General features: G+C 39.7%; 2 protein-coding genes and 1 long non-coding RNA gene across 10 annotated transcripts; 1 reads left to right on the plus strand and 2 right to left on the minus strand.

The window, feature by feature from the left end:
* Positions 1-26673: 26673 nt before the first annotated feature.
* On the minus strand, positions 26674-85468 carry PTPRC (protein tyrosine phosphatase receptor type C). 8 transcript variants are annotated; one of them, XM_088170121.1, is made up of 31 exons: positions 85389-85461; positions 85186-85303; positions 51912-51938; positions 51301-51465; positions 49870-49968; positions 48529-48561; positions 48087-48308; positions 47409-47546; positions 46460-46597; positions 45674-45805; positions 44339-44497; positions 42274-42470; positions 40432-40492; positions 39668-39776; positions 39237-39268; positions 37982-38097; positions 37372-37462; positions 37199-37275; positions 36935-36971; positions 36408-36505; positions 35402-35527; positions 33815-33972; positions 33203-33338; positions 32509-32658; positions 31977-32067; positions 31517-31650; positions 30517-30651; positions 30070-30192; positions 29463-29641; positions 28664-28799; positions 26674-27909 (listed from the first exon to the last, which is right to left on the minus strand). In XM_088170121.1, exons 2-31 carry the CDS (start codon positions 85250-85252, stop codon positions 27637-27639), a joined length of 3639 nt encoding a protein of 1212 aa, XP_088026247.1. In that variant the 5' UTR covers positions 85253-85303; positions 85389-85461; the 3' UTR covers positions 26674-27636. The 8 variants fall into 8 exon arrangements, with proteins under 8 accessions (XP_088026247.1, XP_088026251.1, XP_088026250.1 ...); XM_088170125.1 differs by lacking the exon at positions 51301-51465 and having other exon boundaries at positions 47418-47546; positions 85389-85468; XM_088170124.1 differs by lacking the exon at positions 51301-51465.
* Positions 85469-89638: 4170 nt separating this feature from the next.
* On the minus strand, positions 89639-93924 carry LOC148222846 (uncharacterized). The gene is made up of 3 exons (XR_015805494.1): positions 93790-93924; positions 90400-90497; positions 89639-89777 (listed from the first exon to the last, which is right to left on the minus strand). It is a non-coding gene; the product is annotated as an uncharacterized LOC148222846 (long non-coding RNA).
* A 13957-nt stretch (positions 93925-107881) lies between these two features.
* ATP6V1G3 (ATPase H+ transporting V1 subunit G3) lies at positions 107882-119189 on the plus strand. Its single transcript, XM_014883342.2, has 3 exons — positions 107882-108178; positions 115464-115564; positions 118752-119189. The coding sequence occupies exons 1-3, from the start codon at positions 108097-108099 to the stop codon at positions 118923-118925; spliced, it is 357 nt and encodes a 118-aa protein (XP_014738828.1). The 5' UTR covers positions 107882-108096; the 3' UTR covers positions 118926-119189.
* The last annotated feature ends 24990 nt before the right edge of the window (positions 119190-144179 follow it).

The following is a 144179-nucleotide window of genomic DNA, read 5'->3' on the forward strand; positions in this document are numbered from 1 at the left end:
GCTTCACATCATAAATAACAGATGTGAAATGTTCTCCTACTGGGACAAGCACTAGTATAAATTCTTATGCTATCTCTTTAACCTCACATCACCTCACTATTTCTTAGGATTTTTCTTAAAAAGAGAGGGAAAAAAGTATCATGAAAAATTAGTTTGGGACAATTAAATTTACTAGATCTTCACAGGCCCATATAAAGACATAAGCATTTTGATTATGTAAAATGAAATAATTTTACAACACAAGTGAGCATGTTTATTTGCATAGGACTGTCCCAAAGATTAGCCCATTAAAGATGGGGAAGGGTCATATGTTTCCCCAACACACTTGCCATTTCCCAGTTTTATCCTTAGTTGTAAAGCTAGCCAAGACACTCAAATTCAACATCAGGTGAACTTGTTGAATAGTCCTAACTTGGGACAGAAGCTTGCACACCCCCACTCAATAGCTTTTTATTTTTTGTGCGCCCCTACTCATTAGCTTTTTATTTGGAGGGCAAATAACTGACAACTGCCTTGAAGCTTACTAGTACAAGGCTACATTAATGCTTCTCTGTTTTCTACAAGATCTATTATCCCATTGTACTGGAAATTTTACAGTTTACTCCTACAAATCCTCAATACAACCCATTCTCCTCACATCCCAGGAGACTTTTAAAAGTTGGACCATTTATTCCAATATTAATTCAAGGAATTCAACTTCAGCCAACATGACAATGGTGTGACTCCCCCTACCCTCTTCCTGCTTAAAGATGCAAATATTGTTCCTCTTTCCAGGCATCATCAGTCCTCCACAGAGCTTTTCAGTCTTTCAAAGCACATCTTTTAGGCATTTTTTCAGGAAAAAGTTTGCAAGAGAACTTAGAGAGTTTCACATATGATTGACACTGTCAGCACAGGACACTTGGTGGTAGAAAATAAAAACTACTTGAGCAGAAGTCTACCAGAACTGAAGAAGGACTTGTAGACAAAAATACACATCCCACTTTCTCACAGCAGGCCAATAGTGGAATGGAACAAGTGACATATCCCATGGTCAAGCCTGCAGGCATCATTACTGGTCCCTAGGCAGCCGTGCTTTGGGACAGCAAGACTGTGCTCGAGTGACCCAGGCACTGTGGACACCAATGGGGGGTGATGGTGTGGATTAGGTCAGGTAGGAACAGGAGGAGGATTAAGGAATTGCAGTACTGATAGATAAAGATCATTCATAGGTAGATTTCAGGGAAAAAAAGTTTAGAATGGCCACGTGAAATGAAAACTTGAAAAAAAAAAAAAAAAAAGAGAATAAAGAAGCATCAGACAGTGTCTCAGCATAGATTGAAAAATATAATTCCACAGAAGGAGGTGAGATACTTTGTGGGAATGAGGAAAACAGGCCAAGAAATGTCCAGAAAAAGGATCATGTAGGGACATCAATAACTGGTATGCAGCCTTTCCTGCTCACTTCTATATTTGATAAAAGTCCTTTGCAATCTCTAATTCCCTTGGTTTAGACAACGATGGCATAATGACAGCTAGCTGGGCTTACCTCTGCAGCAACAGCCCTGTGAACCCAGATACCCATCTTTTCCAGACCTTCATTTTTTAAGTCAGCAATCTGGCCCCGTTGTCTTGCTGTGACTCTACAAGTCATATTCTACACTGGAGTCCCCTCAAAGGTAGGTTTATACTGGACCAGAGACTAGCAGAATCTGGCACATCACTGGCTTTATTCCCTTACACACACCTAAAGGCACCTGGATAAGATGAGTGATGTTGCACACAGAATCTTTGCTAGCTCATTCTCAAAATAAGCTTTCTTACTTCTAGCGTTGCAATAGGAACTGAGAGTTAGAATGATGAAAAATGTAAATACATTTTGCTTGTACAACTACCAGGTTTTCTTCCCCTCCTGGTGGGTATTTTTCAAATTTGAAGGAGTTTTGAAGGAAAATAGCATCTGAAAAACCCATTGTGAATTTTAGCAAATCAGTTTTTTGTAGCCAGACCAGGATAAAAAGCCTTAAACTTTCATTGATCTATTTATTTATCGAAAAGTTTTGTCTCTGGGTGGAGTTTTTCCTGCCAATATGTTCAGCCAGCCATCCCCATGCACAGCTGCTGATCTCAGGTCTCACCATGCAGTTGCCTGCACTGCCATATCAAAACAAATAGTCAAATTTTTGTTCTCCATTTTGGTTAATCAAGATTTTGCATTTCTTTTGTTTTAAGAAACGTTCACAAGTTATGCTATAGCAACTCTTCTTCACACAACTGTGTGATGTTTTTATATGCACAAGATGTGCCTCATCCAGGAGGTTTTAGATAACAAGTCACAGCAGTACCTGGCTAAATTCTTTCATCCTCTTGAAATACTATTTTGAAGTTGCTTTGTCCTAAGACAGTCATAGTCAGACTGTTTTTGCCTTCTGCCTCAAAACTTAGGAAAAACATAGAAATACATGAACAATAAAGGCATTTGTGATTTTCTTACAAGCAGCAAAAACTGTTTTCCAGGAGTTAATTTTTTTTCATCTCAGTTCTCTTTTCTTTGAGCCAACTTCTTTTTTTCCCAGACTGTTAAGAGTTCATAAAAAAATCTTCTGGCTTCTAGCAAACTTATGTTCTACTTTCATCTAGAAAGGCACAGCATTCACCACTATTTGAAACAATCTGTGTAGGTTTTTTTTACATCCCTGTTTGCAGCGCCCTGTACCAGAGTCAGTGCACAGCCACAGCTCTGACCTTCCCAACTGTCCACACACATCGTGCTCTGGTAAACACTCATATATAGCAGCAGTCTGTGCTGGGGCTTTTTATGACTGCCACCAAAATAGCTCCCTCAACTTGTATGTGTGAATATTGCCTTTATCATATAACCAAGACTCCAGAATTAGAATTACAGTGGGTATTTCTGCTGATCTGAAAGATTTAACATCTCTTTGCTCATAAAAAATTCTATTTGAAATAAAAAATTAATGCTCCTAAATCTAGTACTACTGTACACAATGTAGGAAAGAGACAGTAATTTGGTATCTCAATAAATTTTTTAAAAGAATATTGAGCCAAAAAACTCAATACCCACCAATGAGACATGGGAGAAAATTTTTAAAAGGCTGCATGACAGGTTCATTTTTCATATTGTTTTATATGGACAGATCTGACATTCAGTGCAACTTGGGTTTTGAAATCATTCTTCCCTCAGATACTCTATCTTAAAGAACCTATAGCAGCCCTTAAACATGCAATGAAGTCCAAGCATTTTGTATAACTTTCCCTGTCCTGTTCCCTCCCAGTGAAATAATGGATTAACCATAAAATAGTTAGTAGAACAAGTCTTTTGTGATTTGCAGCTAAACTGCATCCTCAATGGATCAAAATGGGGGGAAATTGGGATCTCAGAATAATTTCATTCAGTATTTTCAAAGAAATATATTGAACACGCTAATCTAAAAAGCTCTTTTTTAATACAGATTAAACAAATATAAAGTAATACTTAAATTAATGCATTAACTTCAGACCATGTATTTAAGTTCACCCAAAAGAAACTGATAGGAAAGCTAAACCCCCACCTTCTTCCATCTGGTTTGGTTTGTCCTGAAACTCTTTCCCCTCTCCTCCTTTCAAATGCATTAATTCAATCACTGAACTGTAAAGGTCTGGCTTTATTGAACATCTGTGCTCTGATGCACACACATAACTGGAGGATTGTAAAGCTTTTTGCTAAGCAGTGTTTATATTGTAAAGGACATCTTTAAATTTGTTAGGATTTTATTAGCTGTTGTCAGAGGTCACACACCAAACTGGCTGGGGACAGAATCCATACTCATCTGTGGACACCACTGAAGAGAAAGATTGAGGGACAAACCATTTCAGGGACCTGTTGCAAAATTCACAGACCTGAGTCATTTTCTTGCTTCCTCTACACACCTTGCACTCCAGTAAGCTTGACTGCTGCTTTCCCCATTTAGAAAAACTAAATACTATAATCTACAAGCTGCTTCATTGGATCCAAGGGCTACAATTGAGGAAAGGGAAATAGAAGTCTGTTTGATTTATAAACATTACATACAAGCACAGGAACATGAGCAAAAAGAGACAGTGTCCACACAGAAAGCATTTCCTGCACTGCTTCAACTTTCTTTCAGTCTGAGGCATTACCAGAATCGATGGGGTTTTGTTCTACACACAAAAATAGTATTTAATCATAATGGAGTCCAAGAAAAGTGTGCAGGAAAGGTGAAGATATCACTATAAATGATGGCACTCAATCATACCCCACTTCTCACTAATTACAACTCTCTCTCTCCTGAAAATTTCCAGGCAGAGGGAATCTACATAAAATCTGAGTAGCCTGATAAAAAACATAACATCTTTTAACTGTGCTGGGTTAAGGGGAGGCTGCATGGCACTAAGTGATATAGAGAAGCATTTTTATTCACTCGCACCGTGCTTAAAATTAATTTGTTTTCTATATTTGCTAATTTTAAAAGTTGGTCCTTATGAGAGTGAGCTAAGATTTTATCTTTCACGAGAAGCAATAGAAACATGCCTCAGATATCTGCAGGGTTCAGCTGTGTTAGATACAGAATGAAACAAAATGTTGTGGCAAATTAAAAATATTTTTGAGTTTAATTTCAACTGTCTATATGAAACATGGAAAACTTGCTGATAGTTTATTCAATTACTGTCTGGGCTTGGATTTCCAGTGTTTTAGGAGTGAAAACTGAATACATGACTTAGTCACCTTTGAACATTCCAAGTAGTAATAAATCAATTAAGGAAAATTAAATACATTAAGTCCATTATTAAGTCCAGTATTTGTTTTCTTCCAGGTAAGTGCTCAGGTACTGGAAACCTGGTGACATGAGATGCTTGCTCTCCACTACAAAGGGAAAAAAGGATCACCAGTCTCATTCCAAAGCTGTTCCCTTCTGCCTACCCTAAATTTGGAAACTGAAATGAGATCAGTAATACTTTTCATCACTGTTTCTGGAAAAGGGTTTTTTCTTAAGCGTAATATGCAATTCAATATTCTATCTGAATATATTTGATATAAAATTGCCAAATGATAGTGCACATGAGCACAGAACATCTAAATCTGCACAACAGAAGAACCATGGATTGGCATCAAACCCAGATTGGAATTTACATCTTGGTTAATGTAACTTGCAGTTCACTTTTTTGGGATATAAGAAGTTGGTGTGTTTTTAGAGTTTTGGTGTTTTAAGGCCGAGGAAAGAACGAACATGAGGTAAAGATTCTTTGGAAATGGAAACACACAATGGTTCACATGAAAATAAGATATCTTAGTTTCTTAACACATCCTTACAAACAAGATATAAATAACCTGGCAGAAGTCAGACATGAACCCAAGTGGCAATGAAGAGTTTATCATGCACAATTGTTGTACAATAGGTCATTAAATTAGCTATAAGGTTCTCCAAACTGTCACAGGATAACATCTTTAAAACACTAATTTTATTCATGGCTGAGACTCCAAGAGTAGCCCCAGGAGTGAGTGAGTGCCTGCACTGGTTTCACCTGAGGCAGCTGCATCATTTGAGAGCTCACCCTGACTGAGCAGTCAGCACCCAAACACCCTGGGCATCCAGGGGACTTAAGGGTCTAAGTTTGCAGTTTATGAATTTGCAAAGGAAAAGAAAAAAGCATCACTTGGGATCACAGCAAGCAGTGACCTTTTGACTGAGAGCCCTAAAGAACCTGATGCAGGATGTTGATAACAGGCATCCTTTAGCTCTATCACAGCTCCCACATGAAACAGGAAAGGCTTGTGCAGAGACACTGTTTCAGTCCATCAGTGGTGCCTCAACACCTCGGGGGCTGCTCACCTTCCAGTCAGCTCTCAAACCACAAGAGGTGAAGGTGAGAAAGCTGCCAGCTTGCACCCCAGGCTACAGAGTCTCCAAAACTTTTCAAGCAGAAGCTGCACAATTGTATAGCATAGATGATGTTATTGTGAACCTCAAATTAGTCACAGACCTATTGGAAAAAGAGCAAATTCTGAATGCCAATTCTGGAAACACAGTATCTGTGGCTTACACTATTCTTAATCCTATATTTTGACACATTATTGGAGAAAGATGGTCCCAAATAGTCTGTCTTTACAGAGGGGGCTGAAAAATACACATGATAAGCAAAGTTGAAAAGAGAAAATAAGGCAGGGTTTTTTTAAGTACCGGCTACAGCAATTTTAATGCTATGCAAGGTTTAGGGGAAAAAGTTCAATTTCTAAGTTGAATTAGTCATATTAGGTTCAATAGGGTATGGAAATTAAAGTCTGAAGTCTCAAATCATACTTAATGATACATAAGACTTGCTCTTAAAAAATAAATTACTGCTCTTTGATAAGTCTAAGAACTTCCCAAGCAAGAAAATGACCCTGTTAAAACACAGATATAATTCTGATAAGCCAGCTTTCAAGTATTATCTAAATACATGGTGGGTTGAACTGGTCAAGTGGGAAGCCAGCTCTTTATCAAATTTCCCACCAGGATTCAAATGAGCATTATTTAAAGTAAATCAAAAAATAATTAGGTTAAGTCAAAGGACTGCTGATTTCTAGCAACCCCAGATATTAGGTTATGCAACATACTGATAAAGCTTTATTTAAGGGCTCACTGGTTCCTCATCAGGCATTCTGAGTTAGGTGATAGTCAAGAAAGTCCTCACTAGCACAACAAGAAGTGTTACAACTTCAAAAAAAGGTCTTTAACAAGAGAGAATTGAGAATTCTCACTTGGTATCTTTAGGCAGCTGTTAAAAACGGGGACCCATTTCTAAATCTGTGTACTCAACAGTTCTAAGAAACAGCCACTGGTACTTTGTATCCTATACTAGAAAACTTCAGCCCTTAAAGCAATCTTTCACACATTGCTTCTGTGCTTATCTATAAATATAATGAGCAATCAGCCCCCACGGTGGTGCCTTGCTGTCTGTCTAGAACTGCTCCTCTATTGTAAAATTTTCAGACAGTGCTTTTGCCTGTTAATAAACAGAGCAGCAAAGCTTGCCTCTGAGAGTTTAATCTCACGATGTCTAAACTGCACACATACCCATATATCTTTATGAGCAGATATTTGGAACAGAAACAAACTTTAGCAGAGATCTGCATTTCAAACTACAAATCAGAAATGCACTTTTTGATGACCTTTCTTTATATGCATAGAACAAAGTACACTATTAATAAACAAACATATACCCTAAATTCCCAGAGTCAGCTTTATAGCAAAGCTGTGCTTAGGAAAACAATGTTAGTTCTCTCTCAATAACCACATTTGCTTAATAAAGAAAACTGTGTGGCAGAGCACATTGCACCCATCCTACCAGAATATACATATACAAATTGGAAACTATAAATATTGACATATTCACAAGCCTTGTGATACAAGGCTTCATTTCAGTTTAGCCATGTACCCCGTAGGGACATAGCTGTGGATCTCTTGTTTCTCTTGAGTTTCTCCAACCGTATTCTAAATCCAACACTGCTTTCAATCATGCTGTATTTAGTCCACTAGAGGTTAACAGAGCTCTTAAGGAAGACCCTTTCACGTTTCAACTACTGGAGCTAAAATCACAGGTGGCATATTAAAGAGTCACAATAGCAGACATGGACACAGTCCTGAGTCAGAAGCTGGGAGCAGCTACAGGAAGATGCTGATGAGCAGTCTGGGTTCAGCAGGGCAGACATGCATTGCAGCTTTCCACTCCTTGCAGATGCATTTAGGAGAGGCACCACCTGTTTGGCCAGATGTTTACATGCTCCTTTCACAGATAAATCATCAACCAGCCAATCAACCCTGATTGTGTTATGAGAATTCTACAATTAGTGGATACTCCACATAGAAAACACCCAAACTATTGTATTTCATCACAGTAATCCCATCAAATTGTAAAAATTGCAGTTGCATCCATGCTTAAATGAAATAATCCCAGTGAAGTACGTAAGAACACAAAATGAAGTTGTTGAAATTTTTTCAGGGAAGTTATGCTCCCTGTAAGTTATTTACAGCTTGACCTCCTTTTTTTTTTTTTCCAAAGGGGTTTCTCAACCCCAAGACAGGCACTTCTCTGTTGGCTTTACAGGGACTACAATCACACTATTCCAGACACACAGCCCAAACTCTGTGACATTGTTCAGGTCACATAGCTGCCCGTTTTCTTAGTCCCTGGTATTAAAACAAGTGTGATCTAATGGAGTAATAACTTTGCATTACTAATGTTAGCAGAAATACCTAAAGAAAATACAACATAGATCAGCTAAACAAATCTTATGCTTTGTACACATAGATCAATTAAAGTACCACTTAGGCAAAAGTTTGACAGTATTTTGCAGTTTAGGAATCTGTACAAATATTTCCAATTTATATCATTAAATAGGCAACTTAAAAACAGATATCACAAGAGCTAATTAATATATGGGTACTTGTAGTTCATACACATTTTGTAGCTTGTAACTGAGATAATCTGAAATGAAATATATTGCTTTCCTTTATAGCAAATAACATTACATGATGCTTAATTGGTACTATTTTTGTATGTGATAGATTGGTTCAACTTCCTGGTTGAAGCTTTTTGACCCTCATTTACTACAAGGGTCTTGCATGCTGGCAGAAAATGAATGCATATCATTTCCTCTGTGCTTATTTTGTATGTTTGTAATCAGTTTCTAGCTGAAGGCAAACTAACAACAGTTACGGAAGAAACAGAACCTCTTCTGCCCCAAAAACATCCTTTCACAAATACAGAAATACTCCACTGGCCAATTTGGGTGTTTTTATCCCTGTCCCCCATATTTTCAGAACCTTTTTCTGTCCTTTTTCAGGTGTCAGGTTCTGCTAAGTGGGAAAAGAATTTATTTGGTTCTGCATTAAGGTCTTTAAAAGTCTTTTTAATGCCATAATTGTCAAAGTGAGCTCAGCACTAAATAAAAGTAGATTCCCAACATATATTTTCTGTAAGTTTTACATTAAAGACCCATAGATTTAACACACAGAGGTTGTTTGTCTTACATGTTACACAGAGCAAAGGCTTTTTTGAATGCCTATTTCATATGCTGTTTTTTATTTGTTCCCATGGCATACACACACTGATGGCCAAGAGCATAAATTACTGCAGTTTTCTCAGACTCAGAGTGCCCTGCCTATGCTAGTAACTACCATGTTACTTTTGCTTCACTAATTCATTCTGTAACCAAATTCCTCAATCAAGAAAAAGTGACCTTCCTGGAAAAATAGTAAGACATGGATAAACACCACCTATTCAAGCTTTTGATTATTTCAAGACTAGGTTCTTAAACTTAACTTTATTTAGACCTTAGTGTATAAAAATTCCATAGACAGACTTCAACTTCACAAATTGGAATAAACTTGCTTCCCCCTCCCCACCACCCTCAATCCAAGGAACTGCCACTAACTGGTTTCAGGTGCAGCCCTGATGTAAAGTAATTGCACATTCATATTCTCTTTCTTTTTCCATGCTGCAGAGGGAAGTGATAAAAATTTTTGATTTCAAGTAGAACTAGTAAGGAAAAGGGAAAAAAAAAGGAAAAAAAAAAAAAAAAAGGAAACCAAAAAGAAAAATCTTTAGTGCCAAGAAAAATTGCACGTGTAATTGGATGGTCAACAGAACACACCTTCTGGAAGGAAAGGCACACCACTGAAGATTTCTCCTCCTTCAAAAACATTAAACACTTTCACCTACTTTTCTTTTTCCTACCAGTCTGACATAAGAATGAATATATTATCAGAGCTCAGGATCTGTGACAGCACCAGGAAAACAAATCCTAGTGAGAAGCCAGGGATACCAAGAGCCCATAGAGGAGATAAGAGCACATTCAAACTTCCCTCTCAACGCTTGTTAGGAGTCACCTCAGCCTGCAATTTGCTTTGACAAAACCTTTCCCTGGTTTCCCTGTCCACACCCTTGAAAAGCCCAAGCCTCTTCTCCGTACCAAACACGTGCATTCCACACGCTCAGTTCCCCAAAATGTAAGGGCAGTTCAGTGAAGAGCAGAGACTGGGCTTACCCAGGCAAGTTCTCCCAAACGCACACAGCAGCAGCCTTGGCTGAATGGGAAGCCAGAACCTTTAAAAGCTCAGACTCCAACTCTCTTCAAGGGGAAAGGAAACTTCCCCTCCCCTGCTCCCACTGCCCACGCAGATACTCCAGCACAGCACAGGACAGGGCTCAAAGGGGTTACCAGGAGCATCCTACCTGAGAGCAGCAGCTCTTCACAGGACACTGCCAGGACACCCTCCACGGAGGGTTTACTGCTGGCTGGAGACTGGGCTGGAACGGCTGCTACCAGGGCGTGAGGGTGGGCTGAGCCCTGGTGCCACCCCTCAGGTGCCAGGTGTAACCTCTCATGCCCTGATATTCCCCTCAGTCAGTTCCAGGTGCAGCCCCTCAGCCCCAGGTGCAGCCCCTCAGCCCCAGGTGCAGCCCCTCAGCCATGCCAAACCTCTGCTGCAGCCCCTTCGGGTTCTTTTCACGGGCACAAGGTCTCAGGAGTCACTCCATGAGCACAGCAGGTGTTCCCAGTGGGTGCAGGTGAGGCTCTCCCAGGCATCATTCGGAGCCAGGCTCGGGGCATGGCTGTGGATGAGGATCTGAGATGACTCCCCAGCTGGAGCTGTCAGGCTTCAGGCCCTTGATTGACCACAAAGTTATTTTTTTATATCTGAAAGACAGTTTTGAAACCTCATGTCTCCTATACTGCAAACTGTTTAGCTGCCACATCCCTACTTGTGCTCCACCTGGTCTTGCCAGGAGCACCTGTTCTCATAGTGGCCAGCTAATAGGAGCTAACAAGTCAGCTTTTTCACAAGGAGAGTTCACTTCTGATATTAAACAGCAAAGAGAAATTACATTATGTGATAATCTATGGGCATAGTGAGTTGTTAGAAGTTTTCAGAGTACTTTCTGATTAATGAAAATAATTTTATAATTTTGCCTCCTGAAACATGCCAATGAGGGAAGTTTTTTTCAGTGGTGTGATCAAACTTTTGAGTTACACTAATTCTTAATGATGTCTGTTAAGAACCTGCATTGTCTAGCAGCTCTCTTCTACTGTGACTAAAAAATACCAATTCCGAAATTTCTTGAGCACTGCAAAAATGTCTCTGCATCTAATACCCAGGATCTTTCTAGAAAACATATCAATCATATGATCACAAACAGCTGTTGCATTAGACTTTTAATCAGCCATGATTTCCAAAGGAAACAAAGAATGTTGGATGCAGTGATGGAAAGTTATTGCACAGAATGCCCTAGTTGAGAACTAAAAATCCAGTCTCAGGGACTCAGACCTTTACTAAGCCTTGTAAAAACTCCTCATGTGTACAGACAGTAGAGTTATCTGATGAAATTGGAATAAAATACTATGACACAATGCACTTACAAGCTGAAGTGTAAAATGTGCTCCAGGCAGGTATCTTGTTATTAAATGTAAAATGTATGTACCACTAGCTTGCACAGATTGAAAAGAATAAAGTTGTTGCTCAGCAGTCTGTTTTCTCTTCAAGTTTCATAAATCTCATTAATGAGGGGTTATGAAGCCCTATTGGAGATACTACACATCTCTTTGCTTAGAAATCATTGATGTCCAAAAATGGCCAATTTCACCTCTCAGAAATGTTAGTGTAAATCTGCATTAGCTCTGCTGGATTCAGGAGGTATTACAGGGTAGCTCCTGACTCATTTTCAATAAAACATGCCAATTTGAAACAGTAATATGGCTAACGCTGTGTTATCCATCTGACACAAAACCACAAGAATGAAAAAAAGACAGGCTACTCCTAGAATTGCTTTGGGGTTTTTGTTTGGGTGTTTCAGTTTTTTAAATCCCAAACTCCTGGCATTGAACTATTATAAATAGCTTCATAAAGTACTAGAAAGGATATATAATGCAATCCCTTTAAAATGCTTTTAAGTTCAGAGCCGGAAGGCATTCTAAACACATCCACACTGGGAACATCAGGCATGGTGTTTGCTCCACAGTCAACCTGCATCAGCTTTCCTAGGCTTTGACTTGATCCCCTCACCTCCTGAATGACTTAGCTGTTGCCTGCTGACCCCTTTTTTTGCCCAGAAACCGGAGCTGGGTGTCCTGCCAGCCCTCTCCTGGACTGCCTGTGCCTGCAGCAGAGGTGGATGTCTCAAAGGCTGGTGCAGCTGCTTGCGAGCTGCTGTCTGTGAGTCAGAGAGAAATCCTGGAGCAAACAGTCAGCAGCCATAGCGTCAATCAGCAATGATGCAAAGTTCCTGGCAATAGTCAAGAGCTTTTACTTCAGTCAAAGACCAAAGACCATGTACTTTTGCCTTCATTCCTCACAGGGCTTTCTTTCATTTTGGGCAGCCCAGGCTGCTTGAAGAGGCTCACAGCAGATATTTCTCTGCCTGCCTTTTGCCTCCTTCTCCAGTTGCTTATTCTTGCTGTGCTCAAAGCAGTTCAAGGTCAAAACACTCTGAATAGCAAAGCAAATAGAAGGTTTTTTTTTTTAAGAAAGCATCTGTGAGATGGGCAGGGCAGACCCAGCATAAAATTTTATCCTGCAGCAAAAAATAAGTTTGGTCTGTCACACCATGATTTGTGGATCCATCTAAAAGAAAAGCCATGGGATCATGAGGTTCTGCAAGCCTGACATTGAAACCTGAAACTGTCACCCATGACAAATTTTATCTAGAAACTATTTGAGAGGAAAGAGTGAGACCCAGAAGTCCTCTACAGCTGAGACAATATTAGAAAATTCACTTTTAAGTGGTCAGGGACATATATGCAGTGGGTTGACTCTATCTGATCACCAGGTGCCCTCCAGAGCCACTCAGTCACTGTGCTCCTCAGTTGGGCAGGGCAGAGAAAATGTAATGAAGGTGTCCTGGGTCGAGAAAGGACAGAGTTCACTCAACAGTGAGCACTGTGACAGGCAGAAGAGGCTTGACTTGGGGAAATTAAATTGTTAGTAATCAAACTGGAGTAGGATGAGGAGAAATCTTAAAACACTTTTCTCCCCAGCCCTTCCTTATTGCCTTCACTCCTGATTTCTCTACCTCCTCCATGCCAGCAGTGCAGGGGGATGGGGAACAGATGCTGCTTTCACTTCCTCACACGTTGTCTTGGCTACTACACCTTCCTCAGGGGGAGGACTCCTCACACTCCTCCCCAGTGACAGCGTGGGTCCCTTCCATGGGGTGCAGGGTCTCAGGAACAGGCTGCTCCAGGGTGGGTCCTCAGGGGGTTCAAAACTCCTGTCAGCAAACCTGCTCCAGCGAGGGCTCCTCTCCCCATGGGGACACAGGTCCTGCAGGAGCCTGCTCCAGTGTGCCTTTCTGTGAGGGCACAGCCTTTTTGGGCATCCACCTGCTCTGGTGTGGGTCCTCTGTGGGCTGCAGGTGGATCTCTGCTCCCCGTGCCCTCCCTGGGCTGCAGGGGCACAGCTGCCCCACCACGGGCTGCAGGGGAATCTGCTCCAGTGCCTGGGGCACCTCCTGCCCCTCCTTCCTCACTGACCTCACTGTCTGCAGAGCTGCTTCTCTCATATATTCTCACTCCTTTCTCCTCTCTCCTTATGCAACTGCAGAGCTTCCCTCTCTTTCCAAATATATTATCCCAGAGGCACTACCACTGTTGCTGATGGGCTTGGCCTCGGCCAGCAGCAGATCAGTCTTGGAGGTGTCTGGCATTGTCTCCAAAGAAGTTTCCAGCACCTTCTCAGGAGAGATACCCCCAAAACACCACCCCACACTCCCCCTACCAACCAGTGCAACACAGTAGATTATAATTTAATTTCTGATGCTGTCTCTTCCCCAGAAAAAAACACAGATATAGGTGTTATAGATTCCTACACATTGCAAACAATCACGTGAAGGACAGAAAGACACATGTGAAAGACACGTGAAAGAAAGAGAGAAAACTCATGGGAATGAATGTTCCCATGTCCTTCAGAGATTTTTCACACAGTTCCAAAATAAGGTGCATTTCCAAACAGTTCCCAGACACAACGTTAATTAACACTATAAATCAGATACATAAAATCAATAAAATCATAAATTAATAAACCTGTAGAATTACTTAAGTGTGGAGTACAGAAAGATTGTTTAAAAAAGCAATAACAAAAAAGTCCACCAGCATTTGTTCAAGGCTGATTACCATGGAGCTGATACCACCTGATCTGCTTGGCTGGCAGTGCTCTGCTACCAGCATCAGTGACTGACAGAGCACTTTCTAGAAAAAACACTTCATGCATTTCAGATGTGATCTGGGGACCTTCCATTTTCGAAGTCTGAATTGCACCATTTTCACCTGCCTTGATGCCCTCCTTTGTGAATGGGTCAGCACTTTATAATTATCATGAAAACACTTCTTTAAGGTACTAGAAAATGTTTTTCACTCTTCAGTATCATGAATCAGTCTCACATCTCTAGGTGCCATAAGTACAGCTAGGAGTGGGGTTGCTTGTTGAAAAAAAAGTAGACAAACTGTCACTTCAAGCTTTTCATGATAAATATTGCCAATAATAAGCCAATAGGTAAAATAAACATCCTTGAACCCTGCCTCAATGTTTAGCATCAAAATTTTTACCTTTTCTCTTTCACCCCTACTTAAAGTTTCAAAGGTTTCAAGATACCTAATGGTTATTAAAATATGCAAATAATTGTTTTCCTTTATGTCATGTGCTTAAATTTTCTACATGCAGATCATTGGCCACTAACTATAAGAAGAGATTAGTGAAGTTGAAGACCAAAATTCTTGAGAGTCATGCTTAATTCCCATTTCTGCTTCTTAAAGCAGTCCTACTGAAATACAAAAGTAGTTTTCTCAGGCATTGGTCACATTCAGGAAACAAAATCCTATCAAGTCTTTGGTTCCATTGTAGTAAAAAAACTGGTCAATGAATTAAAAGAAATGTAGCACTCCAAAAATAAAAGTGGAGAGCATATGTGGTTTTTTTCCCCAGGGCAATTATAATTATTCTAAAACATATCAAAAGAAAAGCAAATAAAGGAAGACAGGAATTGCCATAACAAACCAGATCCAAGATCCAGTGTCAAAGACAAATGCTTGACACAGAAAGCAAAAGGTTCTGCACTAGGAAAGTGTGAGGTGGTCTTGCCACTCTCATCATTCCTGGTTCTTCTTCTTAAATCAAATCACTTGATTTGGACCCTTTTATGTCATTTACATGTTCCCTGCTAATGGCCATTATTCTGAATGTGTATCCTAAATGTTCTTCACCTCTGCTTGCAGTTCCCACTTCCAGTTAAGCCTCTATATTCAGCAAGAAATTAGAAGTGCTTTCTTAGCTGTTAGTACTCACTAATAGTCATCTTGGAAATTTGTTACACCTGGGTTGCCAACACCACATGTCTCTGACAGCCTCTTAATTTAGGCATGTTCTCAAGAAAAGCATGTTCCAACAGATCTTTCCCTCTCCACGGTTACTGCCTGCCCACATTAATGATATGAATCAGCACTCCTGTTAACATGTCTCCCCATTAGTGCTGCTTCTCATAAAAATGTTTGGGTTGTTCTTTTTCTGGGTTGTTCTTTTTTTTTTTTTTCCCTTTAGGTAACATGGAATTTTTACAGCACATTTTTGCATTGAGAACTGCAGACAATATCTGCTCTTTTTTAAGCTACCTAAATCTTGCCTTGTATTTCTCCAGGGGTTCCTAGTTGAGATCTTCAGCCTTGGATTTTTATTCCATTAACTGAATTGAAACAGACATGTAAATTTAACAGATAGCTCTGAAAGTCCTAATTCCTATTCTGTACCCACTCTGCCAAAATGCAGCAGCATCTGGCCCTGAGCACTTTGTAAAGCAGCAGCAGCAGCAGCAGCGTGTCATATATAGCTGTACAGAAATCTCACCTGTGAACAGTCTTTGTTGTAGGATCAAGCAATAGCTGTACAGTGTGAAGGATGCAGTCAGGGATTAGCCTACCAGAGCAGTGCCTCCCTACTGATCCCATCAGTTATAGGTATTTATGTGTATATAAAATACTTTCTCGTACTCACATTTTTGTCCTTCTTCCTCTTTGAGTCTCACAAAAACAAGCCACATAACAGTGTGGGGTTTTTTTTCTAAAATGCTTGTTTGTTCCCCAGTTACTGAAGATAACTTCACAGTCTTTCAATTTATTTTTTATCTTAACACTTAGCCCTAGTTCAAGGTATTATATTCCTCACTTTCCAAATAGCCTTTGTGTCTTATTTCCCAGTGACTTGCCCAGAATCACTCCAAAGACAAGGGCAGAGGAAGGACTGAGTCCTGTGCCAGTGTTCCCTGGGGGGCAGATAACTCTCCAGGTCAGTCCTTGCTCATATCTGGGGTTGCTGTACCTGGCCATAACAGCTCATATATACAAGAACCCCATTAGATGAAAGGCTCACATTACCTGAAAAGGTCTTAATATCAGATTAGGTTTCCAAATTCCTTTCTCCTGGAAGCTAATGAATGTGAGTTTATATCCTTAACTATTACTGAGCTGTGTAGACTTCAGGAATAAAACATAGGCATACTGTTTGCCAAACATTCATTTAAAGGGTTCTACTGAGTAAAATTGAATTATTATGGATTAGTGAGTGTACAGATTGATATTGGAGATCTCTGATACTTTAATGCATATCTATGTGGTCCTACTTCTACTTCCATTCGTGAGGTACTTGCATATGAGATGGGAAAAGGAACAGCTTTACTAAAACGTAACCTTTTTCCTGAATTCATAGAGAATGGTTTTTGAAGTAGAATACTCAGACTCTTCCTTCTCTTGAATCTGCACCAAAAAGGAAAAGCATGGGAGCAAACCTGTTTTAGATACAGCCTCCTGCATATGACAACTGATCTAATAAACAGTGTGATCTGGCACCATTTAAGTCAGTACAGTTTCTCAGCACTGACAGCACTTCCGTATTGCTCCAAATAAACTGGCTCAGGTACCAGGCTCTATAGCTGCTCTGTCTGTGCAGTCTGCCCAGGCAAAATCTGTCCTGCCTCTCAGCCAGGCTAATTAATTCTGATGAGACTGCTGGAATAACATTGCTACGCTGCATCCGACTCCTGAGCTCCGAGTGCACTGGCCTGGCATTGGCTGGGAACGCCTGTGCTGTGCTCTGCTGCAGGACTGTCAGATGCTGCATCTCACATTTCACACACAATGTACTCCGACTCTTCATAACATTCAAGATTTTGGCAGTTTTGCTCAAGTTAGACGGGAAATAAAAAGAAACTGCGAATCAGTGGGTGACTCATCGCTTCCCCTTTCCTCTGGAAGAGTTAACATCAGGTACATGAAATGTTTGGCACCAACACCGTGTCCTCCTCATCCACGGCAACAAAGATTAAATAAATATTTATTTATGGAAAAAAAGTTTGCTTTAGTAATACATTCTTACATTCTTATATTTTTTAAATTTAGGGGTAAATGTTAGTGAAGTTTAGTGCTCATAAAAATGAGAGATTAATCCTGGCCAGAACAAGGCTTGGTGCAAGTGGACCCTGTGTAAACTCCCACACATCTCTGTCAATGTGCCTCAGTCAGGAGCAGCAGTGAAACGTGGCTGCTGTCCCAGTGCTCAACCTCTCCCCAGGGGAGAAAGCCAAATCTGCTGAAAAGCTCAATGGTTCGCTTGATTGCAAATAGATTTCAAGCCCACCAGAACAGCACATTTAATTACACTTGCCTGGTTTTGACACTGTAACAGGTACTTGAGTGTCCTCCAACTATGCTCATGTAATCGGCTCTACCCAAAAATAAACCATGAGGCACCGGAAGTTGTATCTGTGATGGTGGGGTTTGAGATTTTCTAATTACATGTGAATTTTTAGTCTAGTGGACTCAATCTCGATGTAACAGAAGCCACTTCTAAGAGCAAATTCTGATTGCCTCTTGCTTTGTTTTTTTTTTAGGCACAAAAAATAATCCGAAGGAACAACCAATGCATAGGAAGAGAGCACTGAAAAAGAAACAGGTGTATGACTCTAAAAAACAGTATAAGCAGGTCAATAGGAATTTCCTACTGGCTGTTCAAATTGCCTGCCTGTTTGCCAGGTGACCAGGACTAACCACATAGTTTTCCCCTCTATGTACTGCTGGCAAGCAACCTTATCACTGAACCAAATTAGCAGAAAAGCATATTCTTAGATTGCCATTGGCCAAGGACCAATTTAACAGTGGGCTCCAGGTAAAACTTGAAACAGATTATTATTTTTACCTTTTTTTTTCCTTAAAGAAGCAGAGCATGAATGTTTATAGAGTCCACTACAAGTGTACCCAGATCTGTTCTCCATTTACAGGGCAGCAGAATCCAAGAACTGAATTGTTGCAAGGGAAGTAGTGCGCCAAATGCACATTTTTATGTTCATGACCTGTTTTCCCCTTAGTTTTGGGGAGAAGAAAGAGCTTATTAAAGAAGGGAAACTTTCTGCATAGAGGCAGTATTTGTGAGTATCAGTTTCTCTAGTACTGAGGAGAAAAATGTGTTGAATATAATCTATTCATACTTGCTTCTCTTATTCAAATCCCAACTTACTGCACAGCAAAACCATTGGAAATGATCCCACTAATTTCAGTTGTTATAGGACAGAGTCCTGGCTCAGAAGAATGCTGTGGTCATATTGACATCTCTGGACACTGCTAAGCAGTATTGCAAAAGCAGTTTGTCCATGGAACTGCTTTCCCCATGCTCACAATGTGCTTTATGGAGCAAAAACCCACACTGGGAAAACACAGAGAAGGCTATAACTCAGGGACTTGCTTACGCATTATCCTGTTAGGTCAAAAATTTTGTTTTTCAAGAGAATGTGAAATGCATTGAGTCTAAAAAGCTCTCACTTATATAACAGTTGCCAAAGGGCAGCCTATTCATTAGCCAAGACATAAAAGTAAAAAGGCTGCTCCAAGGCCTTGAGGCAGCACAGTTTCTTGAGCTGTGCTTCGTAACAGCTGCCCTCCAAAGTCTGGTTAACGTCATCTAAAATGCTCTTTAACAGAGGACTAGGATGACACACTTACTGTCACAGCATCCCCTCTTTGGACAGAAAGAAACATCTTCTGTTTCCTGAGCTCTCCTTTCCAGTGCTGAACTCTGACATACTGGGTTTGTCCTTTAACTCAAAGTATTCACAGCAGGAAAATTTGCTCTTTTCTTCTTTAATATAACCTTCTGCTCTCCTTAGTCCTTGATAAACAATAGATGCTCAGATATTTATTGTAGCATGTACTGCTGGCCCTGCACAGTTCAGTCCTCTATAGAGAAGCTGCTTTGATATTTTGAGGATCAGGGGCAGCCTTACAGAATATATTTATGCTTCAGTTTTACAGGACAGCAAGTAGGGAACCAGTTCAAGGGAGCAAAGGGAGAGAATGTGTTCCTTTCTATCAGATGATTTTATTAATTTGCCATAGAAATAATTAGTGCATGCTGCAGTTTTTCCCTTAAATGCCACTGTAAGATTATATAATTGGCTAAAAAAAGTCCTCCTCTCTAAATCTGGTGTGTCTTTTTCCAATCTAGAAGTCCAGCAGAATAACTGGACACCTGCATTTATTTCTTGCATATAGCTTGTTACCCTGCCATGAAGGCATATCCTTTTCTCATTTGTGGGCTGGGTTACCCAGGCTACTTTCTAATTGCCCTTTACATGTGATCCCAGCTCTTGAGCCACTTCAGAGGAGCCATCAGCACACAGTTGTAGCTGTTCAGAGCAGTTACCATCACATGGTCACTCGGTTGTGTTTGTGATGTCTCTCAGCCAAGAGTGTCAGGTTGCAGGGGAAAGTACTGGCTGGGATATCTACTGTAGATCAAGGTCTTGCCAAGGAAACCTGAATAAACCTTATAAAAATATTCTCTCCTTCCTATTTATCTTAGATTTCTGAAGTTATAACTACTTAATTTATCAAACTTGATTTATTCATGTATTTACCTTGGATGCTGTTATACTTGATGGTTTTGAGCAAAGAAATAACTGATTCATAATGACAGTTGGATGCAAAAGCTCACAGCGCCAGGAATTAAACTAAACAAACTCCTGATTTATTTATATTTTTAGCTACTAGTAAAAGCTTGAATAGAGTGCTAGATGCAATTTTTTAAAAAATGCAATGCAGAAAAGAACTAAAGCAAAACAAAAAATCCACAAACATACAGTAGACCATACCCACCTGCTCCATCCAAACACTCTGGAACAGAACAGAGAGAAGAGATTGAACTGGCTGCTAATGGCATTCAGTTGATGCCTCCTGAGCATTTCTTTGTGAGTGTGGGGCCACCTCAGTTCAAGCTGCCTCTCTCCTTTTCCCACAGTGCCTCCTGCCAGGAGCATCCTGCCCTGCAGCTGGCACCGCAGCTGGTCTCAGGACGGCGCTGCTTCGGCTTAAGGAAGCTGCTCGCTAGGAGGAGGTGCCTACAGGAAGGCTGCGGAATGTATGCACCAAAGATGACATTTACAAGTACAAACAACCTTGTAAATGGCTTCTGATGTCCTCCAAACCAACCTGTATTCATGGTGCTCAGCTGCTGACAAGCAGTTTGATTTTCAGAGCTATTGCCGTGACAGCAGAAGAGACTTTTCCCGTATGAACAGGGCTGAGACCATGATTTCACACGTCAGGTCATAGTTGTGCCTCTCAGCTCTGTATTGGACTGGATTAGTGGCCTAGCCTTCAAGGTCTTTAAAACTCAAAACAGATTAAGACCAAAATTTACTGTAGCCCAAACTTGATCACCTGCGTGGAGTGCAGCCTGTCATGAGTTGTGGTGTTGTCTGGGTACATACATCTGTTGGGACAAGGAACCTTTTCCTCCCTGTTTGGGCATATTGAGGAAAAAAAGGAGAAGTAACTGGTATGCCATTTGTTAAAAGAAATAAGAGGGAAACAGCTGTCTAGGAAAACAGCAGCATTTATAAAGCACATAATATAGCTTTGTGCTTCAACCAAAGACCAGAAAATGAAATTAGGTGCTTTTTAATGTATTTCTGTGCAGCAGTACACAGTTCATGACTTTAGAAATACTGAATTAGGATTTCAAAATCAGCAAGCCAGGAGCTGTAGCTCTCACAAAACTCCATCAGAAAGCTGTTCCTGCACGATGGAAATGTAGAGAACAAGGTATCTACTTTGTGGATATTTCTTTCCTATTTGTCTAAGATGAACTTTCAGAATAAAACCTCAGCTGACCAGATGATAGAGAGGAAGAAGACATAGATGTAGCTCTGAGTAGAAATGGGCCTTGAATGAAAATATCCATGAGCATCATATCTGTAACCCAATAAATTCAGCTGACTTGCTTCTTTTTCACCTCTACCTGCATAGGCTATCCCAAACTAGTACTTTTTCTCAATAAGATTTGGAGTTTTTTGTCCGAATATTCAGCTGGTGCCCATGACAAGGATTTTACAGGAATCAGAAGTTTTTCTGTCATGTACCAAGACCTAAAATATCAGCACTCTTCAGAAGCAGTAAACCAGGGCCAATGGAATCATGCACCATGACACAGCTGAGGCTGGGCACAGTCACAGCCCTGCTCTCCTCACCCTGCTCGAGCACAGTGAGATTGTGTCCATGCAGGGATGTCCCTCCCCTGCTTTGCCCTCGATCTGGACTCTGCTTCCCTGGCAGGGCACACAATTCTTGCTGCTTCCTGGCACCCAGGATGGGGGGAAAGGGACAGGGAGCATGGGGACAGGGCTGGCTGGGAGATGGAAACAGAAGGCTGCTGGGGAAAACAGATAGCTCTTCAAGTCAGTGAAATGCTGGAGCTTCAAATCAGAAGAAAACCTAGGAAGCTGATAAAATTATTCAGATAGGAAGAGACCACGATTCAGTTACTGAGCAAAAGCTACAGAAAGAAGGGTCAGAGACTTCAACAAATTGGACTGTGAAGATGAGAGCAGAGCTGTCTGCAAGGGGGCTGTGAGCCCTGGCTGCCCTGCACCGCCACAGAAAGGGTCTTTCCACCGTGAGTGGAACACAGCAAGGTGTTATTTGATAGTGGAAATGCCTTGCTCTCTTTGAAAGAAGACATAACTCTTTATGGAATAATTTACTAATGCCATTTAAGAAATTGAATTCCTGTTCTATGAGAATTTTATTTATGCTAAATCAATATATGAAGTCAGAATTTCATTTTATGGCTGAATAGAAATTATATTAAGAAAGCAGCCTAGGAAAGGAAACACTTAACGATACTGAACTGTTTTAGTCCTGAAGTGGTTTCAGTGACATAATGATATATTAAAAATAATATATTTAGGTATTTCAGAAAATAGCAGAAGTAAAAGGAGCTATAGTGCTAAACATAGAACAAGATATTGTTATTCTCAAAATGACATATTAACATTACTAAAATAGGATTAAAATTATTCATTATTCTTTTTTTTTCAAGAAAATAATGAAAAATTGACATTTCTGACCAAATGTCTGCATTTGGCAAGAACACCATCATCCAGTGGTAACTTTCTATTGTTATTTTTTTACCATTTTTCTCTGCAATTGAAGGACACGCACACTGATTTCTATTGCAACATCAGGAGAGCTGACAAATACGTATTTGGTAGCCACTGATGCCAGTGCTGATTTAGTCTGTGACAACAGGAGTGCTCTGTAGGCATGCAGTCTCCTGCATCTCACCTATAAGTCACTTTTTGCAAATTAATCTCTGAAAACCACTATTATAAAGACCACCAGCGGCACTGCCCCACAAAAAATATTAGTACAGGCCCACCATATCATCCCTGTTTCTCCTATTTTCCTTTCTTTTTTTAAGCTGAGCAGCTGCCAAATCAGCAGCTCCTGGATTTCTGGCTGGGAATGGAATCTCACACTTGAGGCAATGAGCGATGCATGCACACACGCACGCACACGCTCTGCGTCTCAACTGGAGCTGGGTCCTGGGGAGACACAACCTCTGCAGTGCAGCACAAACAAATGCCATCTTCATTACCTCAGATGGCTCCATGTTACTGAAATGGAGCAAGCTGGATGCACTGCAGGAGGCTCGGGAGTGAGCAAAAGGCGTTTGAAGAGTTTCAGCACAGCCTGCTGGGAAGCTCTGAAAATACACCGGGGCCTCCCCAAGGACTCTGTGGAGCACTGACGTGCAGGCTCTGACTCCCAGCTCACTGCCAGGCAAGGTCAGGCTATTGGGAGGGTTCATCTCCAAAAGCAAAAATTTGAATCTGAGTGCTGAAACTGATCCAAAAGAAACTTCCTTTTACTTTTCCCTCTGTGTGTTGGACAGTCACACTTATGGCTACATTAGCACTGCCTGCCATGGCACTGCACAGATGTGGGATTGAAGAGACACCCAGCTGGAAATAGATCTATGCCTATTCCTCTGAAAAAGATTTATTACCTTAAGTTTAGAAAGTTTAGTAACATTATGCATTGCTGATGCTGGCAATCCTGAGACTGAGAACATAACTATTTTAAGCTAAAACTATTTAAAGCTATATTTTATTATAGCTTGTAGTAACTATCCTTCCTAAATAATTTTTTATCACTAGAGAGAAGATATTTGAGCATCAACTTGCACTGTACTTTTGTAGTCATGTTCCTTTCTTTGGCATTGAAAAGACAGATTGACTTAGGTTTTTGTATAAAAACTATTCTCTGTTGCTGTACCTTTCAAATAATTGGATTATATTTATTAGGAGACCCGAGGTTTTTCTGAAGCAGAGCTGATGTACATAGAAATGTCCTGTATTCTGTAACTGAAACTTCCTTTTCTTCTGTTGTAGTTCTACCACGTCCAAAGCCAGCACGTTGGTCCTTGGCAAACAGCTGCTTTATGCATGGAAAAACAGCTGTGTAGAACCCTCAGGGGATTTCTGATTTTTTTTAGAGGCAATCTGTAGAATGTACCATGTAAAAAAAAAAAAACCCTGGGCCCTTTTAAAAAAGAGATGCCTTGTCAAAGAGATAAGCATTGGTGCTGGAGTTTCTCTGAGGAATGTTAAATAAAAGATACAACTTCTTGCTTAATGACACACCTGTCTGGAGCCACCACTCAATTCACTTTCTTTTCTATCTCACACAAACAAACAGCTCATGATGGCAGTATTTTTCTTCCCTTTGTAACTCAGCTCCAGCACTTTCTGTAGCTCAGACCTGCTACCCAGCACAGTTTGTGCCTCTCATTCTGAGCTTTCCTGGCTTGCAGCAAGGCCCAGTAGGCACTGCCCACTTAAGTCCCCCAGCAGCCCTCCTGCACAGGAGGTAACAGTGGGGACAGGTGGGGACCCTCCAGGTGCGTCCAGACCCTCGGCTCCTGCGTGTGGCCACCAGCTCTCCCCAGCCCATTTGCTGAGAGCAAGGGGCAGAATCCCCTCCCTTTCCCAGTGGGAGTGAGCTCAGTGCCACTGCAGCGTGTGCTCGGCTCAGAAGTGGAGATGCTGAGTTCATGGGCACTTTCTGCATGTGTGTGTGGGAAAGGAGCAGGCACAAACATTCCCTGCAGGAGCACAAATCCAGCACTGGGAGCTGGGGTGTGAGAGAGCAGCAGGGCTTCTGCCATCTCCTGGAACCCCAGCTGCCAGAGCTCTGTGTGCTGGCCCAGTTTTGTGTTGCATCATAATGTACGGCCTCTGAAAAGGTTTTAATATAACTGCTTTGTTCGTTAAAGAGCATAAGAAACAGCCAAAAACTAATCAAAGGCACACACTCATGGCCTACTCTTCACAGCAGTTACCTGATTGAACAGAATCTTGTGTAGACTCTGGTGTCCTTCCTCTTCCCCATCTTCCCACACCAGATTCCACTAACACAGCACTGTAATTTTTACATGCCCACCTGTATGTCAGCATCTACGCAGAAAATTGTGGGAGAAATCCAGTCCCTCTGGTCACATAAGCACTTGATTACCTTCATTTCTTGCTCAAAGTCTTCTCTCAGCTCATCTGTTGCTTAGTTGTTTTTATCCTGGGCTTCAGAGTGGTTTGCTGAGCTTGAGGCAATGGCTGACATGTTTTCTGTGGTTTAGCTGTACTTGATGAGATAAATATTTTTCATCTTTGAGACTGTTTCTAAACTTTCAGGCTATGCAAAGCCAGTGTGCTACACTATTGTTCTTGCCCTGACAGAGCCAAAGCAGTTCCTAGCAAAGCCTTCTAGCTTGTCTAGTATGTCACCTGTAAAATGTTTCACCGTGTTCCTGGGGAAAGTGAAATTAATCCTACAAGTGAATAAACCAAGTGACTGTGGAGTATCCAGCATAAGGACCACCTTCTACAAGCTCGGTGTCACCACCTCATGGATGTTTGGGAAACAAAGGACAATAGAGAAGGCAAAAAGCATCCTTCTAAACTGTGTTAAGACAGACTTCTTGAGTCATTGTACTGGGATTTAATGAGGTTCAATTCTACAATATTCCTTTAATTTGAAAATAATTAAAAGCCAAGAGCTAAGTTTACCTCCTTGCGACTGTTAAGAACTTTACTGCAAAAGTGGTTCACATTAGGCACATGAGGGCAGTTCCAGTGTAAAGCTCCATTTCTCTAATCACAAAGACATGCATGAAGGAAAATTTAACAGAGTTAAGGACTTCTCTTTCAAAGTACATGCACAAATCAAGAGTTAACTTGGTATTCTTTTCTTTTAAAAAATACCAGCAAAATAACATTGAAATCATTCTAGAAAATAATTAAACAAATCAAAACCACTGAAGGCTTTCACAGCCTAAGTGCTGCAGGAGCTCAAAAACCATAGGAACCTTTTTTCAAGGAATTGAAGTATAGGATTGCCCTAAGATTTAAAACAAGAAAAGTTTGGTGTAATTTTTGATTTGGGAAACACTTTCAGTTATTTTTAGAAGTGTGACTAGTCTCTGTCTCCACAGCCTTACATGAGACAGCAGCACTCACCTCTCTGTTTTGCTACCTGAAAGAAAGGCTTTACAGCTGGCAAATCTTAAACGAAGGAAAATAAATTAATTGTTTTCTGACATGCCATGAACACCAGTAAATTAATCTGCATCCAAAGGTCTTTATACTTTTGACCTTCAAGGTATGCTAAATGCGAAATTTTGTTTTTAGTTGCTCTAAAACTAGCCAACAGATTTTGGGCCTACAGTATCTTTTAGGTTATCTTCCCATGTAGTGCCTAGAGCTTTCCCTCCACACATGACCCCTTCAGCTTTGTTAGTTTGTCACCTAACACAACTCCTTGCTGAAAGGGGAGTTCAGCTGAGAGCCAAGGGGAGTCCCCCTGCTCTGTGTCTGCTTGCTGCCACTTTCTGAAGCAAGTCTGCCAGCAAGCGCTTGTCTGAGCTGATAATTGTGAATGATAGATTTGATCTAGGCTAACAGCACAATTAAATTAGGGTTTTAACCAAGTGTGACTGTACATGTTGTTTAGACAGCTCTCTAAGTGTTTTCAATTATGTTTTGTAATGAGAAACTAGGAATAAACAGTGATAAACTTGGAGCACTGAATCTGTTGTGTGACTGCTCCTTTGACAGCTTCAAGCAAAATAAAATGAAGCCTCTTTCCTCTGTTCTGAGTCATGACACTTACCTGGGTAGATACACAGTTTTAGAATAATTAAATGATGTGTTTTCCTGCTGACATTTGTGAATTTTATCCACATATAGGACAGCACAAGATTTTATACATTTAGAAGTAAATGACCAGTTTTCATAGTACTAGAGAACAAAATAATTTTCATCTTGTCAGCTATTAATTACCTTTTTTATTTGTTCTGAAAACAATAGGCTAAAATCCAGCAAGAAAAAGAGAAAAGAAATCAAAACTGTAACATACACCATTATGAAAAAAATCTCTGTACCAATTAAAATCTACAAGTTTTGAGGAAAATTATCAAAGTAATTTCCATTTCTGAAAAGAGGTTGGAGGTATTCATGGAAGTAGTCCTTTAAATAAAAGTAAGCATAAGAAAGAGATGTGCAAGCAGTCAGTATTTTAAGCTCTAAGAGTAAATAGGATGTATTTTCCACCAGAACTGTTGCAATGATTCAAATGCCGATCTCCAAACTCCTATAGGAGTATCAGATTAATATATGTGGAGCAATAAGGACACCTTGAGGACAGTTAGAAAAATGCAAAAATTTATATTCTGCATTGGTATGGAGGATTCACACACCCTTTGTAAGTCTGAATTCCTTGGAATTGCCACATGATGTAAATTAGAAGCTCTTAAAACTATGTGGCAAAGTCCCCCAAGTCCCAAGAGTACTATTAATGCTCTCATTAGTCCTGAAATACTAGAATATATGTTTACCAATAGGTTCACTTACTTGCTAGTAGTTTTGAGGACAAACCTGTTCTTGCAACTCAATAATCTTGTTGAGTTGCTTTTTTTCCTTGTTACAGAAATAAAAAATTTGCTTTGCACTGCTCAGTATAGTATTACACTGTACATGTTTCTAAAAGGAAAAGTATAAAAATAGTGAGGGTTTCTGAAGAAGTATTAAATGCAAATCTACACAAAAATTAAAATTCCACAGTTCTTTGTCACTCTCTACAAGTTTCAAGTATTCCTTTAAATCTGTACCTTTCAAAAACCAAAATAACTAAACTTTAAAAAAAAAAGTGAGAAGAGGAAGAAATCTTATACCTCTCATTTTGCACAAGATTTTTTGCATGTGAAAAAGCACTTTTTTTAAAGTCTAGCTCTAAGTTAGAACTGCAGCTGTGGGGCCATTTGTAGAGCTTTCTGTTCCCTTAGTGCTATCTGCAGCCTTAGAATCATCACAAATTTCAGATGGCTCAATTTCCTCTGGCCGTGGTGGGGCAAGATCAGTTGTGATCAAATCAGTTTCCTGATCTGATTTTCCTACTTCACTGCAAAATTCAACTTTATCTTCCTGCTGGCTGTTCTTCTTTATTTGTCCATTCTGTGCAGGGTAGATACTGGCAATGGTGTCATACAGAAATTGGTATTGTTCCTTAAAAACAAAGAGAAGTTGTTAATGTTAATGGAATGCTCAGAGTCCCAGAATTAATCAATTCTTTCTTTGCTCTCTTACATTTTAGAAATGTAGCGTGTAGTTGGACAAGCAAGCCTGCATATGAAGCAGCTTCCACGGTTTTTGACATAGAGTGTTGCTCCTAGGGTTTATTCTGACTTCATGTGTACATAGCATCTCTGAAACTCTGCATCAGATACTCCAAGTCACCCAGTGCCCTTTTGGTTCATAAAGTACCAAAAATATGGTTTTGAGAGTACCTAAGTTGTAAACAACACCTATTGTACTGAGTCTGGAAAGTCATGTAATACCCTGCCCACATGGATGACACCCAGGTCTGCTTTATTGGTAACTGCACAATGTGTGCCACAGTTCCTCTGCAGTGACTGAAACAAAACCCTCAGTGCTGCCAGCCTGCAAATGGAGCTCATCTCCCAGCTGTAGAAGGGACACTGCATCTACGTCACGAACCAAGTGCAGGAACAGCAAATTATGAAATTTTTAATTTTATACTATACAGCCTTTGCCAAAGGCAGTGCAGAATGGCAGCTCTGGACATCCCAGACTCCTTCATTGCTATCAGCAAGGGCCAATGCCCAAATGGTGGTGAGTGTGAATGCTCTGATTAGAATCAGTGCTCCCTATACAGAAATTATGCCCAAGGTTATGGGGATATCAGTGACCATGAAAAATAATCTTACTCTTTTCCTGTTAATTCATAAGATTTACTTACAAAGGTGGAGACCATTCCCAGCCTGGTGCGACGAAGAGATTTTACTACTTGGAAAACATCTATTACTTCTTCTGTTTCTGCACTTTCCAAAAGGGTCATTAAAGCACAAAATACACCAGTCTGCTGTGATCCATCACTAGAAGATGACACAAAATGTACATGAAAATTTATAAAGTAAAATCAGAAGTCTTTTGACTAAATGTTAGATTAATTTTAAAGTATTTATACTGAATTATATTTCCAAAGCATTTTTTACTGAAATTGTCACAACTAAGTATATGTGTAGGATTTGCACAGGACATAGTTCTAGAGACTACCTGGACCTGAAGTACCACTTAAGGAGAAGAGGAAAATTCAAAATTTCAGACTTACAGTCTCAACTACTATTAGCAGGATTATCTTCTGGTTTAGATCGCATGCAAGGCTATTCCTGGAAATGGTCCTAGAAAAGTGCACTTGTATCCTGGAGCAAGAGATTATCCTAAAAACTCTACTGGATGTTCATTAGTGCATCCTGCAAGTGCACTCTGACCTAGCACTTCCCCACAAAACAGGTGCACCAGCCAAGAGCAGCTGCTTATAGCACCCGCTCTGTGCCCATACTTGCCCAAGAGAAGTGTGCTTGCTTTTCATCACTACAATGCAAAAGGCCAAGCTTGAGCAATTCAAGGAATTTCTAGGGAGAATTGAGTCTCCAGACGGAAAGGCTTGTGAGGAAAGTAGGCATCCCAAAATTATGGTTGCTGTGTATACCCAGAACTCAGAGCTAGGTGAATGTGTGTGCTGAATTCAGACCCACCAGCAGTGGACAAGGAGTGGGACACTGCGGGTTCTCCTGCTGTCCTCAGTGACTGGTCTGGCTGGAAGTTTTTGTTTAATGTTGAGAATCATGCTGACTAAATCTTGGGGGTTTTCTGGAACATCACAGCAACTCCACTTATGGTACTGATACTGATAAACCTTCTGAGTTTCTTTTGTCTGGAAAACAGCAGTGGAGAGATGGTTAATGTTCAGGATAAAATATGGATTCACACAATAACTCTATTGCTGCTGATTTAGAAAGGAAGAATTATATTCCTGAGGAACTGCAGAGTGATTGTTCTATCTCATGAATATGAGGTAGGTAGACATCCAAGCTTTGTTCAAAGTACAAAAGACAGCTGATCTCCTGAGACTCTCTTACCACCATCTCAGCAACTCACTAAACAGAAAACTTGAGATAATTTATAGCATTTCTCATGATTGACTGCTGGTCTGGAAGAGAAAAACATTTCCATTTCTTAGAGCAGGAGGTAACTGCAGTGGGAACTGTTTCTTCTCTTTCTTGAGGCTAAGTTTACAAATTTGTTCTTAAATTTAGAAACTCCTTGAAAACCACCTTTTGGAATTTGCAAAGAAACTTTTACCTTCAGATGTGCAACATCAAATGCACGTATGGTGTAGCTAGGACCAGAGTTGACATCTGCCATTTGAACTTCTATGCCATCATACGTTTGCTTTCCTTCTCCCCAGTACTGTGCACAGAGTTCCTAAAATGCATAAAAGTACAAGTCAGTGATTACCACTCAAATCTCCCTTTATTTTGCTCTCCGTGTGCACTTAGAGACTGTACTGACTGTAAAGTAGGACGAGTTCCATTGTATTTTGAAATAGAGCATCATACACTTTTCCCTCAAAAATTCATTAGGAAGTAAATTAAGTAGGTAAATACTAGAGCAAAATATATTGGAAATGCAAATTCCTCATCCTATGGGAAACACTTAAGTGGAGCAAGGGAATGAGAGAGTGCAGTGCAGTGTTTTGTTTGCATGTAGAGGATATTAAATGTGTCATTGTGCAGACAATGCCCCCACCTTATCTCCTTCCTTCAGCTCTGTCAGCATAACAACGACTTTGACTTTTCTTTGAAACACCATTTGCCAGAATTCAGAGATAGTTTCCTGCAGTGGTCCCTGTGTTGCAATCATGGCTTTTGGACCCCAGTAACCCTATAAAAGAAATATTTTTTCTTCCATTCATTTGAAATGTGATTGTCAAACAACAGAATTCATCATCTGAGGAATACCCCATGAAATAAACTAATGAACCCGTTTATAGGGAAAACATGGCTATCACAGTAGGCATTGGTCTTACAGGAATTCTACCACCCAAATGACATTAACCTCAATCCTCCTAAGAATATCACTTCAGACTGACAACAAGATATGTTGACTGCAGTCAAGATGATTGCTGCAGAGGGTGAGACCTCACCCTGCCATTTTTGACAAGCATCTTTTTAAGGGGTAAACCATCCATTTTTACACAGCCATTTCATTTTACCACTAAGGATTTGTGTTTATACCACACAAAGTTGGTGCGCCAGTCAGTTCACATTGAGCTTCCTAAAAATAAAGATACATTTACCCTGAATAGGTATCCTAACTTTGCAGCATTTCAAAGGATTCAGATAAATGAAACTTAGCTAGTAATTCCATTAAAATCAGTTACTTCATTAGTGACCAATAACTGTTCTTCTTCCATGGATATATAATGATACCAAAAAGTTGTTGGTTCTGATTTTCACTGGTAGGGTTTGGTCCATGTGAATAACTATAGTCACATTTCACTAACAGGGACAATATTAATCTGGTTCAACCTGTAGACTAATGGAAATTAGCCCACTAATGGAAATATATGTTATCACGAGGCCAGTCTGAAGGCTAATGGTTTTAAACATAGATGGATTTGCCAATCAGCCATCAGATCCTTCTCCCTTATTCAACTAAATTATTTTCTACTGTGATGCCAACAAAAGAATAAGAGTTTTAGCTGAAAGCTTGTGAAATGCCTACAGTGGATCCTCTAAATACATACAGTTATGAAGGAAGCATTGATGTATTTGTTGGATTCTTCACAGTCGCTGTCGTCATCCGAGGAGTCATCTGAATCATGCTCACCCTCCTTACTGCAATCCTCTTCGTGCCTGATGGGCACTCGGTTAAAGTCATCTGTGTGAGACAAAGTGTCACTGTCACAGCACACGGCCCCCTGGGCATGGCATTTGTAATGGAAGGAATAGAAAAGGCCAGTCCTTTCACAGCATACTGCAGAACCAAGGCCACCTCGTTCGAAATAAACACTCCCCATAATTCACATTGGTAAAAACACTCTTCTGTTTTAATCACTATAAGAAGTTTAGAAATTTACAGTGTTGAGAATACTAATTGAATACTGTTCTGTAAAGTGATTTGTTAATTTTTTCATTTCTTTTTCTAATAGAAGAAAGATAAAATAAGCCAAGGTGGGATAAAATAAGGAAATGGAAAATACTTACAAGGAATTATGTTTGCATTCCTATTTTTGCTTTTATTTTCTTCCCGATTCCCAGTGTTCTGTGAACGCCACCCCTTATAGGAAGGCAATCGCTGAAGAAAGAGGATGTTTGATATTATGCTTGATTAAAATGGTTCTTGAGATCATTGTCTCCTCAGGATACTCACACACAGTCTTCATCTTGCATTGCCTCACTCCTTACTTTGATTCTTTAAACTTTGGTAATGTCTGTACTACCATTTAAAAATGCCTGCTACACCATGTACAATGACACAGGAAATCATGGAAATCATGAACACAGACACAAGTAATCATTCTGTGAGCTCCATCTTTCTTTAAAATATTAACACCAAAGCACAAATGAAACTTCATTAGTATATAGCATTGTTTCATGAAGGTAAAGAAACTTTCTGTGCCAGAGAAATAAAATAGCACCTAAATGATCTATTGCCTGTGGTATCTATAGCTCATGACTATGGGGAAAGGCACATTTTAACATAAGTGAGGGTAACTGGAATGCAAAGCTTATTTACCTGGAACTCTGCCTCCAGCAGAGAAGGCTCACTCGGGTGGTCTTTTCTTTTCAGGTTGTTAAGGGAGGAATGCAGTTCTGAGAGACTGATCTCTGTTTCTCCATACTGATTGTATTCCACCAGTGCTTGATGAATAAGGATGTACTGTGACTGGTGTTTCCCATTTGAAGAATTTAAACATGAAGTTAGTGAAGCGTAAAAAAAAAAAAAAAGTCATTTCACTTTTGAAAATCATTACAAAAAGCTATTACTTCTGTGACAATATCATTAGTGTTAATAATATTAAGCATTAATATTAAACAGATATTAAATACAAGTGTTAAAACTGTAAAATGCTGAAGAAAGTTAAAAACGTGCAATGCATCAGTGCATAATTTTTGTTGTACTCAACTCAGAGGAAAATTGCACTTAGGCAGATGCATTTTAGAATTTTTAAAATCAAGTTTGACTCTGCAAGCTCAGTTTTGCATATATGCCAAAAAGCTGTTCTCCTTGGCTTCCCCTTCCAAAGCCTGAACTTAAACAGTTGAAGTTTCTAAAATTGAAAAATTATGTTGGAAGTTTTTTCCCCTCTTAATACTTTTCAGAGCTATATTTTCCATGAACAGCTTCAACAGAACTGAGCAATGCACTTGTGAGAAGCAGTGTGAAGTAGTGCAGGAGAGGTGTGCCAGGAGTAATTTCGGGGAGATACCTCCACTTGGACCATGAGGCACCGCTGGCGCCGCAGTTTCACGACGTAGCCGTAAACATCCACTCTGCCTTCCGTGTCCAGCCCCTCCAACATGGCATCAATTCCTATGTACGTCCCAGTGCGCCCAACGCCAGCACTGCCAGGCACAAAGGGACCTGGTTATGGACAGCCAATGGCACCAGCCACTGCCTCTCTGACAGCAGCAGGCCTTGACAGAGTGACACTGAAAACGTGTTACAACAGGATTCAAAGCAACTGAATGCACTTCTTGCTATAAATTGATTGGCAACACAAATGATGATGAGTTTGCATTTTTAGTATCTTTTAGTGAAAGCAAGGCCAATGTGGCCAAATGTGGTGCTTATAGCCAGAGCAGTCCAACACTGATCTGGCTATTTTTCAAAAGTCTGTGTATCCTCAGGTTTTATCAACCTGAATTTCCTTCATATCCTTCAGAAAAGAAGCCTTGTGTATCTTTTGCTGCCTCATTTTCAAGTGTACAAGTCATGAAATCTGGGATCAGACAAACACTTTTGCCAGCTCCCTTTTCTGAATAGCTTCATTTCAGTCATTTCACATTACCAGATTTTTAAAAGAATAATATATATTTACCTGCAATGAACCACAATCGGACCACTAAAAAAGTTGCTGAGAGCGTTAACTCTGCGCCGGAGTTTGAGAAGGAGATGTGGATCCTCAGGGACTCCATGGTCTGGCCAGCTTGTGAATTGGATATGAGTGACATCTCTTCCAGCTGTCCTTTCTCTTCCCTAGAAAAAGTGAAGTGTGGTTTTTAATATATATCACTCTATTTATCCATTAGTAATATGTATTCAGATATATACATAAGTCTAAGTGACTAGATTAAATCCCAAAGCATGCAGAGTCTTGAGTGGACTTTGATATGTTGCTGCTAGACTAAAAGAGAGGACATAAATTTTGATAACCATGATCATAAAACCAAATGAGAAAAATGCCTCAGTGACATTATTTTACTGGCCAAGATTTATATGGCTGTACAGGCATTTTCCCACTAATTAACCTAAAAATTCTTACTCATAGTTGAATTATCCAGTTGCAGCAGAGCTATTCATACAGTTATTTGCCATTGTTGCAGTAATTATACATGACTATTCTACCAGAACTGCAGAAGTGTTCACTTTCTTGCCACAGACCACTCTACAATTCCACAACTAATATCCATTTTATCTTTATTGATATGATGTCAGCTGAACACAGAGCAGACAATTCTAAAAATATCAGCCCTCAACCTTCTGCAATCACTCATTTCTAATGTCAGATTCCTCAAGTGACAGAGCAATGTCTTTGAAAATAGTTAATTCTTAACATCCTGATCTGCTCACTGACTAAACAAAGTTATAGCTTTCTTTTAATCAGACCACTTCCTGAGTAAATTTTAATGCGATGTGAGACAGCAGAATAGGAATTTCCAGCAGTAATCACAAATCAAGATGGGTGGATCCTGCTACTTTGCTGAAGATCTGCCAGCAGATTTACTCCTTGAGTCTGAATGCTTTTAGCTAAAATTTAGGCTCCATTTATCATCATTGAGATATTTTTGCAAAGGGTCTAAGCTGAGCATTTAGCCTTTGATGGCAAATTTTATTCTCATTTACACGTAGGGTAACTCATATGATTTCAGATGTGTGAAAGAGAGCAATTAACCAGCCTTAATGATTTACACATATCTAAATGGTGATTTTAAAACTTGTATTTATAAACACACTTGAGATTACCAGAATTTGTAATTGTCCCACAGGACAATTATCAAGAGGGTAGATAATGGTTATCTATGAGTCACACTGATTTTAGTTACAGAGGGTTATGCTGTGATACACAAAAAGCAGAAAATTTTTGTGTTAGAGAACAAACTAAATATATAAGGAAACCACAGTGTAGCTATTAATTTTTTATCACTTAGCAGCATATTAATCGTTTAATCTTAAATGAAGGTTCCAGCAGATTAAGGAAAAATACCTTTTGAAGTTGGGTAATATGTATCTAATTCATATTTCTTGCAAGAAATTACACTGACATCTAAGTTTTCCCTTAAGCTATATGATGCTTAGGAAAGACTGCAGAGGATCTTCCATTGAGAGATGACTCTTCTCCCTTAAAATACAGACTGCAAATAGACACTCCAGATCCAGTCAGTGTCACACTTTGGAATCAACTCACATTTGTGATGTGCAGTTTCTGAATGACGTAGTCTGGGCACGTTTTACTTTCATGGATCTTCACAATGATGTCTCCGTATGTTGCAGTTCCATTCTCCATTGATGGCCAGTACTGGGCACATTTGTTCTATGAAGAGATGAAGTTAAGTAAGCAGCCCAACTGTGAAATGGCAGAGAATTGAGAGCTAGAAAAATGCCTAATTTAAAGTAGATGGCAACTCAGTATAGCTTTTTCAACTTTTCAGTTCCAAATATCCAACAACTCAGGTCTCTGACTGGAAATTTATGGCCATGGAATTTAACTTCAGATTAAATTCAAATAGTGGGGGGAAAAAAAGTCCTGTACACTAGATGAAACAATGAAGAGTGACTGCTGCTGTTGCCTGATGGGTGGATAAATGCTTGTAGCTACTTCCATGCTTTCTTTTTCCGTCTTCAATGAGGGCTGCTGTTCCTGCCTGCCTATAACATCAGGTTGGGTGTGCTGTAAATCTGCAGGCTGTCAACATCTTTACCTGCAGCTAAAACAGCAGTTCCCCTTCTTCCTGCTGTACCTGGAATAAGGAACAAAAGCAGGCCAGAAACACCCAACCTTCCACTTAAATAAAGGCAACGGAGGAAAAATATTCTTTCTAGGATCTACTGAGGACACTGCCAGGACATCAGAATAGGCAGAAGACAAATAGAAACCATACCTTTTCTGACAGGTCTGTGAGGAGCTAAAGTTCTACCTTGAGCCCTTCTCTGGATTAATTAGCTGTAATTTGGAAGCTCACCTACTTACTGCTGCGACTAAAGTGATATTTTCAGATAAGACTGGTAGTTCATAAGGCAACACTGTTTTGGCATACTTTCTAACACAGGTTCTGCCACAATGAGAGAGCAGCAAAGAATGAAAAATAGTACTTAAGAAGAATATGTGATTCAGCACAGTGCAGCAATCCACTAGGTTTTCAGAAAAAAGAAGGATGGAAAGATAGAAGGAGGGAAGGATGGATATATCTCACCCTCTTTCCTTCCTCACAGCGAGTCACCATGACAATAATCGTGGCCTTCTGTTCCCAGATCATCCTCCAGAAATCATCTGTGGTTTCATCCTTGGGGCCTAGAAAGAAGACAATTTAAGGGACTTTTCCAGAGTACAGCCACATGAAAAAACACCTGCCTGCCTGACATGCTTAGCCATGCAATTGAAGGGCTAACCAGAGATCATGCAAGTAACAGCCACATACTTGATTTCATTATGGCTGCTGTCATTAGGCTACAGCATTTTAAAACTCTCATCTGTATCTTTAGTGCATAGCTATGAAATCTGAAAACTTTTGGTGTAAAATTGTACAACACGAGGAAGCTGCCTTTAAATTACAATTTATTGTCACAAAGTTCCCTAAGCAACAACTCATTGACAACTTTGTCATATTAAATTTCAAAATGTCAGATTTTCATTTTTCCTTTAAGCCTACTAATAGGATTTTACTACTCTAGCAAAGATGGGTGAATAAAGAAAGCATATTATTTTAAGATTATAAATTACCTTGTGCAGCAATGTATTTTCTTGGCTCTTTGAAGCCCTGCAAAAAGTACATTTTTATCAACTTTTAGAAAGAAAGCATGAACAATCTAAAAGATTTGCAACTTTAAAAAGAAATTCAATATGCAACAATTCAAGTATACCAAATACATTACAAAGGTGAAAGCAACTCCAGTGGAAATCCTCCAAGGTGTTGATGCTTTAAATGCACAGACTACAGGATTTCTTCCATAGTGTCTAAGACATTTTTAAAGTAAAATCACTCACATCAATATAACTTGCATTGATATAGTCTGATCCTGGATCTCCTGGCATCTCTGAGAGCTCAACACGGTTATGGTCATCTGTTTAAATCATTTAAACCAAAATAATTATATTATCTCAAGGCAGTGAGAAATCAAACATTTATAAAACGTGTCAAAATTGTTTCAAATACTCACATGGAAGAATATCAATGTAACGGTTTTTGTTCTGATTATGGCTCTTTTTGGCCTCCTTTATAGAAAATTTACTGAAAACTCTAGGAATACTCTGTAAAATACAAAATTTATTTTATTAGTTAAGCCTAGATTTAAAATAGCTTTTACTTACAGCCAAATGAATATGGAAATAATTTGACATTACTGAATCTGGAAGGTAACATTATACTTCATAAGATATTAATTAATATATTTCTTATATCTAAAGTTAAAAAAATTCTTCTCCTTGAGTATATACCTCCACAATTACATATTATTTATATCCCCATGGCTATGCAGTAAGATAAAGTTTAAAAATATGTATTAAAAGGTACTTTAGGATGAGAGGTATTTAGACTGAATACTTTATACTCTCGCTGAAGAACACCAGGAAAAAAAGTATTTTCATCTTACAATGAGGAAGGGACTGGTAGCAAAATTAACTGAGGATTATTTCACCTTAGATGAGAATTCACTCAATTTTCTAGATTATTTATTTCTAACGAGTACATATAATCAAACATACTCCTGGATGGAATTCTTCCAACCACCTGGATAAAAACCTGTGGTATATTTCGAATGAAGGGCAGACCTGAAATTCTTCCAAGAAGAGCCTTCCTTCATCTGCAATCTTCCTCTTGTACGTGTCCAGCAATAGCTCTGAGGGTATTGGCTCTATGTTGAGAAGCTGCTTGTCATCATCTTTAACTGTGCAAATAAGTCAAGTGTTTATTTTTGAAATCGTAAATTACACTTCAGTAAGTGTGATTCTAAAACTGCCAGATAATAAATACACCAAGTTAAAAGAAAGAGTTTAGTTCTTTTGTTAATTTTTTACAAAACTGGCGTTGCCTGAGGCAGCTGTGAGCAAACAGGCTGTGGGAATAAGAGAACTTTTCCAGCCCTGCTGCCTGACTGGAGACACCACTGGAGGAGGCCACGTGCAGGGACACCACCTGAGTACGTTTGCACAATGTGGTGACTGTCACATTCAGGGCACAGCAGCTGCCTCAACAGCCTCGCCTTCTGCTTCAGCTCTGCTCAGTTATTGTCAGTGATCCAAATATCACAACATGTATCACCTAACTTCCCAGATTTTCTCCAAGTTATGCTCTGAGCTGCAATAATCTGCAATATCATCTTGAATGATAATATAACAGTTGAACAAGTTTTAACACCTCTTAATAGACATATATTCATTTTTCATTTACATTGAAAAGTTGCATTTTTTAATAACTGTGTGCCTTAGCCAATGGCTTTGAATTTCAACATAGTCCTACTTCCCATTTAATGTTAGTTTCTGTGAATTTTAGTGTTCTAAATTATTTTTTTCTTGAAGCTCTCTGGTATTGACTGATCCTGTCTTTCTTCACAGGCTTTGAAATCTTGTGCAAAAAGGTGCACAAAATTTTCAGTCTTTTGGATTTGAAAGCCTTCAAAAATTTTCAGTAAAAATAACTGGCTAATATTCAGTCTCTTTTTGGGGAGAAAGGTGCACAGAAAAGGGAAATCTTGTTTTAAGCTGGATTTTATTCTGGACTTATTCTCAGTGTTAAACATATGACAAACACTGTAGGGGATAACTATAACTGGGTTTTTAATTGAATAATAAATAGAATTTTTCAAACACTGATGAAATTTCAGTTCACTCAAGTATAAATACTTCTGTGAATTTACTGAAGTATTTTTGCCCTCCAAATAAGGTGCTATCATGTTGATATCTGTAATATGTGAATGCAACCTAGAATGCAAATAACCCAAAGGTGGCAGCAAGACCTGAGACAAATTGTATTTCCATTTGCTAAATAGAAATAAATATAAATTGCTAAATATATAAAGATACTCACCTGCAACAAGGTTCACTCCTTCAGAAGAATTGCTGTAAGAAACAGAAGCACCTGTAAATGCTTTGACTAGTAAGATATATATGATAATAAGTTAAATCAAATCAGTTTTGTATGAGAACACCAGGCCTGTTTTTAGCCAGCAGCCTGCATTCCAAGCTGTCTGTGAAACAAGAGTGCTACACCTGGGATTATGCAGAGGTGCTTGGGATCCTTGTCCTCCTTCCCCGAGGCAGAGAAACAAGGTGGCCACATCAAAAAGCTTGAGTGCCTGCATGATTTTGCCCATCTCACCCACCACAAACATTTAATTTCTTCATTGGAGTGACTGCTCACACCATCTTCTTTCCTCTTGCTAGTGACAGAAAACTAGCACATACAATCCCATCCCCCCTTCCATTTATGTAAGAGAGGGAGACAAACATGAAGCTTACCTAAGTTTTTTTTTGTGAAGATCATAGATTTTGTACAGAACCAGTAGTAAAGCAATTACAGTCACAATGATCAAGAATGCCAGGAATATAATCAAGGCTCTAGAATTATCTACCAACAGAAAAAGAATACATGTATTATTTTAAAATTACTTTTAAGAAAAGAAACCTGTATACTCCCTAGAACCAGGGCTCATCAATTTTTGGTTTGGGGTCTTTTTTAAGAAAAAAACTTAGTAAGTTTGAGTTTGCTATGCCGAAGCAGAGGAGGGATTTTGTGTTTTCATTAAGAAAACCTTCCCTTAAATTCTCCATGTCCACCTGTCAAAATGCTACAAGTCACTGGCTCAGCATTACTGTGCTTGTCTCCTGCTCTGTGTGACCTGTACAGTGCAGCTCTCACTGATCTACGAATTGGGAACCTCTGCCAAGTCACAGATGACCAGCTCCTGAAATGCAGGATCTGAACACAGGAAAATAATCCTAAAGTGAATAACGTCAGTTAGAGAAATTAATTTCTAGATGCATTTGACTGTTTCCTGAAGAAATCACAGCTGTGTAATAATTCGTAGTTATGATTAATGACTTGTCAACATGATCTGTTACATTAATACTGAATGCAGATATTTTTCAAATGCAGATCAAATATTAACTATAAAACAGGAAGTTTAGATTTTTAATTAGGAGCAATTTAACTGAATTCACAATTTACATTGTTTATATTATGCTAAAATCTAAAGGTAAAAGTGCTGTACATATTTACTTACATCTGGTTTTTATACTCTCCACTACAGCTGTCCCATTATGTTTTCCATTAGACACAAAGATCTGTATGCAATGGGTGACAATAATAGAGATGTTCAGATATGACAAGGAAAAATTTCTGCATATAATTCTTAAAAAACAAAGCACAATGGATTCTTGAAATTCATCCATCTATTGACAACATCATTGACAGCAGTGTCTGCTGTCAATCTCGGTATTGATATTTATAATGCAGCTCAGGTTTCTACCCAAGTTACAGCAAGATCTGGATTCAAGAATATGGAAATGACAGGAAAAAGAATTTTTAAAAATAGGAAACACACTTTATAAAATAAAAATCAGATGCATCTCAAAGTAAAATCAATTTTATCTTTTATTAAGCCTCTCAAATCTGAAAAATAACCATGTAATATATAAAAATCCCATTTGCTGCAACAGTAAATATACAAATAGTCCACTGAATTTGATGATTTTAATACAAATTTATGTATGGGTAAGTAATTCATAGAGGTTTAATTAAATAAGGTGTTTTCTTGCATCATTAACTTCTGGGTACTTTAAATGGTTTAATTAAATAAGGTGTTTTCTTGCATCATTAACTTCTGGGTACTTTAAATGGTGTTAAAACACTAACTTTGTTTTGCTGTGTTTATGTTTTGTCCTATACTTAATATTTATTAAATCTTTTAAATTTTCTTAATAGAAATTCCTATCAGATCTAAATAACAGCTTGCAGTCAAATATTTCACACTGTTTTTTCTTTTTCCTTTTGAGTCTTCTATAACTTGACCAGAGTCCTTTCATCACCAGCTAAGCCCATAAGGCTCTCGTTTTTGAGAAAGAATTAAGCAAAATAAGTGCAAAGCAGAAGCCAGGATTTAGAGGTGCAGAAGCAAATTCCTTCTGTAAGGAAAACTGCTCACTGAAACTGGTGGATAAAAACCTTAACTAGCACAGAGGTCCTGTGCTACTGGGACAATGCAAGGATCTTTTGCTCCTACAGGACCTTGTTTTCATGTCCCGAATATAAAGCTCTCTGAGCAGAATCTATTGGGAGAATACTGACAAAATATTGAAATCGAACTGAGACTACTCAAGTTCTCTGATACTGCATTTCTGCAGGTAAAAACATAAAAGGAGGAAAAGACTGTGGGGAATAAGCGAAACTGCATCCTAAAAGTAGCAAAACTCCATCACTCTTACTGGTCACTTTCTTGCCTAAATTTCACTGAGAGGAGCTATCAGGATATAAGAAATATCCCCAGTGGCCATATTAAGGGAATCACACAAGACCATTGGTTTTGCAGACAACCCCAAAAGGGTGAAATGCCTGACAGAAGAGAAGACTGCAGGAAACCTCCAGGATAGTGAAGCGTGTAAACAGAGGATGATCTATTTTGTATGGACACAAGGACTGGCTTCTAAGAGGCTGATATAAGAACATGCAAAAGGATCTGAACTGCTTTGCACTAATTAGTCCCTGAAGAACCAAAAATCTTCATTCATTAAATGGAATATGTTTTCAAAACTAAAGTATCAGTCATACTCCAGAAACTATTGTAATCTTATAGAAACCCCAAACTTCTCTCTGAGCCAAGTACAGTCTATTCTGCTTGCTGTTAGAACCTATGTGCAATAACACACCAGGGATTGTTTGATAGGTTAGGCACATATGAATTTTAGTTCCAAAATAATAATTACTTTTTTACACCTGAGGCCTACAGATTATAAATTGATACCTCTTACACCATATTTGCCTTTTTTTCCTAAAATCAAGCATAATATGCTTAAACAATGAAAATGCAGCAATATTTTATATATTTTAATATAATAAGCTAATTTACCTTAAATGCATAGGTTGTCAAGTACAAGAGATTTTCTCTTGTAAATTCACATTTGTCCTTGCTTTCGGTTTCTCCATCATTCTCCCAAGTCAAATAAAATCTTGCATATGGTCCAAAGAATTCCCGTTCTCTGCACGTAATCTGGACAGCATTATCAGCTGTCAATGCTATTTTAACATTCCCCACTTTTTCTGGCACTGTAGACAAGAAAAAGGGTTACTTGTTCTATTCTCATCATTTCAAACCCAACATTTTAAGCTATATGTGCTTGTCTGTTTCCTGTCTTCTCTCAATAACTCATTCTCTCAATAACTCAATAAAACATTTTCGTCCTTAAAAATTTCAGTCTCAATTTAGCAAGATAAGTAAAATCAATTTTGACTTAATCATGGGCTTATCTAAGCTGGTAAAGGTGTGAAGTGGAACTGAAAAGGTTCTACTGACATTCAGACTGCAAAAATGCTATGATGGCAAATCTCTCTTATATCTGACATCACTGTCTCATTTGAGGAACATGGGGCAGCAGATAAGACAGGAGAAAAAAAGAGTGAATATTCACTTCAAAACTATTGTAAATTAAATTTTCTCCCAGGAGCCACTAGTATATTCTAATATTTGGAATAGTGTCCTTACATTTAATTCTGGCCTAAAGCCACAAAAAAATTTAATGATACAGAATCTGTTAAATCTAATCTGTGGTTTCAAAAAACTCTAGCTTGTATGTTGCAATAAATGTTGCAGGTTTCAGACTGAGGGGAACAGCCAAGGGACCTTTCACTGAGAGCTGATAAAACCTTTCAGAAAGTAAACGAGGCAGCCTGTGTAAAGCAGTAGCCATATCTCAGCAGCCACATTGCAGTAGAACACCACCATGGAAATTTTCTACAAAATCATGTCAACTTGCAAAACAGCACCTTAAAAACAAAAAAAGGCAGCTGCTTGAAGAGCTGAGATCTGTAAGGCTTTATAAGCAGATCAAATATCCCAGGGGAGGAGTGGTGGGATATTTGACTTGGCTGAGTGTGAGGTTACATCACAGCTGATCATTTTTATCAGGGCAGATCTGTTAAATTCCTATTCCACATGCTGCTGAAAGAGCCGTGACAAAGAGAGAGTGAACATTTCTGGAGGCAATGTGTTTGTTGAAGATGAAAACATCTTTTCTAAAACGTAGAGGTTTTCCTACTTCCAAGAATTGTGTTCTACTGATACATTCATCAGTTCAAGAAGCCATAAAACTCTTTCACTTCCTGCTTGACTTATCAACTGTTGTGACAGTTGGAGAAGGTCTAATTAATACCATTAATTCAAAAATTAAAAAATTAAAGCCATATTTAAATTTGTATTACAGATAAGTGTCAGATCAACCTGTTTATCAGTAAATTAATTTATCAGGTTTTTTTTTTTTGTTTTGTGGGGCTTCAGGTGACAATTCTGATCCCTGTATACTTCAAACTATACTTTTGAAAGGATAGCCCCAAAAAGATGCACAGACCTTTCTGTCAGCAGAAGGGCTGGCAGACATTTTTTCATTTTTAACCTAATGTTGGAATCTGTATACAGGTACATCCAAACTAACTGACTTCCATTACAGATGGACATTGTTGGTGTAGCCTGGGTCTGCTTCAAGCAAATAGGTAACTACACAACAGAAGGTACAGGCTGCACATCTTTGTAGCTTTCATGCCACAATGAAAACACCAAACTTTTTTATTCTCTTTTTTTTTAATTCAACTTTTTCTTTATATTGGGTCAGAATGCTTCCTAAAAACTTCACAAGAATTTCAAATTAATGAAATCTTATTTTTAAAATTATATGTATTAGAAAAATACAATATAATACAAATAAAATATAGAACAAAGTGCATAATTTAAAAATAGATCAACATAAACTAATTTAAAAAGGGATGCTAATGATATGAATGTCAGTACAATTATTTTAATGTTAATCAGTTTCTTGGCTAATAGTAATATCATGTATAAAATATAATGAACTACACTAGGAAAGTACAAATTTTTTGTGTTAGTATCAGGCTAGGTCATAACAGTTAGCAAACAGATTTACCTCCTTCTTCTGTTGTAAATTCACAGCTTTCATTTCTACCTGAAAGTTTGTAATTGAGTTTGTTGATTGTATATGGAGTCACATATACAGAAGCTCTGGTAAAAGGTTTAAATCCACTGTAAGTATACTCAGTTGTTTTGATATCTGCATTATGAATGTCTGCAAAATGAAATTAATGAAATTAATGAAATCTATGTTAGGAGCAGAGGAACTGTTACACTTTATCAGAGCTACCTGAAACCACTGTCATGTGTATTTCTATTTTAATTACCCTAATCTGGTTGCTCTGCTTTGCGTATAATCCTAAGTGAAGGCTGAGGAAGAGGAGGAAATGCATAAATACATAGAGAGTATTTACATATAAAGAGTACATTCATCCTGGGAAGGAGGAAGTAGGAAGCTGTCACTGCACACTGAGCAAGTCCATCCTGGTGTGGTGTCAGAGATGTTGTGGTAGTTCTGCTTTCAGGAGAGGCAAACAGCAGAAGAGAGGAATTGCATGAGAAGCAACACGAGCAAAGCTCCTGCCCAGGCTGCAGCTGGGCTTTGGTGGCGTGGGAAGCTGGGGGAGCCATGGCCTTTCTGTGCTTCCTTCTGCCTGCTTACCATGAGACCTCCCTGCACCCACACATCTCCTCCACCTCCTACACTGGCCAAGCCAAGCCAAAACAACCACAGAAACTGGCTCTTTGGGCTGCCACCCTTTTGGGTTATGGTCAAATTTGGGGCATGGAGAATGGGAAAGATTATTTGTATCAGAGGAGCACAGAAGCATGACAGCCTTTGGTTCCTGTGGGAGCCCAGGTTTACATAACCTGTGGTATATGAACAGAAAGGCTGAACTAAGCCTAAAGGATGAATCAAACCAGGACTAGCTTAAACCTGGTACATATTTATTATTATCAGGCTCTTCATATTAAAAACCTCATTTTCCAGTCCTTGTTTTGAAGAAAAGTTTGCATCTGGAGAACATGATCCCAGTACAATGGATACAAATTTATTCATTGAAATGTAAGGTCGCCTATACCAGCATATCTGAAAGGAGTGGCCATTTAGCAGAAGACAATCCCTTAGCTAGACCTATCTAAACATGCTTATGCTAACTGCCATATGTTTATGCCAACTGAAGGGTGACAGAGTCATGTTCTGACATGGTAAACTGAATAATCTCAACTGAAAGTTCAACTGGAACAACCTTAAAGGAAGGAAATTTTAACTTTTGTCTAAAAAAAAATTGCAGCGTTAAGAGATTCCAATAGGACTTGGCAGTGCATTATGCTTGGTGCTCTGTACCTACATACAAGCAATGAATTATTTAACAGTGAATATACTTACTTTTGCCTCCGACAAAGAAATCGATAAAGTAGCCATTTATGGGACCCTTTGAAGTGTCCTCGGGTTTCATCCATGTAACTTTTACACCTGTGGTATTACATGTTACTGTAAGGTTTTGTGCTGCTTCTGGAACTGTTGTAAAAGAACAATAACAATAATTAGCAATACATGAAGATAAAAGTATTCCTCTTTTTACCTACTTTTATTAATTAGATTAAATTTCATCTGACACTAAAGCAAGACACCAACAACATGTAATATTTTTTGTACTCTATTTCAAGAAAGTATACATAGTATAAACTGAGTATATGTAAAAGCATCATATTACAGTAATTTCATACATTTAATTAATTCAGGACAAGGTGAATACAGCAACATTACATTTTACTAAAATTTTGCAATGTCTTCAAATCAAGAATTTAAGACTTGTTTCAGACTAGATCTGCTCTTTTTGCGTGTGGGTCTGCACTTTTTTTGTGAGTGCATCTTCATTCAAAATTCCGTATAGTTGACCACGTTCTCAGTCTCCAAAACAACAAAAAATAATCACAGTCTCTGATAGAAGCAACGAAAGGCTTCAGAGTGGAAGACTGAGAGGGTGACTGCAATCAAAGAACAACCACTAGGGCAGGAGACCAGGAAGGAGGAGCTGAAGGAAAAGCGGAGTGTGGCAGAGAATGCTCCTCCAAGTGGATCTGTAACCCCAGGAAACCCAGATAATGGGTTTCATAGTAGGGGTTCCCATAAATATGTGGAATGTAAAGCAAAAGTAAGCACTGCACTTACCACCATAGTCTGTTTCTATCTCAAAGGATTGTTTGGTAGAATTCCTTTCAGTAAAATGCAGTACTCCAGTGCAGTTGTACCGATGGTTTGGTAATAAATCATTCAGCACTACACAAATTAAATTGTCATATTTTGGATCTGTAGACATCGGAAGAGCTTTATCAATATTTTTCACAATTCCAAAAGTATGTGGCACCATTTCAACTGAGATTTTCTCTACCATATTTATTCAATATCATTTGTAATAAACTATCATAATATTCCAAACAGAAAAACGTACAACCTGATCCAATGACTAGATTTTTGGTTCTTACACACTAACTTAATTTGCATAGATTTTTACTTTCTATCACTGAAGGTCATGATTTGACTTTCTAAGGAAACAGCTTTCCCACAGAAATCAGAACATATCATGAGGAGTCTGCAGAGCCCTGGAATGGCTTTTCAGCTCTTCAGCTCCCTGACGCAGGAAATCTCCAGCCCCAAACATCCATCACCCATTTCTCTGGCACACGTGAGGCCATTCAGCATCCATATCTGCCCTGTCACACGAGGTGTCTTTGAGCCAGCCTGTCCTCAGGCTGGCTGGCTCTGAGAGCAGAGAGCCTGGACTCACACCATCCAGAGCCTGAGCAGCCAGTGGCCAAGGCAACCTGCCAAGGGTCAGCTCACAGCACACCCACAGACTGCAGCATTTCCAAACTGCTCAGCTGCCCTTCAGAAAACCAAACAGGACCTCAGCATCTCCAGAATTTGTGCAACTTGTGAAGCTGGTAAACTCAGCAAAAGAGTTCTCTGAGTTTAAACTGTGTGTGGGGATGGTAGTCCTTCAACTGGCAGTCCCAGGAATTCTGAGCTACCCTTCCCTCAGACTGGCATAATTAATTTAAATCTGCCAGTCTCTCACCAAAAGACAACATCAGCAATGTTTTTAAAAATAAATATTTACATAACCCACTATTAGAATTCTTTAGCTGTATTTCGCTCTTGCAGGTAACATTCACACTAGCACAGGAAAGTGATCTACTCCAACAGAACTCAGCAGATGTGTTGGTTATGTTCTTGACTTGAAGAGGGTTATCGACATCTGGAAAGGAAGAATATTATACATCATTGTGACATTGGCTATACTGAGACTTCAAATAACAATTCATTTATGGTTTTTGACTTCTTCTGCAATATGAAGACACAATCGGCATAGAATAAAATACAAAGAATTTAATAAGAGATGGAAAGTAAAAATTGAAAAAGCCTTCATGAGATCAAGACACACGGATATTCAAACAATATATTAGAGTTTTAGTCCAGACATTCAGCATAAACACCAGCTTTGAAGTGGTGGCTGGTCTTGCTATTGTTTACCACACTGCATATGGTCAACGCAGTTGAAGTTCCATTTTTTTTCTTCAGAATAAAAAAATTACGGTTTGTTTACATTAGTCTTTAAGAAAATACTGAGAAATTTTAATGTGCAACTTCAAAAAATGGACAAAATATGAAAACTTTCTGTCTGACTCTCTGAAAAGTGACAAGAATAGCCAAAGAAACCTGGGGAAGCTGAATTACTGCATATAACAAAATTGAAAAAAAATTTTTAAAGAAACTACTAAAATCCTTGTACACCTACCTTTTGGAATTTGAAAAGAAGTATTTTTTGAACACTTGCCAGTTTTAACTTCAACAGTGTATATGTGGCATTTTGGAAGCTCTATTGAATGGCTGCTGGAATTCACAGTTATGTTTTTGCCACCCCCCGAAATAACATATTCTCTGTCTTTTGTGGTAATGTTCAGAAAAACTTCAGCATTATCAAGGTCCTCTGTAAAGTCTTTTACATCTTGAATAATATCTGAAAGAAAAGGCACTGTAAATGGAGGTGAAAAGACCAGAATTGTTAAATAACTTTAATCTTACTTCTTCCAGGACTGGAAGACATTTTATATGCTAAAGATGATAATTGATCCATTTTAATTTTTTATTGCTTTATCAGCTTTACCAATTTTCTGTATTTGAATTTATTATTTGGCCACATTTCAAGACTGAAGGAGAATAAAGGGTTTGGTTCTTACCACAATCTGCTTCAGGTATCACTGTGGTATTTTCTGTAAGAAAAGAAAACAATATAAAGATCTGTCTCAACAAGTTGAGTATTTTTTCCACAGAGCATTGGAGAAGGGTGACCAGTACTGCCCCAAACTCTGTTCAATATATTCAATATAAGTAAATGTATTTAGCACTTCTCTCACATTTGAAATAGGGAAGAAAACATCAGCTACACATAACCCTATTTTTTAACTAGTTATTTTAGGAATCAAGTGTCTTTCACAATTCTCCAATGACATCAATGAGCTAGAAATCAAACTAGTTATTGGTAACATTTCTGAGTACAAAATTACACAAGAATATTCCACAAACACACACTCTTACAGCAGTATGACAAACTACAGCAGTTTTCCAGGATATGTATGCTGTGGAATGGGCACCTGAGCAGTATAAAATGTCACCAAAGAAACAAAATTTACCTGCTTTTTGCACTGCCTCTCTTAACTTTGAAAAGAGATTTATACAATAGTACAGATCGTTTAATGACTACTTTGACACTGGGATACACAAAAGAAATTTTTGTTGGTATTTTCTGAACTTCATCCTGAAAACAGTTACTTAATATATCCCAAGGCACTAAATCTAATCTATTTTTTTTATATAAGGTAGGCCCTAGATTTGCCTGCCTTCAGGCTGGGAGTCACCTAGCTGGTTAGTGGCCCTAAGGAGAGGGCAAATTGAGAGGGAGACTCACCAAGACTGTAAGGGGCAGAACACCCACAAGTAAAAGCTAAGCTCAGTTTGTCAAAGAGCAGACAGCAGCCTACAGCTACTCAAAGGACAGTTCAAAGAGATGGAAAGTGTCCAGCTCCTGGATGTACATTGCACAAGCACATACATATATTTTACTGATCTGAGTAATTCCTTACAGCCCAATGGCAACTAAAATCACTCTAAGTGCTTGAACTACTAGATTCCAAGAAAGTATTACTGTTGTGTTAAACCAAAGGGAAGACATTGGAAGTCAGAGAGGCACACAGATCTTGGATGTATTCACATCTTTTTGCTGCTTGGGCAAATTTCTGTGAATAACAAGAGGAGTACTGACACAATAATTGACATATTTACTCTCCTACTATGTGCCATTGTGTGGAAATAATTTCTATTTTGCACTTGCTTGACAGGTAACAAATCTGGTATCTTTAATATTACTCATAAACAGTTAGTAAGGTTCCTAAAAACACCCTTATGTTTAATGCATAATTTGTATGCTTAGGTTTTATACATTCTAAATGAATTGCCTCATTCAAACCCCTTTTCTGTGCCTGATGTATCAAAACTGTGGTAACTGTGTGCAAGTTTGTCACCTATTGTGTGAGTGGAGCTGGGAATGGGGCTGATCCCAGTGCTTGGTGGCATGCTGACTGATGAGGTGGTGCTGTGCAAGGATGTTGAATTGTAATCATCTGTAAGAAAATAAACAACATATCAGGATCAAAAAGTGAAATTCATTTTTTCATATGGCTTTATCATCAGAAATGTCTTACACTACAGCACTTCTCTGTTTTTGTTTTTTTTTTTTTCTTAGGGGATTTTTGTAATTTAGAGTAGACTGCTGAAAGAAAAGTCATGTTAATATAGTAAATAAACCAAAAAAATGAGTATGTGAAATGAAAGCAAATTTTCAGGAGTATACCACTTACAAATTAATTTTGCAATGTACAATGACAATTTTTTTTGGTCACTATTATGTCATAATTCCAGATGAAGTCAACATAAAAATAATGTTCCAATTTGTGAACTGGGAAAAACTAGAACATATTGCTATATTCTTACAATAAAACACAATTACACTTGTACTGTTTCACAAACAACAGCTCTAGGTAGTGCTTGTTTGCCAGATCACATATCTTGTTCACTACATTTCTTACTATATCTCATATTTATAAGCATTCCCTGTTTATAAACCCCTGACAGGTTTCTATTTCCCTTTTAGGCTCATTCCCATTGCTGTTGCTTTGGGAACAGCCTTGTTGGCATCAGCTGGCATTTTGATGCTACTGCGGTGACTGCAAGATTTGGCCCTCAGAGCCCAGATCCTGCACATAATCCTGGCACTGCGGCTGTGCCAAAGTGCAGACACCTTTTCAGTTTGATGAACCATGAGCTGGAAAAGGCTACCCTGGTGCTGAACGACTTAGTTTTTGTTGGAACCCTGGTCACTGAGAATTTCAGACTTTCTGTGCTGACAAGAGAACACTGCATTTGACCTAGACCGTTGAGAAGGGTTCCAAAATTGAATGACAGAACAGGGATTATGGGTGTGTAGTTTGAGTAGGAGTGTGTAATACCACATGGTGGAAAACTGAAAGTAATATATATAAAGCAGGATGGTGGTTTTAGAGCAGAGGTTTGTCCTTCCTCTTCACCTTCTTCTTTATGGGTCTAGGTGCTATTATGTAATTGGATACAAAAATCCACATTGTGGGCCATGGATGGTTGGTTATTGGGTTAAAAGTAAAAATAATTTAGGTGTCATTTTTTAATTGGATAGTTTATCTTTAAAAGGCCTAGTGAAGAGAGAGATAGGGTTCCATTTTTAGTTTGTTAGCTTGAAGTGCTGTAGAACTCAAGGTTTGTGAGACTTATGTAGATAAGAACCGATGAACATCTAAATCCAAACAAGAAATACCGTCGCGCGCATTTAATCCCGACCCTGGCAAAAAGAAGATAAGCCCGGACAAGTTTTCCCCTAGAGTTCTGAGAGCAGAACGTGGCTTCTAGAGGGGCCAGCAAACCTGGGGAAGCGTTCCCGGAGGCAGAGGGAGTGCGTGCGGTGGGGGCAGCAGAGCTGCCGGTGCGTGCTGCGCTGCCGGGCGCCGTGCCGGGGCCGGGCGCCGTGCCGGGGCCGGGCTCGGAGGGCCCCTGCGTGGAGAAGTGCGTGCTGTTTGCGAGGCTGGCACCTGCGGTGAGAGGGACAGCGGGGTCGGTGATGCTTCAGCCAGGTGTGCCCGGCCCAGGAGGGACAGAGCTGCCCACAGCACCGGGGTGCAGTGCTGCAGCGCTCTCGCACTGAGACGCTGGGAATTCTTAACGAAACAAAGGCACATCGAACATTTAAAGTGCGGGGGATTCAACAGGTGTTAGATGAACAATCAGGGAGTATATTCTTTTTCGGTTATGATTGTGCCTTTCATGCTAAATGCTGTGTTTTTAACTATACCTAAATACATTACTCAAAACCACATTTGTCTGATATTCCTGCCTATTAAAACAGCATATTTCATTTTGTGGGGTGAATGAAAAGGCACTATACACTCCGTGAGGTAATTGTGTGTGAAAAAGAAAGAAGACATTTTCAGGGGGAAAAAAAACCCAATGCAGTTCTGCCATGAAAATTGTTTCTTACCAGGTCCGGTCGTTGATGTCTCCTGCCCTGAAAAAAGAGAAAGAGAGAGAAAAAGTGTAACTTAAACTTTCAAGGAATTTGCCTAAAATATAAAAAGACACATTCCTTCCTCCCAAATATCAGCTAAGCTTTCCCCAGGAAGTTACACATTCTTAAGTTATATTTAGTGGATGCAGCAACAACCAGGTCCCCAAAATATCAAGTATGCAATCACAGAATCACAGAATGGTCTGGGTTAAAGAGGATCTTAAACATCATCTGGTTCAAACACCCATGGGCAGGGATGCCCACCCAGAAGATTGGGCTGCTCAGGGCCCCATCTGACAAACTTCCATCCACCTGTTTGGCTCTTCCTTCCTCCTTCTTTTGCTCTTTTTCTATCAGATCTTTCCCACTATGTTTATGTCTTGGAATTCATTTCTCTCTTTTTTGTTGCACGTGTTTTTCAGATAGTTCTTCCCTTTTTATGACTGCTCTGTTACTTCAGCTTCCCTACACGGCACTTCACAACTGCTGTAGCTTTAGTCTTTTGAAAATAAACTCCAACCTTTAAAGCAAAAAGCCAGGTTTATGTGAGAAACTGCATTACTTGTAAGGGATATGTAAGTATCCTGTTCATGTGTCAGCATCAGAACCATGTCCCTCATCTCTGACACAGAAAACCAACACAAGCAGTTATCCTGGTGATGCCTTGGGTTTCCAGGCATCACTGGGACTCCAGAGATTTTCTCCTTAAGGACCTGACAAGCAGCAGCACACGTGTTGGCTGCTGAGTGACCACCGTGAATTCTGCAATGCCACCTGCAGGGAGTGAGAATTTCTTGGTGCAAGGAACTGTCATGAATGTGTCTAAGCCATGATGTGAATATGAATGTAAACAAAAGTTAAAGTCTTGCAAGTACTTTTCTAGTGAGCAACTGAATTTGTTGTGGACTGTACATTATGCAAGATCCCTTACTACAAATTACAATTCAGTAAAAGCCAGTAACCTGATACCTTACAGAAAAGGTATCAACTGAAGTCAAATGAAGTTCGGCTAAAACCAGTAATGCAGCATTTATTTCTTCACAGAACTGGGGAAGGGTGTGATCTGATCCATGAGATGAGGATATAAGTCTATGAGGTTTGACTGAAATCACATGAAACTGTCAAAATAACATTGCTCTTAATTGTAAGAACATAATCTCTAAAATGTAGTAAACTGACAACAGATTGAATAACATGGGTATAGAAGCCACAATATTTAACAGGCCTAGCATGTTAATTAATTTATATCTATGTATCTTCCTTGAAACACAGACCATGCATTCTTTCCAAAGCTACAGAATCTTAGCACATAAAACTTCCTAACCTAAGAGAGGTTACAGATAAGAAACTAAAATACAGGTGACCTTTTGAACTATCAATGTACCTTGAGCATCTGAAACCTCCTGTCTGCAACATTTCTTTACAACAATTGCATGATCTATAACTATATGCATTAAACTGCCAAGGAACTCTATAAAAGCTAACATTCATATCCATTCATATTTGCCATAAGCAATAAATTTTCAATGTATTTTCATGGTTTTCAATTCAGTGTTTGAAAGCTGGCACTTAGTCATTCTAAATTCCATAATGTGATTTTTCTTTTTTCAAATGTCTTATTAACTGAAGAATCAATTATTCCCCTTCCTTTCTCAAATCTTACTTTGGTTTAGCACATCAAATATCCTTCAAGTCAAATATTAACTTTCCCTGAGCATTGACGCAGATTAACTTCCCCTTAGAAACTTTTCCAGTAACAGAATAAAAGAAGTGGCAGAAAAAGTCCTAAATTAAAATCTGTTCAGATTAGTGAAACATTCAGAAATACTTTTCAAGCTATTTACTGATCTCTGGTGCAGACATAATAGAGATAAAAACATATACATCAAGATTGCCTCTTTCAAGTAGAGTAAGATAATAAGAGATAAGGGGGATCATAAGCTTGTCAATGTTGTGTTTCTGGTTGCCTCATTCACTTCCTTAAGATTCCTGTGAAAATAATTTTCCCCATCCTCCCCGTTGTAAAGCTAGGAATAATGCTAATAGCTTAAAAAGTGTAAGGTCTATTGCTCACCCCCAGTGAGAGATGCTAAACATTACACACAATCATGGAACTCCAGGTTAGAAAAGACCTCAAGAGATCACCTGATCCCACTGCCTCGCTCAGAGCAGTGTCTTAAAACACTATGGTAAATAAGAGGACGAGATTGCCCTTTTTTGCCCCCTATAACTAAGCACTGACATTTTAAAAGAACTTCATGGCAGTTTTATACTGTTCTAAGCATTTCAAGGGTCTCCTGCTCTCCTGTGACTCTGTTCCCTGATATGCTTCATTATAGCAATGGAACACGACACAGTTGAAAAGAATTCAATAGGTGGCACCAGAACACTAAAAAATCCTCCCAAAATGAAAAGCAAATGCATTCCCCCATGAAACCTTTTTGAGAGATACTGGGTAAAATGAAGGAAAAATCAAGAAGGATCCCAATACACCAGAATCTGTTACTCTGAGATTAACAGGTATATTGCTACTATTAATTTATTTTCAAAAAAATATCCCAGCACTAACAAATGTCTGAGCTAACCTCACCTTAACCAAGGTAACCTCAAAGACAAAACTGTCTGCTCATGTTCATATTCTAAAACATAACTCCAGAAACTTGAAAGCTGAAATCCAAAAATATGTTTAAAATGTAATGAGGATGTCCAATCCCCCAAACACATGCTGTGCAGTAAGAAAGCTTGATGATTGCCAAACTAAGCAAGTCAGTCTGAGTTTAAATGGGAACTACCCCAAAACTTTTCTCAAAGCTTAAACTGCATCCAATATTCTTATCAAGAATTTCTTATGATGATATGTGTAGGATAACAAGGATAACATCAGATAACCCAAGCAGAACTAGAGCATAGAAAAAGTTCCTGCTACTGCAGTAAGTTTTTAATCTCCCCTCCCCCTTCTCTTGATTTGGCCACCAGTTGGTTCCTGCTGATTTACCTAAAAGGTTTCAAACCCATCAGTAATGTTTGAGCAGATCTGGCCTTAATCACATGCCCTGGAAAAGGATATAACCAGCAGCTCATCCCAGGGCAGATGGGAGCCTGGCTAATCGCTTTCATTCTCCTTCCTACCAGTTGGCGGACAGAATGCAGCTGCAGCTTCAAAGAAAGGTTTGAGATGGAACGACATGCTGCCAACAAAATGTGCCTAAAACAAATGAGCTGACCACTCTTTCTCCTGAAGGTACAGGAGCTGCTGCATCACCTCTGCAGTATTGACTCTGCACTCACTGCAGTGAACTGTGGTTGCACCTGTATAAGAAATCCAGTTGTATAAGGAGACAACTTTTTGCTGTCTTAGGAAAATGTTTTCCCTTGGCAGGACCAAGCAACTCAACAGAAGAGAGCTGGGATCTAGAATATGTTAAAAGATAAAAATGTGTTTCAAGGAAGTCCAGAGTGTGATCTTCTCAAGTAGCAGGAAGTGCCAGCACACATTTCCTGTGTACATGTGCTATTAATAACACAAACTCCAGCTGATAAGATGGAGATCCTGTTGAATCAGCATTAAAAATGTTATCATGTTTATAGAGGCAGAAATCCATTAGCCGATGACAGGGACATGCCTTTTAATTCCATTTTGGTGCTGAATTTCCACAGTGAATAAAATGGACTTGGTTTTGTATTTCCTGCTGGACTGGCCGGGAGGCTGAGCTTGCAATGGCAGCAGCTCAGGCTGCCTGCCCTGAGCACAGCATGCTGCAGGACTGCATTCCTCCACACACACAGCACAGCAATGTGGGAAGCAGGAAGGATGCCTCTTCTGCTAATAGTGCATTTGGTGTTTTATCTAGCCTGGTACCATACCAGCTGGCTCTTCACATCCAGCTGTACTCCTCGTGTGTTTGCCAGAGCTGCGAGGGGGCAGAGGAAGTAATCCTTCCTCTCAGCCTCATGTCTGTAAAACAGTTGGCAGCCGGATTTTGCTGCCAGGAAAAATGCTTAGTGATTCTGCAGAGCTGCTGCCCTTTTCCCAGGATCTCTCCAGCCTTTGGTATATTGGACAGATCCCAGCAACCCCCACCAGGCAGCATTTTACACCAAGCAACTAACGTAGGTCCAGATTCTGCCTTCCCTCTTTTCACAGCTGAACAGCACTGCTTCAGCAAGGTCAGGGCTCTTCACATCTGCACAGAAAGCAACAGGATGTGGTCTACTTGTTCAGATGGAGTAAAGCTCTTTGAGGGGGTCTCCTAGCAAACAGCACAGACATTGCAGCTCCCCTGCAAGCCAACACTAAACTGCAAAAAAAGAACAGTTCCCGGTGGCAGGTGAAGGGTGAGTGAGGCAAGGAGCCTTACAAAATGCTGCCAGCGCCGTTTGATTTATTTTTAAACTTCAAGTGGGATAGGATGTAATTCACACCTACTTTAAGGCTCCCTTGTGCTGCCAGAACCAGCTAAAGAGACCTTAAAGTAAATGAGCATCGGGGCCAGAGATGTTACTGTTATTTTTGCTGAAAACACGAAACGAAGGGATCTATTGCTACTTTATAAACAAATCTGGGCAGACCTAAGAATAGAGTAGCAAACACTTAAAATTTGAATAATTCTATACCACACAGGACCTCTCAAATTTTATAGGTGGGATCACATGTGCTGAAGTGCTTTCATAATCAGAAACTACAGAATTACACTTTATCACTGATTCTGGGGAAGAAAAAGCTAAGAATGTTCCCAGATTCTGGACAAACTGCTACTCTTTGAAACTTGAGTAAAAGAATGCCATAGAGAGTTCATATTAAAAATATGAGAAATTTTTCATGCTCTGAGTCAAAAAATAAACTACTAATTTGAGTTTACAGTATAGAATTTTCTTAGGTGACAGAGACATTTCTGAGGGTCCTAAAATAAAAAGCTACTCTTGTGGTCATTGAAGATGATCAAATCACTTCTAAGTTATTCTTTGTCTAATTGATAAAATCTTCATAGCCCTATAGCAATTAATTAATTAATTAACAGTATAATTTCTTTTCCACAGGAAATATTTATAATATTTATTTCCACCAGAAATTAAGTGATAAAATATTGAAACGTAAATTTTAAATTAACAAAAATTCTAAAACGTTCTGATTAAGAAATGCCAATTGTTTGCTTTTGATCATTCTGACTTTTCAGAATGATAATTAAAATCGTTTCCACCTGATTTCTCAAAATATTTTTTTTTGTACAATTGATTAATAATTGCCTCCCATAGCAACTCCTTCACACAGTGCTGCCCAAGAGGCTGATCCTGGCACTCTTTCCTGCACCTTTAACCTTTGGTTAAAGCATTATCTGAGAGTCAAAGGCCTTTTTGTTCCCAAGCACCTGCCAGTGCTGAGAGCTGACTTGCAGTGGTGTCCCTGCAGAGCACAGCTCAGGGGTGAGTGCTGCTCTAACTACAGCTAATGTGATAGGATGGGGTGTTACGCTTTTAGTGAAAATTGACCTCTGAAATTAATGCTTGTTCTGGATCCCTCTCCTTGCTGTCCACCTTCCAAGACTGGAATTTTCCCTATCGTCCTCAAGTTCAGAGTCAACTATGAGCATTAATCAGCATTTACAGCTATGGAGAAGGCAAACAATTCTAATTAATCAGCAATCAAGTACAAGGGGGAGCAACCAGAAGAAAGGGATGGAATTAAGAGTTTATAACTGACAGATATAGAGAGGAACACAATGTTCCAATATACGTTGAATATTTCTGATCATTTTTAAAAAGTATTTTTCTGGTTCTGATTATGCAAAATAAACATAGGAGTTTAATTTTTCCAGAAGAAAATTAAAAAAAAAAAATTAAAAAGAGCAAAAGAGAAATTTCCCTGAAGAAATATTAATGGAAATATTAATGTTACCAATGACATGTAGAATTTCTCAAAATCATAAACCTGAAGTAGAACAAAACCCAAAAACAGCAAATCAAATTCTTTTTACCAACACAGTTCCGGCAAACCTAAAATAAATACCCAGGAATATTGTATCTTTAGCAGCCAGAAGGAGGGGTTTTCTATCAACTGCACCATACTTTAAATGATATTTTCAGTCTTCACAGGAAGGTTTTGCAGTAACCCACTTATACAGCTACAGCTAACGCTGCCTTTGCTTCTCTGTGGTTTCTCTCATGCTGTTTACTTCTGCATTTCTTCTACAGAACCCTGCTCAAAAGGAAGAGGGTGCAGCATACTGTGGTTTTGAGCTTAAGTGCTTCCAAATGCAAACGGAGTTACCATGGCACCCACATGCCCAAGCAATCAGACTTATCTTAGTGCTCAACCACTTCTCTAGTGCAGTCATGAAACATCCCTATTAAACTCCTTTTCATAACATTTGCATTTATAATTATTTTCAGTTGTACAGGTTCATTAATGTGACAGTGAGGGGTGGCAATCTTTGGGATGAAGTCCAGGCTGCTTTGCAGGGAGTCCTTGTCACCATGTGAATTGTCTCCAAGAGAGGAGAGTATCAAACCCTGATGTAACAGTTCCTTCAGCTGTGAAATGCTGGGTACCCTCCACAGTCACTAAGAAACACCTATACATGAAGAATGAAAGATTGGATGTGATATTTGTATGGCAATTTTGTGCTACAGACAAAAAAATCTGTGTTAATATTTGCTCTGCCTTTTATATATTTTCAATATTTGTACACAGAAAGTCTTGAGCCAGATTCATGTTGTTCCCTTCTCTGCTCCCCAGGGTCATGACTTTTCCAGCCCTGCTGTACCTTCCTTGATCTGCATTTCCCACATCTACCTTGAACACTTGCTCCATATTGCTCTGCTCAATGGCACTGACAGGATGGTTCTGGATTTGCTGAATGGATATTGTTTATGGCAAGCAGAAGGAGGAAAAAACTTACACGTATTATATCATCCTCTCAATTCTTACTCCCACAGCTCTTGCAATTGCTGACTCTATTGGAAGCTGTGGAGAACAGCAGAAGCAGCTCAGTTCTAAAGAGTTTGATCAGACAAAGAGGCTACAGCTGAGAACTGACGGATTGACTGCTGGTGAGAGTGTGAGGCAGGGGTAAACTTCTTCATTTCAGGCCCTTCATTGGACCATGGCTTATTTAAATACCTGACTCACTTCTCTGCTTCTCAGAGACAGATATCTTTGAGTTTCTTCAAGATTAAAGCATTATCTGATTTTGTAAATCTTCCTGATTGCATATAACTTTTTATGTAATTTTGCCAGCGATAGAAAATGGGTCCTTTGCTCTAAAAAACAAAATCAACTTGGGAATACTTCTCTAAACGGTCTTTAATTAGCTCAAATTCAAACCATAAACAGTTTAGTACCATATGAAGAGTAGGAGAGGCTGCAAGTAAATGATGTTTAAGGTCTAGTCCAACCCAAGTCTTTCTGTGAGTCTGCTGATTCTAAGATCAGCATTTTAGCCACTGATAATATAAAGCCTGTTGAAATCAGAAATACCTTCTGTTTCCCAGAGTTCTATTAGCATGACATCCTTGGATCAACAGCACTGTACTTACTGGGAGCATTATGTCAATGAGGACTCTAATCAGTGATTTTCAAAAAGATTCACCCAGTGATTTTTAAAAGAACATTTCTTTCAAGAACTGACATCTGCCTCTGAGATATTCCTTTTCATAATATTTTTCTCTGATCCACTGCTATGTTAAACACCCTACCAAACCACTTATTTGATTGCTATGCACTGCAGATTTTTTACTGATAAAAGATATATAAATGTACCACAGGAGTGCTATGGCTTCACCTTGGCCAAGGGCTGAGGGCAGGGCAAGCAGGGCTGTGCGGTAGCACACAGACTCGAGCCAGCAGGACCCGAGGTCACACCAGAGCGTGACAAATGACAGAGCAACAGCCCTCCAGAGAGCAACACTGAATGACTGCTGCAAAGGTGTAGCAGCACTGACAGCACCTGGGTGTTGTGCCCCTCAGCAGTAACAGCTGGGGACAGAAAGAATCCAGAGCCCCCAAAGCTGCAGTCACTTGCACCTCTGGCCTAGGGACACAGGCTAATGCACAGCTGTACCTGCATCCTTTTTTCCTTCACCAAGGTAATTCAGTACTGCTGCAAAAACCACACATTTCAGACAGTCCTGTGGAAACAACATTTCTGGTACATCTAGAAGATGGCAACTGGCTCAAAGAAGGGATGCAATGATGTTTGGTGCTTCTGAAACAACCCTATTACAGAGTCAAATGCTGGGGTGGGGGATTCAGCTGCTGTCTTGGATGAGAACATGTCCCACGGTTCAAATGGGCATGTTGGAGTTGGAGTGAAGATCTGCGTGAGGATCTGCCTTTACTCACAAAATAAAACATTAAATTTTAATTGAATTATCTGATGACTGTGCAGTTCAGGCCTAAAGAAAACTAGCTGCTTTATTCTACAGCAGAGAATGCATGAGCCACTGCTCAGTATCTCCAGTCACAGTGCTGGGTTTTTATTGTGCTCAGTTACTCTGCCTGCACAGCCTCAGCCTTTGAAAGATTCACAAATCAGAATAAAGATGTGGCACAAAAATTTCCTTTTCCAGTGATCTGTCATTTGTATTTCTGTGACTTCTTGCTCCAAGCTTAGCAGGCCCCTCAGCAGTCCCTGTGCTCCATGAGCTGAAGTCCCAGCCTCACATCTCCAAGCAGCAATGCTCTAAACTATCCTGCTAGTCTCAGTCATCTCTTATGACCCAGATTTCTTCCAGCATGAAGAGAAGATCCTAACCAGCACTGGCTGATAGACAACTAGCTTCTGTTTCTTGAAAGGATAGAGAATACAGAGGAAAAAAATCATGCAGTTCAGTGGAGAACTGTTCCCATACCAACTCTGCCTGCTGGGGAGCTTCCTTGCCCTCCTGGGGCTGCCAGATGCAGCCAGCAAACTCTCTTTGTTTCAAGGGACAGTGATTTCACTTGGCTACTATCTTCACTTTTTCCTCCAGACATTCAGGCCAAAATTTATCAGAATTGAAAAACCTTCATCAAATGTGCTACTGAATAACATTTTTATTGTTCAGAAAATACTCTGACAGCTACTATTCACTGACCAACAGCTAAATCAACTGCATACTTGTTAGGGTGCAATTTAAAACACAGTAATCCATACACACAAAATGTTGATAGGAAGCATCATGTAAGGTTCAGATTCTACCAGCATTATTCATGCAAAAATCATTTAAGAAGTAAATAAATCAGTGATGTGTATCATTATCTTCCAGAAAACTGCCTGTTAAAATTTATCATTAATTTTTTATTATTTCCCTGGAGGTGTCTAAGAAAAGGCTGAATATGCTACTTAGTTGCATGATCCAGTTGACAAGATGATGTTACGTCATATGTTGGACTCGATGATCTCAAAGTTCTTGTACAACCTAGCTAATTCTGAGATTCTGTGAAAAGCAGAAATTACACTATTTAAATTAATCAAAATGTCCTATATTTGATGTGTGACCTGAAATCTATCTTATCTTCAGCTAGAATGAGAAAAATTTGGACTGTGACAAAATCCTACTCAGGAATTCCACTTTTTAGTCACTTAAATATATGAGTGGTTGTATGTACCCTCCATGTCTGCGCCTCTCTAACATCCCATGCAAAGTGGAGATAGTGGCATATTGCATTTAGAAATTAATTTAAAATTATGAAGTTCACAGACAAGGGATCTGAAAGTGACATAAAAAATATGCTCACATCCGTCTGATTGCATAAACAGGAACAGGCTGCAAAGAGAGAAACTCCTTGAGCTCGAGCTCCCCAGAATGGCCTGCACACACTTACAAAAGCCTCTCACTATCTCAAAATCTGGATTGCAAAACCTGGGCTCTGTCCCTTCAGGGAAGCTGAGCAGCTGAGCAGGTCAAGAAGGGGCCCTTACTTCATGTCACGTTAGAGGCAATGATGAATGGATTGCAGCGAGAGCAGAGTCCACGCAACTCTGGAATTCAATAAAAATGTTGAAAGTGAAAGTGATTTCTTGATCCCCTCCCCTTCTTTATTTTTTTTTTAAATCAGATCAGTAATTTTGGTACCCAGTGCTGGGCCTTTCACTGCATTTTAGATGTGTTCTTTTTTTTCCTTTCTCCATTTGCTATTTTCATCATAACAAACAGGAGATGTGAGATCCAACTTTAACGAGCCACATGATAATCACAAGCAAAGAGACATGAAAACAGTTCATCTAATTTTGATTTAAACCCTGTGCTGATCATCCTTTTCTAAAAGACTGTATACTGAATGTTTCAGGAAATAAAAATAAAGGCTCAGAACAGAAGGACTCCACTCTGCTCACAAGGGTTGTGGTTATTCCAGCAAAAATCTAAAGCTCATGCTCCTCAGGATTTGAACAAGACTGATTTCAGTATCTCTTTAAATAATTCAAGGCAAAAAGAACATAAATAGTCTGTGCTTCCATCTTTTGCCTGTGGCAAGCAATTTTCATTAGCATTTCAAGTTTCCTTTTTTATTATAATTTTTTGTTTTAAAAGTATCAAATGAGTGGTCTGTGAAAGAAAAGAAAAATCAAAGATACTAGATAAGCATGCTAGACAAGAATTTATTTAGGAAAAGAATTGTATGGACCTTTCAATGTATAGGGACCCATGGAAAGCCCTCAGGGCAAAGTTAAGAGAACATCCAATTTCATGCTCCAGATAATTTTACACTCTTTATATAGGCACAGCTATGCACAAGCCAGGAAATTCCACAGACCTGTAAACATTCCTTATGTCTAATAATAAGAAATGTGTATATAAGCAGCATTACATATCTTATGACAATAACAACTCCCACTTGGAGGTGGGAGGTCAGAATCCCAATTTGATTTGTAACACAAGTACCAGTTTGTATACACACACCCTCATAGTTTGGAAGTAGTGTGTGTACTGTCTGCTGTGATAGGTGGAAATGCTGAAGCAGAAAGACACAAGTATATGCCCATGTGTGTAAGGCTTTTCTAAGTCTATACTTTTACAGTATTTGGTTGAAATACTGGTGAATGTATAGCTACATGAACTGGTAAAATTTACTGCTCTTTCATTTTTAATACAGAAATATATAAGGTTTTTTTCAGTTGTGTAGACTAAGACATTTGAAGATCTTATTCAGCACCTATTATTTCACATTTCATATGTATGCCTCACAAACTAAAAAAGACAAAACCTGGTAGATGTTCAACGAAGCACAGAAATTTGTTATTTGTCCTTTACTTCAGTAGGAATTATGTACAGCTTGAAAAATGATCATAGTTTGAAGAAAGATCTCATGAATCAAGACTTCTAAAGAGTCTGGCATGTAACAGATCTGTTAACCAGATCTCATCAACACACCCAAGCAGGAAGTGGGCACTGACAGTGCTTAATTCAGCACTCAGCTCTTCTGGCTCAGGAAGGCAGGTGAGCCTTCTTGGTACCTCCATTTGGTGCATGGAGACCAACTCAAGTGTGGGATCACCTGGATTTCCATGGGCTGCTCTGCACTAGTAAACTGTTAGGTGTACTTGGATAAACTGAACTATGCTCAAAGCCCTGCACAATCTATGGCACTCACACCCAAACTCTTTGACAAGTTTTTCAGTTTTCATTATACTTGATGTTGAAAGGGAAATTTTCAAGGTAGTTTAATTCATATTAAAATTATGAAAGACTATTTTCAATGGTGCCCAACATTAGCAAGGCAACTAAAAAAGACAGAGACTGCAGCATTTTGATCAGGATTATCAAGAATACCCTCATGAGCAGAAACTTTCAAAAAACTTTGAAAATAAAAAAGTAAAATCTAGCTTCTGGATTTCCATTTTGCCACATAAGACCATTTTGTAGGAAACTCCATGGTAAAAGATGCATGATAGATGCTCTTCTCATCTGCTGCAAACCAAATAAATTCCTCAGTGTTAACACAATGTGATCTTTCTTTCCTTTTGGATATGAAATATGTACTTCATACACATTTACATAACCAAGACCCAAAGAAATTAACGACAGACCAACATCATCTGCAGTGACAATAGCATAAAGCAGTCTGAAATAGACTTTCTGCAATGAAAGATATGTCAGACTGTTTTTAAGGCTGACAGTCAAAAGAAAGCTTTACAAAGACTCTAAAACTTTCAAGAAAATAAGGAACACAATGATCAGGGAATGGAACCCTGTACCAAGGATAAAACGAATTTCTGTTAGGGTACAAATAACCAGTCCTCCAGGGTCACAGCAGATGTAGAAGAAAATTGAATTAAAGGCTGTCAATTCATTTTTGGCACATGTATGGGGCAGACAGCCACCTCAAAGGAACAAGATTCTCTGATGAATGGAAACAGAACTTACTAAAAAAATGTTTCAATGAATGCAAGAAATAGCACTGAGGTCCACAACATCTCCACTGAGCTGAGATCCCCCCTGCTCAATCCCACATCATGAGTGATTTGGGAACTGGCTCTGCAGGGATGAGTGGCTGATGGCTCAGTGAGATCCCATGGCACATGGCATCATGAGGAACTGCTCACATTAGAACCATGCAGTCTATTTGACCTCGGCTTTGGTCTACATTACAAGAGGAATACCAGCCTCTTGCCAGAGCATTGGCCCTCCAGCCAGGAGTGCAAGTGCTTTTACTTGTGCAAAGGTGCAAAAAAAAAAAGTGTTTGGCTTAACTGCCAAGCTTGTTTTGTCTTTCCGTTTTAAGTTACAGGCAGCTGCTAATGAAAGTCATCTTTTACCTCATCAAAGTTAATGAGCTTAGGCACTAGACTCCAGAATGCAGTTGTGAGAGTCCTGCTTCCGCCAGTAGTTGTGTTACTGCTTGTTCAGGGGCCTCTGCCTGGCATTGCTGCACTGTGGAATCGCATCCTTTGCGGCTATGACTCATCACAGTCAGTCAGCCACATGGTCTAACTCCCTTTTCAGTTTAAATCACCTTCAGGTTAGATTTGAGTGGCTTAACCATGGGAGGGTTCCCATAGTCTTGTTTCTATCTTCAGACCTTAAGAGGACAAAGATGAGAGTCAATGTTGGTGTTTATTCATTAGCCAGCTCAAAATGTTGCTTTGGCAGAGATATAGAGACATCACACAAAGCAGATAAAACCCACTGCAATCCAACACCTCAGCAAGGAGGAGCAGAGAAATTATTTTAACACTTAAAGGTACATAAAACACTTTCTACATGTATTTAGTCTGTAGTAGTTAGTTTGACAAAATGTCTGCCTGTGCTCGTTCCCAGGCTCTGGTTAATGCTGACACTGACAGCAGCTCATGAAGCACGGCTGGCACATGAACGGGCTCAGAGAGGGCGTTGGGGCAGGTGCTGCAGAGCTCCACTGCCTTCTGCACATCCACCCAACAGCTACTCTCTGGTTTTAGCTTAAAACTTTTTGTCTTTTTTTTTTTTTGCCTCCTGCCCTCCCTACCAGCCAATGTTTAGGAGCTCCTGTTTCAATGCTCCTTCAGTGACCAACCTCTAAACTGCAATGGTCCCACGTTCAGGGGGCTGGTCCCTACCTGCCTGACCCCTCATTATCTCATTATTGTGCATCTACTTACGTAACACTCCAGGAAACTGGCCCACAGCTCTGATGACGCCTCCACAGCACAAATATCCCCATCTGAAAGATGTGCTCAGTCTAACTCAGTAGTCAAAACTGACATATTCTTGCACCAGAGTTTCACCAGGAACTTAGAGCTGCTTCAGACTTGACACCTAGATTGCTGTTTAGGTAGCCTTGACAGTTTGTTATCTCTCTGCCAACTTGATTAGAAATTCTGAAATTCAGAGGTGATAAGATCACAAGGATTAGTCCAGTCTTCTACAGAGATAGTAGCTCAGATTTGCTTGCCCAGCAAGCCCGTGATGCATAGCCATGTCACTATGTTTATCTTCCTGGTCTTGACCAGTTTTCATGGGAATAGTACAGTTTGACTTCAGACAGACTAAGAAGCATAATTAAAATTTGTATTTCTTTTCAAATAACATACTGATTTCAGAAAAATTTCCAAAATAGACCCAGTCAGGCCCATTTAATAATTTATTGCTAAAGCTAAATTAAATTTAAGTTGCTAACATTATAGAGTAGTAAAAGGAGAATGTCTACTTCCCTAGTCAATAACTTCATCTGAAACATAAATGTATTTAAAAAATAAAACGCAGTTGAATTTTTCAATATTTTTAAGTTGCATATTCAATGTCTTTGGCACAAAGACACAGGAATTGGCAGCAAATAATGATTACAGATGTACAAGAAGCGTTGCATTAGCTACCAGTTCTGTGAATTTACTCCTGTTAATCTGCAAACCTAAAATGGCAGAGAAGTAGCCAGAGCTGGTTTTGCTCCCCTGCTGCCACCACCAGGAAGAGCTGCAAGAGCAGAGGCTTAAGGTCACAAGACACACTTTCACCTGTGCAGTATAAATCAAATTAAGCATAACTTTTTTATGTCTTTGTTGTTTTTTAACAGTGTTTGGAACTAATGGACTTATTTCAATTTCCTGGTAAATGGCAGCCTGCAAGAACTAAATGGTGTGACAGGATGTGGGTGCCTGAATTTTATCTCCATTTAGCAGAGCACTGGTCTGTACTTAGCAAAGCAGCTCTCTGCTTGCATTGCCAGCAAGCACCTTCCCATTCCTAGGCAACGCTGCCAGTCAACCCACAAATGAGTAAACTTCCTCACTGAGGTAAGGGAATGTAAATGGTGGCAATGTACAGAAGAATTAACACTTCAGCCTACATTGTTTGAAGACATAGAATTTTGCAAAACTAAAGAACCAGAACGTGTAGTTGCCCTAATGACTCTTTTTCTTCATTTTTAGCGTGCTTTTTTAGCTGCAAAGCACTACACAGGCAACCACCACAATGACACAAACCTCGTGGTTCACTATGAGATGGCAAATATCTAAGAGCAAAGACTGGAATTTACCTTTCTATTGCACAGAATATCCAGAGACCGTCCTGGGATAGGATGATCCGAGTTGCCCCATTCAAACATCCAAAGTACCCAAAATACTTTTTTCTTTTATTCCTCTGCTATTACTATTTCACGTATTTTTTAACTACTGAAGCTTCACTGATCCATCTAAAGTCCAAAGAGCCACCATTAAAATGATAATCCCCTGCCTAACTCTATCACAGCAGCTGATGCTCAGGCAACTGTTTTGTTGTTTTTTTGTTTAATTTTTACTTGGAATTTCATGTTCATAAGTCCGTCAAGAAATGTTGAGTGAATTCCACAGCATTCAGCTCTAAAGATCACTTCCTTAAGACAGCATCCACAAGTTTGGTTTTTTTCTGGTAAGTTTATTAATTAGCTTTTTCTTCCTAAAAGAAAATCTAGCATTATTTAAAAAAAAAAAAAAAAAAAAAAAAAAGGCAAAAGGTCCCATTTCTGCTCTTCCCCAGTGCTCCCAGAAGCAAATACCTTGTGCTGCTAAACTGTTAAACTCCCCAGTAACAGATTTTAGCCAACCCTGCTTTCTCCTGTTGCCTTATACTTTCCAGCACTGAACAGGAATCTCTCTGGGGCTGACTGGATGAAAACTTTGTAAAAAAGGCACTTAGTCTTCTGTTTTATTGCTTCTAGTACTTTTTAACAATCTAGCAAACCCATCGAGTTATTTACAGCTTTTCTCATACATTGGAATAATTTTTTAATTAATTATGGTTTATGTGGTTTCCTGAATTAATTTCTTCATTTTGATAATAATTACTTTGAATTTTATCTACAGTAATAGATATTATCTTCAGTTAGTATCACTTTAGATGGATTTTCATCTTCAGAAAACCACTAGTACCTACACAAACACTCATAACCCAGCTTTTATTTTTTTTCTCTGGCTTTACTACTCCCTCTCCATTTAGGCTGAGGCACACACTTGCACAGTCTGTTGTCATCATTTCCTTACAGGTTCTAGGATTTCAGTTTATATTTGTATACTTTCTTTCCATACATTCTAAAATGCTTTCTCCTAGAGCTAAATTTTAAACTCTTGTCCCAGAGAAGACTAGAGCTCATATTCTGCAGAAATAGCACTGGGGATTTCAAAGGAGATGTAACTTTTCCTGTTTAAATTACACCCAGAAGATAGCATATATACTTACAATACATTGCATTTATGTAACAGACATCTCTCACTTTCTAATTCTAAGTGTGCATTTTTACAAGACTAACTCCAAATACTACTTATAATACAGAAGCTTTTCATGGTATATCTCTGCCACTGCCTTAAACTGTGCAAGGAGTCCTTTGGTTAGCTATGCTGGGAGTTTGATACAATGGAGTGAATTAACTCTGTTTCTCTGCGTGCCCAATTTCCAGACTAACTTAATGGTATTTGCAGTGAGAGTCTACAAATGTGTGCCTTGTTCTCACAAAGAAGAATGCAAACTCGATTAGTGTGCCCTCCCAAGTACTGGGAATGGAGGATTTTTCAGACCATTAAAACAAATCTGCATCTGCATATCATTACCTGTGCTTTTTTAAAAGTAGAATATATTCTCTGTGAAAAAAACATCAATTAAAACACGACATTAAACCAAGTCATGGGTTTTCTTAGGTAAAAAGTGGTGACTTCCTACAGCAAGAGAAAATCAATCACTGGAAAAATTACACACTGCTTAGCAGTATGATGAGAGGCATCCAAATGTCCTGAAGTTCCATCCTTCATGCATCAGAAGAAATGGATGAATATCACTATACCAACAAACCTGAAAATGCTTCCAAGATTGCAGGTCCAGGTCAAGCACCTGAGACCAAAGGGGAAGCACCTCCATCTGTCACACTGGCTCTACATGAAGGAAGTCTAAATCTGCAGGAGAGATGGAGGCAGCAACGAGTGTCAGCGTGACTTCCTGGGCAGCCAGAGGGGTGACAGCCAGGCAAGGATGTTCACACCTGGGCATGTCACACCATATTTCTCTTCTACCTTGTAATTTTTACGGAATTTTTTTTTATTTCATAGTTTGCATTATTAAGCTTTAGAAATAGATCACTATTAACAGTTTCTCTAATTTAATTTTTTTTAAAATCCCAACAAATTATTAATCTGCATAACAAAATTACAAATATTAGAAAACCGCAAAAATCAGTTGATTTCAATAAAGTTTCCCTGATAGATTACAAATGCCAGTGGAAAGAAATACAGAAAATTCATTCTGTTTAATTATTAATCTGCTGACAGCAAGAAGGTAATGCAGTGGATCTGGGTGTGTCCTTGAAATGCCTCTAACCTTTGTAAGCAGGAAAGTGGTGAGAATTTGTTTTGCCGAAGATGAAGAGCCCTGCATCACCAGAGAATCCTTTGAATCTCCAGATCTGGAAAATCCGTCTGCTGTAATGTTTAAAACTCATTTTTGTTTCTGTAGCATGCAGACAACTCCTATCCGAATTGAGAAACTAAGGAATCTTTTTTACTTCCTGTTTTCCTCCTAGTAAGGCTTCACCTATGAAGAAGGCACTAGCTGAGCTGATGCTTGCCAACTTGACCATTACATTAATAAATCCATCAAAAACAATATTAGAAAGACTCGCCAGCAAGATTGCAAGCACTGGACACTAAGACAATATTAAATTTAATTATTTTTAGAAAAGAATCATCAAAGAGCTGAAATTCAGAAAGAATTCTGGATATTAAAACAACAGCAGGAATATGAAAAGCAAGTATACCATAAAGATAATGAGCAGACAGACCAAGCTAGGATGTATTTGCAATCAAACTGGTTTCTCCTCCAGCAACTGCATTGTGAAGCATCTAGATGGAATCTGTGGTCAAGAAACATCTAACATTTCAAAAACTCAGCATCACACATTGTCAGCCATTCCCAGGATTATTAAGAGTGAAATCTCCTATCTCTGTATGACAAGAAGTCATAGGGATTTGGGTTTGAGCTTGTTTTTGAGCTAAAAGCTTTGAAGCACTTTTTGTTCTGAAATGTGGCATCACAATGAATTTTGTGACAGATCATTTCCCTAATGATCACATTTCCTGTAGTGAGACTTTTCATCTTCCTCTATGACTGCACCAACACTGTAACAACACACACCCTGCAACACCTTCCACCTCCAGTGAAAAGGCTCTTATAGTCCCATAGATTGAAAGAGGACTCAAAGAAATGTGTCACTCTGACTTAAGTCCTGGGTCAGGACTCAGCATCACCAGCACAGCTGATCTGTTTGGATTTGGAGGTTGGATTTATTTTATAAGAAAGGTAGATGGTAGCTTCTATAACAATCTGCCTCACTTAGACCTATCATCATCCTGATCATGTTAATACTTATTTGCATTTGCCTCCTGCAATGCCACGATAATTCCAGATCAGAAAATAAATGAAGCTGCTAAACATACTGAGCCCTGCTATAAAGTTACTGGGGCACTACTATTATTTCTCTGCTCTTGATTTACTCTTGCTCATATTCATTAAAAAATGCCACCCTCTGATCTGACCCAACTGTCCAAGCAACCCTTTTATTTGTGCTCAATTTGATACCTCTGACTGGAATTAGGCAGAAATTTTTTGTTGAAGATGACAGCAATCCTCTCCCAGGAAAAAGAATTAATGCCCTCAAGTCCTCCTGCAGTAGTCTTTGCTGAATATCACATTAAGTTCTTGTGTCCACCTTTATTTGGATGACAAGTACTTTATGCAGAAGGTTAACCCAGGATTTCTACAACTGGCTGAGGTGATGTACAGCCTCCTACCATGCTGCTGATTGACCAACAGGGTTCATTCAATTAATGGTTCATTTCATACGTTAATCAGTGTTATACTCTCGGTTTGCGTTGTTCAGTATGGCTTTTTCTCTCTGCTGCAAAGTATGTGACTTCCTTTATGAAATTACAGTCACAAACAATCAACTTCAATGTTTGGATTAAAAAATGTTCCTTCTCTTTTCTTCATTTCTGATCCTCTTTTTTTTTGGCTTCTTATTCAGCAAAAGGTCCAGAGATTTCTTTTTGTTCAGCAGCCTCTCAAGTGACCTTTTAGAAGTCAGCTATCTGAATGTTTCCAGGTGACATGGAAATAGTAACTTTTACTTGCTAAAGTGTTCTGAGCTCTGTGGAACAGTAAGATATTTAGAAAGGTGCATTGAAGTCCATTTATGAGTCCATTTATGAAGTAGAAATATTTTGTATCAGCTCTACAAGGTGACAATTTGCTATAATGAACAGGTGTCTCAAGGCTCTTTTCTTTTGCATTTCCTTTAATAAATAATGTTTACCAGCACTTACTGAAATAAATACATGATCTGATTTCTGCAAATACATACTTTTCCCTCTAATGACACAAATATTTTCAAGGTAATATTGTCATAAAAAAATGACTTATAGGTCTTTAAAGAAAATCACATTTCTTTGTCTCACCTAAAAGATGAAAATGACTGTCACTAACATTATGTTTCACTCAAAACCACTTACATGTGTTTAAAATAATCAAGATTCACGTACATTCCTGAAAGCAGGAATCTATTCTAAATTCTTTGGAAGAATCATTGTGTTTCTATTGCATACAGAAACCCATAAACTATAAAAACTGGCTACCCATTCATGGCTTGTGAATCTTGAATGGTGTCTATGGGGCGGCCAAGAGATCAAGCCTTGTGTGTCTGATAAATGATGTAATTTAAATTCTCTACAAGGTATCCCAAAGAATTTGACCAAATTTAAACTAGTGAATAACTGCTTTCCTAATGGCACAGATTTAAGTAAGTATAACACTGAAACCTTACTGATTTTAAACACAAGCTATGTTGTCTTAGGCAAAACTCTCACAAACATAGCTTGAAAGCTTCTCCAGGTAAGAATCTTAAGAAGAGACACTATAATCCTTTCTCTGAGCAGAATTCCTCCCCCCACACCTCTAATAATTGCATATACTCTTTCTTAGACTGGAAGAATGACAATGTTCTGCCTACACTTCCTGGAAACTGTGCCTAGGTCTGTGTGTCTGCTTTTATCAAAATATCCATCAAAGGTCAGGTAATTTTCCATACTCATCTAGAGATAAAGATGCTACCTATCTTGATGAATCAGTTCAAGAGTGTTAATGCTTTTCCCTTAAAACAGATCAGACACAATCACTCAGAAAATGAAGTGCATTATTTCCATGGCTGTTTCCAAGTGTTCTCAGAATTACAATCGTAGCAGATTCCACAGCTTCTTCCACTGTGGCCCTTCAATCAGCTCTTCCCTGGCTTTGGAGTTGGTGCAGGGGACAAGAGGCTGAGCAGGAAATCAGTCAGGAATGGTTAACTAGACTTCTGCACTAGTTCTGACAGCTATAAGAAAGTATGAGCATGGGACACTGAGCACTAGTTTTAAAAAAGACAAAAAAGACAAAAAAGACAAAAAAGACAAAAAAGAGAAAATAGCAGAAAAAATACTATCATTGAAGAAATGCTTGAGATAAGCCAGTAGGTTTTCATCCTCTTTAGACTAATGCCAAAAAGTGATTGTGCCTGCAGTACTAATTTACTCCCTTCATGAAAAATAAACTCCCTGATTTGCTGGGAATGAAAACTATGCCATTTGATTTAGCATCAGGGCTGCAGTTGCTGTTACAAGTTATCAGTAAGTCAGCACATTCATTGTAATCCATTACAAAGATCACAATTTCCAAAACAGATAAGGGATTTAGGAGCCTAAGTGACCCTCAAAATATTCACTAAAAAACAACCAAAAAAAGCAAAACAACAACAACAAAAAATCTGTCATCTTCCCCAGAAAAAAATATAAAGACATTTGATTGAAATCAGTTTGTGCTGCAGAGATCCTAACATGACCCAAAGAAACCAAAATATTTTCTTTACTATTAAATTTTTATCTTGGCATTACAGCAGTTACACAGAATTTACTTGACATTTTAGAAAGACCTGAAATAGTCAACAAATCAGTTTTCTTTTTCTTTCTCCAAACTTTTATTATACCTGGGCAAAAATATTAAATATTTCCACACAATATTTTTTGCTTATGTTTCCTAACAACATCCACTGTCCAAGTCTTAGAGCTGATTAGTGCTATAAAAATAGTTTACAGCTCAAAACAGATACAGTGCAGTGTTTTTCAAAAGGATTTTTCTCCCATTTCCATCTCAGTTCTATGCTGCATTAAATGGGAATTACTGCCCTTTGTCCTAACTGAAACTTAATGCATTCTGAAAACTGTAATTCCAATTTCCTGAAGAAACACAGATCTAGTGAAGATTGTTTAAAATATTGTCAATATTCATGTCATTTACTTTTAATGTGGCTACTACTTTCAGATGTCTCACTCCTTTTTATAAGAATCAGGAGTGTCTCATAAAGGAATATTTAAAGTCTTTTGCAAGGGCTCTGCAAATAAAAAACATAAACAAATGTTCATTTTGACAGTAATAATTGAAAACAATACAAAAATAATGATAACACCAACATGATACAAGCTATTTTCATGGTCATAAAGACAACAGAAAAAACTGTCATCCAGAAATAAGTAGAAAAAACAGCTACCAATGGGATGCCCATGGTCAAGAGGTACAGGAATGTGATAGCTTTGGCACTAAGCTTCTGCCAAGAGATGAATATTTTACCAGATATTAGTATGCATTTTAATAAAAACTAAACAAACAAATCCACATCAAGACACAAAAAACCCCAGAATTTCATTATTAGTTTTCAATTCTATTCCAAACTATTTTATTTCTATTCTATTCTATTGAAAGAGTAACTCTGAAATAACTTTATTTACTTCATTTACAGCACTGACAGAAGAACTTCAGCACAGAGTTAGAGCCTGGAAAGTCACAAAAACATGTGACTTTTACAGAATATACAACGTACAATGACTTTTTATAATAAAATCATACAACAAAAGCTGTTCCAAAAGTCATCGTCTAGGGAGCAAAGAAAATTACTCAAGAGCTGGCAAATACCCATTTGCATTGCCAGTGCAAAGCCCTAGTCCTTTTCCTTTCCTAGCACTGCTGAACATCCACAGAGATGTTTCATTCCATATCACAGACTGCTCTTTTGGTCCAACTCAGAACACAGCTCCAGAGCACGTGGTGAAGATTCCTTTCCTCTGCAAAACTGATTCTGTGCTTGAGCCATGGAGTTAGGGAGGCAAAGAACCACAAGAACACAGAGATCTCACAGCTAAGTGGTAAAACGGTGGTTTAGGTAACAGGATTAATATTCCAGCTCTCATCACAGAATTCTGATGTTACAAAATGTACTCACACTAGATTTTACATGCAGCAATCATTTATAATTGGTCTGCATTTAACAGGTTCTTAATTATACCAATCTGATTGACAGAAGTGGTGACCTTTCAAAATTACAAATTAATCCGACAAGCACTCCTCTCCCTAAAGCACCCCTAACTGTATTCCTAGTTGTAGAAAGTTTTCAGTAGCAATTCTGTAAATATGGCCTGAACTGTACATTGAACAGCACAGATGTAAAACATCGAATAGATTTTCATTCTCTGCACAGAAAAGAGAATCCAGTAGAGAAAAAATCTCTTTCTGAGTTTAGAAGAACCTCTTTCAGTGAAGACACTGATTGCATCCATCACCACTGCAAAGATCTGGTATCAGCCATATGTCAGCTTTATCACTCTATCATTGCAGTTCTCTTCAAAGACTACCTAAGAGATCTAAAGTGATTTTTAAAAAGTGTGTAGGCTTACTATACCTGCTTTCTTCCCCCGATGATTACTCATTATCTCGAGGAAAGGCTGTCACAACAGACAGAGCTCAGATTTTACAGAAAGATGATATTAATAAACAGTTATTACACACATATTACACAATACAGCTCCATTCAAGGCTCTGCCTACAGCTGTATGTTATGATCAACTACTGCATTTGCAAACAGAGCCATTCCAAATGCTTAACATTTCACAACAAAATCTTTTCACTCAAACTTGCAGCCATCTAGAACCTAAAAGTCCTTATAACCCTGAAATCCAACAGGGCAAATTAAAAAAAAATCAGTTCCACAAAAAACAAACCAAAATCCCCCAACCCTCTGTAATGTTCATTGGATATTTTAAAAAAATATTCTATACTGTATTACAGATCCAGGTCTCACTTGAATTAATTGCAGGCAATTTCCAGAGTTTGTATTCTAATTTGATAATCAGGAAACATGATTTTTTCTTTACAGTCTAAATAAATCAATTAGGTCAACTACATGTCAAAATTAATTTATTATTGTTATATATATATATAAATATACTATTTATGAGCACTGAGATATGAAAGTGCTGACTGCAACGTAAAAGTTTTCTGAACTGAACAGAAAAGAATTTGGAACCTCTGTTCCACATCCAGATGCTGTTCATGTTAGCAAGTAGAGGAACAGCTACAAGAACTGAGAATCAGGAGGGTGGGATTCCATGCTCTCCCATACAAGAGAGTGAATGTGTATGCGTGTTTGTAACACATCATCTACACATTCTGTTGTTTGTTTACTGTATTTCACTCACTGGTGTGAGAATGCAATATGTTAATGAAAGGATTAAACAGCTGGAGAAAATAAATATTGCAAATAAATATAGTGCCTTTGTATGTGACCTGATTTTATATTGTTTCCACATAGCAAGAGAGGAGCTTGGAGCACAGTAGATTTACCATTAAGTGCTATCTTTCAGGAATACTTACACCAGTGGTTGACATGTATAAAAGTTGATGATATGTGCAATACATGGACCTGTGCAGGACAGTTTATCTTGAATCCTGGGAATAATTTATTGCATGCTGCTTTGAATGAGGTGCTGTATGTCCCTTGCTCAGAAAAAGAAATAAATAGCACAGGTGATTATGCAAGTTCTCTGGCTGGCCACGTATGCTGCTATCACTTTTTCCATTATCAGTTTTATCTCTCACCTCCATAGCATTCCCTTTTAAGAAATATCCATGCTGTTCAGAATCAGATCAGAAACCCTTTGGGGACAAGACCATACTTCATCCTGCATTTGTCCAGCACCACAGCTATGGAAAATAGCCCTCTTATAAACACAGAAGTAAAACAGTCACAACCCCACAGAGGAGCAGCTTCTTCCTGACTTCCCAAGCAGCTCTTTCTTTCGTTTTCAAGTATTAAGTATTCACAACTTCAGAAAAATTTTCAGGAAATATTAAATATATATATATTAAATGCAGTTTATTATATATAGAATATACTTGCATCTGAATACTACAATTTTTTACATTGTCTCAGTGACCAACACATTAAGGTCCTCTGAAATTCTGATCATTTTCTTCTATGTAAAAACAGTTCCAAAGTGTTTTGGAGCTTACAATCAAAGCCAGGGACATCTCTTCCAAGCAGCTTTCTCAGAGCAGCTAACAGGAACTTGAAGTTTGAAAACCACCAGTAGGTTTAAAAAAAAAATAAAAATAAAAAATAAAATAAAAAACACCCCAAACCAACAAAACCAGAAAGAAAAAATAAATTCTGTAAGACACTTGAAAGCCTTTTCAGACTTTCCACTGACAACATCACTGAGGTGAGACTCAGGTGAGCAGCAATTCTATTGTGAAGAGAAACAGAGAGCATCCGCTGCTGTGAGAGCAGCGAAAATGGCATTTCTGACGTGCATTTTGTTATGAAAATGTCTTCCTTGCTTGGTGAAGAGTGTAGTTTTTAGAAGCCATGGTTTGCAAGCAGTCCTTCCCTTGCCATTTAAGGCACCCTCCTGCAATGACGACACACTTGATGATATCCACATTGTAAATGGTTTTCTTTCCAATATTAACACAAAAACTTCAATCATCTACTGCACCTAACATTTGTCTATTTATTCAGGGCAGTGCAAAACTGCATCTTAGCAGGCCATTGAGCCCAGCATTATTTACAGGAGGAAGACAAATGCAGCTGTTGTTTTGTTATTAACTTTTGGAATAATTGATCCACATATCTTGGTATTTTTTGGTATTTTTCTCTTGAACTGTTCTATGATTTCTAATTAATTTAATGCATCCTGTGTTGATTCAAAAGGCATCTGTAGGTGAGTTCCATAACTGTATCCTCTATAAATAATATCTTATTATATATTAGAAAGTAACTATTATCTCACTTCAAAATCCTCATGGCCAAACTGACCAGTCTGCGGAAAAGTAAAAAATGCTAAATTGGGCAAGTCAAACAACACAAGATTTTATGAAAGTTTCATGTGTATTATAAAGCCTTGATCCGTTACTGTCAAGGTTAGATTTCACATTCATTTCCTTGACCTGCCTCCCTTGTATTCAGCACCATCCCACTGTAAACCTTCTAACCTGTAGAGAGGAAGCTGACACTGGGTTAAGATGTTATCATTCATATAGTTTTTCTAAGAGCAAGAGCATTGGGTGTCTCCCAGAAACATTTATTTCTAAGTAATTTAATTAGCAGACAAAGACAGTAAAATCAGAAATGCTACTAATGTCTACTAACACATATTTCTTTCTGCTCTTTCACATCTTTCCCTCAAACCTCAACCACATTTCTTACCTCAGACTAACACACCAGACTGCAGGTGTGTGGAGGATGTAGAAAGATCTTTCACTTCTGTTGAAGCAGCACAGTTGAGCACAGAAGCATTAATGAAGTTGCAAAGGAAGTCAAGCTTTTTTCTGTACTTGTTAGGCAGTCTGAGGTACCCCAAATATTACCCTTCCACTCACACACATTGCACAGGCAGGGACATTCATAGACTGTATTTTGGGAGGAGGGACCTTGTGTACTGCATACAAGAGATCTAGGGCAATAATCTCTTTCTGCCATCAGGGACAAAGTAAAAATTTTCCACATAATTTTAAAAATATATGTTTCATCATTTAAAGTTTTCCAAGACAGCGTGATATGAATAAAGAAATCCTCCAGATACTCTATCCAAAACTCATCAAAACTGGAAGATTTCTCTAAGGTGTATACACACACGTGATTTTGCATTCACTTTAGACATCAAAGGTCCATCTTAAGTTAATCAAACTGCTGCAGTAGCAGCACTGGCCATCTTTCCTTTGATTTTGTGAGTGTATGATTTTACATTTTATGCTGACAAAGTCAGCTTGGCCTGCACTTCCCTAGAACAGTTGTTTAGGTTTATAACTGCTACCACTGAGACTCCTAAAACACCTAATTTACTAGACAGGTTTCCTATTGCATTTACCCTTAAGTGTGAAGGATTCTTTATAACATGAAATTTTTTGCAGCTGTGGTCTGTTTAGCACACCTCAGCTTATCCACAGACACAAAAGTAAAAGACTGTTCTGGTGTCCCAAGAACTCATGGACCAGTTTCAGATATTTCACCCATATTTCACCCAATAATGGGTAGAATAGAGATTATAGTTGATATGATCATGTTCTACAGAATTTCAGATTTGCTGAGGTTAAGAACAGTATGGGTTGTTCTCACTCAGCACAAAAGTATCAGCTCCCCATTGACAACACCTGTGCTTTAGGACTGAGAAAAAGGCAGAAATCTGTGCACAAGTCATTTGCTCCAAACTTTTGCTTTCTTTGCTTAGATATACTACTCAAAATATTCTAATGCACAGCCAGTTCCATCACATTAATTGCTGGTAGTTTACATGTTGCAAGACACAGGCATACTTGCAAATATTTAAGGAATTAGGAGTCTGCATTTTTCGACAAGGTAAGTGTTACTATCTTCAGCTTGACAGATGATGAAACTGAGGTCTGGAAAAATGAAAGCAACACTTCACACCAGGAGTTTCTGAGACAGCCTAGACTGCAGCTGACTTCTGCCTCTTAGATCTTGTTCTAGAAGCTTGACTCTGCTTTGCCGTATATCTTACCTTGTTTTTCCCCTGCATAAATCTTAACTTACAAGCCTCCAGAAATGGTTCATGGCTTAATACTATCTTAAATATTCAATTCACAGTCTTGCAGTGTATATGATTGCCAGGAAAGGCAATGCTAGCCCTATATTTTTGTAACATCTCAGCTGAGGTTCTGTATTATATATTTCTCTGAGCATAAAAATCTTTCAACTCATATAGGACACATGCTTCAGTTAACGAACTACTATTTCCTTATATATTTTACAAAGAGCTTCATTGTATGGCTTCATTTTTCTATTAGACACCTATTTTGATTATTTCTCTTACTGTCAGGAAAAGGATCTATTTCAAAAGGCAATTAAAAATATTCCTCCATGGAGTCCACATTTTTGAAACAACAAAAAAAGTCATTCATGCCCTACAAAAGGTACCTCTAGAGCTCTTTGCAAGGCAGTGGGATTATGAATGAAGAACAGACAGATTGTAAGAGAAGTCTTTGAAACTAAAGAATAGAAACCTAAGCAAGCAGGCCAGCCGAGAAGGCACTGACACAGAGGGAATAACTGCAAGAACAGTACTGCAAAGTAGTGGTATAAAAGAAAAGAAGTGGATCCTGTTAGCTATACAACACTATGGATAATATAAGCTAGCACTGAAGTGCTCACAGCTAGTTTCTAAAATCCTGGCATTGAAGGCCCCAAACTGCTTTACTTGAAAGGGAAAAAAGCCTGGAAATAGATAAAATGCAGTAACAGTTACTGAAACACCAGTGAAAAAGACCTGTTTGCAAGTGCATGGATAGCCTGGAAATACATCAGGACATGCAGGCTAAAAGAACAGTCAAGTTGCAGGGAAATAAACAACTTTCGTAACTATCTGTTATCCTAATCTTTATATTTACATCAGGAAAGAGTTTCACCACTCTTTTAAACTTCTCACCTTTTTTTTTTTTTTTTTTTTTTTTTTCCCCCGCAAGTGTTTCAGGGCCTAAACTGAGCTTTGAAGAGAGTCAACTACTTCCTCCAATATATATTGGATGCACGTCATAAGTTTGCCTGAAATAAAAACGGCTAGATTTCTGGTTCTGTAGGATTTAAGATAAATCGGTGTGCATGATGGGTATCTCAGGATGATGCAGAAAGCAGCAGAGCTCGGGGACAATCGCTGTCTCGCAGGCAGAGCTGGCAGTCGCAGCACCAGCAGCCAGCTCGATGAGCACATCTGCTCCGAGCAGGCACAAAGAGCCGGCCCAGCCCTGCCCAAGCACTGCGCTCCTGTAACACACACGCTCTGCTGGGGCTCACAGGAACTCACAGCCGCAGAGCTGAACTCTTGCTAGCAAGCCATGTCCAGCCCTTCACACCTTCCTAAGCTCAAATCTTGTTAGCAAGCCTTGCCCAGCGCTTCACACCTCCCTGCAGCACTTCTCATTCCTCTGCTGTCTCGGGTTCCATCTCTACAGCCGCCCCCGTGCTGTGCTCTCGCTCCCCCCTTTAGTTCTCACCCTGGAACTGGCAGCAGAGGAGGAACAGCCTCCCAAAAAAGGGGGCATGACTCAGGGTAAGTCAGCCCTGCACAGGGGGATGCAGAGACACTTCAGAGACACTTGAGCTAAGAACTACCAGGTAGTTGACAAAAAGTCAAGCCATGACAGCAGACTTCAATGTGGGCAAATTTCTTCTGCCTTCCCGGAGGACCAGATTAATGCTTATGGATATTAACTCTTCCATGGCTTGCTGTTCTTCCCTAGCTCCCAGCAGGATACAGTAAATATCACAATGCAGCTGCACAACAAAGGAAAACAGAATACATACAATGTATTCCCACCCTCAGTGTGGAGACTGCTGCTTGTTTAAGGCATACATTTTCTTCTACCTTAATAAACATTCTCCTGCCAGAGCAATTCCCCTTATACTACACATAAAATAAACCAATATTACTAAGTTCCACTGCTTAAAATATCAGGTTGGCCAGACTCTTTCCAAGGGTATAGACTGACCTGTGAAAAAGATTTTAATGGAAAATCAGAGCCATAAGACCAGCTATCTGAAAAGAATTCCACTTCCAGCTGGAAACTTGCATAGCTCTTGGGTGTGGAGACTGCATGACCAGAATTTCATGTGTGTGCTGTTTTTGACTGGGGTAGAGTAAATTTCCTTCACATTACCTCTCATGGGGCAGTGTTTGGATTCGTGATGAAAAACGGGGTTAATAATCCAGAGATGTTTTCATTACTACTGATCTATGCTTGCACAGTCGAGGCTTTTCCTGCTTCTCATACCACCCCACTAAGGGAAGAGACTGTGGGTGCACAACAAGCTGGGAGAGGACACAGCTGGGACAGGTGATCTAACTGCCCAAAGAGACATTCCATATGGCATCATGCTCAGAATAGGGGGCTGAAGGTAGTAGGAAGTGGAGACATTCAGAGTGACGGCATTTTTGTTCTGAAGTAACCATTACATGTGATGGAGCCCTGCTTTCCTGGGAATGGCAGAATACTTGTCAGCCCAGGGGAAACAGTGAATTAATTCCTTGTTTTTCTTTACTATTAAACTGTCATTATCTCAGCTCCTGTTTTTTCCCACTTTTACCCTTCCAGTTCTCTCCTTGACCCCACCAGGAGGTAGTGATCATGCAGCTGTGTGGGGCTGAGTTTCCAGCTGGGGTTAAACCACAGCAGCCCTCCTTGGCATCCAATGCAGGGCTCAAAGGGGTCGAGAGAGCAACAGCTTTGATTGGAATGCGTTAGATGGAATTCACAGCCGTTATTGCTGTTTGGCTGCTTTGGGCAGACTCCTGTGCTTGCCCTGGGCTTGATGCCTTACAGTACATTAGTGTAGTGCTCATCTGTGGCTGCTTTTTGTTTTTCCTGCTGCTGATCCCCTCACTCTGCTGTGCTGGGGACATTTTGAGGACAGCAATGGTGATGCACAGGGACTGGCAGATGGTCGGGGCATTGTTGCTGTTTCTGTGCTGCTGTACTGGACACACTGGAACTCCAGTGTGAGCTTGAGTCAAAGGGACTGTGACCAGCAGGGGAGTCCACATGGGAGCAGGACATCCTGAGGCTTCTCTGGCCATGAATAAGTCCATACCAAAGCAGGTACATCTGGAAGTGCCCATGGCCATGGCTGTGTCTGTGCCACAGCAGGGGCACCCTGCAGGCTTCAGGGCCCAAAGCCAAGTCCAGCTGCAGCAGGTACAGCTTGAAGCACCAGGGGCTGTTCATAAGGCCGTGCTGGAGTACCTGAAATCGTGTGGCCATGGATAAATCCACAGCAGGACAGGAACACCCTGCAGGGACTGCAGCCAGGAGCAAGGCTCTGTTGGGCAGGTTTGCTTTCTGAGGGGCAGTGGCTGTAGGTGAGGCCACACTGAAGCAGGTCTGTGTCCAAAGGCACCGTGGCCCATGGACAGGGCTGTGCTGGAACAGCTGCCCCTCAGAGCCACTGTGGCTGTGGATAAATCCACGCAGCAGCAGGTGTGGCCCTGAAGAGACTGCCTCATAGACATGGCTCTGCTTGGAGCAGGTACAACCCTAAGAGACTGCAATCTATGGTAAATCCAAGCTGGAATAAGGGCAGTGTAAACCTGGTAAGGGGTGGGTAAGAGATGGTAATAGAAATACCTTTGAATTGTTGTAACCCATGATTTGAATTGCTTCTTATAGGAATTACTGTAACAAGAACCACCTAAACCTATGGAGGAGCAGCCTTACAAGAAACAGAGAAACGGCATAAAGAGTCCCAACTGAGCTGGCTTTAGTGCCCAATAACCATGAAACAAACAACCTCTCCTTCTCTGAGTATCTCCACAACATGTAGCCCAAAGTCATGGACTAAATGGACTCAATGGACATGTGGTGGACATCTTACGAACACTTTGCAGTGACTGACAGACTAAGGGAATAATATCTGTGTATTATACCAAAGGACAGGAAGTGGTGGTTGATGCTGTATTGGATAGCATGGGACATAAACAGTATGGGATAAAGAAGAAATCCTCTATTATCAACATAGTTTTCAGCACAAACCCAAAACATAGTCCTATATACTAGCTACTATGTCCAAAATTAACACTATCTCAAACAAAACCAGCACAGTGTGCCTGCTGAAGCTCAATACTTTTAACTTGGAAAAAAAAAAGTCACACCCTAAACTATCAAACAATCATTTAGTTTCCTGAAATAAAGGAAGTGGCTCAGAAGTGGGTGAAAGATTTTGAAAGCTGTCAAATTGCTAATACTTTTGTGGAGGAGGGAAGGAACTTGAAATAATGATCTAATGGAAACAGTGCTTGTTCTGCAAGCATTTCTTTTTTTCTAAAGGGAAGCAAAGGTGTTTTTCTGACTTTTTTGGCTTGGGTTAGGAGTTTTTGGGGGAGAGCTTTGGGCATTGATTGGTTTTTCTGGGTGTTTGATTACCACTACACATCTCTTTCTTATCAGAAAAATTAGTTGGATACATGCTTTTTATTTGAGGGATTTACACCGTGAAAAGGCTCTATCTTCTTCTATTTTGTTTGGTTTAATGTAGTTTGATGCTCTTAAAAGTGGCTTGGTGATTACAGGAAATAAGTGATGTTCTATATAATGTCTGAGCTTATGGAGGAAGTAAGACAACCTTAAAACTTCTCTTGCTAAGTTTTCAAAACCACTAAGTACAACAGGCTCTTGGAAAATAATTTTAGTAATAACAAAAGAAGTCCCAATGCCCACCCAACACTTACAATCAAGTGCCTGAATAGTGATTGCTATAAAACCAAAGCCTGCACCACCCTTTCAAAACGCTGCTCCTCCATTAACAAACCCCTCCCTGCGAGACTGCCCAGCGTCCCTTGGCCACAAGGCAGAGCAATCTGAACAGCAAATATGAACTATAATGATTCTGTCACCCTGACAGGAGAAGCAATCTCTGTGCCAAACTACATCATAAAAACAAGGTCTATGATGTTGTGTACTTGATACTACAGCATGAGATTTAATTAAGTGTAGTAGAGAGGAGTTAAAATATTTCTCTGAGGCTCTTCAGTTCAGTAAATGTAGAGAGGAATTGGCTCAAGTCAGACCACTGTGTATGAACAGAGAAAAATAACTATTACTTGAAATAAAATGCTACTACCCATTTACCTGTCTTCCAGCCCTCTCTGTCTACTAACATGTTGACTGACTGGAGGTGGCTGAGAGAGCAGACAGTAATCTGACTTTTCTGGAGAAAATGTAGCAGTGGGAAGTCTCAGAAGGACTTACAAAATGGAAAGTAGGACAGCAGGAAAAAAAAAAAAGTATAGGAAAAGCAAGAGATTTTGTTCTTTTTCTCTACAGTGCAGCATTCACTTGTTTTCTTATAATCTCCAGCAGCTATCAACCAGATTTATGCAGTGCTGTCTCTGTTCAGAGACTTTGAGGGACAAGAGAGCTAATGCTCAGGCTTCAAATGCTCTTCTTAGCCGTTATCAACTAAAGGCAGATAATTTTGTTGCTTACATCAGTATAAACCTGAAGTTACTACAGTGACATGAGGGTAGAAGCATGAATAAATTCAATGAAAAGGAAAACAGATTTCAGCCCTGCATATTTCAGAAAAATATTTCAAACTGCCATTTCAGAAAAAATACTTCAAGCCACTTTGGGTCTGGCATCAACAATTCCAAACGACAATGCTAGCTAAACTGATGGAATATGCATATACATAAAACGTTGCATTTTCTTCAGAAGAAAATGTTTTCTTGAACATGGATTCTTATTTTGAGTTTATACTAAGTATTACCTCAAGACTGATTGCTTATCTTGCTACTCTCTTTATCTGTAACATCTAACATGTTTTGCAAGATCCTCCTCTTGGGCTCTATCTTTCTCTCAAAAAGTCAAGCAACAAATTCACCTGCAGTGGAGTAATTACATATTCCAAAGACTACTTACAGAGCAGTTTTTAAAATAAATAATGTCTATATTACAAAATAAATAATTTACCAATAGTAGAGATTAATTTACAACCTTTAGAATTTGTTACTAACCCCTCTGCAGTAGAAAAATCAAAACTTGAGGAACTGTAAGCAGATTCTGTGATCAGGGAGTAGCTAACATTGACGAAAAGATTTTTTCTTGAAGGATTTAAACACAGAAAAACAGTATTACATCATGAGATGAAGCTGAACAGAAAAACTACGTAGAACTGGTTCACATAAGAGAACTAAATGTATTCTTTTTCAAATTCAGCTACAAATGTGGTTGTTTTTTCCAAATGGTTCATATATCTCTCACATGGGACCACGCAGAAGACATTTTAACCTAGTACATGATGCATCAATCTTCCTGACCTAGGTTCTTACACCATTGCATACAATTGTATTCTAATTTCTGAACCAAGATGGTATTTCTCCACTTTGCAAAGCTTTTCATTGGTTTTACATCTACAGAGGATGTTGAGGGATCAAAATGAGAGAAAGAAATATCAGTTGCGACCTACCTTTGAGAAAAGCATCCTGTCCCAGAAATGCAACACCAAATGCTAAGAGTTTAAGCCACAAAAACATGGTTATTTCTGGAAATCAGGCGTATCCTTATGAAACTGCATGTGTCTCTCTCTGGAAAGCAAAATAAATGTTATCTGTCTGCAAAAGAACTTCTTCACAAATTTTGAACCCAGAAGGAGACTAACTAGGCACATACATTGCACTGCCTGCTTATCTGTGAGAGAGTTGCTTCCTCTGTTACCCTAACTAACCACCCGCAAACTCGCAATGCACTGTAGTGATGTCAGAGACAATTACTTCTTAAAAAAAACTTCTTTCAGCTTCCAGGAAGTCAAAGAGGTTCTTCTTTTCTTTTCAAAAGGGTCCCTGCAGTTATACTTAGCTTCCTTAATTCAACTAAAGTAGATATTTTTCAGCTATTTCTTCCTTTGTACTTAGGAGTTAGACAAGACTGGATTTAGCAAAGTAATTTTTTTCTCTCCATGTGCACTTTTTCTGCACACATTCACTGATTCCCATATATGTTATATATGTTTCTTGAGATTTCTGTTGAGAGAAAGAGAAACTCCAACCACAAGTCACCAAAACACTTGTTCTGACAACAAGGCCTCCATAAAAATGCATCCTCAGGTGAAGTAACTGATGATTGAATTAAAACCCTTTAAATATGGGGTTGAACTAGATGATCTATAGTGGTACCTTCTAACCCTAACTATTTCGTGATTCTGTGGGATATATTCTGAATCTTTCTACAAGGATTTCTTTCTGGATATGACAGTAATACACAACAAATGGATAGAGGCAGTCTAATTCTGTTTTCTGTAATGTTAAGAATTGAAGAACTCAATACAATTCTTTACCATGATAGTGCAGGAGGACTGTTGTCACTTTCATAGACTTGATACAAGGTACAGCAAAGACATTTTCCCTCACTGCATGCACTGAGGCAGTTCTCAACAACTTGGTAACAAATGTCCCTTACATAGTAGACTACAAGGGGAAGAAATGCTTGATTGCTTCTTTTATTGAAGATCTCCAAGGTTCTAGAAGAACTAGCAGAACCCTGTTCATAGACAAATAAAGAAGGGAAGAGAATACTTTTGTGCTGCCTATTCATAAGTGCTTCAGAGACTTCCTAAGCATAACACAGGAAAAAGTTGCACAAATTCACATAATAATTCACAAATTACATGACTGAATCAAACTCATAATATTAAATGCATCTTCTTCAATTTTGAGTCAACTCTTATAACACGGGCCAAAATCTTAGCTTACACTGAGCAGTATGTCTCCATACAAAATGGCTGTAAAAATAATTATATTGTAAAAGTGTTCAGAACAAAACTGATCCAATGATATTGTTCTGACACTCCAGAGACTCCAATTTTGATAACTTCATCGTCCTGGAGCTGTCACAAATCAAATTTCTACTATAGCCATACATTACCTGCAGCACTGACATCTTAGTCCCTTTTACCCTAGGCAAAAGCAGGATACCAGCCTGGCTGACGTGTGCCATTTGATGAGCAGAGTGCATGACATCCTGTGAAGAATCTCTCATAAAAGTTCTCAAAAAAAACAGGCTCCATTCCCACCTGACCTTCCCCAGTAGTTTTACACAATCTCAACTCCACTCCTCAAGCTGCAACTCCAAGACAAATTCCTGCAGAGTGGATCTTTTCTGGCTGCGTGATATTTACAGAGCTTCCACAGCACTGAAATATTGCAGCATACCCTATCTATTATTTAGTGAGAACATCACACACTCCAGTGATCCCACCATTCTAGGTATACTGCCAACCATAAATGATCAGCTGTTAAAATCAAAATTAATGACTAAAGATACAAATTTACACAAGAAGGACACGGAACTGTTGGAGGAAGTCCAGAGGAGGGTCACAAAGTTGATAAGAGGATTGGAGCACCTTCCCTATGAAAACAGGTTGGGAAAGTTGGGGATGTTCAGCCTGCAGAAGGTTGTGTGGAGACCTCATCTGAGGGAAGCCAAAGGACTCTTCATCAAGAGCTGCAGTGGCAGGACAAGGAGTAACAGGTACAAGTTGAAAGAAAAGAAATTTAGATTAGATATTACGAAGAAATTCTTTACTGTGAGGGTGGTGACTGGAACAGGTTGTCCATGGAGGCTGTGGCAGTGTTCAAGGCCAGGCTGGAGAAGGCCTTGGGCAACCTGGTCCAGTGGGAGATGTCCCTGTGCACTAAAGGGGAGTTGGGACTGCATGATCTTCAAGGGCCTTTCCAGCCCTTAACATTGCATGATTCTGTTAGAACTCATGAAGTCTTTTTCCAAACATAACCTGCAGCCTCTTTTCCCAAGGTAAAACCCAAAACTTTCCTTCTGGGGGAATGGGAGAATTAATTTATTCTACTTGTACGTTAAACAACAGACTCTTAAAATAAATCCTTTCTCAGGACAGAGCCTGAATTTTTAATTGGCTAACACAATTACGTCTGTGTGTAACTAGAGAAGCATGCTTCCCCTGTGCTGGAAGAATCAAAGTGAGAACCATCTATTTCCGTTAATAAGGATTTCTAAAATGACATTAAAAATGTGCAGCTGTGAAAGTTACCCATCTCTTTTTCTTTTGTAAGCTATAAAAAGAGCCACAATACTTCCAAAAAACCACCCAAACAGTATAAGATGCAAATCTTTCCTTGTCTGATTCACCTCTCTTGAAATACATCAGATTTGTTGAATTATCATAAATATGTCCTAATGTTTAATGCTGTTTTGTGTTAATGTGTTTACAAAATCTAGTATGAATTTGTTTTCTCAAGAAATGCATTCTCAAGAACTCACCTGTATTTTCCTTTTGTTCAGAGGCCTTGAAAGAATAAATTACAAAGCATGTAACTAAATAAAAAATAAATTCTCTACATACTCCATACAAAATTTGGATTTAAAATAATGTAGACTTAGTTTGGCATAATTTCCCTTGCATTAAAGTCATCTCACATGACTCAGCTCAGTCACAGTGATACTCAGCACACTGCACATCAGAATTAAGCAGTTCTTCCACAGAAACAGAATTCACACACTTTTGCAAACACTAAGGGACAAAGGATAAATTTATCCCAAGGGCAACTCTGTTTAAATCAAGGGGGTTCCCTGCATTATGCATTTTATTCAGTAAAATTAATTTGACAGTGTAACTGTGAAACATTGTTCATGCTAGAGAATATAAGAGTCTCAATATTTCACTGAACATTTGCTAAGGAATCTATTTTTTACATACTTTTTCAGGCTTGTTTTCAATTGCCAAGAACTATTTCCCTGAAGAAAGAAAACATTTCTACTTAATGTGTCATATTGGATCAAATTATTTTAAGGTCAAGAGTAAACAATAGAGCTCTTTGTGCAAGCATACTGCTCTGCTGCTATCAACCCTCAGGCAATGATGATTTGACATCTCCACTTCATATGTTGTGTGCATGATCTGTGCTGTACCTGCTCAGGACAGAGAATGTATTCTGGTATCCCTCAGGCACTCTTCACAATCTGGCCCAAAATGAGCAGTAAGCCTACGAGAAGCTCTTGGAAGTGCCAGGCACCTGTTTCTTGCTTACACATAAAATCAATCCAGGATAACTGTGGGCTCAGTTCTTGTGAAATGAATGTTCTTGAATAGCTCCTTTTAACATGCCCACTTAAACAGTGTCAGCATACCCATAAGCCCTGGGATTTGTTCGATTTGTGCTGAACATCTGCTCCTTGAATGAGTGCTGGATGCTGAGAACAGCTCAGGATTTAGCTTTTTATAAGGTGTTCAAATATTGCACAGTGAATGAGATCATTTTACATTATAAAACATCAAATAAACATTCTTACCCATAGCCTCTTTTCTTTGTATCCTTCCATCATTTACTTTGAAAGGGAAAGTGAAAAGGAGGGATGACAATTAATTGAATATTTGCTTCACCTGGACCACTTCTTGAACTCTCATTCAGAAGAGCTCTTCAACGGTGGCAGATTTTTCCTCCTCTTAGTCGGATTCGGCTTTTTCCCCCAGTTTCATTTCCCAGTACCAACTTCTTGGATTCTATAGGCACTCATATGACTGTCTCAACAAATGAAGAACCACAATTTTAACGGGCAGTGAGCTGAATGACAGGCAGGGCATTGTTTTGAACAATCAGGCTGAAACTCAGGAATACCACCCTAGCTGGAGGTACTAAACAATCTCCCTCTGTGCAAGGTCTCCTCTATCACCTTCACCTTCACCCTGCCTTCAGCTAAACTGGTTACTTACTTGCTGATGGCTTGGTACTAGCTAATCTGTACCTGCTGGTTAATTTTCCCAAATTATATGCAAAATTACACTCTATTACATAACACTCTGAAGTAAATGCTGTCTTACCTACACCATAAAGTCACAGGTGTGACATGTTTGCAGAAGACCTGACAGAACACGAGTCAAAGGAATAGTAGCACCTGTCAATACAAAAGAGCCCATACAGAAAAAGAAGAGAATGTTTACAACCAGTCTTTTCCAAAGTCTTTGCATTCTGGTTTCATTGCAGATCATTGGACATTCCCGTATCTCTTGAACATTGCTTCTTGTGTGTTCTGTACCAAATATAAAGAAAAAACCTGTCTGTTTATTCTGAAGCTAACACACAGGGTGGGCTTTTCCTTTTTTTCAATCTTTTCTTAATGCTCAACTTTAGCTGAAGCTAAAGCTACCCAGGACCAGGGTCAGGGTGAGCTACTGAACCCATGTTTCAGGATATCTTCCTACAACATGCTACTTCTGAGCTAACTGCTCTCTAGACTCTGTTGTAAAGGAGCAGACCAACTTGCCTTCTGTGAGTTCTCTGTCCCTTTTTCTGTTCTTCCCAAGCAGATATCTTCTGTGATATTAACTTCTGTATTCTTTGCTTCTACCACTGTATCTTGCTTCCACCCATCTGGGATGTCAGATTTACTGTCATACCCTATTAGCTGTGGTCTGCAAGTTGTCCTGGTGTTTCACTATCTGTCAGATGACAGTGCTTATAGCCAAGAGTATTTGTGTGCATTTTCCCAATAAAGCACAGAATTCCTCTACAGCAAATGTTTTTCTAACATCCCAACTATGATTATGTTTTGGATGGACATGCAGTCCCACAGCTGATTGTAGTCATTATTGTATAGAAGCACAAAATGCCTTTGAGCAAGGTATTTATAAGTATAAACCACAAATCTTTACCTAGAAGGCTGGTCTGCTCACAGGGATGCTGTCGGTCATCTTCTGATAGCCCATCTCCTGCCCTTCTTCACATTGTGATATGATTTTTCTCTCTGGGGCTGTCCAAAAGGGTTAGAGAGATGTCTCCAAAGATAAGCATGTGGCAGGCATTACTTCTTCCTCAGTGGCTTGTCAAGAAACTACTGCTATAAATCTAAAAGAGTCTGGAAGATTTCTATAATATAAATTCGCAATAGTCATCTTTGAATTTGAAACAGTTAGGAAACCAAACTGATCCCACTGATTTCTTTACCTTGTACATCAGGCTCTGTATTTCCCTCCCTCAGTTTCCACACCTCTAAGCCATTCAGTTTATTTGTTTCACACACAGTACAAGCCATCTTAAAATGCGACAAGTTCATATTGCTGATACTCTGAAAAAATAAAGTCTGTCTAAAGATGCACTGGATGTCCTGATTTATTCTCACATTAAAAAAACCAAAACAAACAAACAAACAAACAAAACAAAACAAAACAAAACAAACAAACAAAAAAACCCAGAATATTTAGGAAAGGCAGTAAATTCTAAACTTTAAAGAAAAAGAGTTATGCAAAAGTCACTCATGTAATTGCAAATATTTCTTTATCACTTCTTGTTAATGAGCATAATTAGAGTCAGCTAACAGAACAAAAATATTGGATATATACTTTTAAAGTAACAATCATGTAAACAGTAGACTCGTGAAAGACAAATTTTGGCAGAGTCAAGCAAATATTTGAGTGATTTATGACAGGTAAGAGAAAAGACAGCCTTGAGAAGGCAGACACCAAAATAAATAGATTTGTTTTGCTATTTAGATTTTATAGCTAATTTCTGTTTCACTATGGGACATTTCATAATAAACATTCAAAGACATTTAGCACAAATTGGCTATTTTAACTGGGTCACAAAGCTCAAGAAACATACTGCTGAGGCCTTGTAACCACACACAATCTGTGCATACAGTGCAATGGAAGAGCCAAAATTAACCAAAAAAGGATGATGGAAGAAGAGTTGGGAAAGCTGATAATCCCATGCTATGATATTCCCCAAACACCTGGAGTTATCAGAGTCTGTAAACCACTGAATCACAAGAGAAGCACAGCACTATCAAATACATTTATTTCAAGGAAAAAAACCTTTCCACATTTCTCTTAAAACAGGACCCTAAGAAACACCACAATTTCACAACTATTTCATGTATGTGTTCATGTGTACACTGCCAAAAATCTAGTCTCTGTCAAAAACAAAAAAAAAAAGGTAAAAGACATAATATCACTATTGTTTCTTAAGTTTTATTCTAAAAAGTGATAAAATGTTGGCAATAAAATTATTAGCTAGAATAGCTCATTTTTCCCATACCAAGCTCAGGCTGATATACTAATTTGGTAATGTGCTCTCACTCCCCAGATCAGCACAAAATATTTGCACATCCTCTTTCTGCCTTACAACAAGTGTTACTTCCTATGCTTAGTACGTTAGGAAATATCACAGAAGATGAAACTTCATGCAACAATTATTTAGCAAGAATGTCTGTTTTTTTCTTCTTCTCATAAAAGATCCTCTTTAGAGTTCACGAGATTCTGTGTTAAAATATAAAGGCATTATTTAAAATTTATTTTGATGCAAACCAAAAATAGTGACAGTTCCTAAAACAAAATCAATCTGTCTAGCCTGTAATCTGGTAAACAAAAATTAAGGCTTTTCCTTCATACAAAGCTATGCTGAGCAATCTGAACCTCGTTTTAGTGTGATATCCCAGCCTAATTTTCAGTTTACTGAGCTTCAGTATGTTGCTCCACACTGGTCAATAGAGACACATTCTGGAGGGGTGAATTTCCTGAGAAACTTCACCCCCTCCATCAGAATACTGTCATTTTAGGTCGAGGAGGCCAACCACCATGGACAAATACAGATTCACAAATAAGTTTGTCTAAGAAAAGCAAATAACCTGATCATTTTCCTTTCCTCCTTATACTGTAAATAGGAACAATTTAAAACAGACGATAGCAAATAAAACAAGACCTGCCTGCTCTCCACTGTCCCTGATCAAAGAATCCTTGGGGCTATTCCTTTCTCTTCCTTTCTCCAAATTTCCCACATCAGCCTGAAAAAACCCTGAACAGTCTCACTACTCTTCACAGACCACCTTCTTGAATCATGAATCTGTAAGGTCAGAATTACTTACACTCCATTCTAGCAGGAAATACCTTTCACATACTACTACAATTTTTGGACACCAAAATACCAGTCCTGAGGAAAACAAGCTCCATGCATATTTTTGCATGAGGAACACAAACAGGGTGAGAAAAGAGAAGTTCAACAGCAAGGTAGGAAGAGCTTTTCTCTGCTGCTTCCACAATGGCCTCTGCTCTACTCCAAGAGGTAACAGGAAGTAGAAAAAGTAGTTTTGAGAAAGCCGGGGTTTTATACACGTCCTAGCTCGTATTAGAAATTTGAGCAGGCTGAAAATGTACATATTCTTTATACAACCATGTAACCATGGGATCTCTGAGGATCATGCATCTACACTTATTTACCTATTTTAAATAGTTTTATGCTTTCATTAACATTCAGATTAATTAAGGGGCAAAATAGTTTGGTTTTCATGATCTACAATTGTTAAATTATGTGAAACCAGTTTTATAAATTATCTACCTATCATCCAAACCTCCTATAACTGCTTATCGAACAAGTAAGAGCTTAAAACGAAAAACAAAACCCCAAAGTCCTGTCAAATAGATTATTTATCTTGAATCCCAGCAAATACCTACTTAAAGTACTGATACTACTTTTTATGCTGTATCTGTAAAAAATTTATGTAGTGGAAGCAAGTTTTGTTTAACTGCAACATTAGATATATTTAATACCCTTACTGTCATGAAAGATCATCAACAGTGTTTTTCAGGGCTGTCAGATTAATACTGTTAGATCAAATAAAGTTATAACTGAAAAACAATACAAATTTCTGACTGCTGCTTCTTTCTCCTGCCTCAGCTTGGCCCATAAATCAATGCGGCTCTCAGCTTTCCAAGCTGGTTTCACTTTCTGGTTCCTGTATTATAATTACCAAGGCCCAGAAATGGTGCAGAGCTGCAACACTGAGGACCTGAATATAACCACCTTTTCTAGTTAAGTGAAATTTCATCTACATCAGGGAAGCCACTACTTCATTTATGTTGTCTCTGGTAGCTCTCTTTGCAGATGGACTTTGTGGAGATCAGCTGAGACATTGTGTTGCAGCCCACTGTAGGTCCCTGAAGTAAGGAATACTCTGAGAGCTGAAAACAGCAGTGTTGATATCCTGGCCCTCAATCTCCAACCTCAATTTAACGTACTGAAACACTAGAGGTGAGTGCATGTCTTCTTACCTTTGGATTCTTTGGATGAAAGGACTCATCCTTTGGGGACAACCTATCTGATATCTCAGCTTTCATTCTGTACATCAGAGGTACCAAGCTTCTTTTCACCAATCCAGCTGCTACAGCTGCCAGGACTTTCTTACTGAAAGCAGAAAAGTAGAGAGACAGATAAATACCATCCATAATCTCATCTAAGGACTACATTAAAAGCAAAACCTTTTGAGTCAGATGCCTGAGGTTTTTCTTAATTGGTAAGCTGCTTTCTTAGCTCTTGTCACGATACATTGGGTGATTTGAAGCTTGCACTGAACTAAAGCACACATGACACTGACTCCCAGGTGCTGTAGGACCTACAAACCCTGCTCTGGGGCAGGGGAGAGCTTGCAGAAGTGTGCAGACATTTGAAGTTCTGCCCAATCCAAGCGCTGAGAGCACATCTCTCACTCTCCCTGGCCCCTGGCTGCTCTTTCAGCTTGTCAATACCTCCCTTTTGACATGATAGGACTTGAACACATTGTATGGAGCAAAATGATCCACTACACAGTCCTCCCAATAACACTTCTAGACAGTACCTTTGATGGGATGCATTTATGTCCCAGTCTGTCTTGGCATGTACTTTAACCACATATTTTAATCTACCTATAGCATACACAGTTACCAGTATCTCTTCCTCCCCTTACCTGCTGAAGTGTGAGGTTGAGTTTTCTGTTTAAAAAGATAGAGCTGTCACTTTATGACCGTTTCTGCAGGATTATTTGAAATAATTTGGACACTTTCATCATTGGATGACATACACTGCTAGTGCAGAGATTTGTGTTGTCCTTCTTCTAAGCTGGGGACAAGCACTGACAGAGGCTTTCTTTTTCCCCCTTGACATACCAGTGCTCGGGGAAAGGCACCCTTTGACAGCCAGCTCTGGGCAGCACACTCGTGTTCTGGTCAAGCAATGCAATTGTGAGAGGGAGGGAAGGAGAGGAGAGGGAAGAGTAGAGGAGAAAAGCAGATAGTGGAGCAAGAAGTGGTGGTCACTGAGAGCTCTGTATGTGCAAGTAGGATGCTGGTAAAAATCTCAGCAGAGAAAGCACTGACACCAGTACAATGCAATGTGCTTTTACTACCTCCAGCTCCACCTAGATGTCAGGCTGCTGTGCCCTACCCTCAGCTCCACAGGCATTTGTGAAGTCCCAAGGAGTGTTCCAAAAGGGCAATGATCCACAGGATTCTCAGTGTATCTGTAGGTACACACAGGACCATGTACATGAGTATGTAAAGATGGATGAAATTGCAGAATAATTGGCATTTTTCCATGGAAGGATTATCAGGCAAAGAGAGCCCTTTAAATGTTTTGTGTTCCATGCTGCACAAAAACCTTTGAGCATATACTTGTTTTAAGCAGCTCATACTGCCCAGCTCTGCAAGGGTAATGTTCAAACTTGCTGCTAAAATTAATGTCAATAGCATTTAAAGGGTCACTTCTTGGAAGCTTTTAGCTATAAGAACCAGAGCAAATATATATCTAGTAAGAGACATGGTAACTTAGATTTACAACTTGACCTTGAATTATGGGAAAGTATTTTATTACATTCCAGATTTATGATCTTATTTCCTGGAGACCCTGACTGTAAAAATGAGGCTGGACTTAAAGAAGAAAGTTCACTTCTGGTTTTCTTAACAAGAAGGTGTCCTTGAGCTGTGTAATCTCGTAACACAAACCAGACAATCTTTCAAGAAATCTATGTTCTTCCTTAATTGTCTCATAGCTAAAGGCTTTAAAATCAAGATGAGCTATGTACTTCCTCCCATCCACAGGTGCAGAGACACTGAGAAAAATTCTAGCTTTTAATATGCAAATTTCTTGAGAGTATGATATTCTCTTTCTCCATATCTAAATTTTACTAGTACCTTTTCTCTTTCTTGATTTGTAGCCTACACAATCTTTGCATTATAACATTTCAGAATGTTCAAATTTATATCAAGAAAAAAATCTATTCTTAGCTACAATAAAAATTCAGAGGTAAATGCTCTAAAGTCTTACGGCCTCACTCTTCAGTGATGTGTAAACAGATCACTTGTCCTGCAGTCATTAAAATTTCCTAGAACTGAATTTCACTACAGAAAACTCAAATATAACTGTAATTCACTTGACTGCTTAAACTGATAATTACACACATGCTTATACTTAATTATTTCTTCTGTTTAGAAGTCAAGACCAAAACCTACCTATAAGTTATTGCATTATTTTCTGTTACAGTTTTTCACCTCTCACTCATCTTACAAAAATATAGGGAATGGGAGCACAAAATGAAGAAGCAGAGAAAGCAGCTTCAAAAATTGGAAGTTTACTTTAATTACTTCCCCTTTCTTGGTTTTCAAGACTAACTATTTAAAAAGCTCAGATTTTATTTTTATTCTTTTCTTCAAAGGGTTGCTGGGAATAGAATTAAAATTATCAGAGATTCCCTTTCTTATTTAGGGCCACTGACTGACCCTAAGAAAAATGTATTGAGGCATTAGTTGTATTTGTTTGAAATACTTGATATTGAAATTCAAACAGTTCTTCAAGCAGAATTCCTAACAAGAAAGATTTGTGACAGGGAGTCTACAAAATTTACTTTGAAGAAAGAAAATGTGTGTTTAAGAGACCCTCGAATCTTCAAAAGAACGCCTCCTTCAAAAGGCCCCACCTCACAGCTATAAGGGATTTTCAAAAGTTAATGTATTTACATAAAGTGGAAAGACTTGCAAACTGTCCAAGGCAATTACTGGAAGCAGTGGTGTAGTATTGAACAAAATGGTCCCAATTTTCCTTGGGTTTTTTTCAAAGAAATCCACTATTTCTTTCATCTACACTAAAACTATAGACCAAAACCTGTAGTTCTTACTGAAAAAAAGAGCAATTTTACAGACCTCCTGCTGGTCTTAGGTGCAAAGAAATCGAATATTCCAGTGAGGTGAAGGACAGAGAGAAAAGGAACTTGAAAATGCAGTCTATATGAAAGAAAAATTGTATTTAAAATGCACCAAATAAACACTAAAGACCTATTACCATGTACTTGAGCAGCTTTTTCTGATATTTATGTGACTATGTCTATTCAGACACATATATATGCTTGTATATTTATGTATTCCACACAGAGCTGTCCAGATTAAAACCTGTCCCATCCTTCTTAGTTTTAGTTAGAATACATCAAAACCAACACACTCTTTGCTATCATCAGCTAAGACTTCCCTGATATAGGACCCCATTGCACTGCATGTTTCAAATTGGCTTTGTGAACTTATAAAAATTATATTTCAGGAAGAGAGGGGTAGAATAGCTAGAAGACACACATTATCAGCAGGTCTAGCTGGGTAATTCAAAGTGATCAATGCATTTAATTTGTTGGGGATTTTTAAATTTTACTTCAAAAATACTTTCCCCCTTCTAGTTTATAAAAGACTTTTGCCTTCTGAATCCCACCTTTATGTTTCTTCTTATCTCTGGAATCATTCTGAAGATGTTTCAGAGAAAGGGGTAGAGACTTGAAAATTCTTTTTGTAACAGAGTAGGACTGGTAGAGGTTTTCATCAACATTTCTGTGGACATGATGCATGAGCACGTGCACACGCCAACCATCACACGTTCACTGAGGATTCTTCCCTGATCTGTAACTGCCAGTACCAACTGAAAAAATTCCACACTGCAAAACATGGTAGAATGAGTGTCTGGTATTTTTGTATGGGAGCTCTCTAGACTTCATCAAAGAAATCTCTTCCCACTAACACTGCAGAATCATTCAGCCTACACAAAATAATATATTTTAATCTGGCAGTGTTTGCCCATGTGGTAAGAACACCCAACAAGTAAGACAAGACTACAAAATAACTTAATTCATTTCCATTCACCTCCTTCAGCAACAGGAAAACTACACTTAAATAAAAAAAAAATTATTCATTTTTGTAACTATCTTAGATAATTCAAATATACTATTGACCATTGATCAGTTCCAAATAAATCAATCACTCTGGCTGAATGCTTGAGATTGTTTAAAATCATGTTGTATATTTGAAGAGGAAAAAATATAAAAATCATTTTTCTATGCTTTCACCACTCCAGAATGTATTTCTATTGATCAGTGTGGAGCAACTTTCTGAACCTCAATAAAGTGAAAATTAAACTGGGATATCAAACTAAAATGAGGTTCAGATTGCTCAGTATATCTTTGTCCGAAGGAAAAGTCTTAATTTTTGTATGCCCAGCATACAAAAGCTATGAAAGAATTAAGATTCTTTAGCTGCAAAAACGACATAGCGGACCAGGAAGATTACGGACACAAGCATCTCCTGATTATTCTCAGCATAACTAGAAAGATAGCTCTGAAATTCTAGGACTCCAAAGTGACATTGCTTCTTGTAGACACTTCGATGGTGAATCCCGAAATTTTAAAAGCGAGGCAAAGCCTTCCATTTATGCCACTCTGGAGTGATCCTGTTTCCCTGATTCATTTGGGAATCTGAAAGACTTCTGCTGTGAAATAATTATTTTTAATATGAAGGTTTCCTCCAAACACGGAGCCTGCTGCCACCTCACCTACTACTAAAACTCTGAACTTTCAGAGTCTGTGTAATCACTGCAGCAAATGCAATGAAATCTTCAAGCCAAATCTTCCCAATACTCAGACTTTCCTCTGTTGGACTTTTAAAGCCTGCTGCTGTATGGCTGTGCAGAGGCTGTGATTCAGTAACATGACCGAAAACCATGAGTCTGAAAACATTTAACTGAGTTCTTGGGGGAAGAAATACAGCTCTAAGGCTTCTCCATTTTCCCATATGGCTATTAGTGCAAGCCAGAGTAACTAACTCTAGCAGTTACAGCCTAAACATATGCAGCAATTTTTCGTCTTTATATGCCTTGAACAAACCTTAGAAATGAAACTTCACCACATTTTCCCCACTGCTACCTGCAGCTATTGGAAAACTAAGAGACATCATGGGGTGCAGGAAAGCACTGGCTCATCTCTGTATCCTCTCTAGGCCAGGACACAGACAGGCTGTCCTCAGACTGCAGTAGAGGCCCTGTCATGCCATAGCACTCATGCCTCTTGACCCTGGGGGCTGAGGATGCCTCTTTGCTGCTGCCTCAGGGGTCAAGCAAACTGCTGGTAGATGTGGAACTAAAACATTTTCATTCTCAAATAGGAGTCAATGTGCTCAAATCGTGTTCCTGCAGAGAACACTGGGTGTTTCCCTTGCAAAATTATTTTTTAGGTCATTTTTCTAAAACAAAGAGATTCTTTGGCAAGGTAGGCTGCAAAGCTGCTATGAAGATTTGTAAGCCAAATAACAGGATAAAACACACCTAACCACATAAGCATATTTTCACACAAACCTTTGATTTGTTGGTAACAACCTTATCAGATACTGTCAGAGGAAGGGGAAAGTTCCAATAGCCAAGTCATCCCTTTATATATTTAACCTGCAAACTTCAAAACGGCAAAATTTTATATAGAGGAAGTCAAAGTTACTGTAAAGAGTCAGGTTTCTGAACTTCTTACCGTCAGCTCCCCTCCCACCCTTTAATTCACATACCTATTGACACGTGTTTCTGTGCTGTAGAACCTTGTTATTTTTTCAGTATCATCAATACTTATAATAACATGTGTTTCACATGCTGCAGAACTGCAAAAACAAAAATGTGAGAGTCAGAAGAAAATACTGATATCAAAGATGTTACAAGGAGAGGAAGTAATTTATACTTGGAAATTTCAAGGAAATGATAGTGCTTTACCTGTAATGCTTCAGAGCAGTCCCCAGTGTAACAGCACACATTCCTGTTGGGGTTTTTTACTGGAGTACATGGGTCATAATATACACATTATGAAAAATATATCAACCTGTTGCTATTACAGTCAGTTTGTACACCATCCACAACACTTGACACTGTAGCACAACATTTATCTGACATATGCAGGTGAGTGCCTGCCCCTGCACCTCGCTGAAGTTCACAAGGAGAAAGCCTTGTCTTTTCATCACCTCGTCTATCCCTCTCCTTCCCATGTGGGATTCATTAAGAACACGGCTGTAGGAGCCAGCAAAAGGGCTGGCAGTGCTGCACCTGCAGCTGGGGACAGAAGCCAGCCTGCAGGTCAGACTCAGCATGAGGCCCTGGGCAGCAGCACTGACAGGGAGCTGCTGGCATGGGCAAAATGCAGGAATGGCTGCTTGCACTATCACAGCTTATTTCATAAAAGCAGAGCTGGTTTTGTTCTGAAGGCAAAGAGGAGTCAAGTGGCCAGAAAGAGGCTTTCAGAAAAAGAGTGATTTCTGAGACTCTCAGTACTTTGCATACAGTGTTCACCCCTATCTGGAAAAGGGGGAGAAGTGAAATGGACAGATGAACTGTTGTAATGTTGTAGATTCTGGGACACATATTACAATCATCTCTGCTCTTAAGAGGAGGAACTCAGGTGGCCTGGAAGGGAAAGATCCAGTAGGGCACGCTGACAGAATAAAAGCTATTACTTCTTAGGCCTTTACTAAAGCATTTCAATGGATTTAATTTAATTTCAAGAGTGTTTTGAGAGCCAGGACTGTGTAGCCTTTTATCAAGGGTTACCATACCCATAAGCATGAAGCTTCTTTTTTTAATGTATCTTTTGAGGTTTTTCAAAGCAATGATTTTTTTCTTTTGTGAGACTTCTATTACAGCCTATGCCATGCTCTGTGAGAAAGGTTTAATCCATGCTGCTACTGCTATTACCCATAGCGTCAAAAAAGAGCAATGCAAATATTCACAATATCCTCAGACAGAGAGAATACTTTTGTGCTTTCATAGTAGCCTAATTCCAATTTTTTCTCAAAAAAAAAAAAAAAATCTTTCCAGGCATTTATTTCAAATATAAAATAGGCAGCTGCTCAGAATTGCCAAATTGATAATAACTTGCCTTTATTTTTGATTCTAGCAGCTCCTATCAGACCACATATTTACTAGAGAAAACTTATTGTATTTACATCAACTACATGTAAATGAAGTTCCATTTCATATAAAAAATACATATTTTTTAAAGTCATTCGCCTCACTCTTGTTATGACTTCAGAATAGCACAGATAGCAGCAAGGGTCCCCTTTAAATGCTGTGTGATAGCAAAAATCCTGTGGTTCCCCGCAGGGGCAGAAAATATTCCCTGGGATCTTCCAAAATGTTCTTCTGCAAAATCTTTTGTTCCTCTTTGTTCTCCCAGACAAAGTTTGACCCCTGGAACTTCTGTGCCATAACCACAGAGGCACAGAGCCCAAACGCCACACAGGAGCTGTGAGGGAGGCCTATGGGGAGTTCTCCCATGGTGGCCCAGGCTCCATGGTTCACCATTAAAAGCACAGTTGTCAGAAATGCACCTATTACACTTCCAGGACAATGACACCAACCACCTCTGACCTATCTTTGGATCCCCACTCCTGTTATTTCCCATCCCACGCCAAGGAGAATTTCAAACAAGCCTGAGGCTAAAGCACAGTTTGGAGACAAGTCTCACCCTCCTTCCAGGGAGGTGTTGTGAGGGCCCAGCCCCACTTCCCCCAGTCGCCCCAGCTGCAGCCAGGCCCCTAAGGCTCCTCTGGCCGCCTTCCCTCGTTCCTCCTCCCCAGCAGCCGCCCAGGCCTGGGCTCTGTGGGATGGAGCTGCTGAGGGCAGGGGGAGCCCAGGCAGAGGCACCGCCATGGCCCCGCACACAGCCATAGGGGCAGGCACAGGGGCTCAGAGCCATAGCTTCACTCATGGCCATGTGGGCAGCCCAGCTTCCACAGGGGCCCAGTGCCATGGCTGAACACACACCATGTGGGCAGCCTGGTTCCACAGGGGCCCGGTGCCATGGCTGAACACACACCATGTGGGCAGCCTGGTTCCACAGGGGCCCGGTGCCATGGCTGTGCTCACAGCTGTGTGGGCAGCCTGGAGCCATGGACCCACACACACCGTGTGGGCAGCCCAGCTTCCACGGGGGCCCGGTGCCATGGCTGTGCTCACAGCCGTGTGGGCAGCCTGGTTCCACAGGGGCCTGGAGCCACAGCTCAGGAATGTTTAACACTGTAATTAATGGTGCTCGGCTTCACTGAGCTCTGACCTTACTGGCAAGTGGAGTGTTTGGAAGAAAAGCAAAACTAAGCGTGAATTCTGACCGTCTTTTCAAGCCTGGAAGAGGGACAAATGCTCTGCATTAAATATACAGAGATCCTCACCAGCAGAATTACCTTCTGCAGAGGAAAACCCGAGTATCTTCGAGCTACCAAGAGAATGGCAAAAAAAGAGGGGGGGAAAGTGTTTACACTGCACAAAGGCTTGACAATAAAAATCTTTCCACCTCTGAAATGAGGAACTGCCTGAGACACAAGACTCACTACTCTCTCAGCCACATGACAAGCAAGAGAAACAAAGAACAGAAATACCAGAGACATGATGTAAAGTGGTGGATAGGCTAAAATTAGTTAATGTTCTCATTTCTTCTATGAAGGGAGAATAAGTTCTATTTTTTTTTATTTGCACCAAAAATCCTAGAGGTTACTGGAAAGTGGTGGAGTAGAAATTTTTAAACTCAATACACATATGTACTAACATAAATACATGTACACATTAGAGTTTAGAAACACTAATTAAAAGCTGATTTTACAAAGTAAGGAGAAAAATACCCCATTCACTTTCAGAATTGTATCAGAATAACATCAGGAAAATTTACAGACTACCTTAGCTAAAGCAACTTCTACTCTAGTCTTAAGAGAAAGGTTGCCAGTATTTCTCATTTTTTCCACCCCATCTTTTCTCTCTTACCTTTCCAAATAAAGCTTTCCTTCTTCGTTTGAAGTGTTAATATTTTCACTACATAAAGGAAATTCTTATTCCTTTTTCTCACTTTCAGTTTAAGCTGGAATTGTTCAGAGCTGGAATGAAATACAATGAAATGACTGACTAGAATATCAAGATTTTGTAAAAATCAGAAAAAGTTAAACAATTTTAAGCAGCACAAAGCAGCAGCACTTAAGTACAATGCAGAGGACCAGAGGTTCAGCTCCTCTAGGATGCAAAGTTGAACTGTTTCCTTTGTGGTATCTTTATTGATCTTGTTAAGTCTAATTTGAGACAGCTGAAATTTTCTGATATTTTCTGACTCAGTTTTCTTCAAGTGAATGTTGAGCTGTGACACGGATGTGAGCTGTTGTTTAGCCTACACAGTCCAAAATATACTTACATAGCTCCCCATTTGCCCTTCCTGCCTGCCTGCACAAATACACTGTTGAAGTTACAAACTTCTTTTGGGAAAGGTAGCAATGTGAAGAATCATAGAGAGGATGTAATAAGGGAGGAGGCACTATCATGGTGCAGAAGAATGGGAAAGAAGACAGCAAATGTCTGTACTGGGGAAAGGAAAAAAAAAACCTCTTTGAAATGAAGCTGTGTGCAATGGATTTAATTGCTCCATCACAACCTGCACCTGCCAGCTCACAACTAAAATTGTGCTGCTAGCACTCCAGTGTTGGAGGTGCTGCTGAGCAGGGCTTGCAGGGTGTCAAGGCTTTCTCTGCCCCTCAGCTCTGTCCCCCACGGGGCTGGCAGGAGGCTGGGAGTGGGCACAGCCAGGACAGCACCAGGGGCTGACCAGAGGGGTGCTGTGTGTCACACAGTGCCAGGCTCAGCCACAGAACTGGGGGTTTGGCCCTTCTATGGTACCCCCTCTTTGGAGCCTGACTAGGTACTGGTCTGCTTGTGGGAGAAGTGACTTCTTTTGCATCAGTTTGTGTCCCCCACCCTTTCCTGTCATTTTTAAACCGATTTTATACCTTGACCCATAAGCTTTCTCACTGTTACTCTTCTGATTCTCTCCTCTATGCCACTGTGGGGGAGTATGTGATCTACTGGGTGGGGATTTGAGGTCACCACACCATACACTGAGAATAGGAAATAACTACAACCATAATGACAGTCAAATTATAAATTAACCTGGAAGTTAGAGAAACAGAAACTATGGCTTTTTTCTGCTGCTTATTCTTTTGCACGTTTAAAAAATTAATATTTATTCTACCTGAATTGTCGCATGGGTAGTGAGATTTAAATAAAAAAGGACATTTTTTTTTATTCTTAACTTTTCTCCTGGATGTTGAAAAGATCCTTAGGAAAAGTAATCAAATATACATCTCACACTGGCTGTCTCTGAATGTGAAACCTCCTATAGCTGCAAACAGAATTACTTCCATTAAGACACAGACCAAATTTAGGAAAAAATATGAGCTGGTTTAAAGTAGGTGTTCAATATAGGGTCATCAGAGTGCTATGCCAGCTGAAGCTGGAGCTATGCTGCAGACTCGGCCAACAGTCAATAAGCTCACACAGCCAGTGTGGCAGCAAGAGGCCTCTAGCAATATTTTAATATTTATTCATCTTTGCATACCTTTTTGTTCCCATATTTTTCAGGCCGATGGGTGAAATTCAGGCTGCTGAGGTCAACTGTGGTGATGTCAACAAAGTGAAACTGTCAGTGTCAGAAAATGGCTGAAATGCAGAGAATCAGAAATGCAGCAAGAACCATAGCTAGCAGACATAATTAAAACTTCAGTACAAAGTTCATAACTTTTTTTTCTAATGTCAGCAAACAGGGTTTTTGAATTCAGAGAGAAAAGGCCAGGATGTTCAGATGTGTGATGGTTTTCACTGTATATTTATCAATTTGTGTACAAAGACCTTTTGCTATTGATGCTACAGGAGCCCATCACTCTCAGCATGACAGATCCTACTGCATTTGAAGGTGCTCTGTTTTCATGAGGAGCAGTCCCCACCGTGCTACAGGAAGCCATGCAGGTGTGCACCCTGCTTTTCCTTGTTTGGGCCTTTCTAGAGCAACAAAACAAAAGGCACACAAACCCATAAAAGCAGCCGAGGCAGCTGCCCTGCCTGGCACACTGCTGATCTTAAGGTTTTATCAGGGAATCAATGTCGCTGCTTTGAAGCTATAGCCTGAACAGTGTGCTACTTAGCAGCCATAGAGGCTCATTTGGAAAGAATTCGGTTCAAAATTATAAAAAAAGAGATTTAAGTAGTGTGTGCCTTGGGAAATACAGTCGCAGACACAATGCATGGGAGACCTTCAAGTTAAACACGTTTCAGTGGAAACTCTGCCTGCTGCCCTCGTACATACAGGAGAATCTGTGCACATTTAAACCACAATAAAAGGATACCACAGCACTACCTTTACTGCTCAGTAGTAGGTGGATTGAGAAGGTGGTAAACTCGTGCTAGATAAGGCTCAATCTGAGTTACAGCAAGTAGATTTTTTCCAAATAAAATAATCTGAATTACCTGGGGTGAATTCAGCCCTGACCTTCCCACTGCAGAGATAAAACAGCAGCTGCACAGCCTGCACCTAAACTCAAAATGCCTGATTTAGAGTGTTTCTGCTGTTCAAGCTGTGGCTAAGCAGGGAGAGCTCAGCAGGTCTCTCCTCCCTTGCAACACTCTTCAAGAGCTCTTGTTCTACAGCTTTGCTTTGAAGGAGTAAGAATGCCAGAACTGAGCCCATTTTTCCCCTTCTGTCAGTGGGGATAACCAGAAAAGGCTCAGGAAATTCTGGAGGCCAAGATAGATAGACAAAACGCTGAGAAGAAAAAAAGAGACTTTAAAAAAAACCAAAGCCCCTTTTCTCTGCCCTCTCACACTTTGGTAACAGCTCTCCCGTCCCCATCACCAATCACCACATCAGCTTCTCTTTTCTAATTAAATGAGTCTGGAGCTGACTTGGAAAGAAAGTCAGCAACTACGACACAGAGAAGTTTCTTACTGGTTTCTGTGATGAAGTAGGAGCCTGTTTGGCCCGTCAGTGGCTTAACCTACTTTATTTTAATGAATTATCCATGAGGTGGGATACACAGAGGTGCCATGTCAGCATAGTCTGAGGTCATCACCAACATCATCAGAGAAGCTTTGAAATTAGTTCTAAGTGGCAGTACTTCGTGTGGAGTCTAACAAAAAGTGTATAAGCACCAGCCAAAATAAATTATCATCTTCTCCCCTGCAGATGTGCACTAGTGCCTGCCTGATGCCATGAGGGCCAGCATGGCATGCCACCTCACTGTATGGAAACCAGCCACAAGGAAAATTATAAACTGAGATTTTTTTTGTAATTCAGAAACATATTAAAAGTGTGAACTGTGACATGTGCAGCTCACATGATCTGCATAAGGAATATATTAAATTTTTTCACAATGGAAGAGCCTCATAATCTCTTGAAGATTGTATCTTTTTCCCCATAAAAATTCATCCTATAGAACCATTTTTTGTGAAATAGTAATTAACAGATTGCAAATATCAAACTTCAGATCATTAGTGAGGCCCAAATAACATAATTATAGTTTTGAAAACTGCTCTGAAATTTCAAAGGGTCTCACCCGTAATGCTTTCAGCCAAGTCCAGAAACTGAAACTGTTTAATTTGCCAGTAGTTTTGTAACATTTCTCACAGCAGTGAGATTTGCATGAAAAGACCCTTTGCCTGGAATATACTTTTAATGTCTGAGACAAGCCTGACATTTCCACTTCCTATTTAATTTTTAAGTAACTTCTGCTTTAAAGTTCTGAGCCCAAGTTTCCTGCCCCAAGTAAACCAGATCTCTTCATTTTTCACTTTCATTTTCCACTTCAGCTTTTCTTTGCCAGTAATATCACTTGTAGCTGAATCCCAGTGGCAAATGGCTTCCTAACCCTACAGTTTCCACATTTTCTGTAGAACTGATCATCGCTTCTTCTGTGTCTGAATAAAATAAACTTCAAGGCTATGCATTAAAATCTTCTAAAATCAGTGCTATGTCTGCTGTCCTGAAGTTAGGGTGAGCCCCTGGTTTCAGTGCTGGAGATGAGCATGCATCTCACACAGCTTCTGGATGAAGAAATAAACTCAGTGATGATACACTGTAAGAAAGGCAGAGCTTCAGTAAAATTTGACTTTTCAATATCACAGAATAGAAAACAAAAAAATTCCTTTTCCAGGTCTCAGTGCTGTCATTCAGGGCACTGCCAAAGACAGTATTAGGGCAAGAGGCTTCTCCTTCCATTTTCTCTCATATCCTACAACTATTTGGCAGGGAAAAAAGAGACTTCATAACTTCATTTCCTCATCATGATTAGGTAACAGCACAGCAAGGAAGTAGCATGACACAGCTGCCATGGGAAGCCCAGAAAATAAGAACCATTAACAGAGAGCACCAAATAATTTTTATATAAACATATGTTGTTTATAATAGATGCAGAAATCATATCACATGTATTAATATATAAAATTGTAGCACGAAGAGAACATTTGTATCAGGAGGTGATCTCCAGTCCTGGCAGAGCTCTATCAAGAACCTATAATAAATATACTTTACTCATGCTGTGAGGTATTTTTTTACAATAATAGATCTCTCCTATGGCTGAAGTACCTGTAACAAGTGGGATTTTTTTGGGTTTTTTGATGAGGATTCAGAATACGAACATGCTGCTTATTCATGCAGTAGCTCACAAATCACTCTTTCCTTCTGTAGGGAATAGGATGTGCATTTACAGCCATGCTCAGGCATTCGTTTGACTGTTATGTGCATTATGACTTGAAAGTAAAACCTAGTCCACCATTCATAGCTTCCAAGAGTCTGGATCTTAGAGCTAATCCCACAGTTTCTCTCTCCATCTCATCTCCACTCACCTCCATCATGGCAGATTACAAGGCAGAGCATACCTCAATCACTACATGCTATTTTAAACTTTAGTCCACAGTGAATTAATTCCTATTGAATTCTTTTTAAGTGAAAACACTAAAAGTAGTGTTAAAAAGTAACATTAAACAGAAGCCTACAAGCAGTTCTTGGTGTTCAACCAAAATTAATTGTTGACTGAGCCTGATTCTTCACTTTGAGGGCAAGTTTTACTAAAAGGAAATGCCAAGAAAATATTTTTCCCCTCAGTTCCTAGACAAGATTAACTGTATTCTGCTTCAGAAATAAGAGCTTAATAGAGAAAAAATTCCCCATTCAAATACAAGCCATTTGAAGTGCTCTTTTTCCCCCCAGTGTGTTACTCAGACACTTCAAGTTCTCTGTGACCCTGAGGAAAGGAGGACATTCCTTTCAGCCTGGCTGCTGATTTCCTGACTGCACTCCCAGGCCTGTGCCCCAGCAGCAATCCAGGCACGGCCGGCTGGGGTGGTACAATCTGGAAGCTTGTTGCAATAACACACAGAACAAAAAACACAAGGAAGAGCCTGGCAGCTGTATAAAACTCCCTCTGAGCTCCAGTCTCCACAGAAGTTTACCAGCCCCAGCAATCAGCATGACCAGCCAGTCTCAGGGAATCCAGCAGCTTTTGCAGGCAGAAAAACGTGCCAAGGACAAACTGGAGGAAGCCAAAAAAAGTAAGTAGTTGGCCTGGTTTTACTGTACTTCTCAAGTGCAAGCCCTTCAGAATTACAGTAGCTCACAGAAAAAGATTATTTCTTCTGTACACATGCACTAGTGCTGTGCCTTGGCTGCAGCCAGGCGTTTACTGAAACCTGCACATTCAGAGTTTGCTTAAAATCCCGTGTGCTTATGTGTATGTGTACACATGCCTTATTACATTAAAAAAGATTTTCTTTGTTATATTCATCCTGTCAGCTGCATTTGTTCTTCCTTTATCTCGATGCTGATAATGTCGTTACTGCCTTGCTATTTAAATTAAAGTCCTACATGCCTTTGGCTGCCAGCTCCAGAGGACCAGACTCCAAACTTTTTATTTTTCTTTATTAATATTGCTAAAATTTTTCAGTGTTCCTCTTTACTTGCAAAATCTACTAACTTGTCTCCTAATTGAAGCTGGGCTTCAAAAAATTATATGAAAACTAAGAGGAGACTTCAGCACCCTGATAGTAATCAAAGTCAGAGTAAAACCATGAGCACTCTCAGTACTGTAATAGATCATTCACAGAAGTTTTATTACATGGTACAATTATTCTCCTGAGTGCAGGTACAACCACACGAGTCATTGACCTGCACTAGCACTGAAACATTAATACTGTTTTCTGGAGTGATCTTGCTTTAGAAACCAGCAGCAGAATGAAAAGAAAATGGATGACAATGATGTCATGTGGAGCAAGAGCACAATTAAAGGAATATATTTTGTTTTCCAGGGAGGAATGGAAGCTAAACAGAATAATTCGTGTTGTTTCCATATCTTTTCTACACGTGAATCAGCATTGTTGTGTGTTCATTAATTTTTAGTGTGATGTGTCAATTTTTGCAGCAGCACACAAGAATAAGTAGAAAGGCAACTCCCCTCCCTAAGCACCCAGCCACTGCCTGTGCCTTGCAGACACAATAGAGATTAAAACAAATCCTCCTGCCTTCATAAAACAGAACTCTCTCAGGCAGAAACCTGAAAGCAAGGGATAGTTGAGGTCATAGTTGAGCGTTTTGACCTCTTACACAGCCAAACTAGGAGCTCTGGGAGGGATGTTTTTTCCCTTCTCATGTAGGGCAGAGAAAACACACTGCTCCCTCAAAGAGAGCACACGACCTGGAAAGACACAGCCTCAGTGGAAGGAGAAGGAGTTTGGCCTGAACACAGACTGCAGAATCAGGCCTTTAACTATCATAGCTTAAATGGATTACCCTTTACTTTTGGTTTGGGTTTTTTTGTTGCTTTAATTTCATTTGTGTTTGTTTAAAACCAGAAGAGTCACTTTAGCTTTTTCTATAACAGTCAGTTAAAAAGGAAGCTTCATAAATAAAGGAACTCCAAAAATGAAAATAATCATTATAAAGTAAAAGTGATGACCAAAGATGAATGTCTTGCAGAATCTAGACACAGTTATGGATACATTTACTGTACTCTGCAAAAGACACACTCCCTTGTCATCACCTTAGCCTCACTTGGTGTGGTAACAACAGGATTTCTTACAGATAAAGTATCTTCAGACTCCTCTGAGTCAGAAACTTGAATTAAACCACTTCCAGTGTTTACCTCAACACTAACACACTAGAGTAGGAATTATTAACCAGCTACAGAAAAATAGATATTAAGAATTTTGCTATCAGTAAAATTATTCAGAGTAAAAATATGTCATCATTATGGATTTCTTTTCTATTACTTTTCAGGCCACAGTTTTCTTGCATAAAAAAATGAATAAGGAAAATTAAAATTTCAATACCCAAATTTAAACATAAGAAAAACAACCCAGTGACTGTGAGAGAGGAACAGGCTGCCCAGAGGCTGGGGAATCTCCATTCTCAGAGACATTTAAAACCCACTGGATATAGCCCCAGCTAATCTGCCCTTGCTTCCATCAGGGAGAGTATCCTTCCAGCCTCAGCAGTTTTGTGTGATTCCATGGAAAGCCTCAAGAATTTCCAAAATTAGCAGATCAAGGGCAAACAGTTTAAATAAATCCACCCTGGATTTTGTGCCAAACCAAGCATTATAGGTGATCTACCAGCATAATTATAGCTAGACAACCATTATAGTCAGCATTGCAAGAAGTTTGCAGTGAAGCTACAAAACAAATTTTTAAATTTTCATGTTGTCCCTAATTTAAGTATTTTTCATAGCACTGTCACTACACCACTTTAGATAACTATGCCAGCATAACTGGAATACTGTGGGACAAGGGCAAAAGGGATTGATTCTTTTAGAGGAAAATCTGACTATTCTAAGTAGGGATTACTTCAGCAGTCTCTTCCCCACATTGATTCTGCAATTAGATCAAGAGAAAGGATTGCAGAGTTTGTCTCTGAGCGAAAAAGCCAAGCTAAAAGGCAATACATGACATGCAGCAGGTCTGTGCAGTGCACTTGGCTGACCTGTGCACACACAGCTGGGTGAAACAAGGAGCCCAGAATGGCCAGCTCAGATCCAGCCAGCACCAGTTGGGATCAGCAGCTGCTGCCCAGGGCCTGCACTCTGCAGGTCTGGGCTGCCAGGAAAGCACTGAACCCTCCCAGCCCTGCCACACCAGCCCTGTGACCTCCTTTGTCACCCCAGGTAGGCACTGCACATCGCCACTGCACCAATGGGTCTGGCTGCTGTGCTGACACTGGGACATCAGCTGGCAGCTTGTCCATGGGACACACCAGGAAAAGGCATTTGCAAGGAAATGGGACTGGCAAAACTGCCCTGATGCAAAGCCTTCAGTGTTTACAGTTGATACTCACATAACCAATCAAAATGTAGTGTGAACACACATAATGTTGTATATAAACAGTTAATGGGCCTAGGTTTTGCTGACATATGTGCAGTTGTTGGTAATGCAAAAGCCTTGAAATGACTGAAAAAATTAGCAAATAAAATTATATTGATACACACAAAACAAAGCAAAATTATAGTGCTAAAGCTCCTCTGTAAATGCTTTTTCTTACTTCTTGCTCAGTACCCTTTTTCCTGGCATGACATCATTAGCTGATATCATTTATACCTGAAAAAATTATTAATATTTTAATAATTTATTAAATGAACACGTGCAAAGCTGAAATTATTAAGTTGATTAAACACAAGCCAAACCAGTCTGCAATCCTTTAGCTTTTTGAACATGGTGCTGCTTTATCTATTATTTTTACTTTAAGCACAGTTTGAATCCCAGGAATAACTGAGCAGCGTCAGTGCCAAGACATCAATTCCTGAAAATCCTTTTGGGTAAAATAAGGGAAACAAATGTGTCATGAACACTGGGCTTAGCAAAACTTGTTCTCCTATAAATTTTTATATCTTCCCTTGAATTTCTCATGCTTAATGAAAAGAAAGCTCGGTTGAAAGATTATAGAAAATCAAATTAAAACCAAATGTTAATCAAAATAAGATATTGTAAACAGAATTTTATCCATGGCGCTCTCTTGGATAACATCCAAGATATATTTTATCTACTGAGAAAGCTATACATAATGCTCAGCTGCTTCTATTCCATTTTATTGAAAGTACAAAGTGGTTTTCTCAGAATGCACATCCCCAAATCTCATTTTCCAGACAATTTAGCAAAGACAACTGAAATGGTTCTATTTTAAGAAAATACGATTAATTTTTGGCAACTTCTTCAAATGAGTTGATTTCTATGCAGAAATTCAGCTAGAAGCCTAGATGATATGTTTGAAAACAAAACTCCAATTTTAGCATTGCAGTTTTTGGAAAGTAAGATGAATTAGTGTTTGAACAAACTGGAATGCAACATTCTTGCCTCCTACTGTCTTTCTTGCAAGATCTAAAAAACTCCAGCCTAAAAGACACCACTTCTCGTGGATTTAACCAGAGCAAGGTGTTTCATTAACATCACAGAAATACCTAGAAAGAAGAATACAGCATTTCTCCATGCTAATAACACCTTCCCATGTTAGGCAAGAAAATCCTATACAATGCAAATTTAAAAATTTATCCAATTTAACACAATGCCTAAAAATTTATAGGCTGTGGACAAAGATACCAGGCATAGCACAGCTGCTTTGCTGCTCCCCATCTTCAAGGATGGAAGGGGGAAACGACGGCCAGCAGCAGTGCCAGCCCCCACAGCATGACCTTTGTGGCAAAAATCTCCTCAAACTTGGGGCTTTTTGTACCTCACCTCTGTGATCCTGAGGAAATGTCATAGGGCCAGGCTGGTTTGCCCATCCTCCTGCACTTCTTGTCCTCTTTTTGCATGATTTTGGCTGAATTTCAGTGCCCCGCCACCCTTCAGTGTGTAAGGATTGATTTCAGCTTGGCTGTGCTCTGCAGAGAACCCAACCCAGCAGATCAGTAAGGCTTTGAAAAGGCAGTCCTGTATTGCACAACTACGGTAGCAGACAAGTGGTTAACAACAGACTGATTAATTAATTTTGGTTTGTCTCTAGTGGAACAGCAGGTTAAGCTCTAGTTTCTGCTTAACTTAATCAGGTGCAGCATATGCACCATCACATATGTTGGCAGTTGCCGATTCTGTCCACAACGTTGTTGAACTAGCAGTAATTTACTCACAGCTTTTCCACTTAATTAAATAGGAAGCAGCAGGTTCCTGCTGTGCCAATCCTAAAGGCATCATGGAGAAATGAAATGGCTGCCACCCTACAGTGACACCCTATGCATTGTGCTTACTCCAGAGCACTGGCAAGAGCTGACACAAATGTATATATATAATCTTTGGTTCACTATCTACATTGTCAGAACTGTTGTTTTATAGTTAATCTCTTTCCATTTTGTGCATCTTAAATGGATATATTTATCTATCTGGTGGCCAAATATGCAACATATTTACTACAGATGGCCCCCCAGATGGAATTTGAAATTAAAATCCCACTGATTTTGAAATAATTTAATTTGCTATAGAGATCCAGTTCCTCAGCTGGTGAAATTGGCAAAGCTTCATCGTAGTCCCTCCCCCTGACTGCCAGCTCCAGAAAATCACCCCCCAGCCCCACTCCTACAGAGTGGAAACTCTACAAAAGGCTGATCTGCTCCAAATTTGGAGAGGAGAATAAGGGAAATTTCAAAATACAGACCTAATCCTGGTCCCAAATTGTGTTGTCCAGACTTACGTCAGGCTCCTACACAGATCTGTCAGTTCACTCATCCTAGGCACAACATTTCATACAGTGAGTGGCAGAAGCTGGGGGAAATCAGCCTTTTTCAAACAAATATAGACTCTGGAAAAGTACCCACTAGGTTTTAAACAGCCTTTCTCTCCTTTATACATAAGCACAGTGGGAGAAGGACTCTGAGAAATATAATTTCCCACACAAGAGAGCCTGCACTGATGGACTGGGAGTCAGTAAAGCTATCTAGTTGCTCAGTAGGCTGCTCCTTCCTGTAAAAAGCCTGTATACATGCCACACGCAAGGTTCCACAATAAGCACACCCACAAAAACCAACAGTTCAGGAATCAAGATTTAAAACGTAATTCCCATTTTGTGCATGTTTCTGCCTCTACTCGCCCATCTGCAGATAATTATTTTGGAAGGAGCAATCAGCTGGAGAAGTAATTCCCTGCTGAATCAGGTATTTTACCCAGGCTTTTGCTGGATCTCAGATGTATTAAAACAGTCTTCCTCCCAAGATTCAGCTTCCTCATGATGCCATGCTCAGTGGGAGCAAGTTGCTATGTGACACACCCAATAAGGCTTGAGAAGCCCAGCTCAGGTGTAACTAAAGCAGTGTAACAGCTTGGAGAAAGAAAATGAGAAATATTTATGCTCTTCTTCCTAGCCTAGAAAGAGAATGTTTCCTTGTTTCCTAGGATTTCAGGAAAGGAGAAAAGGTATCTTTTGTCTTCTATGCTTGAATTAAGAGGAAAAAAAATATTCTTATTGCTCAGTCTCCGTGGTGTTAAATAGGTTGTTACCGTAAGTAAATAAATCAATGTGCCACAAGAGATCAAGATGGCTCTTTCAGCTGCCTAGGCCGCCACACTCACATTCTTGTGATATCCTAATTTAAGCAATTAAGCAGTTTTTCAGCCACTGAAGATGTTTCTCCTGTTAAGAAAAAGAAGCAACCTTATTCCCCCTGCTCCTAAAATTCTAGCTGTACAGCAGCAAGAGACCCCAAAAATCAGTATCAGCCTAGGTGTCTCAAGTATAACATACCAACATTCCATGCAAGAGGTTTACAGTTAGAAAACTACTGTTTCTTCAAAAGGCAGTATAGCAGAATCTTGAGGAGATCCATGCAACTTTACCAACTTTATAAATGACAGAGAAGCCCATAGTGATTTTATGACATGCTCGCCAGCTCTTTCATGTAAAACCTTAAACATCACATTTCCATCAAACCATCTACTTTTATTCTTTACATGACAACTCTACTAGATCCAGGAAGTACCTTATGTCCAGTCCTGCAATGTCTTATATACTCTTAATTTGGCAAGCCTGTAGCGTTTTACCTAAAACTATTCACAGCCAACAAAATTAGGTATGTAAGTAAGCCTGGTGAGGAGGAAGGCTCTAGTTTCCACTACACCCTAAAATGTCATCTTACAGAACACCTTCTTGTTCAAAAGGAAAAGAAAAAAAAAATGTTAATCCCTTTCATGGTTTCTGTGCACTGGCAAAGAATACTATTGACCTCCTTCTCTTAATAACTCACCTCTGCATTTAACAAAGGTTAGTAGAAAAGGGTGGGGGAGAAAAGGACAAAGCCTGAAAGTTGCAACTCAGTTTGGTAGTGGTTAAGACATCTTGCATTATTTTGGATATCTGCCAGCTCTAAGCAGAATCCAGTTGGTGTGGGATGAAGGGATTCTGGCAACCAATCAATACAGGAAATCTTACAGAATAATGTCTTTTCCCATCCGTGACAACTAAAATCTGTTATCTGGCTGCTACTATTGCTGATGAAGAAAAGATAGATATTTATTTAAACACCAAGCTGTGATTAGAAAAAAAATGCATTTGTGTGGCAGGAAGACGTCTACTTGCAAAAAGACTTCTGTTGTCAGCAAACCAAGAAGCTCTTCAGTTGATATGCGCTTCTGCACAGGAAGTTGGTCTCAGAAGAGGGGTACTTGCATGACTGGTTAGCAGTCAAAAAGTATTCTAAGTAAATCACTTTGTCTCTTCTGACCATTGTTGTCTGAATAAATCCAATGGACAAGACTTTCAGCAAAGTCAGTGTTGTACTATGCCAGCTGAAATATCTCTGATTTGGAGAGATTCATCTTTGGGGATATGGGATGGTATGAAGTAAATGCCTCTTTCTTCCCCCTCTAGGAAAGGGTAAAAGGCTGAAGCAGGCCAAGGAAGAAGCCACAGCTGAGATAGACCACTACAGACTGCAGAGGGAGAAGGAATTTAGAAACAAGGAAACAAACGTAAGTAAGAAACCTGCATATGTTCTTTTGTCATATCAAACTGCTCAGTGGTAAGCCAGATTGCTTCCAAGAGTATCACATGGAGACTCCTGCAAACCAGTGTGCTCATACTGATTAAACACGGGTGTCATCTACAGTGGCTATATGCTTCATTTGGACTTTTTCATAGGCTTGGAATGCATTTGTAGAAGACGTTGTGGATATTCATCACTAAAGTGCTGCAGATTCCATATTTGGTTCATGTTTATGCTTTGAAGACATATGTCCCTTAAGGAAAATACTTTTGGGTCCTTTTTCTATAACCACAGACAGACCTAGTTCCTGTCCTGAGACTAGGGGATTCAGTAAGCTGGATGTGTCAGTAAAAGCAAAAGTTTAAAATGTTTCTTTCCATTCCTGTTCCACTTCAGCTGTCTCTTTCATTATATATGACCGCATCCTTTATCAAACTGAAAATCACCAAAACTTTGGAGTTTTTCACTGTTTTTAAATTAAAAGTTGTCTGATTCAATAATTTCATATCTGAAGAAAGCCATTTCATACATATATGGCATCTTGCATTTTTCTCTAGTATTTCATGCAATTCACAAACCATTCTCTTTTCAGGTGACCTTCCTCCTACATTGTTGATCTTTTTTTTTCCCCTAGTTCGTATTATATAAAGACGAGGAAAGGCAAAAATGGACACACACACACACACACACAAAAAAATAATAGCCAAAGAGGTCAAACAAAACCTGTTTTATAAACCTGTCATTTCAGTCACACTTCCTATAAAATGCTTTCCAGCAGGGATCACAAGCCTTAGGAACATCTGTACACACAAAGTCCCTACCATACCCTGCCAATCCCCAGACACACTGTCACACAGTGTCTCAAATGTACAATTTCAGTTGTTTACTGACACCAAAATAAAGTAAAAAACACCTCTAAAATTTGTTGACCTTTTCAGTCAAGCCTTCCTGTTCTACATCTTGATAGCAGAAGAGTAAAGATTTTGCTTTTTTGTGAACTCAGTTTTTCCATCACAACCAAATTAAAGCTTCAGGGAAAGGCCACTATTTGTCGACTGAAGGTTTCACAGGAGCAGGACAGAGCACATATTGCTGCTCAAATGCCAGCATGTTGTACAAGATCACTGCAGTCCTCCTCCATATTCCCTGACCCCATTATGTCAAACGTTCATCTGCCCAGACAAATGCCATCATTATTAACCTGTGTCTGGGACGCAGTCAGGAGCTCCTGCAAAGCAGTGTACAGGGAGCTCTGGTGCCCAGTTCAGTTTACTTTCTCAGGTATTTGGGCACAAGTATTTTTAATTCTCTGTCACAATCTCCTTTAATGCCATTCTTCCTCTTACTTTGTGTCACTTGTATCCAAAGAGAAACAAATTTTCTCATACTATGAAATGCTTCATATCCATCCTGAATTAACAACAGCAACAGGAAAATAATGATTGAGGTTAGAATGACAATATGCAAAATCTATTTTCAAAACATGCTAATTTTTTTGCCTGGATCTCAAACCAATTTTGCTATAGTTCATAGGGTTTTCACTCAGTGTCAGAGATCCCCTAACTCTGGAGATGTGCTAGTTCTGAATTTTGTGGCTTCTGAGCCAATGCAATATTTTAGCAGCTTTGAAATGACACAAGCATAAAACCTGGGAAAAATAAGGGACAAACCTTCAGGGTCAGCAGAAATCATAAACTAAGCAGAGCATGCCTGCATTCTGCAAGAAAAAGGTCCTCAAGTTCAGAAGCAGAAAAAGAGAGGGAAAAACACGTAGAAGAGTAAGAATTTACTATCTCAAATTACAATATTAGCTGAGAAAGCAGGTCTGCAGAGGCTCTTCTTAAAACTATAATACTTTTCTTGAGGCTTTTCAGAAGTACTTAGTAGCTGGATAACATGCAACCATCTGGGATCTCTAGAAAGTTACTTTCCCCAGTGGAAAAATTCAGTTCCATAAATCTGGTCTAAGCTGTACAACCTTTCCCACACGCAACCCTTGCAACTTGCCTAAAAGTTAAAATAAAACATCAGCTAAAAATAGTTATTATAGAAAATTATAATCTTTTCCCAATACTTAATATTATGTCTACCGCCTACATTTCTTCCAAATTGAAAAATGGTTTACATGTGGATTATGGACAAATATCTTACTATGTTGCCAGGTACTGATAAATGGAACAGGGAAGGTGGCTTATGCAAAGATGCTTTTCCTTCTTTTAAGGACTAAGTTGGGCTGAAACCACATGGAAAATAGAGTTAGTGACCCCTCCCTTGTTTCTGGTCATGCTCTAGGTACCCCACTAATACACCCAGGTTAACTCCACCTGATAGTCCACCCCAGAGAACCGTGGCAGGAGCAAGAGCAATATGTTACTTATTCCTTTCTTATTCTGCCAGCATGCAGAAATGTCGTCTTCTCTCCACATGGAATTCTTTAGCTGGAAACCAATTTCTCTGCTGGTATCTGAAGGACTTTTCCATAAGGGAAGAATTCAAGGGATGTTGGGGCAGTGGGGGAGGAGGGAGCAAAGTCACAGATTTGGAACGTGTGCATCTGTTTATAACATAACCTTGCTAAAATGTTCAGTGAGTCTAGAGTCAATTAAATCCTAAGCGAATGTCCTGATATTAACTGTGCCAGAAACTGTCTGGTATTTCGCCAGATAAGAAAATGTAACATTAAAAGACCTTGTCTGAGGCCTGTTGAGGGTTATACATCACTAACTGCTGAAGACATTTCAAGTACTCTGAAACTGTAATTATGCATTTTCAGGAAGGCTTTTCCATGTTTGGTCCTTAGCTGCACTCACAGGCATTCTCAGTGAGGCCAAAGGAAGGCACACAGTGATAGAACTTAGCTGACTAGTCATTAAAATAGAAAACAAATTAAAATGAGCCATATAAAAGACAAAACATACACAATGTTTTTCTCATAGCGAGCTGGGAAACTTTAGTTACATAGGGAGATTCCCATTGCTAATGAGCATATGAGAGTTGCCTTCAATCCTGTTTTTATGCATACAGTTGAAACCAGATCCAACCTTCAGTGTTTGGAAGCACTGTGGTGTGTTTGTGTTATGCTTGTGCTACATGATGAAGAAAAGTACAATAAACATGGTTATATATAACCTCACATTTTGGTCAGAGGTAGTCAGAGGTCTTCTGCTTTTCAGGTAATGGGCTCCCAAGGTAACCTCTCTGTCAAAATAGAAGAGCAAACAACAGAAGCCATCCGAAACCTCACGAGCAGCTACCACAAGAACATGGAGAGCATGATGAAAAAGCTCTTGAGCACAATATGTGACATCAGCCCTGAAATTCACCCAAACTTCAGACCTGCAGTTTAAAATTCATTGATGTGCTGTGTTTGTAAAAAATAGCCTTCTTTCTTGTTAAGCATACATACTTCCTCATGTATTGTTTCTGTATGTGTGAGAAAAAAAGAGCACTGAAGCCAAAAAAAGCACACAATTCCACACAGGCTTTTGATGTGACAGGAATTATACAGGGTTTCACAAGCATTTGTTGGAATATTGTTTCCTGTAACTAAGCCTCTGTCATTTAGACAGGGGCAAGTCAACAACTACAGAATAAATGATTTTTTGACACCAGCAGGTTTTCAGTGGGAGTCTTTGTTCCTTTTGTCTTATAAAATGTTCTGTACTTGGATGTTATGTTGCATAAGGTCTGTTTATCCTAATCTTAACTGTACGTCAAGTCACATGGAATGGAATATCACAAAAAACTAAAATGGAACATTTCTGTTTTCTTTGTGACACATGGAGTGGTAGGTTATGGACCATACAGGAACATTTGATTTTGGTCAAAAAGAATATGTCAAAGGGTTTTCAATTTTTCTATGCTAGTTTAAAGCAAAATGTAGTTAACTTGTAGCACAAAATTATGCTTTAAAGCCATACTTAAATTATTTTCCTAAAATTAACTACACCATAAACTTTATATAGCTTTGTTAAGGCTGAAAAATGAGAACAGGCATAATCATTATTTACAAAATTGCTATGATCCAAGGGGCAGGCTAGCACATCTATTATTTTCTATACTTACTCTGAAAGCACAGGAACTCAAGGGCTCCAACTCTACACCAGTTATGTTAAAGGGTACCTGAATCCACAGGTTATTCAGCAGAAATTGCATCAGCTACAGCTCATTTCTGTTACCCTAAGCAACCTGGGGGAATACTTCCCTTTGCAACAGCACAGATTTCCCTTGGAATAAATTCCACTGAAGTTAGGAAAATACAATATGATCTGTGCTCTCAAGGTGATGCCCATTCAGTCAGATGGGAGGCACTGGTGAAGTGGGGACCTGGACACACCTGCACTGTGAGCTCCTTTAATGCCTTGTCTCCACTACAAAATTACACCCAGTCAGAAAAGAAGCTTGAGAGATTGCAATGACTAGCAAACAATAGCCATGATTTTCAGTCCACATAGACACAGACAAATCATTTCAGTTTCACAGCAGCTAGTCATGGGCAATCTCCTGTTCCAGCAAGGTTTACATAGTTGACGTGCTGTCATGTGTAAAATGACCATAAAGCTGTAGTCAACCTAACGGCAGCAAACATGATTCCTCAAGGCTGTGCCTGGATACTACATAAAAATCTCCAAGCCTTGATTGTTAGTCTCCTATGCTTGATTATATTCTCTGGGGAGCCAAGGATGCTGAGGAATGGGAAAGAAACTAGAAATCCTATTGACACCAGCTGAAAGGCTCATTTATTTAGGAGTGCTTTGAATCAATGTGTGATAGGTTCTGATTTACTTGAGGGGATGAAGGCACTCCAGTCTCAGCCTGTGTGCAGGAGCCAATGGAGGCACCTTCCTGTAGAGCTTGGGGCAGTCAGGGCTGCCTCACACCTAGGGGCACATGCCTCCAGCTTGGGTCATGCTACAGGACCAGTGCAGTGCTCAGCTGTGAAACACACATCAAAGCGGATATCAGCACCTCACAGGGTCTCACTGCAGTGCTCAGGACTTCTCTGCTTTCCCTCTGGGCTCCCTCAGCACCCTTGCCCCCAGCTATCACTTCTGAACATACAGAAATATCTCAGGTTCAGCTGCAGAACTGAAGCAATGGGGCTCCCATTGCCAGCTGCATGGGATAAAACACCCCCCCCTTCCCTCCCCATGGTAAGGGCAGAATTGCCACAGCCTGGTGGGCATCAAAATCCAGCAGCAGCTTCTCAGGAGGCAGCAACCCAAGTTACATGAAATAAAGGTTTGTCTTCCTTGTTACCCTGCTTCTTTTTATACAATCCCTCTCTCCCTCATTCTTTCCAAAATCTGTCTTCTCTCACCAACTGCTTCCCTTGCCAAGCCTTCAATGCTGTCTGTACCCTTCTGGTCCTCATGGCCACGCACACATCTCTTACTTAAATATCCTCTGCCCTGCAGTCACAGCCATGACCTGCCTGTATCCTTGTTATCACCTGCATACCTGAGGTACACACTGAGTCTTAGGCTGTGAAACTTCTTTGAACATGATTATGTCTGTGGCTAGTCCCTGGCTATTGCTCATGAAAAAGGAATGGATTTGATAAGATTCGGTCTTTGATCTCGAGATATAAATCTGAGAGCTTTTAGCACTCTGAGTATTTACTCTCTTCTACATTCAGCCCTACTTCTGGACAAAAAAAAATTAGTCATATCATCAGTTTTAGATGTACAGAGGTAAGGGTCAAATTAGACTTCATATAATTTGGCAAGATTATATTAAATGAAGTGCATAAATTACCAGCTGCAACAATAGAACATTGGGGTGCCAAGAAAGCATATGCTGAGTTTATAAGTGCACAAAATACCTTGTGTGTGACAGTTACATACTCCTGATAATGGCAAATAATTGTTCCATGCAAAAGAAAAAAAAATTAATTTCAAATTTTTTTTAAATACATAAAAGAAAGGTAAAAATGATTACTCTGCATCTCTGAATTAGCAGTCACCTACCAGGGACGATTACAAATTCCGTTTCATCTCCTTGGGATATTCCCAGAACCACAGGACCCCCCAGTCCTCCCTGACACTTCATTACCTAATATGCACCAATGCAGTTGCCAAATAAAATGGCAACATCTCACATGTCACAACACAGATTTTAAGAAATAGAAAGCCACATATAGATACCACTCATATAAATATTTCTCTTTTAATTCATAATTACCATTGAAATCAAGTGCAAAACTCCCAGTGTGACATATTAGGACTGAAACAACAAACCTGTGTTTCCTAGATTGGCCCAATTCTTCACTGGCTTACAAGACAGGGGTTAACAAGGCTCTTTCTGTCTGGAAATGAAGACCTGTATTAATCAATAAATTGTAAATCTGCTGATTAAAGTATCTCAAAAAGCAACTAGTGGAAAAGGTCCTACCAATGGAAAGTACAAGAACTGTTTTATACAACTCATGGCATGGATTGGGCTGAAGTTCTCTGGCTGTTCTCCCTCAAAATTCTCCTTTGAGTTATAATATATGAGAATGTAGTGATGTGGTTCCCATTCATGGGTGATGAGGGAAGATCTCTGAACTCGTGCCAGTAGGACAGAATATCTTTCAAGTCTAAATAAAGTAAAATGAAACAGACATGAAGAATTAATACTATGCTCTGTGTTGAAGCTGTCTACTGACTTTCCCATTAATTTCTGAAGAGTTTGGAAGCTGAGGTTTGGGAAATCAGAACCAGATGTTAATCCATTACATGGATTATGATATTAACTGAAATTTTTCCATATAAAAAATATACTTGGAAGTTCATACAATCTGTAAAACATAAGTTGTTCTTGTAAATCATCATATGTAGGGTATAAGTGTGTGTGTATGAAGTTTTAACAGAACAAAATATTTCAGTTCCTGACTTAAAAGATTTTATAGCTGCAGAGCTGTAAGGAATGTTTCCCTGTGAGCTGGGACAGGATGCTCTGCTATTGCAGAGCTCTGGAGCCACCACAGGGCAGGTGACAACAGACTGCCATGACATACAGTCACAGGAGATGTGAACCTGCAGATCTGTACTTTCTTGCTCAGAAGCATCCTTAACTGCAGACAAAGTAGGAAAAACGTCTATGTGTAAGGATATATTGAGCATCCCTGCAGCAGGGGACCGTGTCAAACTTTGGGTACAAATCTGTGTCTGGGACTGAAATATAAAGACATTGTTAGGCTGTTAAGCTCTGCCTTCCATCATTTGCAGTGGCACTGGCTGTTAGCCATACTGCCTGGCAGCTAATACTGCTGTCAATTAAAGACACGTTAACAGTAGCAGTTCTTACAAAAGAAAGACTCAACCTTTCCCCCGTGGTCCATCAATGGAAATACATTATGTTCAACTGGAACTTCTCTTAACTGGATGCATCTTTCAACTACGGGTTTGTTTTTTTCTCAAAATAACAGCATGCAGACTAATCAAATGTTATCAAGAGACAATTCTTCAGTCCCAGCCACAAGTCAGGCTCATATTCTAGGATGTCCTCACCAAAAGACTAACTCATGGGAATGGTACCCATGTGGCATCTCATCATCACCTTCTCCATCCTCTGGGGCAAAAAGCATGGCCCTGACTGTCCAAAAACTCAGTGCAGAGCCAGGAGCTATTGAAAATAAACATAAGGGCAGGAAAGGATACTGGACAAAGATTTTGGGGTGACAGCAGGAAATTCCAGGTCTTTTCTGTTCCAGAAGCACCCCATGGCCACGTGTTGATTAAATAGAAAACTTGTGCATTATGTAAAGTTACATCCTGCTTCATGTATACAATGCATATTCTTCAAAATAATTTCCTCCATTGAAATAGAGGGAATGCCTGTTCCACGATACACAAGCATCATATATTCCTGTCAGCTTCACTGTGGTCTGTCCTTCACAGATGTGATTATTCTGCATTTTATGGTACTATAAGGCACTTCATACTCTGAGTCTTCCCCAAGGAACATTAACGCTTGTTAGAAGTACATGACCCAACCAGTATTACTACAAAACACTTGGAAAATGTTACATTGGAGTACTATTAATACACTCTATTGCACTTGCACTACATGACTGCATGTGGAAAATCTGATGACTTGCAAGCTTATTAACTTACTGAGATTTCTCATTGCTTTTATGAAAGATATGCCACAACTGAACTACCTGACTCTGGGTGATTCCTGGAAGTTCCTCTGGCCCCAGATCTGATTTATTTCCAGGGATATCAGACTCCAATATGCTGCCAAATTTCCATATCACTTTTGGAAATACAGGATTTTGGAGTAGAGCTGTGCTCCAAAAACAAGCTTTCCACAAAATATGTCAGAAAAATTACCTCAGAACTTGCTATTACATAGACCTTGCTTTAAGAAACACAGAATTTATAATTCATCTGTAACAAACCAAAGAGCATAAATATTAACATAAAACAGATCATCAATGTCAATATAACCTAATTTGTATAACCTTCTCTATATATTTCATGTAAATATTTACTTAAGAATCCTGTGGCACTGGTTTACTGTAGAAAAGAGACAGATAGATAAAAACAGATACATAACATAAATGTAAACTAACCATGTATGTGTCTTTGGCAAATAAATCTAGCATTTTGTGTCAGTCTCGTTTCCATGCAGACTTACTCAGGAAAATGAGCAATCCCATTGCTGGCAGCAGGGTGACTCATACCTGTGTTTGAAATGGAGTAAAGGTGAAGTGTGGAGGCAGCTCCGAGTGCAGAAGGGAGGGATAGCAGCAAGGACAGGCTGCCAGGGCACGTGGGATACGTTTTACCTCTTACTCGTGGTTTCCCAGCCGTTAGCAGCAGCAAAGGATGTTTAATAAATGAAATAATTGTGTCTTGTAACAGATTAACACTTCTTAACAGCAAATCTACTAAGATGAGTTTCAAGGAAAAACAACGAAGTATTGTTTCCTGTTAACACTTAACTGCTCTGCATGTGCTATGGATAATGTTTCTTATGGCACAGGCTGCCAAATCCATCCAGAGTATTTTCCCTAATGCCTTTTCCATTCAGCTCTGGAGTAAGCAAATTAGCATTCAGCACTTTTCTCTGGTTTTAAAACTACTTTCCTTCCACATCCTTTGGAGTCACCCACAAAAGTGACATTGACACAATAATTTACTCCAAGAGTCTGGAGAATCCTCAGCCGTTTCCATAAGTACACCCATTTCCAATTCCTACTAACGTCTACAATTTCGACTGATATATTTATGTATATAAGCAAATATATACATCCCATATGAATCCTTATTATTCAAGAAGTTAGTTTTGATTATTCATTTTCTCTTTCTGAACATAATTATTTATCTACCTTGGAAAAATAAACAAAAAGTACTTTTCTACTTTTTTGTATAAAATTCAATCCTGAGTGATTCATCAGTTTCCACTTAATCACTGCCTAAAAGAGACAATATTCACCATAAAGGATTTTAGACCTGGAAATATTCCTTCCAAACTTTTGTTTATGCAGAACTATTGTGAGAAAACCACCGAAGACTTGACTGCCAGCTGCTGGGAATCACTGTAAGTCAGATGATACCAACAGGGTAGCAATCAACACAGTTTTGTGAAAATCTGTGAGCTCTGCATCTGTCTCTGGCACTTTCTGTGCTCTGCTGTTCCACAATGTCCCAGCACGTCTGCCGCTCTGCTGATGCTATTGCTCCTGTCTGAAACTAGATTCAATAAGAAAAACACCTTGTGATGGAGGGGGTGGCCAGCCTAACGAGGCACAAGAAGGATGAGTGCATGGTCACAGTTTGTGCCAGGTCTGTGTGAAGGCACTCTGCTGCCCAAAATAGCCCACTGTCAATGGCACGGGCTGCAGGGTACATGGACAACTAAAGGGGATTTCAAAGTGGGACTGCCTCTCAGGAAAACTGGTGCTTTCTGAGAGAACTTTCCATGAAAAGCTTTTCAATCAGCTCAAGCTTAAAATTGTGCTGCTCTACTATTTTCAATGAGAATAGCTTTAATAAAGAGAACTCATTCTGAAACACACTGCAATACCCTCTGGACTAAGTCTGCTTGAACAGAACAAATGGATAGAGCTATGTTCAGTGAAACATGAAAATTTGTCACAGCTTTGATCTGCACAGAAATTCAGTAAATCCACAGTAAAGCATGGTGTTTAGAAATGATTCACTTGTTTGACATGTGACTCGTTCAAGCACTAAGACCAATATTTATACTCTTTGGTGGTTAAGAAAGATGTCGTACTCAGAAGAAAATATGTTCTACACAGAAGCATGTGGACTTGTCAGCAAACACTGAACGTAGTCATATATTCTAATATGTTATTAATTGCTTTGTGGATAGTAAAATCAAGTCCCTGATGTACTTCAGAGTGAAAATATCTTTCCTCTCCTTGAAATGGAGAGCAAACTTATATCCTGTGTACTAACATGGATGCCAGCATTACTCAAAAACTCGTGCAGCTTTTAAATTAAACTTGAGATTCATTGTCTATCACCATGTGGGAAAGGTAAGATTAAATGTGTACTAGTTAAGACAGCATGCAATTAAAATTCAAAGCATTAACAAAAATGGCACTATGCAGTTTACAGTTGACTTGCAGACATAAAGTTTAATGAGCCTCTGTTTTCTCACCCCTCTGCAACTGCCTCCAAGTCTTTTAACTATTCCTTTGCCTTGTAAATTCAGGTCCATGTGAGGTGAAGATCAGTGTGAAAGTGCATGTAACCTAACAAGCCTGTCTGAGTTTGTGTTTCAGTGCCCTGCTTCCCCTCAGCTGCTCCTGTCAGACTGGAGCCAGCAGAGCACCAGCAGCAGCCAAAGGCAGGAGTCAGCCCAGGAACTGGCACTGCAGTGCTTACAAATGTTTGTGGAGAAAAGAGCATCACTGGTGCATACACAGGCATTTGCTGACCCTATAGGCTACTCCTGGTGTTCAGACTTCAGCATGTCTGTGGAAGAGCTGGGAATTGAAAGAGCAATCTTAATACAGACTTATAAACGAGAGGAAGCACACTCCAACAGCATGGGTTTGCAGGAGGTCCACTTCTTGACTTAAAGCCTCAGGCTACTGCTCTAAGGAAATTGCTAGATGTGCCATATCCAGCTCATATGCACAGTGGGGGCTGTCACCAACCATTGGGGTACCCTATATTTTTTGTGTATTTATTCTAATACAAATGAGGCAGAGAAGGCTTATTTACAAAGATCACACTGCTGACATAACTGAAAAACTTCAAATCATCTCTCCATAATTCTATATACAAATTTCATCTGCCTTTCACAGGATCTCTGCTTAAATTAAGCATATCTACCTCACCAAGGGAGTGCAGGTATGCTGTAGTAATGGTTTGTTGGTTAGTCTTTTTCTCACTAGTCTCTTAGCCACTAGTGCCATTTTGAAGAGTGAAAAAACCCAAAAATACAAGGTCCTCCAAAACTTTCCTGGCTTGTCACTTTCATCAGGCCAACATTTTTCTCATATCCAATGCAATCTGCTTTTCTTTCTATCTAATGTACCATAATTTATTCCCACCATAACCCCCTTAACTTCCACTTGCCTTATGCATCCAGTTCCATTATCCTTTGATTACTTTGTCAAATAATTATCTTCATGCTTTCCCCTTCTCTAACAGGAATACATCATAGACACACATCACATTGTTTCATTATCCTTCTCTACTCTCCTAGTAATCCTACCAAAAGAGCATGGCAACCCTAAAATAAATTGTGTTTTGAGCCTACTACCCAACAGCATCTTGTTTGTTTTCTGATTTCCCTATTCACCTGTTGCCACGTTGTGCTACAAACTCCTGAAGACAGGAATCATCCTCCCTCCTCACCTCAGCTCCAAGTCCCACCCTCACTGCAGTCCTTGCCCACGGGTGTGGCACCCAGGAGTCATCAAACACAAATTATTACTATTAAACAACAGAGTTTGTATAGGGTTTGATACAACAGAATGGCTGGGGAACATTTTAAACTGCGAAACCATAGGTAATTCTAACTCATCTCTCTTACACTCAGTAGAAGGAAAAAAATATTCCATGTGTTTATCCCTGGGGTGTGTTTTAAAAGGCACATTATAAAAAAATCCCATTTGCATTGTTTTTACTGAAAGACTTTAATTTAACAGGTCTGACCTGGATTAAAAATAATGACCCTCCAAATTCCAAACATTCTTAATGTAAATACTGGCTGTCCATTTATAGCATAATTCAAGCCTGTTCTTAAATTGTAGCTGGCTCACCACCACCTGCCATTAAGAGCTTGTTCAAAGTTGAACCTAATTGTACAAAGATATAAGGAAACCATCAAAGTTATTTCTTAACCAATCCATCATCTTTTATGCCCATACCACTGCACTGCTGGTAGGCAGACAAATCTCTCAGGTATATAAAGGCAAGGGACTTCTGCTACCACTACTGCTGGCTAATCCTATTAAAATAACAACACGTATACAATAATTAGATGTCAGAAATAATGGGTGCTGCTCTAGTTCTACCCTCTCCTTTTTTTATTTGACTCTGTATTTCAAGAGAAAGTGATCCGGTGGCCTCTGGTTCTGACCTTTATCAAATATTCCCGAGATCTGCAGCTCAGCTTTTCTAATCTTATCTTGACTTCCCTTCAGTGACCCCCCGTTCCCCGTTACAGACTTCCCCAATTACCTCAATATTCACAGTATTCCCTAAAGCACCACTACATGGAACATTATTATCTCTTATCTATTTTATCTATTAACCTTAGGAACACCAGCGAGCTATTATGGGCAATCACTGTGCTTACAGAAAAAGGACGGAAAAGGGGCTGTGCTCTAAAAGCGTATGTGGAAAATGTTTGCCATTTTGACTACATTTTGTGTTTTCTTCTAAAGGAAAAATAACCAGATACACCAGATGCAAAACCAAAAGTATCTCAATTAAGCCTCTCAGCTCTTCTGCATTCAGTGAAGTACTTATATTTTTAAAAGATGTTTCCCCTTGATTCCCGCACATTTTCTATTGCTCACTCTTCATAGAGAGCCTGTCAAAAGACAACAGCCACCTGGGGGTGGAGGTGTCCTGGATCTCTGACTCTAGCCCCCATACCCTGTTTTCCAGGTTGACTGCCAGACTCTCAGGTTGGTGATGCTGTGCATCTGCCTGAAGAGCCAGCTGCTTCAGGAGACATACAGAGTGTGGGAGAGAAGGAGCAGTCAGCTCAGTAAAAACAGTAACAGCATGAGACAGCTGGAGGAGAGATCTGCAGGAGCAAAGCTCATCCCTGTTCATGTATCATCAGTAGAAGAGGCAAATCATTTATTTGTTTCCCAGTCAAGAGTTTGGGGCTTTTGGACATCTGAAATTTAGAAATAGCATCTGTAAAGACAGCCAAGATCAATTTTTTCCCCACTCACTGGTGGTTTTTAAGTTGCAGATTTGCCCATATTGTGATCATATTGTGTAATATTGCCGATTCCAGATAAAAGGGGAAAGAATTTGTCTGCTTCACAAACTCAAAGCATACATTTTGATCTGCTGGGTTTTGTTACTGTTGATTTGGGTTTTTTTAAAAAAAGGGACAAAACCATAATCTTTCCCTTTTTCCAAAAAGTTCAAAATGTTTTTGAAAGCTATTTCTCAATCTACAGGGGAGTGCAGGGGCAGAAATACAAAAATGCCCTGAGAATGGTGGCAAGGAGAAATCCTTTGGCCTCCACTGTACTTCTGGAATGACATTTCAGAGGTATGGATCTTATTCCAGCTCCTGCAGAGATGGGAATATATGCCAAAGTATGTGGTGAGCTGCGGTGCTGAGCTTTTCTGGTGAGAGAAAAAAAATACATATTTTGTGCTTTCTATGTTTAAAAATGTTGTTTAACACAATTAAATTCTACTTTGAATTGTAGCGCAGAATGCTATCCCTGAGCAGGACTCAGTGCTAATTCCATCTCTAGGCAGCAGATGGCACCATGAATTCACCAAAAAGGATGGAGAGCAGAAAGAAGTATAAATTTATCCCCTAAAAAGTGGGGGGAGAAGGAAAAAAAGCATACACCCAACTTGACACACATAAATCAGGAATTAAATTCGGAGGGTGTAACTTTCCCCTCACGCCACCCCTCCTAAAATAGAACGGGCTGTGGAACACGCTGTGTGACACCCTGATGCACAAAGAGCAGCTACACCTATAATGTCCCCAGCCTTGCCCTGTCACTGACCTACATTGTCTCATGGCTGACTGTCAGACTGGGAAAAAAAACCAAAAAACAAAAAACAAAAAAACCCAAACCAAATCTGAAACTATTTTTTAAAAAATCAAAAATATGCCAACTTTTCTTCTGACCTCCCCTTGCTCTGAGGAGAATGAGCCCCTCTGTAGTACAAGGACTCCTCTGGGCTAGAAGGGGGGCCCAGGAGCAGCATAAAATGCAGCAAATGCAGCAGGGAGCTCAGAGGAGAAGCTGCAGGCAGAGGTGCAGATGCAGAGCTCAGGCTGCTGCAGCAGGGTGCAGTCACAGGGGTCCAGAGCCCACCCAGAGAACCACAGGCTAAGAGCAGGCAAGTGCACAGGAGTTTGCAAGACTTTTTTCTTCCACTCAAACAGCAAAATTTCTACTTGGCAGTCCAGGGCTGATAGAGGCAGCCTCCCCATGTCCCTCAGCAGTGCCCTACATCCCTGAAGGAGCACAGCATGAGCCCACAGCTCCAGCAGAGGCAGGAAGCCAGCTCTGCTCAGAGGAGCAGCTCGGTGTGTCTGGGTCCTGCCCTTCCCTGGCCAGCCATGCTCATCCCAAGCCCTGCTGCTAGGATAACTCTTGGCAGGCGTGGAGCTGGCACCCACCTGGCACCCCCTGGGCTTTGCTGTGGGCACAGTGTGCCATGGGAAGGGGGCTCCTTGGCACAGGCACCAAGGGATGTGCAGGATGTGCTCACCCCCAGCAAAAGCCTGCTGCCTTAAATATGGGCTTCTCCCTGCTCTTACATATGAACAGTGAGTGTGAAAATCCTGCCTGTCCATCTGTTCCTTAAAGGTTTCTTTCTTTTGCTGCATGTTAGAATTTCTCCCCAAATCTTCTTCAGCAGCACAAATCACATCAGTGACATTTATAGGTTAGGTAAATGGTATGCTGCTGACATCATCTAAGCACAGTAACAGGCACAGTTAGGTTGTCTGTGGATAGCTTTCATGCTATGGGCTTCAAGCTCCATTTATCCTGTTCTCAATGAGCAATAATTAAAGTGCACAGTAACAGAAGCATTGTTCTGAGAAGCAACAGCCCTACCATGCAAAAATTAGACATTTTCCCAAAAGAAGAGAGCACTCAATCAACAGTTTCAACCGTGGCACAGAAGTGAAAACTCTGATGTTCAATATTTAGAGAGGAAAGCAGCACAACAGTAAAAAGATGAGCTTACCTTGCATTGCATGGAGTCATCCTGTCTCAGGCCCAAGGAGCAGATGCTGTAAATTTTTGCCACTTCAGACTCTGCACGTCTGGTTGTTGCAAAGTGATTTTTCTTCCTGGCCATTCCTTACTATTTCCCCAGCCTGCCTAGCCGGCACAACTCAGGAATTACCAATACCTCGGCAGTGACACAATTGATTAAGTATGAGCAATACCAGCTTGGGTTTTGCATTCAGTCAGAGCTCTGTAATGGCAGCACAAGGGGCCTCGCTTGTTGAGCAAGAAGGGCTTTATGTCACTTGTCCCTAGAGCAAGGCACAAGTGATCTTGATGGAGAAGGCAGTGAACATACTGTCAGAAGCCATATTCACAGGGAAAAGGCAGAACAATGGAGATTAAATGACAGGGCAGAAGCAAGGAATTAAATCATCCCTGAGGCTCAGATATTCCAGGCTTCCCCATGACACCTGCTAGAGGCACAGGGGAAGACCTTGAGCAAATCCCTGTGGAAGTCTTGCCGTCTGTACCATCACTCTGATGGAAAACCTGCAAAATCGCTTCTGGCTCTTCTAAAAATCATGGGCCATACAACCTCGTGTCCAGCTGCACACTCACTTTTCAGCCAGTTTCCAGTCTGAAAACTGGACTGGAAAACAACAGTAGAATTGCTTTGAATCCAATTCTTTTTAACTCTTTCTTTCTGTAAAAAGCATAACTTCTGCCTGGCCTCCTGCTGTACTAGCATAGTTTACTTCCAAGTGGTAAAAAGAAAGGAAAATAATTGCTTGTTGTAAATCAACTTCTAACTTGGTGATAACTTCGTTTTTCCAAAGGATAGGAGGGACCCTGAACCCACACCTGCCCTTTCAACAATGCACCCAAACCACCACAGCAGAGCCCTCTGCACATGAGCATCTTTTCTTCCAGATGCTCTTCATGCTCTTCTGTGCTTACATGGCCCCATGGAAGATATTTTGGCTGGGAAGACAGAAATGAGAGATTTTGGATTGTCACTTAAGAGACTCAACCACAGTTCCAGGCCTAGTGCCAGGGGAAAGCTAAGTTTTCCACAGACAGGAAAAGAACTGTGAGGAAAAAGGAAAAACTAGTGGTCTGCTCTGTCTTTAGCAGCCTGATAGCTACCATATCCTCCCAGACCAGAGGGAAGACACCTTTGCTTTAAAAATGAAGACAAACCTCTGGTCTGAGTCAGATGGAAAACTTAACCCTTTGATGCTGCCTTTCCCAGATTTGTGCTGGGAATGGCACAATGACTGTGCAAGAGTGAGCAGCAACATTTCAAACTCTTGGTAAATAAGTTCAATATCCAATTACAGCAACTTACTGCTTCCTTATATTGAATAAAAAACCATTTACTCCTGTGGAGCAATGGTTCAGGCTGGCTGTAGGTTTGTGAAGCTCCTTGCTCCTTTTGATTCAGTAATTCATGGGGATGATGGGCACTGCTCACCTTACAGCTCTGCATGCCTCTTCTGGTGTGCTGCCACTACCTCCCTGCCTCTTTGGACCATCCCTCAGGTTGGTCAGGGATCTTCTGATCTGCTCTCAGCTCTGTCAGGAGCATTGCCACGGTAATCTTGAATTTTTACGTAGCTTTTCCATTTCTTGTCTGTAAAATGGAAGTGACAATAATAATTACTTAATACTAGAAAACTAACTGTATTTATAGGCAGTCTCTCTGTACCCCATCTTCCAAAGAGCTTCAGGTATGAATCCATCCTCCTGTTCCTCCTCATTATTTACTTACTTTCAAAACATCAGGGCAGGAGAGGCCACAGATAACTGGCCCAGTCCTGTTGCCAATGTCCCATTGCCAAACCTCTGAGCTTGCAGGGAGGTTCCTCTGATGCTTTCCATGCTTACAAGGCTGTGCCCATGTAGAAGGAAGACATTTATGTTTGCATGATATCAAGGACTGTGGGATCTTAGTTGAAACATGAGGCCTCTAATCGCCACCAGTACAAAAAAAAAATCTTTAATTGGTGCCAAAGAATCTGTAGGCCATGCTCAACATCTCCACTCAAACATCCTGTGCCTGCTTAAAGCAGAAGAGAAAGTTACAAAACAGGAGCCACCACCTGCTTGGGAGTGGCTGCAACAGCTGCTCTGCTCAAACAAACAGGGAGCTGATGGTACACAATTCAATGCAAGGGAAAAGTGACCAGTAGTAATATTTAATAATTTCTTTAATTCATTCACATTTACTTCATTCATTATCAATATGGGACTGCTTCCCTTATACTTTTCTCCTCACCAAAACAGGTTTTCTATGCAATTTGCTCCCAGCTTCAAGATGGATATAATCCTTTTAAAACTAGCTGCTTAAAATGGAAAAAAGTAAAGTCTTTGGCATGGCTTTGGAAAATTAACATAATTTGTGTCACTAGCAGGATATCACTGGGGATTTTGTTAGGCCAGAGAGGTTGTGTTTAGGCGAGTGACTGAAACACATCTTCGAGATCCCCAGAGCGTGAGACCCTCTGCACAGCCTCTGCTTTCCATGGGGGAATCGTGAGACTGGCACCCCCCTGCTGCCACCAGCACACCTCAGCAGAGAGGGACGTGCCTTTAGCACCACTCCATGGCTTTCTTAGTGCTGATATTGCCAGTTTTCCTGTACCTGCAGCTGCCTGCTGTTTAAACAGCCTCTATAATATTAGAGAGCTGCCATGACTGGTCTCGAGCCTGAAGCAGTATTTTCACTGCAAGCATTGCTGCTCAGCCCTTAGAAGTGGAGCTAAGTAATTCTGGGAGAATTTTATCTGAAAAATGTAAACATGGTATGTGTGAATTTTCATTAATATTTCACATGAACAACACAAGGCCCAATCAATCAGACTGTATTGCAATCTAGCCACTGTCTCTGGTGATAAGCAACCACACCAAACCCACAACTCTCTTCAGCTCCCTCAGTTTAAAATTATCCAGGATATTTCTTTGTGAACAGCTTTTTGCTTGCTGGACCTTCTCTCAAGAGCTTACTTACATATTTTGATTTATAACTAAAGTCTGAAAATGTTTTTTTTTTTTTAAGTTTTCTGTCTGCATTCCGTGCTCCAAAACACACAGTCCCTCCAGGGCCCTTCTCAACCCGTGCTCCCTTCACCTCTGCAGCTGCCCTGGCTTTACTGCACCTCCTCTTGCAGGGCTGCACAAAGCACAGGAGGAAAGAAGTCACCTGGCAGCAGAGACATCCACAGAAGGTGATGGAAACAAATCCCCCTAGCCTCAGAAGGCTTCATCTCTACCTGCTAATTATACAACAATCCTCCAAAGGTACCCAGGCTGTGGAACAGCCAGAGGGTTGAAACAGATTCATCAAACCATAGGAGCTCTCCCTCAGATTAGTACCAGAGTCTACTGAATTCAACCTGAGAGGCATGGACACCTTCAAACTGTGCAACCACAGAGCTGGGGACAACCTGACAAAATTCTGCTTTTCATTGCAAAGAAGCATCTAACTCCTGAAGTGGAACATTGAGCTAATGCCAGCATTAACCCAGAAACATATAACAGCAATTTGAACTGATTTCAGAAGCAAGCTGAAAGTATCATACTAACAAAATGCACTTTATGACCTAGTCCACACCTAGTTTTAGACACCTCAGAGACCCTTAATGGTTTGGAGCTTTTTTTTCTTTGTGGGGGTTGTTTTCTGGGTTTGGTAATATTTAATTTACAGAAGGTTGAAGACTTTATGCCAATATATGCACTTGCACCATATTTCTTTAAATATGTTCCAGGAAATGCCATACTGATGAACTGCTCTGTAATGTAATCCTTCAGACTGGAGCAATTCATAAGATCCCAAGAACAAAAAAAGCTTTTTCAGCAGGTATAGTTAATCAGGAAGTGAGTACATGCCATATTAGTATCCCCTCAGGGTTTCCAGTCCTCAACCAGAGCATGGCCAGTTTGTTGTTTTGCTAGGAAAGCTGTCACAGGACAGACAGACTCATTAGAGCTCCATTTCCACGTTCTCTGGAGTTCAGAGCAGAAGCTTTACCATGTCTGCCCTGAGATCTTTATTGGTTGTAAAGCAGGACAGACTCGAAGGAAAATTCTCAGCCCTACGGTCCAAAAGGTTCACGGCGTAAGAAACAATTCACACCAAGGATAAACTGTGAAATGCATTCCTTAAAGTGTTTTATTATCATTTTTTCTTTGAGCCTGGTGCTGGAGGTAGATATCTCTTTGACACAAAGCCCTTTGTCCCACAACCAGTGTAAGAGCTCCAGGGACAAAACTGCAAATTGGTTTCCAAGTCTATTTTAGGAATGGCTTAACAAGCAGAAGAGGAAATGTGATATTCAAATCAAATGGCTAAATTTTTCAGTAATAAAGGTGATGGGGCGAGTGCTGCTCTAACAGCACAGAACAAAATGCAAATATTCTAGCACTGAGCAGCTCTGCATGGACCAGCACCTGCTGAAGTCACACATTTCTACCTGCTGATGTTGGTAGGGAACAAGGCTGCAGGGGAGTTCCCAGGGGACAGAAGCCCAGGGGGCTGGGGCTGGTGTCCCTCCCCCAGCACAGCACAGCAGTCCATGGTGAGCAGCACTCTGGCTGCTGCTGCATCCCCCAGCACATCACCATCAACTCCAGGTGCCCAGCAGCCTCCAGCAGTCATCCACCAGGGAACACTTATTCCATCACATGAACACCCCAAAAAGCAATAGTTTCAGGGACACAGCAGCTCTAAATATTGCACCTTCCTCTTCCCTGCTGGAGCAGACTCCATTTGAAGCAAAAACCAATTCCACCAGGCTGGCACATCAGGCAATAACCACCCCAGCACTGAGACACATGGCTCAGAAGCCTGGCAGGATGTGACACAGGCACCTGAGCTGCACTGCTGCACATGGCAGCTAAGGGTGCCTGCACACACATTCAGTCCAGCTCATCTCAAACACCAGTGTTTCAAAAAAATCTACTGATAAGAGAATACAAACATAGATCTAGCTAAACTCAAGTTTTTTTGTGATTGGCAGAGAAAGGTTTCTTAGTGTTCATATTAAACTATTTTTGAACTGGGACAGTCACTTAGTGTTCACTTGCAAAAGCAAAAGGCTTTTATAGGTTTTTGCCAGAGAAGTAAACCAAATGTTATCAGGTGACAGCATAACACAAAGGCACCAAAGAGAACGTAGCCATGCCCATTTACAGGAGCAAAGGGTCCAGCCTCCAGCATCCCCTGTGCATTCAAATTAAATGGACACACCACAACCTTTCATCTGGTGCAAAAAGGACTGGAAAATCACTGTTGGTGCAAAACCAGCTCTGCCTTTGTACTGGCTTGTCCAGTGGAGCACATTGTGTGCATTTGCTTGGCCTGATTCACAAAACAAGACACCCAACCATACACCCCACCACAGGTGTGAAATCCAGCCACATGCTGTTTTAGGGGTGTCTGCATAAACCACTGCTCAAAAATCCAAGTGTCAGTGTCATTGGCACTGGGGGCAAGTCAGTGCTCTGAGATGTGGCCACTTATGGGAAATGGGTATTATTCCACTTGTCTAAGGATCTGTCAACATAGGGGAGATTTACTGAGGCAATTATCCTGCCTGTAACAGGGCACTAACCTGCTACAGTCACACTGATGCAACTCTTAGTACTGAAGTACTTACCTGCAGTTCAGGTTAAATTGCTTTGAATGCCATATAATTATTACACTGACAGAATCATAACAGCAAATATCCCTTTGCAGACAAGTTCTAAGGAGCAAAAGGCTTTTCTGCCCTGGAAAAGATTAAGCAGATACAAATAATGAATCATCAGATTTTTTTTCTTGCTCCTATTATCTGTATCTGGTTACAGCCTACATGTCAGGAAGCTTGAGCTAATGGACTGGGCATGGGTTTAGGACAACAAGTGCTCATCTCTTGTTTTCACATGCTGAGTGACAGCAGGTAAGTCACCTGCTCTTTTTGCCTTTGGGTTTGTTAGTAGCACCAATATTTTTTCTGGCAAGTCAGTAGAGGCAAAATGCCAATTTAATAGTCACTGTCTAATTTTCCTATTTCAAATGTTTTTTCTTCTTAACACTGATTAAAATAAACAAGATATCTATTGCTCCAGCATTTCACATTACCACATTCCCCACAGAAATATGGCTCCTCTGCTCAATGCACCTGATGCTGACAGTTACAAATGGTTTGCAAATTTAGAATCTCTCTGAGCTCAAAACTCACACCCTTTGTGTGCATCTAACCAGTGCAATTCTCTGGAGAGGGGTGAGAAAGAGCAAACCCACATTTGATACAATACTGTTACCTTCAAGTCACAGAGGAAGAAGTTTTTTGTTTCAACATAGCATTTTACCTGCAGTGCTACAAGTGGTGACCTGCAGTGATGCTTGGGCCATCACAGATCTCCAAAAATAGGTCTTTCTGCATTAGCTCACCTTGCTAGATGGCTGGGACATGCAGTAGGTCACTGCAATTTCTGACTGAAATGACCTTAAAGTCTATTTTCTGATAGGTCAGTGTTGGTCTAGTCTCACACACCACAACCCAAGAGCTGTGCTGTGCTGTGCCAGTGCTCCAGACCATGATGGGCTGCAGAGACAGCAGCACCTGCCAGCCAAGAACTGGCTCGGGGGAGCCCGTGTGCCTCTGGAGAGCCTGATACAGCATCTCTCATTCCTTTGTCAGCCACGGCTCCCTATTCCCAGTACAGGCTCTATATGGTCTTCATAGACAGCAACCTATGCCCTAACCAGGAGGCTTTCAAAATTAGAGGATAGATAATGCCACGTATTTGAGGGCTGGATGCCTGGACCATCAAAATGACTTCAGCCTTTCTTTGGGGTAGCTAAGTCAGAGCATTCTTTTCTGAGATTGATTTTCTTTGCTTGCTTAACTGACAGGTGGGAGCTAGGGGCAATCTTCCTTCTGATTTTCAGGTGCCTGCCAGCACACAGGGATGTGGGCACAGCTGCCAGAGGCTCCAGCAGGTGCCCAGTCACAGTGAAAAGCAGAAAAGCTCCACAGCCCCCCGAGGTGTTCCTGGCAGAGAGTTCCACAGTGGGGATGCTCAGCCTGGCACCAACCATGCCATGTTGCAACCAGTCAAGAGCTCAGCTGCCCTGTGCCCTTCACTGTGGGTCTGGACCCTGCACAATGCCCTGTGCTGAACTCACACTGCACTCTGCCCATACTTCACCAGGGTCCTGGCATGGAAGAGGTGCTTCAGAGACAAAAAGCCATGAGAAACTTCTGAGCAGATAACAGCTTGACATAAATGAGAGGAAGACAGTACCCCCTTCAGACCCAGCCTGCAAATGTGTGAAAAAAGACAGTGCTCCCAAGGCAACAGCCCGAGACAATTCACATTAAAAGCCAGTGATGTGCCATTATACTTCTGAGAACACCTTAGGATGTGAATTTTTCCCCTGTATTTTTGAATAGCAAAGTGCAAATCGTGTGAAAAGGTATGTGTGTCCTTCTCCACCCAGCTGGCACAGGCCACAGTTAGCAGCTACAACAGATGATGTGTCCTGTGAAATGTCTGTGAGAAAAAATCATGGTGCCAGCACATGAAAATATCAACCTTTTTGTTTCCTCATAACATGGAAAATGCTTTGTTTTCCACAAAGCAGCTAAAATGAAAAACACTAGGAACAACTCCCACAGGAACAGTTTTTGATAAATAAAAGCAAAGGTGGGGATACATAATGCTACCCATTGGACAGTTTCACACACTGAAATGTCTCCATGGAGTCCTGGACTTACTGAGATTTGAAGTCAGTTTCATTCATTGAGATTAGATGAAATCTTCCACTCAAGAGAAAACGGATTTCAAGTTTAAGTCATCAGTGATGATAACACCTGGAAGCTTCCTGCATTATCATATCTTTGCCTTTTTACTCAGAAGAACCCTGAAATACTTAAGTTAGTATGTCTCTGAAATATTCATAGCTTAATAAAGTATAACTGTCATATGCTGCAAATATTCACTTCACATAATCAAATGATCAGTTCATGACCTTGCAGGTACTAAAATGTGCACATACTTACGGGACAAATAGAAAAAAAATCGATTTTCATCCATGTAGACGATGCTTTCAGGTACGTGATATGATTATTGGAGTTGCCTTTTGCAGAGCCAGGAGCTGGACCTTGATGTAGACCCCTTCCACCACAGGATATTCTATGATTCTATTGGCAGAATGACACATTTTGAAATCAGTATTCCCAAAGCACGTATGACTCATGTACATTTGGCACTAGTTTTGAATGAGGTTGTTCACATTTGCTAAACTGAAGAAACATGCAAGTCTTTGAAGGCATGGGGAAAAGTCTGAGACATAAAGTGTACAACAGAAAAAGAAACAGGGATCACACAGGCAAAGAGATAACAAAGACCAGCATAATATGGCTACCTCACTTTTGGGATGCTTTTAAGAAAAGTATTAGATATTCAGGAGATGCTGAGTATTTAACTTCAGAGAAAAATCAAGCCCATCTGAAGGTGCTAGACAATCAGCCTGCCCTTGAATTTCACTCTGCCAAGAGACATTCTGCCTCACCTCAGCAAGCCTCCAAAAACCCTGTAAAGACCAAGATGGAAGGTGCCTTATTCCAGGACACATGGATATCACAACACTGGGAGTCAAATAAATACCTGGAAAAGTCATCAACCACAGTGGGAACACCGATTTCCTTCAGGGTTTTCCCGTGGCTTGTTTTCAATTTGGTGCTTCCTTAATTTTTAATTTGTGGCCTGGAACAGTGGCACTGAGTGGGGAGCAGTGTGGGTGATCCCAGGCAGCATCTCGAGCTCCTATCCCCGGGAAGCTGCTCCGGGCACAGGGAGGCTGCACATGAAGGGCACTGTGCACTTTTTAGGTGTAGGTTGTCAGCGAACTTGCTACGCCTGACACTTTTTTGGTGCGGGCACTCGTTTCCAGGAAACACTTTGGTAAACAACTTTGAAGTCAAAATGAAAAATTACAGCCTGAGTGCTTTTTTTTGCTTTTATCCAGCGTACCTTCATGACTGTACTCGTCCATTTAAATGGCAAAGCAGTGCTGAATGCAAACAGCCTCCTTCTGCAGGCTGTCTCCACAGTTCAATTACCAGTGCTTTAACAGTGCTAATTAGCATTCCTCAGAGCTAGATCTCTTTGAGTGACAGGTAACCATGGAGAGTCACAATCCTGTAGGTGATCAGCAAGAGTCTGACTTTTCTTTTTAATTAAAAATTAGAAATGCCTTAAACAAAAATAATAATTCACTTATTTATGCTATTATCCCAGGGTTGCCAAGCTGGTGAGAAGAACATTAGTGCAGTAAAAATGAAACAATTTTAAAATGAATAGACTAGGGTGATAGAAAGGAGAGCAGATTTATTATCTGTAACAAGAGAATGTACTCATAATGATGGTACAAAATAGTAGACACTTCTCCAGAGAGTTGGCATGGAGACCAAAAATAGGACACTCTCCTGAATGTGGGATGGGATTGCCCCAATTTATTTTAGATTCTAGCAAGATAGATAGATAAATACTAAATCTGTTGCACAAATAGATATTTCATAGGGATATCATTTCAGTAAAATTTAACCATGAGTTATATTGAGAGATAATATTGCATCTGGTCCAAGTGGGAGCCAAGACTGGAAATTGAATCAGCCAGATAATCAATTAGTGAAAATTGTTTTCAATGTAACTATGCCATTTCCCGTCAGCTAATGATCTACGTCTCCTTCCAGAAATGGACTCCAGCAGCAAAAAATTCATAGTCATATTTTTTAAAATGGCAGTGGGTCTAAGTCAGCAGTGTTGACCCAACCAAATCTGAGTATTTTTCATCAAGAAATAATGAGGAGTATTTTTAAGCTGAACATGCCAAAGATAGGAGGACGGATATATGAATATTTGTAATTATGAAATATTTCCCAAGACCAAGTAATTTCAACTCAGCAAAGTCATTAATTGTAGAGTCTAATGAAAATAACTGCATATAAGAAAAAATTATTCCAATAACTGACAATCCCAGTGCAGAATTCTAGCCATTGTTCATAGGCAAAACCACGGCTGTTAATTGTGAAGCATCTATTCAACAAGGGATTTTTAAACCTTCTCCATATAAATTTCTTTCCTGTATGCAAAAAAAACAAAAAACCCCAAACCCCAAAATCAATATGGCTTGTTTTTATATGCAGGTATTTGCATCTTTAATCTAAATGAGAGTAAGGTTTAACCTTATACAGGAAGGAAAGAACTAAAGGTAATTGCATCCCTATCAAAATTTCTGTCAGATTGCCTAGTACTATTTCCATTTAAAATTGAAATGTTAACCAAAAAGTTAATTTCTACAAGTCCTGGGAAGAACACTTTTCTAAAAACACAAGTAGAAAAACCCAGATAGCTTTCCAATTTACCAAGAATAAATGTATAATAGGGAGCAGTAAATAAATACCCCATTTTCAGCTCATTTATAAAACGTTTTAAGCTTACAAATGGATAACAAAGTATCTATCTATAGCTGTCAAGATATGCAAACAGCCAGGGCTAATCACAGTTTTACTGAAGTTTATAACACAGTCAAATAAAGGAAGAAAGAAAAAATGATGAGACATCTCTGACTCTAATATTATGTTTCATTTCTTTCTGTATTTATGAAAATATCAGTCACTGACAGATTTTTAACTCTACTGAATGCTCTGAACTTTTTCTTTTTGAAGGAGAAATTTTACAAGCAAACAAATCAGAGATGTGGCTTTGTGCTGTGAGGAGACTCAAGTGCTTCCCAGCCTGCGAGCTCTTATCCAGAGAGATCTCAGCACAGCCGGAGCAGCAGGCTGGCTCAGCCCCAGGAAATTCACTTCGGCTCTTTCCTGGTCATCCACACACTCGGGCACACGTCTCCAAACTTTCAGGACTTGCAATCTTCTTCTTACTCTCCTTATATTTCAAGGAAATAAGAAATTCATTTTTATGATAAAGTTATTTTGCTCTAAATTCAGCCTGCCTGTGTATCCACATAGAACGGTTCGTTCAAGCACCGCAAACTTTAGTCACTGGCATGGAGAGAAAATTCTTAATAAAAGACAATTAATTAGTAGAAAATAAGTCTTAGAATAAAGACCAGGTTTGTCAGCTTGTTTTGAAAGCTCTTCTGCTTCCCTTAATCTCTACTGCAGTGCAAGGGAAAGAGCAAGGGGAAGGAGACGGCTTGTGCAGGAATGGGGTAGGAAAATAAACCCAGCACTCTCTCCTGCCACAACTGTTCCTGTCCTTGCTCTCGGAAAGAAACTCTTTTTTATCTGCTAAACTATCACCTACTTAAAGAGAAAGCAGATTTGGACAACAACAAAAATGACAAAGATTCCTGCCAGTAAATTCCAGATTTAAAGAGGTAACAGAAATCTGTTTCATCTGTTTCATCTGAAACGCTGAAGAATTTTTTTTTAAATAAATGTGTTTGGTTCAGAGTTTAATTGAAATAATTGAAAATGAATTTTTTTATAATATTACTGTGGTATTTAACAGTTTATATCCTTCTTGCTTCATTTGCCTAAATAATCACATCCTGGCAAGTTTAGGGTTTCAAAAATTAATTATCCTATCCAAAGAGGATTCATTTCTTTCCCTTCATGTTGGTAAGGCTATCAACATGCTTATATCATACTAACAGGCTATAATCCACTCTCTGTAGCATCAGAAATGCTGAAATACAAACCAGGCTCTCTGCTAGCTCTCAGCAGAGGGATGAAGTTCACTGACAAAGGGAGCCGATAAATTGCCCCCAGAATGGCTCTCAGAATTTCTCAGGAACATCTCTCAGTATTACAGCCTCCATGCCTTGCCCTGTGACTGCCAAGCTGGGAGGACTGCTAACTGAAATATCTTGGTTTCTTTCCCAAAATCTTTGGCAATATCTCCATCGGTCTTATCCCTCCCTAAAAAAATCAGTGCAAGCAATCAGATTCCCTTCAGTAGAAGTTGTACCAAGATTTAAATGTGCTCCTGTTACCAATTCTGTGATTGGTTCTGATGGATATTTTGGTACTATTAAACATTTATCAAACTTCAGAATTATTATAAGATATTATTTCTCCTCTTCCCTGACAGAAACCCTCTGGCTATGAAAATTGGCTGGCATTTTTCTGAAACTACATTCTGCTTCTCTTTCAACTTTCACTTCACACATCTTAAAAACAAAAATAACCTCAACCCTGTCCAGTCTTCCCATTAATCTACATGTAGGAAGGCATCATAGGGCAATATAAACAATATTTTCAATTTTTTCTTAAAAGGGTCCATAATTCTTCACCAGCCTTTACCGTGGAGAGAGCTCCCAAAAGCAGGAGTTTTCACAGGTGGTGCTTTAACACATTGTCTCTGTCCCTGCTGTGATGGCATGAAATCAAGATGAGGTTTTCTTTGTGCTTTGAAATGTTTATAATTCAATACAACCCATTTTCTGAATAACATTGTTGGGCATGCTAAAACTCTGCTGTTTAGAGTCCCTCTGGATGAGGGAACAATTATAGAGCTGAAAATACTTCCTTCAAGATAAGAAGCAAAACCTACCGAAAACATTAAATTATTAAAGTGCAAAGATTGCTCTCCTGAAGAATAGAACATAATTCTGTAAGTTGTGCTTCCTGCTGTGGCACCCAGGGGTCTCTGGCTCCCTCCCCAGGGTTCAGGCTGGCCCTGGGGTGCCCAGGCTGGACCCTGCCACGAGCCCTCAGCCACCCCTGCAGGCTGAGCCACCAAGCAGGGCTGTCACCTTCTCCTTGCACCCTGCCCTGTATTTCCACCAGCCTCACAGGAGCTCTCAGGTGTGTTCTGCTGCCTGCACTCAGAAGTGGGAACCCTGCCCGTGGTCAGCAAGGAACCCACCCTGCTCCTGACTCCAGCACAAACTAAGAGGTCAAAAGTTGAGTGTGGCACTCACTGTTATTTATTTTCCTATTATATTTTGTGTTAGGTCCATTTTTGAATCATTTTATATAGATGGCAAACTGAGATTGGACTATGGATCTGCTCTCGGGCTCCCTTGTGAAAGCACACATAGGAATGGTGGTTTGTGTATGGCTAAATTTTGGTTAAATATGCATGGCACAAGAAAACAGAGGGTGTAAGTCAGATATTCAAGAAAATAACTTTTGCATCTCTGTTTTTAAAGAGGCTGCTGGAAAAGCTGCTGGCAGCTGCAGGAGCCCTGCCTGGTCTGGCTACTCCTTTC

The sequence above is a fragment of the Sturnus vulgaris genome, chromosome 9, assembly GCF_052056855.1.
Source record: "Sturnus vulgaris isolate bStuVul1 chromosome 9, bStuVul1.hap1, whole genome shotgun sequence".
Taxonomy (NCBI): domain Eukaryota; kingdom Metazoa; phylum Chordata; class Aves; order Passeriformes; family Sturnidae; genus Sturnus; species Sturnus vulgaris.

What these genes read in the sequence shown, in the direction of transcription:
- PTPRC (XM_088170121.1), bottom strand. Translation starts at nt 85,252, where the DNA reads ATGTTTTTGTGGCTTAAACTCTTAGCATTTGGTGTTGCATTTCTGGGA. An exon ending in TTTCTTTGTCGGAGGCAAAA is followed by an intron (nt 44,498 to 45,673) that starts GTAAGTATATTC and finishes TTCATTTTGCAG; the next exon opens with ACATTCATAATGCAGATATC. An exon ending in GAATGCAAACATAATTCCTT is followed by an intron (nt 31,651 to 31,976) that starts GTAAGTATTTTC and finishes TGTCTCACACAG; the next exon opens with ATGACTTTAACCGAGTGCCC.
- ATP6V1G3 (XM_014883342.2), top strand. Translation starts at nt 108,097, where the DNA reads ATGACCAGCCAGTCTCAGGGAATCCAGCAGCTTTTGCAGGCAGAAAAA. An exon ending in ACTGGAGGAAGCCAAAAAAA is followed by an intron (nt 108,179 to 115,463) that starts GTAAGTAGTTGG and finishes TTCCCCCTCTAG; the next exon opens with GAAAGGGTAAAAGGCTGAAG. An exon ending in TTAGAAACAAGGAAACAAAC is followed by an intron (nt 115,565 to 118,751) that starts GTAAGTAAGAAA and finishes TCTGCTTTTCAG; the next exon opens with GTAATGGGCTCCCAAGGTAA.